The sequence below is a fragment of the Helobdella robusta genome (genome assembly GCF_000326865.2).
Source record: "Helobdella robusta unplaced genomic scaffold HELROscaffold_12, whole genome shotgun sequence".
In the NCBI taxonomy this organism is placed as follows: Eukaryota; Metazoa; Annelida; class Clitellata; order Rhynchobdellida; family Glossiphoniidae; genus Helobdella; species Helobdella robusta.
In genome coordinates, this window is record NW_008703664.1 from 236,364 (window position 1) to 380,542 (window position 144,179).

Below are 144,179 nucleotides of genomic sequence, written 5' to 3' on the forward strand. Positions count from 1 at the left end.
ACATCGCAAAATAGCGCTTTACAAACTAATTGATTGATAGATTGGTTGGTTGGTTGATGTGCTAAACCAGGATCAAGGTTCTGGATCAAGGCTGTCGAGTTAAAATTAATTTGGTAAATAAGTAATAGATGTTTTAAATAGGAAATTTTTCTAATTAAATTATTTTTTACTTTAACATTTTAACCTCTTTGTAAAAATATTGGATAATTTGTTTTTTCACTATAGTTGTCAAGTTGACTGAATAAATTTAAAGAAATGGTGCGAAATTCATTATTGTAATAGAAATTTCAAGAGTCCATCAATAAGTGTAGGTTTCTTTAAAATATTTGGAGAGAAAAATGCCGATTTACTTCAACTTTTAATTATGTGGGACAAAGGTACCGTGTCTTCCCTAATCGGCGCCCATACATCGTTATAAACTATACCTTTTATACAAATATAAAATTGGAAGAGAATTTGGAGCTACGACCTAACTAGAAAAAATCCGTACCGATTGGTAGAGATTTTTTTAGTATATTGACGATGAAATATAGAAAGGTTTTGTCATTTATGATAAACAAAATTTAGTCAGCAAGATTGAAAATAAAAAAACAATGTTCGTCACTAATTAAGTAACATCGGATGATTGTATTATTGAATAAAATGCCGTAGTTGCCACATGCCACAATAATTTTAAATCTACTCATGAAGTTGAAAATCTCTCAACGCTTGTTTTTAATGACTATTTCTGTTAATTTTCTTGAATGTTTATAATGACGTTTCTATTCTGATACGATTGACTGACTGGTTATCATTTCAACCTAATGACCTCGCCAATGTCCCATAAAATCTTATTGATTTGTATTTTTTGGAATAACGAACGGCCTGTGTGCACGAGCAATCCAGTTTTTTGAGAATTTTTTTAGCTATTCCAATATTCATAAATGGAATATATAGGCTTGATTGTGTTCACACATACGCACACACGCAGATATATATATATATATTAGGGTGTCCCAGAAATGCACGGAAATTTTTTTTTTTAATTAGTTGATGTCTCACCCTCTGAAAAGTGTCTCTTGGGTACAATAATTAAATTGGTGAAGTTACAGCTCATTTAAACAAGTTTGAGAGGTCCCCCAAGGGCTTTTAAAATTTTACTATAGAGTTAATTCAAAATCCATATCAATAATCTTAAACAATATGCACAAAATGAGTGAAATAAAGCTAGAAATGCAAACTAGTTTAATTATCTCACTGCAGACATTAATTATAGTTTAAAATATTATTAACAATTACCTGTAGAATGATAATCTTTATTAGAGAATGCAAAAATGTATATTTTTAACCAGTCAACTCGCCATGTTACTGGTGTTGTCAACGTAGATTGGTTAACTGTTCTGCTCTCATCACTTGTTGATGGCACTACAAAACTTCTTGGAGTTCCAAGGTAAGCACCTGGATTAGGACGAGCAGCTGCTGATGCAGTTCATGAACAGATAAAATCTTGAAAGTGTGAATCAATGGTTATTGGCATGTGCTTTGACACGACAGCTTCCAATACTGGAAAACTCAATGGAGCTTGCACTCTTCTAGAAAAAGCCATGGGACGTAATTTAGTATGGATGGCTTGCCGTCATTATAAGTTTGAAGTGCTGCTTGCCGGTGTATATAGTGTTTGTCTTGGAACCAAAAATTTTATTCTTCAAAAGGTTTCGTAAAAAATGGACAGAAATGAATCACACACCAGAAGCCAGATCAACCCCTTTGATAATTGTTTCAGATGCAATTAAAGCATTCATCAAATGTCAACTTGAGGTCAGACATTCTCGAGATGACTATTTAAAGTTTCTACTTCTTGCTGCACAAATAGCTGAACTGCAGGTTGATGTAGCCATTCGCAAACCTGGTGCACGGCACAGGGCACGATGGATGGCAAAAGCCATCTACGCATTAAAAATTGAACTATTATTCACCGTAAATAAAACCATTTTTAACTTAAACAGCTCGAGAATTACAAGGTATTCAACGTTTGAATCGGTTTATCATTTGTGTTTATCTTCAGTCATGGTTTTCATGCAGGCTCACTGCTGATGCACCTGTGAATGATATTTTGTTGATACAGCGTTTGCATGACTATGACGATGCAGTTCTTGGTTTGACGATTAAAAATGATGTTGCGTCATTTTTGGTACATGAATCCAGAATTGGCAACTCTTGTTCTTTTTTCATCTCTCCTGTATGACAAAAAAAAAAGACTGATCTTGTCCGCACAATACAAGCAGATCGAGACCCACATCTGATGAAAACACTACCACAAAGTTTTGACAATTTGCGTGCGTCTAAAACATTTTTTGAAACATCTAATATTGATGCCAGTTTTCTTGATGTACTTGTTGAAAACTGGTCAGATACTCCTTCTTTCCAAGTTGCAGCAGTGTTTGTAAAGAATCTGGTTTGCATCAATGACTCTGCAGAACGGGGAGTAGCGTTGGTACAACATTTCAATGAAACAATCACCAAAGACGCAGAGCAGAAACAATTTTTGCTTCAAGTAGTTGAACAGCATAGGAAAAACTTTGCAGAATATGATCGTGAACTGCTAGCAAAAATTTGAATTATTTGCATTAATTAATATTCAAGCGAACTGTGTGTGTGTGCGTGTGGGGTGTGTGAGTGTTCATTGCATGTTCGTCCACAGGTATTGAGCGAATGTGTTGATGTGAATAGAACCGCACTATAATCTGGTAAATAATTTAATAATTTTATATTGACTCAATTATGTCCACGCCGTCAAACGAAATTAAGAAACGGACTCTACGAAATTTTTAATTTCATTAAAAAACAAAAATTAAATTACTTGTTGGGAATTTCATTATGAAATTTGAGGTACGTTCCTATATCAATCTCAGGCACAAACACGCAAGAAAGTGAACTCACATGCACTGCACTGCACACATGCAAGTGCATTTTTAATTAATATTTTTAACTTTATTAATTTTCATATTTCTATCTGTTTTATTTTCTATATATTTTTCAGCTTTGTTCGCAATTTTGTAAAAATCAACCACAAAGTTTTCCTTTTTTGTAAAAACTTTACAATTTATATGAAAGTGGCCTGCATTAAATAAATATTTCAAATAATAAATACTAATAGATGCATTGCCAAGCAATTACTATCTCAGTAGACAACAATGAAACTAAAGTGTTTAATGTCTTTCTGGGAATTACTTGAGAACACCTTAGATTGCTATATTGTCTACTGAGATAGTAATTGCACCAAGTTTGTGCTTAAACTCGGGCTACTGCTGATGAGTTACATAAGGGACGAAAAGCGTCTAGCCTAGAACGAGCTAGGTGTGCACCTTTGGTTGTGGCGAGAGATGGTGTACTTTATGTACTCGTACGGGCTGACCATACTTGTCGGAGCAGGTCGGAAATTCTAACCCTTTATATACCCCGTACTTTTCGATTCAAGTCGACTCACTATATATATATATATATATATATATATATATATATATATATATATATATATATATATATATATATATATATATATACCAATAATACCTCTTGCGACTGAGTGGGTTCTTAAACCTTGTAACAACGAGATGTTGTTCTCACCTATTGGTCGCGACACCTCAATTTGAGTTTCTTGGTTCCAATAATTGAGTTGTGTTATCTTAAACCTTATTCGGCAGGCTACTGACGAGTCTCGTGAGAGACGAAACGTACGTCTGGCCTATGGCGGGTAATGGTTTACCAATAATATATATTAATATATATAATATATATATATATAATATATATATATATATATATATATATATATATATATATATATATATTATATATATATATATATATACATACATACAATATATTTTTTATGTAATACATATAATATATTTTAATTCATATAGATGGTTTTAAATATGTTGACATAAACTTACGCACGATAAGAGATGCGCAGCATATTGTGAAGATTGAATGGCAGGCAGGCAGGATTTCTTGTGCATGCGGTGCTAGGATGTGCAGTGGAGCAATTATTTCAATGAAACTCGGATCTATTGGTTAAAAAAATAGTGATTGTTTGTTAAAAATTATTTCTTTAAAATAAATTTAAAGTTTCATTAATTTCTTAAAATAAAACCATGTTTGCGTTTTAAAAATCTGTTGAGCGTGTTTACGGTTTGAGCCCTGAAGTTTTATTTTCACGTTTTAAGGTTTTCAAATATTTGCTCGTTGAAAGTTATCACTCATATTTGCTATGAAAGCGATCGATTAAAAGTGATGTCGTTGCTAAATTTGTAAAAAAAAAAGAAATAAAAATTTGCGGAGCATTTTATTGAACTCATTGTTTGAAATAAAATATTTTTCGAGAAAGTAATTTAGAAAGTTATAAAAATGTATGGAAGTCGAGGCAAATTAAACGATCTAAGTTCAAAACAGAGCAAGAACTCTCTGACTATAAATGCAACAACTGCATTGTTGCCATCAAAATGTTCAACTGTAGCAACAACAACAACAACAACGACAACAACCGCAGCAATGGCTGCATCAGCAACGACGACTCATTCCACAAAAATCAAATCTCCACCTGCTACAAGGGACGCCAGAAAGTCATTTTCGGGAGAAATTTTTCCAGGCAGAAGACAATCGGTGGAGAGGGCGGTGGATGCATTCATATCGAACTCGAGCAGTAACAACAACAACGTCAACAGCCACCACAACTACTACAACTACTTCAACAACAGCGGCACGGTCATGCACAGATTGGGTGTTCCGGCTGCTGACCTGACAAAATTACGAAGGGCATCACTCCAAACCGAATCTCCCGGTCGATCTGTCACCAGCAGTAGCTATAACAACTACAACAACTTGGACCACAACGACTCCTGCTACAATAGCAACAGCAACATCATCAAAATCGTCACACCATTTAGCAGTTCAAGAGGCACAAGTCCCACCGGATCTGTGGGCACTGCTGCAGCCAAATGTTACAAGAAGTGTGCACTCGGTTCATCGGATCTGTCGTGCATACGCAGTGAAGGTTGCTTAGAAATTTTATTGAAACGCAATTCATCTGTTTTTAATTTGTTTCTTTTATTTTAAATCTATACATAAAAATGTCAACTACACTATTTTTTTTATCACCGATAGCTTTGCTTAGAACATTTCGTGGTTCTTGCCTAGGGCTTTATAAAAACGCAAATTACTTTTCTTCGCTTACCCAGATATCTATAAAATTGCATTTTGTGTGCAAATAAATTTTTGTCTGTAGGGTAGCAACTGAAAACGTTGAAACTGAATGTTTTGGCGGCCGTATAATAAATGAAAATGACTACATTCGTCATTTTTATTGGTGTAACTTATTCTTAAACCGTTATATATATATATATATTATTGGCCATAAAATATTATGCACCATAATTCTTGCGCCATCATTGAATTTCTGTTCGTCTAAACATTACTTGTTTCAAAAACAGACATTACCATCAAGTATCATTCCCGTATAGTTCACAGCACCAGCAACTTCTAATTATTCAATAAGCATTTACTCTAATAAATTTAAACATGTGTGTGTGTGTGTGTGTTTATATGAATGTGTGTGTGTGTGTGTGTGTGTGTGTGTGTGTGTGTGTGTGTGTGTGTGTGTGTGTGTGGATTTTGTAAGAAACCTGATGAAAAATAATTTTTTTCATTCCACATTGCTTCAAAACTGAAATTGCTTCTCTTCTTATTTTTTATTCTTCTAAAAATTATTAATATCTGTAAGCCATTGCCTTCATCCAATTTCAAAATAGTATGCATTTATTTACAACAAGTACCTTTAATAATGCTGTGTTGAATGAGTTCTCGATATTTTCTGGCCAACACCTTTGAAGATTGACAAAATACCGCGCCGGTATTAAAGAAGGTGCAGCACAAATCGGGATATAAATCATTGCTTGAGACAGGTTAAATGCCTCATCTGAAACCAATAAGAAAGAGCATTAACGAGAATAACTAAAACTAGTCAATATATATTGTGCATCATAAGTTTTGTTGCTACTTAATGATAATACACGTTTTTTATGTACATACAAAAATAATAATTAACTATTATTCAGAAATGTTTGAGCAAATAACTTTTTAATGTTGGACGCTTGATAACCGAATGAACATTTTTATTTCCCTGACAATCAACGACTCGTCAATGAAAAAACGTTACAAAATTTCAATTTTTAAAACTTTTAAAAACGTCATCTTGTCAATTGACTACTTCCTAACAGAAAATTAAACTAATTTCATATTTAAGAAAATATGCTATATATATTACATTCAAAATAATATGTCCTAGATGAAATCATGTTTTATGTTTATATTCACTATATATTTCAATTAAGAGTATCGTAAATGTTTGCAGTTATGCTTTGTCAGAAAACTCGTGATTTTTTCACAGCAAAATGTTCAGACAGCCTACCCAGCAAAGCAATGAGAGATTAAATGATCGCGTTAATAATGCTTTACATCACGTTGGTGTATATGAATATAAACTCAGCAATAAAACACAACGTAAACGGGCGCATGCAAAAATTAAATTTTCATCTCACGCATAATGCCGTGATTTACGTGCATGTATCGCTGATTGATAACATTCACTCGACGCTGAACACTGTTCAGTGAACAGCCTGTCTGGGGATTTGCTCCAGCATTTAAATATCCTACAACATGTTTTTAATATAAATATCGTGCACATCATCACTGAATGATTTCTGGATGGTTGGAAATTGAACAGGTCACATCGGCAGGCGAGTGAGTTGTGTTAACACGGGAGGAGGTCTCATGCAGCACTCCGGCAGATCATCCAACGCCAGAGACATCATCTTTGACATTGGATCTGATTACATGAAGGCTAGTTACGCTGTGTGTTTAAAATTTTATTTGATTTTAATCGCAGATTGCAAGCAATACTTTTATTAGTACATGAGAATAAGTATTGATTGCTCCACACTCGATAACATTTTCACAAAAATAATTTTATTTGCAATTTATTAGTTTTTAGACTGCAGATTTTTAGTTTAGGCCATTTAAATTATGTCTAGTAAATGAAATCAAAATACATGAGGATGCTGAGATTTCAGCATAACATTAACCAACTCAAAATATTTATTGATATTTTTTAAATAGAAAAAAATATTGTGTTGTTGCCGGGAAACTTGTTGCAAGAGTCGTAATAATTTTAGCGTTTACAGTAACATATATCAACAAGAATGGGTTGAATTAAAAAAATTTAATGTTTTTTCATTCAGTTGCAGATAAAATTAAGCAACCTGAGCACCGGTTTGAACTAAAAATCTTCAACAGTTTAATGGGGAGGTTTCATGTTTATATTTTAAGCGTGTGATTAAAGTCTAAACTAAATTTTAACGCAGTTTTTATATTATGGACATGCGTTTGACATTTATTTGTTTCAAAATATTTTCTCAAATTTTCAAGTTTGAAAGAACTAACTTAAAATGAATTTATTGTTTATGAAGATGAATTAACAACAAAAATAATTGGTCGTAATGTAAATGATTGGTAGGAGGTAATTTGTTGAGATGTCGTCGGTTGGATGAATCTCGAATGGAAAGATGTCTTGAAACATAGACTGAATGTACGTAGATGAGAACATACCACACATGTGCTCCACAGTGATTTGTTCCATGCATGAAAGCTTTCATCCTGTCATTGATACGTCATCTCGTGCTAACGTATGCCTTCAAAGTACGCTTAAGCGCTCACACCACAAAAATCTACTCACACTTTCATAGACATTCACCGCGTTGATGCACACTACATCCAGGCTTTTAGAAAAGAAAACTTGCTCATTCATTCATATGTGCATTCATACAAACACGAATACATAAATGCATTCATACAAACACGTAGCTACATCCATTCAAACATGCATTCCTACGCATCCCATCTGAACGGGTCCACATATTCAAATAGAAAATTATATCACCACAACTTTAGAACTAAAATGCGCGTGGAGTGATGATATTCCTATTGAGAGCAAATAGACGGTTGTTTTAACCTAAATATTTTAAGTATTTAAAATATTTAAGGTATTTAAAAAAATTTAATTGTTTAAAATATTTTTCATTCGAATCTGGATAAGTTAGGAGGGCGTACGTTTGGAGATGTTTTAAATAAAAATATATTCGTTTTACTTAGCACAAAGGTATAGGTAGACGAGTATTTTAACAAATGTACTAAATAATTTCTTGCTGCAAGAAAATTTCATAAATTTATATATAAATTTCATTTAAACTGAATATAACAAATCCAAAATAAAAACTGCAAACGTGCGAATGAATAAATTAACTAAAAAAAAATTTAAATCGTTGAACAGTTACCAATGAAAATTGTCAAACAAAATCAACACGTTAATCCATCGTAACAACTTCACGCTACTGTCCCCGAAAACATGATAAATTCATTAAAAAGAGTTGCATGAGATCGCAGGGATTTCTATGTTTGCTTTCACCTACCAACCTTTTCTTTTTGTACAAACTAAAAATTTTGTGAGTGAGTACAGTGCAGTACAGTACAGTGCAGTACAACTGCATGTGCATTGCTGGCACTATAACATCACCATCCTTGTACCTACGTACTTCTCTAATATGAACTCGACTATTCCTTTACAGGTGTACTTGCCTATGTTTGTGTATGCACTATATCACAATTTTTAAATAATACTTCGGTCCGAAGAATTAAAAATGTATTTTGAAATTGTATGAACATTGCAAAAAATTTACAAAATTTTACGGTTTTTTTTTATTAAACCAGAAACGTTTTCAAGAGGATTTTGATTGTTATAATTTTTTACATTGCAGTGTTTCATCTGTCTTTAAAGGGTTGCACTCCATGTTTTATAGCTCTATTTGAACCGTGACGATCTAACTTAATGACTCATTGCTATTATCAATATTTTCAATGTTTAAAAAAATACATAAACAAGTACGATTGTTCAATAAAGTCTGGCGATCTAATAGTGAAAATGTCCAAAGTTTATTTAATGTTTATTTAAATTATGATTTTGTTGCGACTTAGATGGACTCTGCATACATTTTGCTGTCTTAACCAATAAAAACTACAACTCTGCTTCTGGCATGAAATTTCATTGAATTTCAGAAATTCTCTCATACATTCATATGATTAAAAATAATTTTACAATCTATTTTATATTTACATTTGATAGTTTTTGAAATGTTTGTGAGAAGACTATATAGTGAATTTTGTATAGGCTCAATAAAATGTCATTAAGTAAGTTTGTAACTTTTTTTGATAAAATAAATTAATAAAAGTTTATCGCAAACCACGGTCAAAATGATTCTTTAAACTTTTTAAATAACTTCAGTTGTTTATTAACTGTAAAGATAATGAATTGAGAGAGAGAGAGAGAGAGAGAGAGAGAATGAGAGAGAGGGAAAGAGAAAGAGAGAAATAGTGTGTCTTCGAAGATCGACACGCGCGTTTCTCACCCGAAAGACAGCAACCAAGGCGCCATCAATTATTATATGTGTAACCACCACCACCACACCACATATTTCACAATTTTCAAATGTTTTTCAGTTGTCCTGCTGCTAAACTTACAATCTTCTGCTTTTCCATTTAATTTTTAATCTATTGAACTCTTAAGTATTATTATTGGGCTAATAGGAGAAATTTTTTGTTATTTTGAAAGCCTCAATTTTTTGATACAAAACAAATTTTTCCAAAAAATTGCCATTCTTGTAACATTCTGTTAAAAGCGTGCTTTAAAAAGACTATTATTACGTTTCGAATGGTTTATTGACGAGATTTAAACTTATTTTATTCTATTCCTACTTTAATGTTGTCTCTACGTTTCACTTGAGAGAATTTACAATGAGCTTAAGACTGATGAAAGTTATTGTTGTCCAGAGGAAGGTTTGAGAGGAGATGCAATCTGACAACGCTACTGGCTGATGATCCAACTTTTCTAACTCTTTCTTATGAAGCAACTGCTGGGAATCAAGCGATCATCTGATTAAAAATTGATGTGCTTGTTTCGTCATTAAAGATTTTCGCTGAATAATTACATTTCTTTTTATAAATTTACTATTCTTAGCGTTGGTGAAAAAATATCTTTTTGCAATTTTAAAGTTTTTTAATTTATTTTTTGAACATGGTGGCAATAAAATTATTTGTAAGCTGCCTCTCAAAGTCGTAAATTTGAAATAGAACACAGGAATGCACTTTGATAAGCTGCAAAAACATTCAAGCACACGAACCACTAAAAAACTTTGAAATGTCACAAAGAAGCGTAAAATTTAAAAAAAATGCATCCCTACTTTTTGATTACTGTTTGCTGAAAAATCATCTGTTATATAAATACAAATTTAATGTTCTTCTGTTACCATGCTTGCCTTAAACAATCATGTTTAAATCATGTTTCTGTTTTAAATCTTTTTAAAATCACCACAAAAATCATCAGTAGCCTGCTTAGAGAGACGAGTAAGCCTCTGATCATTTGTCCATACATTTGAAATTTGAAGTTTCACATCATGTTGAAGAATATAAATCATCAACATGCTCCAGTTGCTCAGATAATAAAAACATATTGGCAGTATTTTTGATCATCCATTGAAACTGAAGCAAGTTTAGAAAATTTTTTTTCTATTCAGATTTACTTGACAATTTATGAAAACAATACGTGGAGAGTGTAAGTAATAATTTATTTATTGCCGCATTCAGTATGGGAGCAGGAATTGGACTCCGTGGACAAAATGTGGAGCAAGGAAATATTTTTTGAAGTGTGAAATCGCCATGCTTCTTTATTCACGTATATCCTTGTATGACATTTTATTATTGTTTTCAAAAAATTCTATAAGATTTATTAGTAAATATGATTGAATATTAAATATGTTGATTAAATATGTTGATTAAATGTGTTGATTTTCAATATAAAACTCTATTGAATCATGCTGGAGATGCTTAAAACCAATTAACGTTGAAACAAATGAATATTCATTCATGCATTCGTTAGCAAGACGTGCATATAATAAATTTAATTAATTTTTCTCTTTTGCTTCGATCCACTCGAATAGTTTCATTTCATTCACATTGTTAATATGATTTATTTAATTAATTTTTTGTCTTTTTTAAATTTTTTAATTATATTATACATTTATACAATTCAATGTTAGCTGAATGATTTGTTTAATGAATTAGTGCATCGAGTTTATATTATGAAACGATATTAAAAATTTTAATGGCAACATTTTAAAATGTGTAACAAATAAAAATTTTGTGCTTGCGAAACTGTAGGATCGGAAACTTGAAGGGTAAACTGTTTGTCACTATTAGTGCTGGCAATTTAATTGATGATGTTTAAGCGGCGAAATATCGTCGAACATACATTATGTCCAATTTTCATCTCATGACGCCCGACTTTCACGGCAAAATTTCGCTTAAAAGTTTATAAAGTCGTTTGTTTTCGTCAACATCGTTAATATTGTCTTACATTCCTGAATGATTTATCATTGTTTGATATCTTGTGTATATGTGTGTATGAGGGGTGTATATCAGTGTGCATTTATTTATATATTTGTGTGTGCGTGTGTATGCTTGTGTTGATGAGGTTGTCACTTTGTAAATTGTTTCCATTAACACTTCACGGTTGTACTACTCCAGCACCCATTTTATCGCTGCATATGTGAGTATAATAATTTGTGTATGAATTTAAGATGATTTGTGAAAAATCTAAATAAAGCCTATCTACATGATAAATTTAAATAGTTTCATTAAATTTTCCTGATGAACTTGGATGATAAATAATTATCTTTTACAATAAATTGAACAATCTCCAGAAATTTCAAATAAGGAAAATTAAAAAGACGAACTTTAAATTAATTAATGTCAACAACAGCTCGGTAGAATTTATACAATAATGATTAAAATATGGCACACACACACACACACACACACACACACACACACACACACACACACACACACACACACACAAACACATACACACACGTATATATATTTATATATAAATATGTATATGTAAGCAATAAGCAACTTGCAAGTCCATATTGGCGATTATGAGTAACATAATAAGTTGTGCTCCGTTGGGCGTGATCAAGATAATGCTGCTGTTGCTGTTGCTGCTGATGCTACTTCTGCTGATGATGATTATGATGGCGAAGATGATAGTGATGATGACGAGTAAGATGATGAGGAGGATGATGATGACGATGATGATGAGACTAAGACGATTGTGATAATGACAATGCAGCTCCTTATGGTAATGAGGATAAATTATTACAATTTTTATTATTAATTTATTGATAATGACCATTTTAATGACAATGATGTTGACGGTAAATGTCGTGATGATATCATGATTGTAATAATGATATCACAATTATATCATGATTGTTATAATGTTAACACAATGATATCATGATTGCTATATTGATAACAATGTTGATCATGATCATAAGGATGTTGATTTTTTTCTAAAGATAAAATCATGACTGTATTCTTGAGAATGTCTCTGACGGAATATTTGTGGCTGTGCTTATCTCGCTCGCAGTGTGCTCCCATTAACATAATTTATTATAATTTATGATCTGGTTGCATGTTAATTATAGAACTGCTTATGATGATGATTATAATGATAATAATAGGAAGTTGATGACATTTGTTTGTAGAAAAAAACAAAAATGATAAATGAACGAAGGACGAACGATAAAAATGATGATGACGACGACGACGATGATAATCGTGGGTAAATTTTACATTGAAAGTTTATTTCGATACAAAAAGCGAATCACGTGATGCCGTTACGTCACTCGACAACAAAATGGTTCATTGTACGACGACTGCATAAAGTGTGTGTGTGTGTGTGGTGTGTGGTGTGTGTGGTGTGTGTGTGTGTGTGCACCCTGCACTGCATCACATTCATTAGCGCCCACTCTACAGCCTGTCATGCATATTCATTACACCGCTCTTATTTATCGCTAATCTTAACAGAAACATTAGCATATTAATCTTTTTCAATTTTAATAACAACATCATCGCCGGCGTATGTTTTTTATAGGGAGATCGTTTAATAGAAATACTGTTTGCTCATAGGCTCACATTGGGAAGAAGCGTGTTGGACGAGTTGCGCGAACGAATGATCGTGCCTCAACCTGCAAAAAGTCTCTTACGAGCTTGCTCTGAATGTGTGTTGTTTGTTCTCTACCAACAATCTCTAAGAAGGCACTGTTTTTATTTTACGCCAGTTTCATTTAGGAGAGCCCGAATATTATTGTTTATCAGTAATATGAATGAAGACTGTTTTGTTGTTATTGTTGTTGTTGCTGTTGTTGTTTTGGTTGATGTTGTTTTGGTTGTTGTTGTTTTGGTTGTTGCTGTTGCATAGCAGGAATATGCGTGGCTGAGTATCATTATTGTTTAGTGTCTTTATTATTGAGTGCTAGATTGGTTGATGGAGTTTGAAGGAGGCGCGGTGAATACAAATGAGTCGGAATGGTTTGATGGATATCAAGGGTTCAATGACATGTCTGTGTGTGTGTGTGTGTGTGTGTGTGTGTGTGTGTGTGTGTGTGTGTGTGTGTGTGTGTGTGTGTGTTTCAAAAAAAATATGTATTGTGCTATACAGTCAAGGTTTGAATTTTAAAATTTGAGCAGTCTTCTGCAATAAATAAAATATATAAATTTGAATAAATGGCAAAGATATAATATTTTAAATACAAACGATTTTTCAAATTTTTATAATCTATTTTTATTTTCGTTCAGTTAGAAAAAAATGCCTTGTAATTGTAAGTATACATAGATTCATTTGCATGCATGCATTACTCTGGCTAATCGAGTAGAAAATTATTTGAACGTTTGTGCGGAAACATGCTGAAACAACACTGGCAAAGTTTACAAACGCACATGTAGCAAGCACATGCAAACAAATCAAAGAACACTCGAGCTTAAGTTATGGGCATGCATTTTTTATCAGTATAGCAAATTTAAAATTAATATTAGCATCGATCAAGCAGTATTGCATTGGAACATCATATTATTTTTCACTACTGACGATTATGATACTTCATTCATACTCATCTGCATGGCAAGTATATGTTCAATCGATCACTATTTCAATTTATTCGCCGATAATTTTTTCTCGTTCATTGCCTCTTCTGTAGAGACGAACATCATTTTCCCATTCATCTTTGCATGCGTTCCAGTATAAACAAATTGTTTTTGATTACAAATTAATAGGATGGAATCATTACACGCCCATCGTCCTCCTCCTTCCGTCATAAATTACAAATCATTAAGCATCGTTGTACCTCTGGACTTCCTTTCCAGCTGGCAGTTTTTATCGCATCGCATTCATCACACATCATCACTTCTCACTACACAGTAACACATTACACACTTTTCATCAAATCACATCATATCACATTACATCAGGATCAAATCACGTGATATCATATCATGTGTCATATCAAATCATATCATATCATATCATATCATATCTTATCATATCACATCAAACCTCATTAGGTTACTTAACGTCACATTACTCCGGCGATATTTATATTTGATGAGTTGAAAATCTTGGTAGCGCTGTTTGATGCAAGTGAGTAAATGTTGTACTTGCTAGGGTTGAGTTGAAGGAAGTTCGGCACGAAATTGTTACGCTGTAGGTGGGTCTGGTGAAGATGTCTATATCAAGAGAGGAGTTTAACAGATGTGTGGAGATTGATGGAGAAGTACTTCTGACTGTCTGTTGGAAATATAATAAGTTGTCGAGAGATTTGATCTGAAAACCGAATCTTGTGGCACATCACATCACATTTTTTAATTGGTTGCATTACAACACATTTATAAATCATACACTTTAAAATTCACATTTTTTTACAATTTGTAAAATAGTTTATTCATAAACGTTGCATTATCTGGTGTTACCTTATATTCTTTTTAACACTTCAGCCAATTAACACGTTGGCCATAACTTTGGTAACAAATTTGAAAGGAAATTAATTACGCGTGTGGTAGTGAAATGAGATGATGAAAGTTTGAATGTCGTCAAATTAACGAGCTTCTTCCAGGAATCAGAGCGCAATCCCTTTCTCACTGCTTTGTTCCATTGGAATTTCTCCAATTGCTATTTGACATGTTGAAAAATTTAATTGGGAAAGCAAATTTTGTTGCTATTTTTTTTTATTTTTTCCACTTACTGTCGGATATTAAAATTTAATATGAAATCATTAATTCTTTAAAAATATCATCATTTTAAAATTTAAAACCTTAAAAATACATGTTGGGGCATTGATGCCGTTGATAAAGTCGAAATATAACAAAGTTTTATACATAGCAACAAAAATAACCTGAATATGAACGTTAGAAACGTTATTGGTTAAATTTTTTGATCTGATTAGATGAAACATGGATGGAAATGAAAAAAAAAATCAGTCCATCGAAAGAAATTAGGAAATGGAAAAATCTGATTTGATCTGATGATCAGTCGATAGAAAATGATGAGATGTTTTTTCGGATAAACGTGCCACACCAGAAGCCACGAATCGATATAATGAAATTTCCATTTTACGAAATACGAACGATCTATGTCAAAAAAATTATAAAATAAATTAAATGTTATCCGTTTTTGTGGAACTTGAAAAGGTTTCAATAAACTTCTGAATGAGGCTAACTGTATTAAGAAGTAAAGAGAACGAACGAACAGTTGTAATTATAATATAAATAAACGCAGAAATTTTTACAAAAAACAGAAAAGTGGCAAATAGTCTGTGTTGTGTTTTTTGCTGTTGTAGAATGCCAAAGTGCAGAATTGTGAAATGCACTTATTTCTGACCGACGAAAATTTCGTTTTATGGAACAGAGATAGAGAGGAGTGTGGCTTTTCAATTCGACGTTTTATTACCTCGATGTCTGTCGTTTCAAAATTTGTACTTTATTTGGATTGAATGGTGGATTTTTAAACAATTATAAAAAGTAAACATTTCTTTTAACGCCATGTGGAAGGTTGCCAAAAATCATTTTTATGGTTGAAAATAATATGACGGTAATAAAAGTCATGTATTAAACGCTCACCCAACTCAAAAATGAAACATTTGAAGAGACACAAACGCAGATACAACAATATTCGTTGCATTAAAAGCATTTTATTATGCCCTGGTTTAGCTCTAATTGAATAAACTGGCATCAATTAAGCACGGCCATGATATGAATGCAAATAGAGATTGATCGCATGCCACATTCGTCTAATGAACGGAACGACATGCTGATTATCATAGAGCTGCTGTCAGCTGCTGGCTCGTTGAATCACGTCAGATGGTTTTAAATGCATCCTCAAATATTGTTAAACAAAAATTACGAAAGATCATGTCTAACATTTGAAGAGAAAGATTTATAGCAGCCAGTTATTCAAAGAATATATTTATAAAAAAATCTTATGACTGAATAAATATTTAGACAAACATTTTGATTTATTATGCCGAAACGTGCTGCCATTATTACTTTTTGGATTAATTAATTTTTAATTTAATTTTCAACCTTGTCAGTTGTTTTGCCTGGATTGAACATTAATTGTAATTTTTTCTGTTTCATGTTAATTATTAATTTCATTTCATTTCTCGATTGGTGTGGATTTGTATGGTGCTTTCGGTCACTTTAATAAATGAATTAATTATTTTTAATCAAGAAAAATTATAGAAAATAAAGCTCTTATAAAAAAAACCTGAATCTACATTTTCATCTGAATATTGTTTAAAAACTATTTTATACAATACGAATACAAAATTTTTCATACATGATAATATATATGTTCATTTTTTTTTAATTTCCTAAAATAATGTTATTAAAAAGTTTAAAAATAAAAAATACCCACACAAGAGGCCAACTGTCATTCACTTACACAGTTAGAATGTGTGGGTGTGAAGTGTTTCTTAGAAACAAAAATACATTCTTTGAAAATTTATTACTCTATGGTTGAAATGAAATATTTCTACGCTCCATAATGTTACGAGTTACGTGCCTCATTGTTCTCATTTTGTACACTTGATTCTATAGATAAATTTAACAAACAGACCTCATATAATAAAAATAATTAAATGAAAAAAAACAAGGAATAAATTTCTAAAAAATAAAAACTGAAAAAATTTACATGCTAACACATAGAAAATGGACACAAATCATAGGCAATTACACACACACGCACACAAACACACACTCACTCACACACTCATGCACACATTCACTCACACACAAACACTCACTCACACACACACAAAAACACACACACAAAACACAAACACACACACATCTTTGTCGCAATTCATTAGTGAAATTAATTCAATAAGTTGCATCTTACTGCAATAATACTCATTGGAAAGAATTCTAAATAAAGAATCCTGAAAAAACAACAGATTAATAAAAAGACAAACATATTGCGCACGATGATGACCAGACATTCCATATCTAAAAAGCAAGATAAACAAAGGAGATAAATGTGGAACAAACATCGCAGTTTGACTTGCGAATAGAAATAATAAAATCGTAAGAAATGATAATAACAATAATATTAATAATAATGATAATAATTAGAATAATAATAGTAATATTTTAATAGAAGCACAACTCGCTCTGTTGATAGCAGCATGATGAAACAGTATGGAACACAAATATTAAAACTACGCCACATATATAGGCCAACAATTGATTCATAATCTTAATAAATGTAGCATCACATCAACCAGAGGCAACAACAACAGCAATAACAATAAAAATAACATTAACAACAACGGGCAAAAGCGATACAGAACTTATAAATCACAATACAGCAACAACATCGCGACAGATGGCTGAACAGTATCAGCATTACTTTCGTAACATCTGTAGCAACAATCAATAAAAAGAGAATCAATAATAGAATCAATAACTTAGTGGATATGACAACAGTGATGAATTTGCTAAGGCAGCGAAGTTTGGACGAGAAAATTTCGAATGTTCACGAATCGTAACAGGTATTAAAATGTTTGCACAATGTTACAAAGCTTGTCAGAAAATGTTGAATATTTGTAAAACTTTCAAATTTTCAGACACACACACACACATACTCACACACACGCACGATTACACACACATACACATGCGTAAGTAGACACAGACACACACACGCATAAATAACAATATATAAATAGAAAGTTTAATCTTTGAAAAGGAAAACACGTTGTATAACTAAATCAACAATTTCAAATGTAGAAAGTTCATAAACAAATTTCAATTTAAAAGATATATGTCTGCTCGTTCATCAAATAAAATTATTTTGAAAATAACAACATCAATCAAGGAGCTTGTGATTAATTATTATCCATCCATCCATCCATCCATCCATCCATCCATCCATCCATCCATCCATCCATCCATCCATCCATCCATCCATCCATCCATCCATCCATCCATCCATCCATCCATCCATCCATCCATCCATCCATCCATCCATCCATCCATCCATCCATCCATCCATCCATCCATCCATCCATCCATCCATCCATCCATCCATCCATCCATCCATCCATCCATCCATCCATCCATCTATCCATCCATCCATCCATCCATCCATCCATCCATCCATCCATCCATCCAGCCATCCATCTATCCATTCATCCATCCATCAATCCATTCATCAATCCATCCATCCGTCAGTTTATCAATACCTGCTAATCTACCATTTTAATTATTTTAATAATTATTAAATTTTTTTTTATTAGTTTTTTGTCTTTGTTATATCTTTTTCCATATTTGTTAACCTGATGTTCTACTTTGTACAGGTGTGTACAACTTGCGTGTCCTGTCAGTAAATGCTTTTAAATAAATACTTGTTTTGTTTTTTTGTTTGTGTCAACACGTCACGAGGTTTGTCCAATTGAATCTTTTTTCTTATGTTAAACTGTAAATTTTTTATTTTGGCAAAGATAAACTTCCAGGAAAATCATTTTCTTTTTACTGAAGAAAACATAATGATGCATGCATAATGCATTTTAAATTTCCTCGATGGAATGGAAATAAAAATGGAATGCCTTCCACGTCTTTCTGCATTTCATTCTCACTGCCCACACTCAACAATCAATTCTCGACTAGACGGACACAAATATGAAAGAGAGAACAAAAGTTATTGCGCAGATTTCAATGTTAACTAAACGTATCAGAATTAATGATTGGGGGTGTCGTATTTATTGAATACATTTACTCAAGTTAAACAAAGTATTCGGTACTCACGAAATCTTTTTAAAAATTAACTGATCGCCGGTTCGGAAAATTTTTCGATTCCAAGTATTTAATCGGTTTTGATTATTGTGAGGAATTTTATAATTCTGAGCTATGTTAAACGAAATTTAAAAGTTCAATAGCTTTCTGGCCCAAAAGGGGCAAAAATTACGTCATAAGCAAAATCCCGAATGAGTAATTGGATGAATATTTTATCCGACTACTTTTAATAAATAACCGAAACTTTCGACTACCGACAAGTAACCGAATATCACAACAATAATTATATTTTGCTTGACATATATTTGAATATAGCAATAAAAATAATGATAAAAAGAACAATAACAATAAAGCGTTTATCAACATTTATATAGTGTAAAGATTAAAATATAGCAGTGAAGGGAAAATATTTCATTTCGTTTTATGATGAGAGTCGAAAGTGCTTGAGATTGATGGTTGGCATCCTGTGATGAATTTGATCACAATAGATGCATGTGTCGTGATTGTCGAGTTTGTCTCTGATGAATGTGTCGTGTGTGCCCTGTCTCCTGCTGGTGACTGTGCGTCGTTTGTCGTGTATGTTTTAGATGTATGTGTCTATGTATGTGTCTGGTTCTGTGTCTGTTATAGATGTTTATGCCGTGTTTTTTTTGTTGATGTATGCTTGTATGTGTTGTCTGCGTGCATCCTTTGATCTGTTGTGATGTCTGATTGTTTCGTTTCAACACGACCTGCGCCATTGTTAAGCTGTTAGGTTTAGTAATGTGTTGTTGTTGTTGTAGTTGTTGTTGCTGTTGTTGTCGTTGTTGTTATGTTTGTGTGTTGAGATGTGCCTAGTGGAAATGCTGTTAACGTTGTCATATATATTTAAACGTGTACATGCCTTGTATCTGTTACATATCCTTTATTGTTGGTTTGTTTTTCAACGAGCTGTTAATGATGTTGTGGCGGTATGCAATAACACGCGGAGTAAAATTATAATACATCCAGTTGATTTGTTCTGCTGATAGCAACGGGACGTTGTAGCGTTTTGGAAAATTTGGCAATGTGACGATCAAATTACAGTTGAGATTGTCTTTTACAGGCGCGTACTGCGTGTACTTCGATCCTGTTTGCAATGATGTTTACGATGCTCTCTGATCTCGCAAATTTATATCAAACCGATGCGAGCGCCGAAAACAAAAACTAACGCTGCACAATTCCTTCAAATGTTCACAAAATTTAGTGTTACATGAATTTGTGTATGTTACCAGAACGGGATAAGACTTGGATTTGTTGTTTTGATGGTATGTTGTTACAACATCCGATTGTAAGCTCTGTCTTTCTGCAGTTATGTGGTTCCAATTTTCGTCGTTGTTTCTAATAGTTCAAACGTTTGGCATTGTTTGAAATCTCACAACAACTGTTTCTGCTCGTCTAACTTATTTTCATTAGTCTTTAATTTTTTTAGCTGCAACATAATTTTATTTCTTTTAAACATTTCTTTGAACATTGCTTATTGGTTAAAAGGTTTTTGTTGTTTAAAACAGACAAGCAGGAAATGCAGTGGCTTTAAGAAGAAATTTGCCACTGTTGTTTGAAGTGATTAAAAGAATGTACCGAAACAAGCACACATTTCCTAATTAGTTAGTTGATTGGGGATTGGTTAAACTTTGAAAATTCGTTAGAAATTGGCTTATAAATTACTTAAAAGATGATTGTACAAAAAACAGGCACCATGGAAATGTCGAGGAGTTTCTTTTTATCTAATCAACGGTTTAAAAAATGACATTAAATCATGAATTTTTCTTGCATTTGAAAAATCAATTATAGCTATCAAAATTAGTTTTAATATGTAATCAAAAATTTAAAAAGTTCTTTTTAATGTTTTTTCCTATAATATTTTATTTAAACAAAAATAATTAATTAATTAAATTTTTTATTTAAAATCTCACAACTCTTTGTAACTATTCAACTGAATATCGGTAATAATATCCTGACAATGTTGAGTTTGTTGATGTAGTGTACGACACGCCTGAGTTCCTCCGCGCACAACTTGAGGTTTGCCAGTATTTGGTTGGGCTGGATGGTTAACTTGATGTTCCTCTTTGCATCATCAGCTGTTAAGTTATGTGAATCTTGTTACAAATAATTCAATTTTCAATTCATATATTATCTGGTTCTATAAGTTCGGATTAACAAAAAAGAAGTTATAATTTATTTTGTTTCATTTTAAAATCGTTTGTGAAAAAAAAGCGTTTCAGCGAGAAAAAATTTTTGAATAAAAATGAAAATTTCATGACTTGGTCAGTAAAGTAAATCATGAATGACGTTGAATATACAATATACTGCTACAGTTTGTGTTGAAGATCAAAATATTCAATGTCTTCTGTGTCTATGAGTTTTTAACTAATTGGACTTAAAATCAGCGGAATTTTTAAAAAGCAGCACTTTTTCACTCTATTTTTTAATCAGTTTAGTTGTAGTAAGAAGAAAATTGAAAAAAAATATAACGTCATTTCCGCATCCAAACAACAACTGTTTATATGAGTTATCGCTTTTTTATCTTTTTCATTGTTTATTTTATATCATACAACCTTTGATGTACAGTATTATATTATTAATATCCATGTTTTGTTTATCTCATCTCTTCACAACTATTTCCTTTCTTTCGTTCTTTATTTAACTTGTCACAATTTGCTGTTTCTTTCTGCCTTTGTTGCAATACAAAAATTTTTAATTTAATAAATCAGAAAATTTAACTTAAATTACTGTCAAACAAAATCTGAAATATCAACAGAGCGGCTTTCAAACCTGGTAAGACGAGCAGACTGAATTTATGAGGATGTTTCTTGAAATACCTGCTGAAAATAGCCGCAAAATTATTTTTAAATATTTTACAAATTTAAACCGAACAAACTGTCTATAAAATATGTAAAATTAAATATTTGTTGTTTTACCGTACAGCCCAAACCAGACGAACTGAAGCCAACTTGTTTCCAATTCCGACAGACCAGAATTTCTGAGTGGATGGAAATATTTCGATTGCACCACCTCGGCTGATTTTTTAGGTTTCATTCTATCTATCAAAATAACTTTAGAAAATCATCAAAATTTTCGTAAAAAATATTATACAATTTTGTTATGAAGCGACCAAATTTTTTAGAAAAAACATTCTATTAATTTAATAAAGAAAATTTATATATTAAAATAGCACATAATTTAGGAAACAAAAATATTTAGGTAAAAGTTGTGTGGTCCCAATAAGTTGAAAACAAATATAAAACTTTTTAAAACCGACGTAATAAATTTTTTAATTAAATATTACAAAGGAAGCTGTAAAACAAATAGCCATAAAAAGCCAGCCAGTCACGTTCGCCTGCTCTCTTTTGTTGCCGTGTTGTAAATCCTCCGGCACGCCAACAACCGCACAACTCAGTCCGCAACGATGCCAAAAAAACACAAGCTCTCTAACACTGAACAACAAACATTTGAACTCACATAACAACTGAATACGAATATGCACAACAACACACAACAACAAACAACTACATACAAACAGCACACAATAAAATACAACACACACATCCTAGCATAGCAGCATACAAAACATCAGCAGAATATAGAGCGACAGGCAAGCCATCTAATGACAACAACACGGCATAACCTATCAACCCAACAACACATCAACTTCCGCAAATGCAATCAACTGCGTTATTCACAGTGGAGCACAAAACGTCACACAGCAACATCATAAACACACACGCAACTTCACACAGACACATCAACAACAACATCTCTCAACAACATCACACAACAACATCATAAACAACATACACAAAACATCACAAAAACACATAAAAACAAACGACACACAGACGGACACAAACACGTAGAGACATCTGGCCTGACAATCAGCACTGCCTCACACGCGGACAGCACATTTCATCAGAGAATGCTTTTGCGAAGGACTCTTTCTTGTTTTCTTACTCCTTTAAAAATTTTATTTTTTAGTTATTTTGCATTTTAATGGAAACACTAAATAAATGTTAAATGTTTGCCAAAACGAAATAACACAAGTAAGATCTTTCTCATTCATCTTTGGTTTCTTGTTATTTGCAAAAGAAGAGCATGGATAAGCTTAAAAAAATATGTATGTATATTTATATGTAAATATTTTGTTTGATTGTTGGGAACACAACATCATCGATCGTCAAATCAATACAACAATATTTGTCACAGCAGTATTTGTTGCACACAAAGGCCAAATTGGTCCAATGCGAAATTGGCGCCATCTTAAAATTTAAAAAAATGTTGATTTAAAATATATTCTAAAACCAGTTCATATTAAAAATCGCATGAAATAAAATAATACAATGAGATCTTTATCGACGAGTAACTGGAACATACTAAACAACTTTTCAATTTACAAAAAACTATGACGATACTGTTAGAGCAACAAAACAACAAAGTACTAACAAACAAGCAAACAAACAAACAAACTGTCTTAATGTAAAAACAACTTCGGAGAAACACGCCAGACGACAAACAGCACAGGACAAATACACGACAGACCAGAAAGGTATCCACTAATGCATAATTCATCTTCAAGAGCCAGCAAGCAGCTCACTCACACACACACACGACGCAGTAGCATGGTAGGTCACGAAACTCACTAGATGTCACTCAACAAAGTAAGCAACTACAAAAAATCACATGACAACAACAAAAAATATAAATGACAACAGCCACATGGAAACAACAATAAGCAAAATACACAGCATCGCGTTGTATCCTGTTAAAACTGCATTAAATTGCGTTATATCTTAACCTGTTTGGAATTCGTTGCAGGCAAGCAATACGCCACACCTCTTTGTGTGAATACGAGCCGTCCGTCCGTACGTTCAACCAACACGTAAAAATACTGATAACATTATTGGGAAAATATAAAAAAAGCGCTAAAACAAAGCAGAAATGACTGTGGCATCGATAATAATAACATGCTGGGAGTGAAGTTGCTGATGCTATTGACAACGACATTATATCATAATATTTTGTTACTTTGGTTTCTATTATCATTAGTATTTGTAGTAGTAGTAGTAAAAGTAGCAGCAGCAGCAGCAGTAGTAGTAGTAGTAGTAGTAGTAGCAGCAGTAGTAGTAGTAGTAGTAGTAGTAAGAGTAGTAATAGTGGTGCTAGTATTATTGTAGTTTATTTCTCTAACATTTTTAATATTGAGAATGCACCATCACTAATGTTGTTCAATGTATTTTTACCATAGTAAATAAGATACTACACAGACAGGCAGGCAGGCAGGCAGGCAGGGAGGCAGGCAGGCAGGCAGGCAGGCAGGCAGGCAGGCAGGCAGGCAGGCAGGCAGGCAGGCAGGCAGGCAGGCAGGCAGGCAGGCAGGCAGGCAAATGTCGTCGTCGACATCGTCTTTGGGGTCCCGCCAAAATAAACTGGCGTGTTGCGCTATTGGAGTTTGTTATTTGAAAACAAGCGATAGGCTGATTGTGTTGTTACAAAAAATAAACAGCAGCAATTATCTCACTTGAAGCGGATTGCATTATGCAAACAATACTGACATCAATATTTCATTGATTAGTCAGCCAAACAATCTGACATGTTGTTCCACTGCTGACAAAAGCGAAACACGAGCAGAGATGGATGAGCTTGTGAATGAATTGAAAACTCTGTTGTCACGATGCTCAGCTGGATCTGCCGGCACGTTTTATAGTGGCGCGTGTTGATTTATGCTGATGTTTTTTTAAGTTAATGATGTCGCTGTTGCATTGGGCTGGTGGTTAGTTGTTGTGTGTTGTTGTCGAATGTTGTTGTGTGCTGTTGGGTGAAGGCGTCGAAGTTGTCTACGTCCAGTGGTCTGTTGAGGTGTGTTCTCTTGCTGATATGACCGCAATGTAATGAATTCATTATGTTAATTATATCTCAGTAGATGACAATTTCTGTTGATGCCGTTTCATTATTTACAAATGCAAATCAATTACATTGTCATGAGTTTATATTAGCACCAGTGTTTTTGAATAGCGAAGTTTGCGTATTAACGTCAACTAGCTAAATTAAATATTATGATCTGTTTTTAATATTTAAAAAATTAGTTAACTGGCGTTTCAAAAATATTTTATCTCAGATAAAAAAGAAAAAGAAAAAATTGAAAAACATGGAAACTATGGAAAAATAAATGAATTTCATGTAACTCGGCAGTTATTTTTAGAATGATTTATTGCTGATTTCTGAACGTAAATTTGCGTCTTTGCAAAAATTTGGCTTTTAACTTCTTTAAAAAATTTTGGCTGGCTTGCAACAAATTATTTTTGACAGTTTTTTCATTTCATGTTACACTTTTTAAAATGTTTTTTAAATGTTTTTTTAATCTCATTTAGGCAAATGGACTGTAATCAAGTAAGCTTTGAAAATCAAAAAATACGTTTTAAACTTTTCGTTATTTAATCGTATTAAATATTTTATGAAATTATTTTAAAATTGAGCGCGGCAAACGGCGTGAGGCAGGTGTATCCAATCGGGGCATAATTTAGGTGAGTTTTTGAAATACTGAGTTCTATGGAACAAGTTAATATCATGTCATTAAATAAAATAGTTTACTTCAGTCAAAACCTATTCGAACATCATTTGGAATATTTCATGAAATCTTGCAAATTTTCAAAGCCGGTACGCAGTAGATTTATTTTATTACTTCAAAACTTTGCACACTTTGACTGAATCACTGTTTTAAAACTATTGCAATTAGTGCCGGAATGTAATAAAGAAATGCTTTCCAAATTACATTTCGTTCGTCCTCGAGATTGTCAATTTGCAAACTGATTTGTGCAAAGCCAACAAACAAATAAACAGCCATGCATTAAACTACATATTAAACAAATGAATTTTTAACGAGTGATTTGAGAATCAAATTTATTCAATTTTTTGCTAATCAAGTTTGTCATGTGCATGAAAGCACTTAATTGTTGTTCAAAGGTGAACTTATTTTTATTTCATTTTTGGTTAAATTCATTGGTAGACAAAATAAAAATTTATGATGCGCTCATTTTGCGTCAGACTCTTCCACCCAGCTTATGAATGATTTTGAAATCTGCTTGAGTCTTGCTTCATTAAGCAATTTGAAACAGTTTTACATTAATTATCGTAAATATTATATGGATCATATACATATTTGTTTATGTTAACAATTTTTCATCATCTGTCCCAACTCTGCTTTCATGTTATCCTCGACAACTTGGTCTTCTTTTTATCAAACATCGTAAAGTCCACCAATCTATACGCCTCGACTGATGACTGACTGCATAACAAATAACTTGACAATGTCTTGCATAAATTTTATAATCAAATGAGTTCAAATAAAAACAACTATTTTGATTTTTTTGTGGCTGGTCTTTAGAAGATGAGTGCTACATAAATTTAGTAAAAACTACCATCTTATTCACTATATCAGAACCATAATCCGGAAAATAATGAAACGATAGTGCATGTTTATATCGATTTCATTTCTGTCGATTCAAGATACTATATATAAAAATGTCGGGATTTCCATTACAAAATTATACGTTTTCATGTTTAGAGAATTGAGTACTACATGAATCTAGTAAGAAACTACCAGCCTAATTCATTATATTAGCGCCACATTCCAATAAAAATCAATTTACGGTGCTAGTTCTCTAATACATAATGAAAACCATTCTGCCCATTCAAGTACATAGAAAATGTTGGCATTTCCATGACCAAATAATGCAAACATTCCATGCTCGCGGCCTGTGTCAGGATGAACTCGAGAGTTGTTCTTAATTGCCGAGAGTTAGTATTGTCAACTTTTAAAAAATTGTGCTGTAAATTGGGCAGTTGGAATTGTTTTTCTCTAATATTTCTTTCTTGCTGATTGGTAGGAGTGCGGGTTGCCGGAAAGTCTCAACATAGAAAGAGTTAGTTATTTCTTGAAACTTGTAACAAACGATTCTATGAAAAAATCATATTAATAATATAAAACGAAAATCTCCTCGTCATTGGCAAGCAAAAATTGTTTCCCTCGGTCTGATTGGTAATGTGGCTGCAGAAAACTCAGTCCATGCAAAATTTTGGTGCCAACACACATCAAAGATACATTAAAATAATTTCAAATGATTTCTTTTAATTTTAAGGCAGTTTGAAAAATTGTTAAAAAGTCAAAACAATTGACCGAGTTGAAAAGCTGCAGATGAAACGTTATTTAATTTATTCAATGAACAAACCTTGTTTTTTAATTTACTAAATTGAGTTTGCAAAAAGTATTGAAAATGTTGATTTGGTGATTTAAAAACAAAACCCACCTTTTGAAAGGGAATGTTTTCTTGAATGAAGCATCGTTGGACAAATGTAGTCTGCTTGCATTCATATCGCTTGCTTCTAATGCTTTTATTGTCCTGCCCGTGCAATTCTTTCAAATATACAACCACGTATCACACAAATCGTCACATACAACGCCACACACATCTTCTCATACACTGTCACTTAATCACGCTTTTCTTACGGAAAATAGTTGAAAATCATTAATTTCATACATCCGACCCAGAAACTGCATCCCAAACAATAAGCACGCACCTTAGTTTCAACATCGGCATTCATCGAAGGATATGAAGTTTTGTTCAAATTTGATCGACTCAAAAACTTATTGGCAAGAAATTTTTTAAATATATTTAAATGTATTCAGTATTCACGACACTCAAACTTGTTATTATTTTTGAATGGCAAATCTCAAGTCGTATCAATCCATTGACAAAATAGACCGGCTTTAAAAGATATTGACCGATTGTAAATTAAAACAAATCGATTCCTGCTTGTTGGTTTGCCATTAATAGAGTATTTATTAAAAAGTAATTGATCAATCATTCTCCAATTATTTCTAATTGTTGTAAATAACCATACAATAATTATTTGTAATAGAATTAGTAGACATCGCATGCACGTGCAAGACATCTGATTAATAAGAAAAATTCCAACTATTTGAATGTTATCATGATTGTGTTTGTTTAGTTTTTAGTGCGTTTAAAACAAACGACCAATTTTAATACAGATTTTATTCTAACGATTGCTATTATTATTTTAATAAAATTATCTCCAAATATATAGATGTGTTAGTTAATAAAACAATTCTCGTACAAAAAGGTGAATGGGGCCATCCGACCATTCAACCCCTTGCGTACCCGGGCTTCAGTTCAATACCAGCCAACTGTGATGGAACACCAGAAAGATTTGAAGACCATCCCAAACAGCATCACAACAACGACAACAACCAGCCTCTCCGTCAGCCTTGATAAAACATTGAACACATCAACGCTACTCGACCGACAGTCCGAACGTTTGTCCTCATCATCTTCGCCACCTTCCTTTTGTTTGGCTAACGCCACAACGCCACAAACGACGGCGACACTTACGACGACCACAGCCACCAGATCGACGGTTGGCTCTTTGTCTAAAAATAACGTCGGCTACAGGTTAGGAAAGAGGAAAATGATCTTCGAACGAAGGAAACGAGTGTCGGATTATGCTTTGGTGTTTGGCATTCTTGGCACAGGCATAATGGTCATCGAGACTGAGATGTGCATGGCTAAGGTCTACAACAAGGTTTGTGAAGTTGGTGATGCAAGTTCATGTCTTGTTTTAGAATTTGATATTATTACGTCATAATAGATGAAGTTTGATCAGTTTATAAAACTTAACAAATAACTTCGACATCAGCTTAGTCTTTATTATTGCAGCTCTGACATACGAAAAACCACTTACAATGTTACAGATATATTATCTAAATATCCTTTTTTAATTATGTTCTTCATGCCGTGAGAGTGGTAGACTGACACGCTAATCACTCGGCCACGAAACCCACAAATGATTATGATTAGCATATATAAGAAATGCAGTACGTTACAGTGCAAATGTTTATAATACTGATCTCTTTGATATTTAATAACTACGTTTTAAGATTTATAAGTGCACTGCAAACAGAATACATACAAGTTATTAAACTTAAAGTTATATGTAGATGTATATATACATATGTATACGTTCAAAAGAATATTACATACACAGTGTTGGTGCACTTTTATGTAGTGTTGAAAAAATTTGCTCACCATATAAGATGGAAGCGTTGTTGAGTGTAGCAGCAAATGTTTAATACCTGTGAATGCATTTGGATGGTTTGAGCGGAGCAACTTCATTCGAGACTTCATTATTTATTTCCAACATACCTGCTCTTCTGCAAGTCTCAAATGTTCTACACGTCTCAATGCTGATCTCGTGTTTCCGTATGAATATGAACAAGTGAAAATGAATTAAAGAATGAATTGCTGAATGAATGAATGAATGAACGAACGAACGAACGAATGAAAAAAGGAATGAATAAATGAAGGAAAAAATAAAGGAATGAATGGATGAAGGAATTAATTAATTTATCGAATAATGTTCAGAAAGTATCAGACAAAATGTCCAGCATGGATAGACTTTGTACTTTCAATGATTTGGGTGATTGAATATCGCCATAGCAAATGGTTTTATTCATTAAGAATCTATCTTTTAAAAATTTACTCTGTCAACTTCTAATTCTTGCTCAGTATTAGAAAAGGTTATCAGGGAAAATTAAATTTGGTTCTTTCAAACGTCAAAATTTTTCTGAAAACCAAATTTCTCAAACGCCGATAACTTATTTATAATGTGTTAATAAACTCGGAAGGTCAGCGTGTTAGCTCAGACGATAGAAGCTCCATATTTTGCGCGATTAGTACGCCATGACTTGGTTTGAATGCTGTCTGTCCCAAACTCAGAAACTATCATACGCCATGCGTGCTGTATATAGGAAATTATTGCGCGGTATAAATAGCACAGCTTTGTAGCACGAAAATCATATATAGAATGTTTTTTAAGCAAGAAAGTTCTACCTATGTCAGAGCTGCAAAATAAAAACAAAATAAATACATTCACCAACAAACTTCCATAAACAAAGAAAAAAATTACTTCATAAATATATTCATAATCTTTCTATGAAACTTGTGGACTACATAAAGAAAAATCGTGAAACAAGCATCTAAAAATAACCAAACTAAAGAGCTACACAACCACCAAACAACAAAAGACAGCAAATGAATGATCAACAACAGAAACAAACAACAACAGCTAGCGCAACACCTCCAACTCAACAATCAACCGATGGAGACCGCAACTGAAGAAAACATTTCAATTATTCATATTTTAATTCTTGCAGATGAAATATAAACTTGACTAGAAGAAAATTTTCTTTTTAAAATTTCGCGCCAATATCATCCGTCCTGATGCAGAATAACAACTTGAAATTTCGTACAATGACGTCATAAAGAGGCCATTCCATCCTGCGTATTTTTTGATTCATTGCCTAATTCTCTTAATACTGCAGCTCAAAATACTGCAAGGTCACTGGTATGGTCAAATATTATAATGAGGTCAAAGACACATGTTTGTTCGTAAGATTCACGTTATTATTCAAATTAATTATTATTATGGATGTTTTAAATTTTATCTCGCCGGCCGGCTTTATTGCTTTATATTAACAACAACAACAATAACAACAACAACAACAACAATAATAATAATAATAATAATACATATTACGAAAGGTTGGTTGCGGTTGTCTCGGCAGACGGGAGAACTACGTTAGCCACTTTATGGCTGGCAAGCACGCTGCGAATGCAACTGTAGATCAGAGAGGAGAATGTCTGCTGATTAAATTTATTTGGTCGTTTGCCCGTGTAGGACTGTAAGTAGGTGGGCAGCTGGAAAGCAACTGGACTGGTTGATGGCAGTGAGGTGGTGAGAAGAGATGAGAGAGAGAGAGAGAGAGAGAGAGAGAGAGAGAGAGAGAGAGAGAAAGAGAGAAAGACAGAGAGAGAGAGAGAGAGAGAGAGAGAATTAGTAACTTGATTGTAGGCTGGGAATCTGGGATGACATCATCATTATTGGATGCCTCTCCATACTCAAACAGTGTCACTATTTGTATTTGAAAAATAATGTTATTCAAAAACTAATGTTACAGAAATGTTTTTGAATACAACAAGTATTTGATGGAATTCATCATATTCAGAAACGAAATTGGAATATACCACATTTACAATTAAAAATGCTATAACTCAGCGGATACTTGAGACGAGGAGAGCCATTAAGTTGCACGCACAATGAAGCAGTAGTTGACATCCTTTATCATCAACATCCTTCATCATCGTTATATTGAAAAAGAGAACGACGTCACCGATAGACTACCCATTTACTCGTAATGTTGTTGTAGAGAGGAATAATTCTTATCTATTCATATTTAAGTGCTTAACGATGATGAAAATGCTTTTTATGCATTCTGACATTATTCAGCCCTCTCCCAGCAAGCAATAACTTCCAACTCATTTTCTTTCATTTCTTTATTACTCGCGTGATTATCTTGCGTGCGTGCAGCCAGCGTGCGAAGACTCTCCCACTTTCTATAAGGCAAAGTAAACTGTTAAATTCGCAAATACTCACCAGCACTTTAAACTTTAAAAAAAATGAATGTACACTGGACGTACGCACAGCACTCTACGCATCGTCAGTACGTGATTGCGTATTTATATGTTTAAAATTTAATGAAAAAATCACTGAGAGAATATCGAGCAAAAAATCCATGAAAATCCCTGAAACGCTCGTGTACAGTCCCCTCCTAAATCTTCAATCCTCTTCCTCTTTATCTTCTTCCTTTGCAAATTTTTTTCTTTCATTCATACTCGTTTTTATTTTTACAAATTTTATTTTATTGCTTTTTATTTACTTTTATTTTGATCGTTAATTTGTATTTCTCGCACAGACCTTTTTTTCAGATTATAATATTATAAATTTTCATCGTCGTCGTCAGCATCATTATCATCATCATCTCGTCGTCGTCATCATCACCGTCGTTGTCATCATTATCATTATCGTCATTAATACGGCCATAAACGTTCACATAATTTTCGCCATCTCGTTCAATTTTCAATTTGCGAATCTTTTTAGAAAAATACTCGTACCCATGTTGAAATTATTTCACCTAGCTCTTTGCTAATGATTTCATTTGCATGCTCTTCTTTCGCAAAACTTATAATTCAAACTGATACAAATCTCTAGAATGGATTCTCAATCCTGATTACATATTTTCAGTTAAGGAGCAGCTTGTTGTTACAATTTTTTCATCAGGGCAAGCAACAAATTACTCTCAAGTCTGGATGTCACCGTTCTAGTAGCAGCTGATGAGAAAATTAATTAAGAACAAAAAACGAGAAATTGTTTTACGAGGCGCTAAAATAAGCTTTCCATTTGATGGGAGCAGTTGGTACACCCTCGTCAATGAATCACAACACCCAAACCATGTACTCTGCACGAAATAACAATTGCATGTGCCAACATTTCTGAAAAATGTTTGTAAAAATTTGTAAGAAATACTCTCAAATATCTGCCTGTGTTGTGATGCAAAATTATGTTCTAACGTACTGTGATGGTTTGATTTGATGAACAATGATTTAATGAAATGCAAATGTGTTTGTTATTTTTTTTGCCACAATACAGTAAAAATGTTTTGCTATAATGAATATGATATAAACAGTAAGATAGAAATAATATAATGACTATATTCTAAACCAAATTGCTCATTTAACAGCGAGATATGAAGATTTATGAAAGATAAGGTTTAATAGAACGTTATGAACGAGTACAAGATGCAGGTGGTCTGGTATGCAAGAGAGAGAACTGAAATGAGAGCAGCTTTCAGATAACTGGCTCTGCATGGAATGAGGAATGAGGAGGATGATACGTTGATACGTTGAGATATGCAATGCAAAATAATAATTTGTACTTCAGTCAGGGTGCGATTCTTTGAAAATAATGAAATAATAACGATCTCTGTTGAGTGGTCTTTGAAGACGAAATTCCTTTTCTGTTGTATTCCTTGCAGATATTCTGACGCAGATTTGCTTCAGATGCTTCTTTCCGTTTGATTTTATTTGCAAGGTTCATTTGAACTTTTTCGTCAGCTTTTTCGTCATGCACTCTTGCATTTTTTTATGTTGATATTTTGGTGTGTGTTGTTATGTTAGCATGTAATAAATTTATGTTAGCTATATTTGTTGAATTTGTAATTATAATTTGTTTTTATTTAATAATACGATTTGTTTGCTTTTGGATATATTTAAACGTACCTACATTTATTTGTTTGTTTAGAGTGCATTTGTTTCAATATTTTTACACTTGTTGTCGTGTTTGTTTCAAACTTGTTTGATATTTGGCGTGTTAGAGTTGCGAATGACACGTTCCCAGCGCTTCTTGCTTGCCACTTTGCATCGATATTCAACCTTGTACGAGAGCAGTGCTGATGTTTTCAATAATTTAAGCTTACGCCGACGTTGGCGGCTTGTTCTTTTTGCCATCATGTTCTTAACTTTGTGGTGCTAATATGCTTCTAAATTCATAGTGCTGACAATTTGTTGCTGATGACTTTTTGTTTTTATGGTTTGTTTGTGTGGCTGAAAGTTTGTTATCTATAAAGCTGTTCATAGTTGCTGTTGTGTGGTTAGTTGGCTGATGTCTCGTTTCAATTTGTTTTTGTTTTGTTACGGCGTCTTCTTACTCATTTCTCGATTGTTTGGTTATTAGTATGGTATTTGGTGGCAGTTTGAAACTTACATGTTTTATAATGTTCTACTTGAGAATATTAATCACAGCAACGCAATCATTTCAACTGTTAATAATCAAATTTAATACTCGTACTCAAATTATTTTAAAATGATAATGTTATAACGGATGGTCAAATGATGATGAAGGTATCAATAATAGCAACAGGCGTCTATTTGGACGCCTCTGCCTTTGAATCTTTAACATATTGACAAAATTTTCGACACATTTTTTAAAAACTTTGAATTTATTACGCAATCATTTTTTATATCATTTTGTGTGAAATAGCGAACGAGAGAAAATGTGAGAAAGAAAACCAAAAATAAAAGAATAAAAAAATAAAGAAAAGGAGAATAATTAAGCGTCAATCAATGAAGAACTTCTCTTTTCGCAATTTGTCTGCCTCAAACGTTTGCTTTGTTAAGTTAGCATGATGTATAAATATATACAATTGAGGTTGATTAAATTATCTGCGATGAACCAGAATGAAGAATAAATACTTTTATAATTGAAAAAAGATGTTTGTATCCATGATGAACTCATTTGATTTCATACCATTTTTTGTTTGTTTTTTCATAACCCTGCTCGAATTAGCAACATGCACTTACTCAATTTTTTGCTCTGAATGTCGGAATTTTTGTTTTGATGGTGTGCAATTATTTTCAATTATCACTCCCAAAGAATTCTTATTTTATTTTTATACAGAATTTGTGAAAAATTTTTGTTCTGAATTTTTACTTTTTTGTTTCTATATACTTCTTCACTTACTTAAACTTCACCAACAGTATTTTATTTGTAACCAGTCATAATATATTTGAAAAATAGCACCAGATTCAATGATTATGGTAATGATAAGGATGATGGTGATGATGACGATGGTGAAAATAATGATGATGATGTTGATTATAATGATGAAGATGATGATAGTCGTGATGATGATCATTAAATGGGCAGGACTGTACTGAGTCCATAACACAAATTACAAAGTTTGGATAAAAAATGTCAAATGCACTAAAAGCCGCTCTGTAAAAATATCCAACTTTTTATCAGAGTTTGAAATATAGGCGAGGGTTAGCAAATGTTTGCTTTGTTAATGCGTTCATTAAGCAACCTCTCCTTCTCAAATATTGTGTTCTGCCTACCTGCTTTTCCATATGTAAAAATGGTCAGAGGTTTTTATTAAAACATATGTGCATCATTTGGAAAATAAATTCTTAAATTTTTAAAAATAATTTAGAATTTTCAAAAATTTTTATAATCCTGCTCATTATTGTTTAACACTTTTATGGTTTCGTTTTAACTTTTACATTATGAAAATATTCCTTGTTATCTGGCAGAATATAATGTATAACATGAAAAAAGTTCTTACTTTATTTTCTAAGCGCTAAGCTTTATTAAACTTTTGCATTTAGGCATTTCTTCCGTTTAAAGGCTTCCAAAATTAAATTGAAATGTCATCCAACTTGTTTCATAATGCTATCCAGTGAATGTGGTTTCATGTAGTTGTGAACTGAGAGGCAAGTATGAAATAGAGATAAATCACTGTTCGTTCGTATATGAAACCGCCAGTAAATGTCACATGGTTCCACGTTTTTAAACTTTCCATCTAAATTTTTATTCATCCCTGGTTTTAGGGTATCGATTATTTTTTTTTACACAATCATAAAATGTTTTATTTACACCTCTACACAGTAGAGTACATCATGTAAAAAAACGTGTAAATATTATCATATTCATCGTACTTTGAGTCACTTTTTATTGTATTGTATTGTATTGTATTGTAAATTGTGTTGTTATGTATTGTGTTGTGTTGTATTGTATTGCGTTGTACTGTTTTATTTTGTATTGTATTGTGTTGCATAGCATAGCATTGTATGGTATTGTATAGTATTGTACTGTACTGTATTGTATTGTATTGTATTTTATTGTATTGTATTGTATTGTATTGCATAGTATTGTATTGCATTGTATTGCATTGCTTTGTTATGTATTAAATGATGTTGCGGTATTTGTACTGGACTTCCAGTGAGTTAATTTCAAAGGCGTTGCTATTTCCTTGATGTAATGTTGCAAATCAAGTGAACCCCTCTATAGATTTTTTCAATACAATAGCTCAAATGTACTTAGTGAACTTTGTGTACTATCTACTCAGGTTACATTTATAACAATTTTCACTAAATAACTAACGTATTTTTTAAATCACGTTATTTTTAAGAAAAATTCAATAAATGTGTCCGCCTGTGTGTCCGCCTGTATGCGATATTTTGTATTTGTGCATGTGTTTCTTTTTGTGCATGTGTGTTGGTATGAGCCCATGGTTTAAAACATGGTTAAAAATGTTAGATTTTGGGTCTCGTACAGAAAGACATTTGGCAACATTCTCAAGAAATCAAAAACAAGCCTCAAACCCAAACTCAATCTGAAGGACGCAGCGTCTAGTCTTGTACCACAGGCGATATTTTGGATTGCTCTTGGCCCATTTTGCTGCCATCAACCTGGCTTTATTCTGTGGCGAATCCTTGATATTTTTGATTGGCTTGGGAAAGTTCTTAGAAAATATGAAAGTGTAGGGATGAATCAGTAGGACGATGTCATCATGTTTGCCAATATGGACCATTTTGGATGTGACTTGCCTGGACTCCTCTTATTTTTTTACTTAGAAATGTGTGTTTGTGTATGTGTTTGGTGTGTGTGTGGCGTGTATGAATTTCTGTATATATGTGTGTTTGTTTGTGTTTGCGTGTGTTTGTGTGAGTGTGTGCGCACGCGTGTGTGTGTTGTGTTCGTTCATAAGCCTGCTTAGGTTGAGTTGATGAGATTTGAGAAAATCATTTATAGTAAGAATAATTAAGAGCAAGGCGTGGTCTGCTCGGTTGGTGAACTGTTTGAACATCTAATTAATTTATATCCTCGTCTACGTCTCCTACCTTCATTGGCAGACAAGTTTTAAACTTGTTTCATTGTCTTGCCGTAATGTGATATGCTGTCCTTGAGATTAGTAATGTAATAATAATGCTGATAAGCCAAATTTAGTGATATGGGGGAGAAATATTTTCAATCAAAAAGAACAATGCGAATCGTAGCTTGCTTTTATTCTAAATAGTTTAGTAAATTTGTTATTTAAAAAATTGAGTTCAGTTTTATTTCAGCAAATAACTGCTGGCTATTAAATGTTGCCCTCTTTGTGAATGATCTGTTAGAAAAAAATGGTCCTTCTTTTTTTCGTGATTTGGTTTTTTTAAAAATTCACAACCATTGACATTATTTCATTAAAGGTAGTGATATAGATAGTAGTAAATTTGCAAATATATATATATAGATATATAATATATATATATATATATACATATATATATATATAATATATGCATATGTATACAGTATATAACTACATATCAAAATGAACCGTATGTTTTTCAATACATTATGTTAAATATAATCCTTTGAATGTCACGTGCGTACAGTTCCATAGTAAATAAACTAGACATCTTGCCTGGCGAGCAAAAGAACACGGTGTCACATCAGAGAACTCAGCTTGCAAATATTAAATTCCCACTGTTAATATTAATTATAGTTTTTTTCAAAATCGGTTTAAATGAATTAAAACTTTTTTTTATCTGATAATTTGAAAAAAGTGCTGAAAGTTATTATAAATACCTATTAAATTTAGTTAAAATTAATAACTAACCAGATTTTTTCCATTAATTTTTTAATATAAACATTCTTGATTCTTGTTAAGAATTTGTTAATTTATACATAAGTTTCCACGTTAATATATGTCCCATAGTCACCTGGAAACCTAAAATAAATGTTATTCATGTTTTAATTGTTGAATCTCGGAACAAACTCACCTTGTATCAACATGGATTTTTATAAATAAAAAAAAAAACTTACTAGACTCATTCATACATGGACCTACCCAACATAGAAAGGTACCGAAGGAGGCCTGCGTTGTACGAGGCACTTGAGAATTCTGCCGTCTCCATGGCTCCACTCAACGTTCCGATTCTACATTCCAAAATATGATAACATGACATAGTAATCTGAAACATTTATTTCAAACATTCCAAACCGAGATGATGAAACGCTGGCTGGATATGATTTTATGATGATGGCATTGGTGAGGAAGAATTTTTATATAACGATGAGATAATGATGTTGTGTGTGTGTGTTTGTGTGTGTGTTGTGCATGTGTGATATTGTATATGAAGTAATGACGTGATGATGATGAAGATACTGTAAGTATTGATGTAATGGTGATGGAGAGGATGATGGGATGGAAATAGAGATGATGATTTTAACGATATTTTAATAGTTGCAATATTAATGTCAAAGTACGTTCTGTCCGAACGGCTGATAATAAAATGGAAAAATTTCAAATGTTGTTGTTGTCACAGAGGGTTGGAAGAAAATAAAAAGTATTGAAAGACTTGTTAGTTCTAAAAATTGTTCTCATTTCGTGGATAATGATGTTGATTATGAATAGTAATAAGTCGCAACATCGTCTGCAACATCTTCCTAATCATCGCATACAACTTCGTTATCATCGTAAATAATATTTTATGATGAATCTGCAATGCTTCACTTTAAATTTTAAAAAGTTAAAACCGACCAGAAAAATAATAAGCCTAAAGTTTAAAAATAACTCTCTGCACGAGCAGCATACAACGTGCACAAGTTCACACAAATTCACACGTGGACTTATTGCAGCAGCTTTCTGTTAATGTATCAATTTAATCTTATGAGCGATTTTAATTGATTTGAATCATTAGGTATAATCATTAAAGAAAAGAAATTAATGATAAAAACAATGTTAATGATGATATTGTTGATAATGATGATGAGAATGGTGACAAGATGAGCTACACAATTTTAACGAGTTATGCACTAATCAAACAACTGATGAGCAACAAATGCCTGCTCGAAGTGGATTGCACAAGCACATGTCAACATCCTTAATGAAAAGAAAGTTGGTTTCCACTTATGCACTTATGGAGTAATTTGATGATGATGAACGTCTGGAAGATGTCGCTGCCAATCAGCTTCCATCACGGAATGCCATTGCTTCCTAACCGACAAATTCTTCCAAGGTCTACTTGATATGATTCATTGACGTATTGTGAACTGGCAACATAATTTCATTGAATGTTTGGTTGTGACAACAGAGTGGTGAATGAAAATATTGGTTCAAATTGCAGATTGAAATGTTTTGTAGTCATTTTGTTGTTGTATGTTAAATGCATCAAGATTGATATTTGACTGCAGTGGATGTGTTTGAAATTTTATCTCTTTTGAAATTTATAAATCATTAATTCATTTAAATTTATTGACAATTTATTTTTTCTGGCTGCTAAATATATTTTCACGATTCAAAAGTTATTGGCAGAAAATGACAAGTCAACCGTTAAAAGAAACATTTATTTCACAAACTCTGTTGTCATTGTGAACTAACATCGCAATATTTCGTGTCCGTCTTTATTGAACTAGTACAGCATAAAACCTCATTAATAACAAAAAACCTCCTATCTTTTATTACTATCGTTCATTAATATTTTCTTTTTTCTTGTATTTATTTATCACCCACTACAATTTCACTACAACATTATGATTCTGTATGAGAGGTTTGAAAATATTCATTTAACATGGTAGTCTTTGTTGTTGTTGTTGATGCAGGAGTCGTTCTACTCGTCTGCCGTGAAGTCGTTGATAACAATCAGCACATTTGTCCTGCTTACTCTCATCGTGGCTTACCATGCCCTTGAGGTTCAGGTTCGTACCTATCCGATGTATTTATGTATCTACTATTTGTATTTCTTTCTCGATTAATTTTATCATTAATTTTATATTTCTATCTATTTAAAACTTATAAGCAGTGTTGCAAGATTTTTTGTAACGTTTTACATGTTTTTGAAATGAAATAACTTATTATGAAAGTCAAAAAAATTTGCCATCAACAGAAAAATGTGCCTCAATTTATATTTATATATGATGTTTTAGTTACAAAAATTCTATTTCTGCTATTGTTGAAAACTTCTATTTATATAAGTTACTTTGAGTTATTAAAATAATCCTTTTGTTCGTGTTTTAGCGATATGTAAGATGTATTTTCAATGAAAAATTATTTTTAACTGCATGTTAGAGAAATTAAATTTTTTTGCAGATAAAAATTTCTTAATAATTTATAGCATTACGCTAGTTTCATCACATGCCGACAGTTGGGCATTTACGGCCAAAATAATTAAAAAGAAACTCTGATGATAATAACATAACCAAGAAATTTTCTGAGTAGATTTTCCTACTAGAAAAAAGGAATATTTTTAAACACAATTTTAACAACAAAGTGAAAAAGAAATTATGAACGGAAATTTTTAAAAAGTTCGTTGAAAAACGTTTTCAGTTCAGCACATGTAGAAGTTTGAGAGAACCTCAAACAAGGATGAAATATTTTCAATAAATTCAACAGAATTATTTAATGAAAAATTAAAAAACAATCGATCGTATTAAAAAATAATGCTCGTTTGAAATGATTTCAAAAAGTATTAGTAATGTAACAAATAATTTCTGAATTTTATTCAATTTTTTAGGATATGATTTGGCAACATTATTTTTCAATAAAAACAATTTCTGTTCTCCATCGCTTTCATACTCAAAAACGTTATGCACTTGAGTGCACTGGCAGCATGTACATTAAGTTTTTGAAAGCTAGTGGTCATCAGCATAAGCACAAGTGTCTCACATCACATCCGCTAAATTCTTGATTGCACATTCAGAAAATTTTTAACATTTCGTTTTTATTTCTGTAATATTAATAGTTAGCATTTATTCAGGTTTCCATTTGTAATCTTGCATTATATTTTCATTAGACGTTTAGGTTAAACTTGCTTCTCTCAAACGTTTTTATTACTTGTTTTTACTTCAACTTAAATGCGTTATTTTGTTTTGTTAAGTATTTATGTGACGTGTTTTGAATACTTTTTTAAATCATCAAATCCATGCCAAACGTTGGAAAAGAGACACAATTTATTACAATGAATATTGAAACAAACCACAAATTTATCCATTCAAATATGCAACTGCAGAGGCAATAAAACAAGCAATTTATATCGGTGGTTGGATATGAAACCGGCCCACTGGACGTATATATGATGCGTCTCTTCAAGCAGCTACACCCCTTGCAATCATTGTATCACTCAACTGACCTCTAATTGTATTGTCCTCTTCCGTTTTCACGTTCCTGTTTACAATCCATTTCCATTTTCTAAACATCCAAATGACTCATCATAATTGGTGCGGTTCATTTAAAACTAACAAAGTGAAATAAGAGTTGTAGCTGTGAGATATTTCTGCTTTCATTGTATAAACACACACACACAAATGTTATTTCCTTGTTTCCGTGTATAAGGTTTTACTGTATCAGATCATTACAGATCATAATTTTTAAATTTGTTCATAAAAAAATTTGTGGCAACCTTTTTTTGTACCGAAGGACATAAACTTTAATCAGCTTTTTGGTGTTTTTATCCAATTAGTCTGATTTTAATTTTTGCTTCTATTTTTCAGAGAAAAAAATTTTTATGAATTATTATATCAAATTTTAAATTAAAAAAAAAGTTGAGATACAAAAATGAAATATTTCATTCATTAATAAGAAAAAGTTTGGAAAAAAAGTTTTTTAATAAAAGGCATCTTTGATTTGAAAAAATGAAAAAATTTTAAACATAATTGATGAATCAATTAAAAATGATAATCTATGAAGAACATAAAATTTAATCAGAATAATCTAATTACGCAACACTTGAACATGAATTGCAAACATTTTTGTTGCTGTCTCTGAAATATTCGGTCCAATTCTTAATGTTATTTTAATTTTGTTTTCAGTTCAGTCAGCTTAAGCTCAGAATAAAACATTAATATAATTTTTTGGATCTATTGACTTGTTTGGTTGCTTGTTACATTAGGCTAATCTTCTCAAACTAATGTCCGTTTTTTCTGCTAACTATCAACTCCTTTAAAAAGAACAGCGTGGGTTGTCTCCCGTGAGTTTCATGTCGTAATTAGTAGTTCGCCCAATGTCCTTCCATGGAAATTATTTCTCAACAAAACCTTACATGCATGCACTTGTTGTTAAAATCGAATTTTAAAAAAAGTATAAAAATAAATAAAGATTTTTTGTATAATTAATTTGGTTTTAATTTTTGTATATACCACGAAATAAGTTGTGAAAAATTTTGCTTGGCCTACAAACACCTTCAAACAATTTAAAGCAACCAAAATTTCTTAACAAGCCATGTTTGTGAAACATCATTAAATAAGAAATGAACATCGTGACAAAGATGAGAATGAGGTGCGTCCATTGGAAGGGGAGGGAGGTACAAATATGTTTGTCGATCACATTAACGATTATGACTTTCAATTTTAGCACCGAAAAGCCCGATCTGAAGAAAAATTGAACGGATGTTTTCAAGCTGTTGCTGTATGTATAAAAAATGTTATTTACACTAGCATAGTGCATTTTCTTCAGTAAATAATGCAAAAACGTTGTAGGAAAAAACAAAATTTTTGCATGAAATATTGAGCAGATGTTTGCACTATAGAGCAGAAGATGAATGAAGAAATAGCATGACTCCCGTTGAAACCCTTGTCGCATCGAACAACGTGTCAACCTAATGAAATGCTTGTAGCAGGTTCTCGGTTTTGCAGCATAAAAAAGTCATATCTAACATGAAACACTAGCTTCCCACATAAACTATATATATATATACACGGTCAAAATTTTTCTTTAGCATAAATACTCTTAGAAATACGGACAAACAATTTTTCAACGCATAAATGAATCCAAAATTAAAATATCGCTCCAATTTAATTATGGTCAACATCTAAAGTAGAACAGAAAATAGTAAAGAATGCCACTTTTCAGACTATGGGCACCAGCATTTCTACTTGAACGCAAGCCAAACATGCATGTCCGCCTAATTTGCGGGAACGATCTGGAAACATTAATTACGGAAGTCTGGCCAAAGAGAAACACGAACAGACGCTAAAATATGGAATGTTATTGCAGCATTGTGCGGCAAAATTTTACTATAACTTTTTCTTGGGTGAGGATGTACCTGATAATACAATAAAAGACTATGTGGTTCTATTTTTTATTCATCTAAATATTATTTAAAATTCTCAATTTTTACTAAAAACCAAAATAAAGACATATGTTAGTTGTTAGCATGCCTGATAAATTTTTGATGGATTGACTGAATAACTACAAATCAATGAAAAGTTAATTGCCAGCTATACGTGGTATTTGTTCGTTTGCAAATGTAAACAAACATTTTCTATCAAGCATTTTTTAGGGGCACGAAAAACAAATAAAGATTGCTTGAATGGCAAAATGTGAATCACCTCTCATGAAAAAATTTCTAATTATTTATTTTTTGTAACTCAAATAGAGGACCGATAATTTACAATGATTCATTTGTCTATGAATGATTTCTGTTTATGCGAGATAAATTATTTTTATTTCAATTATTTGCTTCATCGCTTTTGTCATTGTTCATTAATTATTGTTGATGTTTTTATAATTTAATGTCATCATTTCATTACAACATAATGGTTGTAGTTGTAGTCTCTCGACTATTGACACAACTTCATCAACAGATTTCTGGTTGAAAACAAATTATGAGCATGGAGAATTTATGTGGAACTCCAAACATAGTTAATTTTATTACGTATTCATTAATTATAACATTAATTAAGTATGATAATTATAAGTTGACGTATGTAGGTCAAACAAACATCAACAGGTATTAAACCAAGTTAAAAAACAGATATTTACTTGTTTGTCAAAAATTAACGCAAATTATGTCAACATTTTTTTAGGTTAAAGATCAATTAATTGGAAAAGTTGGCATAATTTTTGTCTTTTTAATTTAAAAACTAAATAACGTAATAAATAAATAAAGTCATAATTCATTTTTAATTAATTAAAGTTCAAGTTTTTTTTAAACAGTTAAAATAATTGTAAGCAACCATTTGTAAGAAGCCTGTAAAAACATTAAGTAGTGCAATTTAAAATAATCTCTGGGGACATCAATTAATTTTATTGGGAACAAAATAAAATGTTTCCTATTGGTAGAGTAGCGTCGTTTTTTGGCATAACTCTGCAAACTAATAAAGAAACATTAAACATTGGAGACTGAGAGAGAGAGAGAGAGAGAGAGAGAGAGAGAGAGAGAGAGAGAGAGAGAGAGAGAGAGAGAGAGAGAAGATAAAATATGAAAGAAGGAACAAAAGTATTAAAATGTTTTTTATGTCATGTCCTTGAATTAGTTGGTTTGTTGCTGGAATTGCACAGAACGTTTTTTATTGCTCTCAGTCTTTATCCATCAATAAATATTTTTTCTGCAAACTAACATTAGATCGATGCCTGATGACATTATTTGTTTAACATTTTACTGATTTCAAAAATGTTTTAATAGACTGTTATATATATATATATATATATATATATATATATATATATATATATATGAACATTATATATATACATATATTATAAAGCAAAACCGTGAATTCAAGTTTAAATTACCAGAAATTAAGGTTTGATTTGTATTTTTATTTTGCAGTTTCATTTAATATCGTATTAATTTGTTCTATTCAAACATTGTTATATAAAGTCGATGCAGCTTAATGATTTAAGATGTTTAAAGATAAGCAAATGTGTTTTTGATTGGAGTAAAATCATGTTTCTTGCCGTCAAATTTTCCAACACACAGTTCTATTTTTTACCTTCTGTTGCTTTTTTGCCTACTGACATTTTACTATAAAAACTTGAAACGGTTTCATGCAAAAAGATCGTTTAAATTTTTGACTCCGTTTTTTGTTTGTTGAATGAAGCAAATGATGTTATAACCAAAATCTCACTAATAAATTGTTGCTAAGACAGTGTTTAATTTCTACTATAAAATCCACCCCAACATGTAAATGACCAGCAATATTTGGACCATTTAATTCAATAACAAAATTGTTAACTTGGAAACTAACTTGGAAATTTTCGCTCCAAAACTGCTATTGTATAATAGTAGGGGTGGTCAAACTTTTTGCTGTAAGGGCCGCATTGGGTACTATTTTACCTTTAAAGGGCCGCATGTGTACTTAAATAGCAAATTTTTAGACCCGAAAAAGAACTTTTTAAGATTTGTGGCTCCTTTTTTGGTCATAATGTCTGGCTGACGACCTTTTTTTGTTTTTTGGCTAACAAAGCCTTGCGGGCCGTAATTTGTCCACTCCTGGTAGGTATAATAGTATGGAACGTTGTGAATTATAATTTTTTGAAATGCGAACTGATAAGTTTTTCAACTTTTAACATTTAAGAGAAATGTGCATTAAACAATGAAATGAAATTAATATCTTCCTCATTTCGGACACAAAAATAGTTTCATTTTTCTCCACGGAAGGAGGTCGACGTTAACGACGAGTAGGCAATCATTCATGCCCAGGCAGCTGATATAATTAATCACATTCAACAACTTCAACATTTTTATTCTCATTCTTTTCTTATTTTCAAGTAAATTTTGAGGTGAAGTTTTGTTAAATAATTTATAATTATTTCTTTAAAAACTTTGTAAAGAACTGGCGGCAAAAATAGTCCTTGTTGTTTTGTAAAGTACTTGCTAAAGCAGGCGGAGTTCAAAAAAGTCGAATAATTCAACATTTCAATAACTTTCGTTTGAATTTGAGTTTTATAATTCGTAGAAAAACTAACTTTTTTATGAAGATTTTAATGTTTTATTCAGTTGTTTAAAATTATTAGATTTATGATTGCTTAATAATTTTGTTTTTATAATTTTGCAACAAAACCAATAAAACCTTGAAAATTTCGCAAATAGGGAGATAAAAAAAGTTAAGAAAAATATTGTCTCGATCGTGGAAGAAACATGAAGCAATCTCCAGTGCAAAAAATACATATACTTAAAAAAACTTTTATTGCAATCAGTAAATTTATGCGTTACTTCATGTTTGCACACAGTTAGGCTAACTGCAAATGCAAACAGCACACGGCGGCATTTTACTTTCCAATCTCCAAAGATGCAAAAACAGGCAAGATGACATTCTATTAATGCAAATGACGTCTGATGCTGTTGGAGGCGATGATGGGGAATGCAGTTTGTAATTGTTCCTCTCCTCTCTTTTCTCTCTTTCTCTCTCTCTCTCTCTCTCTCTCTCTCACTCACTCACTGTGTCATCCTTATCAGCGATTTTTTCGGATCACATTTGCTTCAATCTGGAACTTAGATTGTCACATCACATTGTATGCATTTTGAATGAATAAACAAACGATTGAATAAATTAATTTAAATATATATTCATGGACGAATTAATCAATGAATATGTCTAAAAACAACTAACACTATTATTTCATATTAGCAAGGCTTAACAGTGTATTTCTATATAAGTAAATTTGGCAGATTAATATAAACACTCCATGGAATGATAAACTTTAACCATCCAGACAGATTTTTTATTTCTATAGTGAGATAAATTGGAGGCAGGCGTGAAAAAGTGCGGCAGATGTTTATCATTTCATATCAAACTCTCCATCGCTCCAGTGGCTCTCAGATAACATCAGTGCATCTAATTCAAACATCGTACAAACACACGCACATGTCACACACACACACACACACAAATAAACACTCATACACTTACACACGTATACACAGTTTTAGAAAAAGGCAAGTTACAGAGCAAGCTTCCATTGTTCGCTAATTCGGATACATTCAAATGTTGTAATAAAATGTACTTTAAGTTGAGGCATTTCCAGAATTTCAAAACTAAATAAAAAAATCACTTTTAAAAAAATAAAAATAGGAATTTGAAATTTCGTTTTAAACGTCATCGCGCTTGTTACAATAAATTGACGATTCAAAATATCATTAAAAAGTTAATCAAATTTCAACTTATTACATTCTAGGTTATCCTTACAGCAACTAGTAATTGCGTTCACACATTGTTATTATGACACAGAACGAGGAAATTTTTATAATTTCATTGGAATATTCATCATGGAGGACAGGGTGTGCTGGCTGACGTCTGCTTGCCATTGTACCTGCTTCCTTCCCTAAATCTAACAACATTACATTTCGTGTTCGTTTCTTTCTGATAGGAACATAAACTAAAAATTGCTAATGAAGTATAGCAAAAGTTTAATGTCACATATACAAGTCACAAAATAAAAATTGATTTTTTTACAGCTAAGTTGATAGTCAAATGTTATTTGGCATCCTATGTTTTCATACATTTTTAGACATTCAGTTTTTCTGTGATATATCCCATCCTATGAAGCCTAGCGTGTTGTCTCAGACAATATAAACTTGCCCGTGAAAGACATATCGTTTGAGCTAATAGTACCACACCACGCATACATTGAATAAAGTTAATATATGATTGAAAAGAAACGTGTCGAAATAGAATTTGAAATAAAATGTGCAACATGAACGTGCAAACTTCGTATGCCATACGCTTGTCTGTTTGTTTTCTAGGGCGTCCATAGGTCCGATGATGATATTTTTATTTTCTCATCTTTTCAGGTTTGATATTTTTTTTCTTTTTTTTTGTTCCTATGAAGTCCAGGCCATTATTCTTGAAAATGAGTGGAGAAGAAATCGATGTTATCACGGTGCTCGTTCAAGTTACGTGCAATCGCAAGAACATACGTTCGTTGTATGTTGTACATGCGCGCGCGTGTGTGTATGTGTATGTACTATGTGAAACGTTTATATTCTCCAGTAAAAATGACACACTATTACTGCTTATGTTATTATTAATTGGTATTTCATTCTTTTAAACTTTCTCATTATTTAGTTTGTTATTAATAATTTTTTTTTAGATGTTCAGGTTCAATAAATGTTTAACGTTTCACTCTGATCAGCCCTCTGACGTCATTTCTTTTGAAATTTTTATTACACCTTATTATTTGTTCTAGTTAGTCATTCATAGATATGCATCTGTTTTAACAAATTTGTCCATGCGGTTAAATTTTTTTCAAGTAAAATTCGGAGATGGATGTGACGTGTAAGAACATTTTTCGTGTTTCTAAATAGTTTCCTGATATTTTTTCACGTTGTTCTTGAATCAGTGAAAGATCCAACCCGGGTAAACGTTGAATGAACTAGCAAGCAGAGAGCTAACGCATTTGAATACTGGAATGAATGTAATTTATCTCAGTGATTGGCTAACCTGCGAAGCGAAGTTAGCGAGATAAGAGGGAGAGGAACGAGACGAGGATCGAGCGCGAAGATCAACGTACACGGGTTGCATTGTAATGAAAGCATCATCATTTCTAGTATCGCATTATGTTACGTTGTGTTGCACCATGCAACATCATGTTATTCTGAAATTCACCATATTGGAAAGAATCACATTGTATTGTAGTATATGCGACATCCAGTAGTGCTTCACACAACGTTTTAATGCATACGTTGCGTGAAATAACAATACGTTGCACTAGATTACGTCACGTTACAACAAATTACACGACAGCAGAACCTCCACACACAATCTGTAGGCACTGGCTGACTGGCTGCTTGCTTGCAATGAGGACGCAATCACTAGAACCTCATTCAGAAAATTCATCTATTTGTTATTCCTGCTAACGTTGTAGGTGGCCGATTCGTTATTGCCTGCTTTTAACGAGCCTTGCAAACTCTTGTGTGCCTGTGTGTTATACGGAGTTGCTGTATTGTGCATAAATGTTGAATTGATTTGCATATTGCTGCCATTATGCATGTTTATATGCAATATGAGTTGTTTGTTTGATAGTGCCTCCACATGGAGTGCAATGCAGGTTGTTTGTTTTGTTTTGAAAGTTTGCTTGAACACATTGTAACTTTATATTTTCGTTACCACCGTAACATGCGTTGCGATTAGGGCAGAGTTCACTTTGTACGTGATGTAGGACTTTCCGGTCAGTTTTGCTGGATTAATTAAAAAGCACTTGCATGAAGTCAGTGTTGTATTGTTATCTGGAAAAATCTTATGGTAGCTTTTGATCAACAGCTGCAACATTTTCCCAACGCAAATATTTGTATGGACTGGAATGATTGTTTGACAGGACTGCGTGTGAATCAATGGAAACAACGAAAGGCATTAAACGATGCTGCGTGTTATGTTTCATTTGCTAACAACCCTCTTCTCGTTTTGAAACGTAGCAACATAGTTTCAATGCTGCCCTCGTTCCTCATCAACCTCGTCGATAGTGTTGTGTCTGCGTACCCTCCTTGACAACTTCTTGGCAAGGAGGTTTCTTAATTGGTTGGGAAGTCAAATATCATCCTAAAACAAAACATAACACATAAACTATTAAAGAATGAAGAAACAAAAGCTGCAAGGAGGCGATATGGTAAGAAGAAGAACGACGTGAAGACGTGGAGAAGACTCAGTGGGATTTGCAATGACAGCTGAAGGGAGAAAGTCACATCCATCGATTTGCTAACCGGGCAAACTGGAAATCAATGCTGATGGACAGACGTGCATGGTGACCCTTTTGTGTTGTTTCCTTCTTGTGGAGGTGCTTTGAAATATCCTACAACACAATATTACTATTTACATTAGGTTTTGTTGCAATAATATAAATAGTCATTTTTGTTTCATAAGTTAAGTTAAATTTTAAAAAATTAAGTAAAAAAATTAGCTAGAGTCTATAAAATTGGAATTACATTCAGTTACGTCATCGCGGTATGAGGAAAAACTTTATTGAAACAAAAACTAAAAATGAGACGTGTGTGGTTGGAAAAAGTGGCAAAATAAAACAGTAGCACCAGCATCAGTAACTGGAAGGTAAGGAATGTTTTGGATTAGTGTTTGCAGATTGCTCTTAAGTTGGATTTAATACAAGATCACCGTGATGTCGAAGTTTCGGGGCGTTAAGAATGTAGATAAATAAGAGAGTGCAACTTTTTTGCTCCCGTTATGGGAGCATGTGACAACCACTGAGGAACTAACAAGCTCAACGAACAAACAAACTTATTGAGATTTTAATGTCAACTCAAGTTCGTGTGAAAAAATATTTTTTTTTAATTTTCAAAAAAAAACTTAATTCACTGACAAATTAGGAATCAGTTTCAAGTGAAACCAAATATAAAAAAAACAAATGATGAAATGGTACTAACAAACAAAGAAACACGTGAACGATGAACTTGTGCACAATCAAGCGAACAACGAACAAACAGGACAATTATGCAGCGAGCGAACATCCAAATACTCAACAATAAATATATTGAGAAAATGTTTATACTTATATACACATTTATATAACGCTACATATATATATATATATACATACATACATATAATAAATATATATATATATATATATATATATATATATATAATATATGACGCATGATACATAAACAAGAGGGGATGTGTACATGAATGATAATGTAGGCTGCTATAGTAATATGTACCTATAAATAAATACATATCTTGAAAAGGGAACACTCATGTAAATTAAAAAAAAATATTAAAAAAATAAAATGATTGAATAACTTTTTTGAAAACAAATGGCGCAATAGTGGCAGTAAACAACGCACATAATTTGTAAAAACCCAGGCACGTAGATCACACACGCAAACACAAACACATCGTACAGAGAGTGCACATGTGTGTACATTGTACAAACAAACACAAACGTACACATGCAAACACACCTCTAAACAAACAAATAAACACACAAACATATACGTACAAACACAAGCTTAAACAAACAAACAAACTGCAGTTGTTTGCGGTGGACAACTGCATCGAAGATTGGAGGATAGCAATGACGTGTCGTCGCATCGTTCAACTGTCCCTGGAGTTGGTCGTGTGCAGTGTGCATCCGTTTCCTGGTGCCTGGTACTTCCGCTGGACCACCGTGCACGCCGATGGAGATCACGTGACCACGCGTCAGGTGACCACATTGCTCCTACTTTTATTTGCTGACATTTTGATGTTTCACTTGTCAAGAACCATCATGTTAATTAGTGGGCACACATCAAAAAATAAAATTTACGAATTGTTTATACAACAACTTATGAATAATAATAATAATAATAATAATAATAAGCTAATAAAATCAACTATTTAACAGAATGCCAGTTCATCGTAAAAAAAACTCACCCAACAACACATCACCGCACAAAAACATAAATTTGACAAAGCTACTAAATAAAATAAAAATACACTTAATAAGGTTTGGACATGTACAATGGAAATATAAATATAACATGATAAATAATTATCTGAGGTTTAGTCCGTAGTATTTGCATAAATAAATACTCAGTGCCAAAAACGCTTTTTAAGGACAACATATAATCTAAAATCTACCTATAATACCAAAAAATTTTTCATTAAGTCTAAAATTTTATCAATTCATTAAGTTATTTTATATCTTCAAACCATATATACATTTAAATTTATATGACAAATTTTGTGTTTCCATACTCCTTGGCATTCCTCAACTATTCAAATCCAATTAAATCTGTTATCAATACGCGAAATAATACTTTCTACATTAACACATATAGGTTAAACTTAATCAACAACTGCTCCTTAAATCTGAAACAATGTAATTCCTTATAACATTAAAGACATAGACAATCTAATATTATTTTTTAAAAAAATCTTAAACTTCTTGCTAGTACCTATAAACACACTTGAATCCTTCTGCTGAGTAACCATCCAATCGGGCGCTTGTATCCGAATGCCGACTGTTTAAGCTTTGCTAATTGTTCGCTTGATTGAATGTCTGTTTGCGTTTCTGTTTGATTTCTTATTTTTTAAATCTAATACCATTATTTGTCGTTATGTATGTGTGTTTGGGTTTGTGTGTGTGTGTGTGTGTGTGTGCGTGCGTGTGTGTATGTGTGTGTGCGTGCGTGCGTGTGTCTGCCAGTATATATATATATGAACAAGTTTGTTATCTATGTCTTTTTTTTACTTTTTGTGCCTTTAATAAACAATAAACACACACACATACACACACACACAAACAGGTCCCAGTCGACTTGATCTTCAGTCTTCCTATGTTCCTGCGATTGTACCTCATCTGCCGCGTGATGCTGCTGCATAGCAAACTCTTCACGGATGCCTCCTCGAGGAGCATAGGAGCCCTCAACCGCATCAGTTTCAACACGAGGTTTGTCCTGAAGACACTCATGACCATCTGTCCTGGCACAGTCCTACTGGTCTTCATGCTCTCGCTCTGGATGATTGCTAGTTGGACGCTCAGGGCCTGTGAGAGGTTGGGCTATACATTTTTTGCGTGACCAGTCATTACGGTTAAACGATACGATACGATATTTTATTTGCTTCTATTTATTATAATGGTTATAATTATTTTTCACCTCGATGATGATCTTAATGTGATATCATAACACGCACACAATTACATACATTACCACGCACGCACGCTCACACACACACATACGTACATATATACACACACACAATATACACATACATGATCATTATTTTTGTAAGTCATATAATTGGCACTATTTAGTAACCTCGACAATGGGCAAGAGTTGGGAGATGAGGTAATATGCGTAATGGTTTTAACAGGTGGTCCTATATTTATAATATTTTAATAATTAACAAATAGTTTGTTATCATGATGTTACTATTAAGCACTTTTATTTTATAAACAATTGAAAACTACTTTCGTATTCCTTAATTATTATGCAATTTTTTTTATTTTTTAAATTTCAAAAAACTCTGGCCGACGCAGACAGAGATCAGTTGAGCATGCAACGTGCGAGGCATACGTGGAATAAAAAAAATTTAAAACGGAAAATGTGGTAAATCGAATAATAATAATAATAACAATAATAGTATTAATAATATCAGTAATAATATGGAAACTCTTTTATTTTCCAGGCCAGGGTTAAGTTTGCTTGGGTTTGGTTGATATGTTGTTGCTATTTTTATTTAGTTTCTTTGTTTTTAAGGTTGCCCTTATTTTTTTTTGCTGAGCACAATGACGTCATTGTTGAGTTGACTATCCTGTCTGAGCCAATGTCTTCAAGTTTCTTAATTTTGTCTATAAGCGTCGAATATCGCAATTTCCGTGCTCGTCATGTTTTTAATCTCCTGCTAATGTGACACAGCTGGACGCAAAATAAGAGTAGATTTTATCTTGAAAACAGATGGTGAAGCTGTCGACATCTGCACAGTCCTCAAGACGCTTTAGTTCCATATGGAAAAATGCGTTGGCTTCTGCCCAATGCGATGACGATTTGGGCAGCTTTGGTCCAGGTAATGGTTTTGGAGTAGTTGGTGGAGTTGATGTGTGTCGGAATGTTGTTGGATTGTTGTCCTCGCTCTTGTTTGGTTCCTCTTCGGACTTCGTGGACTTGAGAGATTTGTAAAATGTTCAGACTCTTTGATGCAGTGACAATCCTTTCCGAACCTTGCAAGGTTTGCCGCAAAAAGTTAACAAATGATTTTGATTATCAGTAAAATATTATTACCAATAAATTCGGAAAAATGTTAACGTTATTGTTTGGTGCAATATTTTCATAAAAGTTAAAAATTTTGAAAGCACAACTATTTCATTATAAATTATCCTAAAATTTGACGTTAAATTCAAATATATACAACCTCAATAAAACTTATACTGCTAAAATAAACAGGGTGTTACATAAAAGCGACTCTCTTGTTCAAAATCACCAGCAATAATGATGATAATAATAATGATAATAATAATGATAATGGTAATAATAATAGAGACTATGGAAAATGCACATACCCTAAAAATACAAGATGTAAAAAGAGAAATTTTTCTCATTAAAAACTTTCAATTTGTCGTTTAAATGTATGATTTCAAAAAAATGTTGTTTCAGATGTTGCCGATCTACCCCGGTAAAGTTGTCAACAAAATTAGCTGCTTAGCTAGTCGGAATATAAAAATCTATGCCAGCCATAGATGAAACAAATTTTTAGATGTTACTGCTGTTCACGAACGAGACAAAATCGAGAATAAAATTATTCATTTAAAAAAAATGGGCGACTAAAGAAGTAGCAATATTGGAAAAAGCTTCAACAATCTGAGTTGAAGTCAATAGAGGGCAGACATATTTAAATGTATGAATATAAGGGACCCTTGTCTGGCACTCTGGCACTTGCTATTGGAAATTTTTATATTTTATATAAACAAATAGATTTACATGAATAATTATATATTTGTATGTGCGTGCAGATCTGTGTGTGTCTGTGTGTGAGTAAGTGTGAGTGTGTTTGTTTGTGTGTGTGAGTGTGTGAGTGTGTTTGTGTGTGTGAGTGAGTGAGTGAGTGAGTGAGTGAGTGAGTGAGTGAGTGAGTGAGTGAGTGAGTGAGTGAGTGAGTGAATGAGTGAGTGAGTGAGTGAGTGAGTGAGTGAGTGAGTGAGTGAGTGAGTGAGTGAGTGAGTGAGTGAGTGAGTGAGTGAGTGAGTGAGTGAGTGAGTGAGTGAGTGAGTGAGTGAGTGAGTGAGTGAGTGAGTGAGTGAGTGAGTGAGTGAGTGAGTGAGTGAGTGAGTGAGTGAGTGAGTGAGTGAGTGAGTGAATACGTTCTTGTGCTTTTCCACTTTACATTTTTAAATTTACGAAAATCTTTATAATATTGTTAGCATGAAATTTATTTCGAAATGTTACAATGTCACACACGCGTGCCTACCGCACGACAAACATGTAAATGTCAACTTTTCTGACATGAACAAAAGAAAGTGAAATGGATGTGAATGGAACGAGTGGAAAGACATTTAATCATTTTTTTATTAAATTATATTTAATTTAATTTAGGTAAATTCATAAATTTATGTCCTTGTTATTTAATATCTTGTTAATGTCACATCTATGTATAAACGACGCTTTTGTGTTACTTCTGGAATAAATATATACCTGTATATAACAATTCTTTTGATGCACCAGCTGTGAGTTTGTTCATTGTTGAAAGATATAAATACTTTGAGTGGGCTTTAGTGAAGAATGTTTACAACTTAAATTTTCTGCAAATTTAAAAACAAAAACATAATTATCTGAAAAAATGCTATTATACATTCATTAACTTTTATTTTTTTATCCTTATTTCAACAATAAGATTATTTCTCTTTCTTTTAATTGTTATTAATAAATATTATTACGCACACACACATGCACACACACGCACACACACACGCACAGACACACACACTCGCACACACACAGCCACCATTCCGAGAAGCACAAGAACCTGTTGAACTCCATGTGGATGATCGCCATCACCTTCCTGTCCGTGGGCTACGGAGACATCGTGCCGAACACGTACTGTGGCAGAGGAATTGCCGTCTGTACCGGAGTCATGGTTTGTTCTTGGCTGTGCGGTTGTTTCTTTATTTCAGTCAACCATTCTTTTTCTATGGTGACGTCATACGAAGTTTCTTTGTTGATATACTCATCCAACTGCTTGAAACTTTTATAGTTCTTTTTCACATTGAAAATCTCATACCTTGAACAAATGTAGATCAAAATTGTATAATTACATTTTATCTATATGATTAAATATTCAAATTTAAAATTTTTTCATTTCCATTGTTCAAATTAGAAATTGAGCAAAACCAAATTATTTTCAGTTACGGCAAGTGGTGAAGAATAATTTTATTTCGCTGCAAATGGAATAAATAAAAATTATTATATTTCTTACTTCGCAATGAACAACTAAATGCCTCTTATAAAACCCCAGCAAATGTAGTTGCCTAAATAAGTGCCATTGAATGAGTGGAGTGTTTGAAGTGTTCTTCAAACATGAAGGGTCGTTAAACATCGGAATGCCTCTGAAATGTTGCCTCTTCATTCATTCAGACCACGACGCTGTTTCTTGTGAAGGAAGAGTTTCAACTTCAGTTTCAGTTTCTTCTTGCATGTAGCAGAGTGCGAGCGTTTATGTAAAAGCTGTCGAGAGACTTCACTTCAATAAATGTTTTATGTTCATTTTCTGTAAGAAATATAAAGGCCAATTGAGATATCATTTTTATTTAAAAAAATTGAAAGACTTTTATTGACCTGAATACACTCTTATTAGTTTGTTGAAAAACACTACAAACCACATTTTTTAAATTCTAATTTTGAACAGTTTGCAAAACGTTAAAGATTAAAAATATTAAAAATCACCATCAACGAATGCACGTAAAATTGTAAAGCATTCGACAGTCGGAAAGAGATGATGCGTTCTGTCAGAGCCATCAGTTTGAAAGTTTGAAAGTCGATTTGATAGGTAGAGATAAAAATAAATGTTGATGCATTTGTGTATCGAATGTGCCATACTTCTCAGTCAATCTGAATAATCAATCAAGTACTCCCATCAAACTGCCCAGTCAAATCGTTCGGTAATGTTGTTCAGAAAATCCTGGCTTGCATGGCAATCAGACGAATTTTTAGTTTGCCCTTATTATAATCATCAGTAAGTTTCAAAGACATTTTTTTCTTAAATAAATATTTCAAACAATTTTAGAACTGTTCGTCCCAATTTTTCCCTCTGCCGTTGTTGATTTGATCTATTCGTCGCATTTATTGTTTCAATTTTTTCATTCTTTTAATCTTTTTTAACAGTCTGGTAATGATGTTTGGATATATGCAAATATTTGACGGATGCTGTGTTGTGATAGATTCTCTTGCTATGAAAGAGAGAGTGGTAACGTAACGGTTTCCTAGCCTGAATGGGGTGCGCTGTTTTGCTTCGATGGCTCGTGTTCTGATGAATGGCTATCATTGCAGGGCTCAGGATGCACGGCCTTGGTCGTCGCGGTACTGGCCAGGAAGTTGGAGCTGACCAGAGCTGAGAAGCACGTCCACAACTTCATGATGGACAACCAACTTTCAAAACGGGTGAGAATTTTATTCATTTTCAGTTAGGGCCAAGAAAGTACTTTTTAAGTTTAACGTTTGGCGGAATTTGAACACAAGCTACAAAACATTTTAATTTTATCAACTTTTTAAAAAATAACTTGGTAATATCTGTAAAAAAATGTTAGTTTTGTTTTTCAATCGCACAAAATTTGCTAAAATTTAAAAAATTTTCTACATATGACAAAGAATGAACATCAGTTGACAAAAAATCTTTATAAATGAAATATTTTATGGTCCATTTTCTACTGAAAAAAAATAGTTTCATTCTTCCACCAACTATTTCATTTTCATTAGATTGCTAATTTTGAATATATACAAACTACAATTGTTAACTATTAACAATAAATTTGAAATTAATAATTAATTTATAAAAATAAATTTTTTAATGTGTCGTCGGACAATCAGCAACGATCGTGATCGCGATAACCGTAGGATGATGACATTAACAACGTCATTGTTAATACTGATGTCAATAATAACAATATTGTAAAATAGGATGATGTAGCTTTTAACGTGTTTCGTTCATTTCATGCATATTATCATGATGAATGATCGCATATACACCTGGATCAACTGAACGGCCTGTCGCACTCAGATTTTCATTCATAATAGCAAACAGTCGACGTTATAAACGTGTTTATAATTGTAAACACGTATTGTTTATAATTGTAAACGCGTATGCATAGAGTTTTATGGTTTTTTTTAAATGTTATTATGAATAAACAATTTCAGAAAAATTATCATTTTAATGTGAGAGTAGTTGCGAAGTGTTCACTGACATACAATTTTATTCCTTATGTCAGTCACTCTAGGTAGCTGCTCTTCAGAGGATAATTCATGAAACGATAAAATGTAAATGTTTTTAAATGAAGAAAAGAAATGTATGAATCTTATTACAAAGTTCAACTATTTGCTTAGCTTTTGTATTTCATTCACTCAAAAGTTCTATTTCATTGAGACATAAACAAAAAAACAATCTTACAAGGCTGAATTTGCATTTGTTCATGCAAATAAAATCGATAGCAGAGAACGTATGTCTCAACAATATTCGAGTGCTTTGGGAAAGAGACATCTTAAGAACAAGATGAAGATCAAAAACCACATCTTTTTTTTAGAAAAATGCCAAAATTATAACTATTAGCAATTTTAAATTTCCAATTGAGAATTTGTGTGGCAAAAAAACCAAATTAATTTCTTTCATTTAAAATCTCAATCGAATTTTCTTTCGGCAGATTAATTTTCTTCATTTATTTAATTCAGTTTATTGAAATTAATTGCTGGAACGTGACTGCAATGAATTCATTTTAATTTGATATTTGAGACAAATTCAATTTCAACTGAAGCCAAAACTGGCAATGAAATTTTCAAATGAACTCAGTTATTCCCACCTCATACTGCTCATAAAATGATGCTTCAAAAAAATGCTGCTCAGCAGTTGTCAGCAATAAATATCTACTTGTTTTGTCAAATGTAGTCGGATCAAGTTGACTATATATTCTGAAAACCACATGATAAACTACCCGAAATCAACAGTTACGATAATTTATATTTTAAACTCTCAATAGTATGAACTCGCTAATTAATAGTTTAATTATTTAAAAAGAACTAAATGGATTAATATTATTCTAAAGTTATTTGCTGAATGTGATTGCGAATTAAAATTCTTCATAACAGCTTCAAAAATTAAGCAGTCACATCGCTGGCAGAACAAACCGTATATATAAGTATCTGCATGTACGTACATTTATGCACGCATTTACATAGATGCATGTACTGACTGGACACTTACATATACCAATGCATACATACATGTTCATACAAAGATGTACATGTACGTACATACAAGTTACGTACAAGTATGTAAACATACATGTACGTAACATACAAACATGCAAGCAGCCATGTGGAACTTATCATCAAGCCAATGATGTTACTGACTTCTCATCATTATCGCTGCTATTACAATATATATTCTATTTTCCTTCTACTAAACTTGATAATAAAATTCCCTGTATTTGAGAAAAAAAATTTAAATAAGTTCCTAAGAAAACATTATGAAAGATTAATGGACGCCATGTGGTGAAAAAAAAATAAAATAAAAAGTTTATTGTATGAGTACAAAATAAGTTCAAAAATAAAAAATTATAAACAATAAATGATAGCAAGAACAAATGAATGAAAAATTGATTGAATCAGTTAATTAATGAAAGAATGAAAATATAATGGAGTTAATAAACCAATGAATAAATAATTAAAGCAAAGAATGACCTTGCCGGCAATAAGTACATAAATACGACCAGAGTGGTGTAAAATCAGAACGAAACAAACCTTCATTCAACATCAAATGCAATAAACACTATACATTTTTCATAACCGCACTCAGTTTTGTCATGTTATTTATACTTACATTACATTATTTTTTATTTTATTTAACACAACTGACCAGAGGGCCCAACGGACCACTTACCCAATCAGGAAGAAAAAAGAAATGTTAAAGTTTCGATAATTTTAAATCTACAAGATGCCCAATTATTATCTAATTACTAACATCAAAGTTAATTATCCAAGCGTTGTGTTTGAAATGTTAACAAATTTTTTCAAATTTTTTATGAACTCCACTTTCATTCAAGCTCATAAAATAAATAATAGATAAAACAAAAAATGAAAATCACCAAAACTCGACAATTTTCAATCTTTCCAAAATATTTTGTTTAAAAATCATTTTATTTTTAAACAAGCAAACTAGATTTAGAATAATAATTAAATAATAATTAATATTATTATTATTAAAAATGAATGATTATTTTAAATTAATTATAATTTTATTATTAAAGTATCTTTTGAAATATTACAGTTGAAGAACGCGGCAGCCAATGTTTTGCGTGAAACCTGGCTGATCTACAAACACACCACCCTTGCAAAGAAGGTCAAATGCGAAAGGGTAAGGACGCACCAACGAAAGTTCCTGCAGGCTATACACAGGTTCGTCCTTTCTGTCTGAAAGCCATTTTTTATTACATGCTCATTAAAGTTGGATTTATTTTATTTTTATTATACTTTATTTAGTCGCAGTTTGTTTTATGTTGATGTTTATTAAAAGAGAAGCTTCAAATATAAAACAAATTTCTTCTACTTTTTTCATTTTAAAATCATTTTTATTCTAATTAATCTTTCAAAAATACGTTTAAAAGTCAACATTTTTTTCAAAGTAATTATTTTTCAATGATTATTTCAATTTTAAATGTTTTTATTCATAATGACCGTTATAAATCCTTCAAATTTTCAAATCATCGGCATTTTCTAACAAATTGATTTTCTTACAAGAGCAAAACTCAACCGACTTAATGTGAACGTGTTCAGTGCAACACAGCTTACGAGAGAAAGTTATTTGTCGAGTACTCAGTTAAACTCATATCAAACAAATTAAAAAAAAATTGAAAAAGAATTAAAAGTCGCATTTTCACGCAGCCAAATATTTGAAAAGAAAAATAAAAATTCGAAAATACCCATTTTTGTTAAGTTCTCAAAGCATTCAGAGCCAATAACTCTACTGCTATCTTTATATCCAGTATAAAATTAACAGAATATATCTATTTTAATGATTAAAATTAATTTTGAAAAGGTTAGAGTGGATTAAAATTAAATTCTAAACATAAATCATCACGTCGACCGATCGGCAGTTTGCGTCAGGTAAAGATGGAGCAGAGAAAGTTGAACGACAGCACGAACTCTCTCATCGATATGGCTAAAGTTAGTTTGGGGTGGTTTCATCAACCCATCATTATTAATCTCAATTTTTATCAGATTTTATTCAAAATATCATCTTTATTATTATCTATTATGATATTTTATTCATCACTATTCGTCATCATCTTGTTAAACCCTGAATCATCATTCATTATATATATATATATTATATCAGCCGTCATGTTGTCATTGTGATTAACTTCTTGTTTGGCATATCAACAACCACAACATTAAAATCATCAACAACAACAACATTGAAAACATCAACTACCACAACATAAAGTACATCAACAACTACAGCATTAAAATCATCATCAACAACTACAACACAAAAACATCAACAATAACAACTACATTGAAGACATCAACAACAACAACACTGACAACTAGCGTGACGACGACGACATCCGCGAGAAAAAATAGAAATGATGCGATGGCTGTTGCATGATACTCAAATTAACGTGAAGTGTTTCTAACGATTATTTGCATGCTTTCTGACGAATGATCCATCAAACATTCCATTAACATTGGCGATGCAGTCAGCTATCCGTAAAATTGTGAACAACAACATTGGGGTAAATTATCATCGAGCAAAAAACCCAACTAAAACAACAACAAACATTCAGACTAAAACAACAATAACAACTAGCAAACATTAAAACAAACAACCACAACAAATATTCAGACAACAACAACAAACATTTAGACAACAACAACAATGAACGTTCAGACAAAAAACAACAACAAACATTCAGAAAACAACAACAAACATTCAGAAAACAACAACACACATTCAGACAACAACAACAAAAACAAACATTCAGACAACAACAACAAAAACAAACATTCAGACAACAACAAACGTTAAGACAACAACAACACGAATATTCAGACAAACAACGACAACAAACATCCAGGCAACGTCAACAACAAACATTCCGACAACACTCGGACTACAACATCAACAAAAAACATTCTTAAAACATCAACATCAGACATTCAGACAGCAACAACAAACATTCATACAACAACAAAACAATAATTTGACAACACAACTAAACACCTTAGCAACACAAAATCAACACAACATTTAACACAACAACAAAAAAGACATCATCACAACGTCACAACAACACACACCACACTTATAAACAAGTGAAACGTTCACACACAAATCGCCAAACATTTATAATCATTAAATTCTCAAGCACACACACTCACGCAGGCCTGAACATCATCATCCCATGTTTAGTTCATCATCACAGTTTCCGCCTATATCACCACCATCGTTACCATCATTACATTTGTCATTGTTATCCCCATCACAACCATTATCATCACAATCACCATCACAGTCATCACCACAATCATCACCACCACAATCATCATCACCACCACAATCATCATCATCATCTTAACCGTAGTTGATGGGGCTCCGTTATAGCAATGGCAATAACACACGTACTCGCTTTCACGCAAGTCATTCTCCCATACTCTTGATAACACGCACAGCACACGCGCAAACAGCATAAACCCACTTACATGCGTGCGTACGATAATATGCACAGACATACTTATCTGTAAACTATAAACTGCTCACACATGTATTTATGCATAAATACATAAACATACAATGCATACACATAAATACATAAGTATATACATGCACAATCAAACACATACATACATGCATATACATACATACATGCATGCATACACATAATACGTATAATACGCATAATGTGCATGAATATTTGCAATTTGCTTACGTTTGCACAAAAACATGCAGACTATAAATTTCAGCGTTGAAAAGATTCTGTGTATGGTGTAATTATTAATATGGTGTAAATGAACCTGGACACATCGTATAATAACATAGACACTGCTTCATTCGCTCGCACAGCACACACATCCTGCAAGCAAAGCACAGTATCGCACACACATACATTCGCAAGGAACAAGACATACGCACGTTCACATACACACATATTCACGAAAACCCAACAATGGCATACACGCATGTTTGTCAATTGTAAAACGTCATGCCAGATGATTCATTGAAGATGAAGAGATAAAAGTAAACCAGCCAGCATGCAACTCTCCACCATCAGCCACATTATCTCACAAATTATTCATGAATTGTATCGTCGTCATCGTAAGTACGGCACCTGATTGGTTAGCAGATTAGAGTTGATTCACTTGATCTCCGTGCCTGCACTCAACTGAGTCTCTCTTGTTTACATGCATGCCATCTGCGTACTGCTGGATCTATGTGGCAGGCAAACAACAAACATGCGCGCGTGTATACATTCATTCATATAATGACGCTTCTATCGATTGCTGAAACGAAACGCTTTACATCTGGTACAAATTTACGAAAAAAAAATTTGTTATTAAACTTTTCTCAATTTACAACAAAATAATAAAAACAAAATTAAGAATATTAAAAAACATTTAACATGAATACAATGCACCCATCTAATGCATTCAACACAAGTTTGAGTGAATCAGACCTCACCAATATTAGAGCCAGAGTACCAACTCTATAGGAAGTCAACAACCGGAGGAACAACAACAACAGCACATTCACGTAGGAACTGAAGAGAGAACACGGACAAGCAGCAACAAAAAAAATTGTAATAACACACACTTGCAACCAACACAAACACAACACAACAAAAAAACTAAATAAAACCCAGCAACTACATAAAACCCAACAACAGCAACACCATAAGATCCAGCAACAACACCATATAACCCAACAACACTATACAAACCCAACAACAACAGACACAAAGCAACATCTTGGAGACTGTGGTCGAGATGAGCGCCCGTCAACTGTTGCTGGAGAACAAGGCAGACAGATTCGAGCCACAATTGCTTCAGCTACAAGTTCATCATTCTTTTTATCTAATTATTTATTTATTTAAATATTAATTAATTAATTAATTTGCTTATTTATTTGTTTGTATATTGGTTTGTTTGTTTGTTTGTTCATTTAATTAAAACACTTCTTCATTGTTTGTTTATTATTTATAACTATTCTTTGCTTCGGGTTAAATGATTTTAAACAGTTTACATTAGATTTTATATCTTAAACTATTAAATAATCGAAAAACATTTCTGGATTTTTGGAGTTACAGTGAATTTTTCGTTTGGATAATTCTTCTAGTTACAATTAAATTACGATGTTAACATGCTATACGATGCCAACTTTTCAACAATAAACTCGCGTTTGGTAAAAAGCTTCGAAAATGTGAAAAAACCATTGCTGCAAAACAAATTCATTTCATTAAGTTATCTCGATTGAAACATTAGTCTGAATTTGAGTTTGAAATCCTTGCAAGATTGGAATGGTTTTCCAAGAGCCGTCTCATTTATATTTACTGCCCCATTCAATTATTGAAAACATATGAAAATTAGAATAAATTTCATGATACTTGCTTTTACCAGTACGAAAATTTGAAGGATGGATGGATGGATGGATGGATGGATGGATGGATGGATGGATGGATGGATGGATGGATGGATGGATGGATGGATGGATGGATGGATGGATGGATGGATGGATGGATGGATGGATGGATGGATGGATGGATGGATGGATGGATGGATGGATGGATGGATGGATGGATGGATGGATGGATGGATGGATGGATGGATGGATGGATGGATGGATAGATGGATAGATGTGTAAATAGATAGAAGAATCAACCGCAAATAGAAAGAAGATATATCTTCAGCTGACTCTAACGACAAAGTCATGCAAAGCATACTAATATACAAAAGCAATAAACGAAAGTTTATTTATGTGAGATATTGGCTGAATCACATTAAAACCTTCCGCATTGTAAATCGTCTTTCAAACGAGAATTCTTTTGTGTTTAATACATTTCTTTCCATTCCACTCCTTTCTTCTCCATCTCTCGCTTTTTTCCTCTTCGCTCTCTTCTTTTACTTCTTCTACATCTTTTATTCTTCCAATTTATTTTACGCAATTTCTGGGGTTTTCCAATTTATTCCAATTCTTACTATTTTAAATTCTTCAATAGTAATAGAGCGATAGTGTTATCATTTAATTATTATTGAATTTTATATTGAACGGGACTTGCATCTGTGTTTGATTTATAGTGTACTTATTTTTTAGCATGTAAGTTAAAATTTAACCAAACCAGGTTTTTTTTAAATTAACTGACATCACGTTCCAACACCAGAAAACACCACAAATTGAATTAACAAATAATAAGAAACCTTTAATTGCAAAATAACATTATAAAACCTTATAATGCAATTGCAAATTTTGTAGACTCTGGTCATATCACAAACTGTTCGTTATTTGGATAAATTGGACTCTAGATTTTAAAATTAGAAATCAAACCTTTAATCTAATGCAGGCAGGCTGACTTTATTGATGAACGAAGCAATTAATTGGCTCACATGGCACGACAATGCATATAGAAGCAAATCTTTCTATTCCCAATCATTCTAGGCAGTATTCTGCATAGTTATTACTACGTTTGACATTATTTATAAGTAAAGTGCTCTCGCGAGAGTCCAACATTCATCTTTTCTTCTTTTCAAATATTACATTTCTTTCCAACATGTCATTTCTTCTGCTGCCCAAATGTTTCACTCATGTTAACAAACATTTGATCAAATTTTCATATGTTCTCATTAAATATTTACAAGCTACCCTGTATGTTGAAAATGAAGCAGACACACTGCAAAGTTTTTGAAATGTTACGCAATCATTTATTTATAAACATTACGAAGAAACGAGAAATTGAACGTGCAAAAAGCTAAAAGAAACCTGTCCAAAAAATTAATGAAATTTTAAAAAAAATTGTTGTTTGCTTAATTGCGAATTAACTTTTGTGCCGATGTCTGCACAGTGTAGAACATTCACGCCACCTCTTTTGCAGCATCTAGTTGCAATTACCAAATGCCATGGCACCAACAATGCTTATATATTCTTTAAAATTTTGGGTGGAAGACAGCATTTGAACCCGGTCAATCTAATATACCATCAAAAACTATAGTAATCCTGACGAACAAATTGAAAATATAAACAAAATCATAATGCAATTGTTTTTTTTTCAACATTTAGGATTTAAGTTTTAATTAAGTTTTAATATGCTATCGTAGTAAATGACTTGTTAGGATCACTCTATAACGATGAACATCACCGTTGATTATTGTGATTGTTTAATTTAATTGCCACACATCGCTACGGGCAACTTCGCATCATCTTGCAAATATTCAGCACGAGACATTTCATCTTCATCAGAGACTCAATACAAAAATTAACAAATATAATACATGCAAATACATCATCGTGATGTTTTTGACCAACCTATTATGTTCTGCAACAAATAGCATTAATTTATTCATCGTTTCTTCGAGGCATGTCAACAAATAGCACCAACTAAATGATTACGTCGGCGGTTCTAGTCCTCTGGCTAACACGCTATATATGTTTCATGTTCATCTGGCTTTTATTTGTAGTTGAACGTTGTTGTTATTTCCAGCAAGAAAATTAATTTAACACGTACAGTCTGTTAGTTTTGAAAATATAAATGATAATTGGGCACTGCAAAATGGCATTTTCGCGATTGCACATAAATTGTGAAATTTATCTGAAAATTTATCTGTTTGCTCTGAAATTATAAAAAAATCAGTCTGGTTTTTATTAAGAATAAAATCTTTAATTTTTTAGATACATAGAATTCACTTTTCAAAAAAATTTTATTTGAAATTATAACGATAAATCACTTCATAAAATTTTATTTCATTTTGTTTTGTTTTACTTGAATCTTCAACAAAACCTATCAAACTCATTATAGCAAATTTTATCAAATTGATTAAAAAGCTTAGTAATTTTAAAAACATTCATTGTTGAAATGTAATCGTGGATTTTTTACCAATAAGATGAAATAAAATTTATCATAAATTATCTAATGCCTGGTATAAATAGATTACAGAACAACCTTTTTTATAAAATTATGTTGAATACAAGTTTGCATTTTATTTAACTTCAGCTAAATTTATTACAAAAATTAATTTAATACTGCCATCATTTACTTAGTAGGAGTAAATAGACAAACAGATGACTGAATTCATTCAAAACTCAGGCTCAAATCGAGGCCCTCCCATCCTTGATAGCAACTCACATCCACATGAAACTGCAACAAAAACAACAAAACGATCATCAACAACAACAACAACTTCTGTCAACAGCAAACCATCAACAATCAACTTTTAACCAACAGCAAAGTAGATCGCATGAATTTCAACAAAATTCAACTCATCCATCCAATTTAAGACAGCAACAAAAGATGTCTTTTTTTCAACAATATCAAATGCCTGTATCTAATAAGAAAATTATTTCAACGTTTCCACATGCCGATAACTCAACAATTCAACAAAAACTCACAGATTCGCCATTTCCTTGCAACGAAAAAACACAGCAAGCAGTTGAATTTTCACAACAAATTTTTCCACACCTTCAACAAAACTCTCAACAAAATTTTCAGTTTTCAACATTCATTCAGCCATCGAAACCTCAGAAATTGTTGCAGCCCATCATATTCGAAGACCCTCTGCAACATTCTTGAAAAGTTTTCATGTTCCGCTCATTTAATTTTCTTGTCGCACACATTCAAATGACTTCAACTTTAATAATTCCATTGTACATAAACATTTGCCAGCAGTTTGCTAATTAAATTTTGAATTTCATTCCCCGTTAATTCAATTTTTGTAGTCAAGTTATTCAAGTTGTTTGAAATCATTATTTAATCTATTTCTTACCAGACCTTGAAAATACTTTCAATTGACATAGATGCCTCTAATCATTTTGTTTCATCACTCACCTATACAGTCGGATTTCAATTGATTTTATAAGCGTTTCTCCATTATAATAATTATTGTGTATCGGGAACATTTGACAATATTGAACTTGAATGTAAGATAAATTTTTATTATTTGAATGGTGACTTTTGTATGTTCGTTCACTTGAGCCAGTTTACATTTTGCAACAAACATCATTTATTAGACATTTCAATTTTTTCAATCGGCAGTAGTAAAATAAACTGTCCTGATCTTTCTCGGCAACAATGAATAAAAATATTAAAATTAACAAAATAGAATAATTTATGCGTAAAATACAAACTGCATATTAATATTTTGGGTTTTAACTTTCTTAATAAACATCACCAGGTTTTAACGAGATGTAATTACAGAGCGGCGATTCAAGTTGACGGGTTTCTATCCAGGAAAAAATTTTCATTCAGAATATGTACTTAAAAATTTTTTTCATCTTCTAAAATATTTTGTAAATTAAAACATTATTTCTAAAACTGTTTAGAAACGCAATGAATCGACGCAGAATAGTAGATGGTAATTATTCATAATGGAGCAATTTATTAAGGAGTTGAAGCATAAAGTCATCAAAGAAATGTTATGAAATATTGAGAGAGAGAAGGAGATGGATGTTCTATTGTTAATACGAATCACATCATTCTTAATAACTAAAAGATTTCATCTGTTCATTGCATTTGTTCTCCCAATTAATGCTATTCCAAACCGAAATTCATTTTTATTATGGATTTGAAAAATTCTGAATTAAGGTGTAAATATTTTAGTAGATTGATAATTTAAATGGAAAAAAATGTAAAAATGTATTGAATTGAAATGTTCAAAAAAATTTATTCAACGTTGATGCGTCAGGTTTAATTCAACAAAAAGACAATTAAATAACTTATTTTTAAACGAGTTTATGTTCAACATTTTGATGATCGTTATGATATTTTTAGTGAATTTAAGGCGTCTTTCTATCGCTGCCAACATTACGAACCCAAGTTGATGAAATTGTTATCACCTTCTATCAACTCACATTTCAATTTGCTTGGTCTAAATTGCCGAAGTCTCATACATTAGATGGACGATCTAAAATTGTTGCTACGGGATATTGAGATTTCATTCGTTATTTTATGTTTGTGTCGAAAGTTGGCTGAATTCTGGAAATGACTTAATAAATTCACTCAATGATTTCCGATTCGTAAACTAGAATTGAGTTGATGGTATTGGAAGGGGCGTGGCTTTTTTGTTAGAGACACAATTAAGTATATTACTAGAAAGGATATTTCCTTTAAAGATGACACAATCTATGAATCAATTACTAAAGAAATCATTAATATTATGAATGCAAAAGTATCATTCATTGTTACGAATGCTTACTGAACATCCTCGTCCGATTTTGTTGTATTTATTGAGTAGGTGGAAACAATACTAAACTATCTTGCAAATGGACACAAACTTTTTTCAATTGGTGACTTTAACATCGAAGGGTGTCTAATTACTCCCTATATAGCCCAAAAAAATGTTTTTAGTTGATTACTTATAAAAGTAACATTAATAATAATGACGTTTTTAATAAATTAAAAATATTATTAGTTTACAAAGTTATTAATTAAAATCTCGTTGTTCGATCTTCAAACTGTTGCACACTATAGACCGCGCTGAAGATGTCCAGCTGAAATCCTCGCTGAGGTGGGCCGGCAAAAGAGTAGGTACAAGTGAGATGTCGGAGCAGACTGCTGGAGAGAAATATCTGTTAACATGGATGCTCAAGTTGGAATCAGCTACCTCTTTATAATCGAAAATGTTCAACTTTTGGTGCTTTTAAATGTCAACTGAAAACTTATTTGAGTTGCTTTTCATAATTAATACGTATAAATAATTTTTGGCATTTCAACTTTATGAAATCTGATATAGTTAAAGGCATTGCTTTTTCAGGTATCATTTTCATGATATTTTTATTATCATGAATAAACCTACCTGTTCAAAAAAAGGCTTAGTAAATAATAAAATAACCATAAAAAACTAATATTTTGTAAAAACCATTGCAATAATTTTTAAATATATATTTTCAAACACTTTTTAGGCGTAAGCTCGTTGTTTTTGAAATAATTTTTTATTAATCGCAAGAGTCATGATTCGATGTTTGATGAGAAAACTTAGATACCATATTAAATAACTTTGTGGATAATGAATTAAACACAGTGACACATTGTATAATAAAATTAATAGTGTGACCACAAATTCTTGAGAGGAGATTAAATTTGGTTTAAAAAAAATGGCAGCTTCTTTTCCGTATCGCACATTTTTTAGTTTTACCTACTATTTAAAACCATTATTTTTGTACAAAATTTGACAGATTTATTTTTCCAGTCCAAATTTTATTACAAAATTTTTGCAAACTATTGACTGATTTTGATAAAAATCTTTCGAAAGCGTCTCTGACTACAATTTACTTTGGTTAGTGTTGTTGTCAAGTCTGTTTAGTTTAGTATATGTTAGTGTTTTACACGCATAAGGTAAACTTTTTACTGATGAGAATGATTAAGATAATGAGGATGTATGGTTAATCAGTGCATTTATTTGTTTCATAATTATATCCAAATTAAAATGCTTGCTCAATTGCTACAATTGTTCTTATAAATTTTATTTTGTACAGTTCAACAATAATCTTCCTAATTTTTTGCGACTTTGGTTGACGTGGTTGCAATTTTTAGTCAGCGCGGTTTTGGGCGGTTGCTGTTTCCTTCCATCAGTATCAGTCGGTTAGTCGTAAACGGTTGCGGTTTTCAAAGACTCGTCTAATTCAGATGAATATTTAAATTGTCATGCAAGTGCTTGCAATTTATTGGTTGAATTGGATCGCAATTTAATCTTGAAACATTGAAAACTAAATTTATTTTAAATTTGCTGCTTTTTATAAAACCCAGTTGAAATGATTGGTGGTTAACCTGATTTTTCTTTACTTTCTTTTTCATTTCCTCTCTCGCGGCCATAAAACGCCTCAGAAGATGAAGAACCGAGATTAAATCAGAGCAGTCTAACAAAAGCAGACGATCACCAGCATTCAGTCTTTTTCTTTCACTATAAAACTGTTGATTAAAATATTGGAAGGTATGTTAGAAGAAAGAACTTTCATTTAAAGAAACACAAATTTTAGTTTTAGTTTCTTATCAATCAAAATTATTTTGCACGATCACAAAACAAAATTTTTTATATGAATTAAAATAGTTTTGAATTTAATTCAAAATTTTCTAAGAAAATAGCTTCTTCTAAGTTGTCCGTTTGTTTTTTAACAGATTAATACCAATCGATGCGATCAACACTGCCAGCACCATTGAAATTAATGAGAGGCTTGCGCATCTCAGATAATATTTTTTAAGCGTAATCCGGAATTGTGGTAATCCAGAACTGAGTTTGTTCATCATAATACGAACGTATTTTGTGTTGGTGAACGAACGTATGTTGTGTTGGTGAACGAACGTATGTTGTGTTGGTGAACGAACGTATGTTGTGTTGGTGAGCAAACGTATTTTGTGTTGGTGAACGCACGTATGTTGTGGTGATGAACGAGCGTATGTTGTGTTGGTGAAAGAACGTATGTACTGTTAGTGAACGAACGTATGTTGTGTTGGTGAACGAACGTATGTTGTGTTGGTGAACGAACGTATGTTGAGTGGGTGAACGAACGTATGTTGTATTGGTGGAGATAATTAAAGAACATCTCTTCTTTCGTCACATTGATTGATCGGGTTAATGGACATTCATTTACCGTGCAAATGAAAATTTTGAAGGCGTGTGAATAAATGAAGTTTGTGAATTATTTTCTATCATGGCTTACTTTCTACTTGCTCATCCCAACTTTGTGAATTATTTGTTTCCAATGTTTTGCCACTAGTTTTATTGCTTTTAAACTAGTGTAGAATTTGTTGAAAAAACAGACAAAAAGATTATGATAAAAAAAGATTTGTTTTAAAAAAGAAAACTGGAATTTTTGAAAACTTAAAAAAATAGGAACGATAAAAAATGAGAAAAAGCGGAGCAAATATAATTTTGAAACGAAAATTTTTTGATCTTTTCGTAAACAATTATCTTAAATATTTATGTTTGTTCAAAAATCTTAAAACCACTTTCATTAAGCTTTGACAAGATTATTTAACCTAATAAATTACTTGGAACTGAGAGAAATTAGAAATAAAGTTTAAACGAGATAGAAAAAAATTTTAAAACGAAAACTTAAGCGTCAAAATGGGTTTCCTCCAAATCAAGTGCAACTTAATAACTTTTTTTTAACTTACATCAGCATATTTGTCAATTAAATTTTTTTACAAAATCAATGAATTGATAATTTACAAACAAAGTCATGCCGAAATGCAAAGTAATGCAATTCACATAACACGCACGACGAAAGGAAAATATCGTTACGCTGGAAGACCAAATGAAGAAACGTTTGAAGAGTCAATTAGAACCTCGTAACGTCATGTTCTGATGTTAAATTTTGCATCTTCAGTCATTCAATCATTCATTAATTCATAGGTCATTTAGTTATTAATATTTTGTTTGCATTCTAACCATTTATCGGCTAATTATTGTTCACTCATTCACTCCATCTTCATACATTTTTTTAATTTTATTTGTTAGCTCATTTATTCACGTAGTTATTACCCATTATTTTTGGATTCAACATTATTTTATTTTATAAATTCGCTTGTTGCTTCATTTGTTTATACATACACAGTAAATATATTTTCTGTTTTTCATCTTTGCATCATCATAGTTGACAATCTACATTTTATTTTAATTGATAATTGTTAACTACGTGTGATTTCACTGAAATCTTTTCTGCAAATTGTCTGAGTTGTTTAACAAATTAATTAAAAATTATTATCCAATTTGATTTTCATAATCTTTACACTAAATTTTTTTAAACTAATTCAAATCATGTCTTATATGCGTTTAATTTTCAAACTTTTCTATTTTTGAGTTATTCAGAAAACTCTAGTTAAGCCAGTAAAATCATTTGTTAACATCATTCATTGTTTGGCCGAATTTTCAAACTTGCAGGCAACATTACTCCAAAGAGGCTCTGACGCATTAATCTGTTCTTTTTATTTGCTTGAATTCTTATTGAAGCTGTGATGAACGTTTGTTAAACGGTGCCTCAGTTTGGCGTCGGCATTTGTTTAGTGTTCTTGTTTGCGAGTGTGTGTGTGAGTGCACGTGTGAGTGTATGTGTGTACATGTTCTATTTGAGGATTCCGTCTAGAAAATTTTTATGTGTGGTAATGAACATGTGATTGCACGCCTTCGAATATGGGAATGTGTTTGTGACTCACACAATCACACATCTGTAAATGTGTGATTGTGTGAGTCACTCTGTGTACTTGTGTTTGTACCCAAACGGTTTTACCTAAATGGCTGTGTGTATGTTTTGCTTGATTGTGTTCGTATTCGTGTTTTTTGTGCAACATCCTTTGTGTTATTTGCTCGTGCGTGTACAAAAACATGATACCAGTGCAATTAAGTACCACTTAAGGAAAACTTTATAAAATTTAGACTCATACATGTATGCATTTGTAAACAAGTAAGTAACATTTGCAGTTTTAAAATGAAAACACGTGAATGTTCATGTAAACAACATCATCCCAAATTTCTCCATCATTTGTCATCAGCTTGCAATCACCACATCATTCCACACTTCATCATCATTCATCACGTGCCAGCCAGCGCAACATCATCAACATGCGTGTAGGCGATGAACTTTCTTTCAGACGTACTTTTCAACGGAATTCATTGCCTTGCATCAACTCCAAACTTCCTGCAAATTTAAAAATATTCTGCAACATTTTTCCTTCAAGTCATATTTTCTATTTCTTTTTTGTTTATTTGATTTTTTTTAAATGAGTTTCCGATACTTTTTCTGCTGCTAAAATCACTTTCTATCTAAAACAATTATTTTTAAAGCAGATAAACAATAAACATATTTGTATCGGAATGTTAACTGTTTATTGATAGTATATCTTTTTAATTCGATTTCAGTGAACAAAAAATTTTCTTTTACAAGTTTCCCTTCAACGACCAAAATTTACATTCTATTGTTTACAAACAACAATTTCATCTAGTTGTTGATTCTCTGTTTATTCGTTTCTTTAAAAATTTATTCATTCATCAATATTTATTAAAAACAAAAACCATAAAGTAAGAAAGAGAAATTGTAGTAAGAACTACAATGTAGCTTATTAATCCCCGCTATGTAGGTGGGCAGGTGCTGCTAATTGACGTCATAAATTCCTACGCACCTCCTCTCCTTCTCCCTCCACTCCAATATTATCTGGAAGAAGCCGCTGTTGCTGTTTAAATTATGCTCCATTATAATGAAAGCAATATTTTGTGATGCATTAGTGATGCCTTCTTGTTTTATGGCGGTAAATTAATATTGCCTAGTTATATTGTCCATGCGTTTGCAAATTTGTGTGTATATATATGTACATTCCTTTTTTATCAAATATATTTTCAAAGAAGAAACCTAAAAGAATATCAACAAATAAAACTACTGAAAGGAATAAAGAAAATTTGTAGGTGACGTGTGTAAACATCGCGTGAACATCATTTTAAGCCTTTTTTGTTTGGTTTTGAAGGAAATGAACATGAATGCATGCATGGTTATGTTAGTTTTCAATTATCCGTTTGTCTGTCTGTTTTTTGCCAGAATTTAAAATAATTTTAAACTCAACAAAATTTCACGAACTACTCTCGTTAATCGCAGGTATGATCAAATATTAATTAATCCTGGGTTGAAATATTATATTACTAATGTCCCATAATTAAATGTTGGTATCTGAATTTCAGTATTAAATCTTATTCTAAAAGATTAATGTTAAAGTTTATTTCTTTGAAATACTTTACAAATCAAGACTTGCCTCTACCCATCATGATTGTAACCAAACTTCAAGTAAGCATTAAAATAAACAAACCTAACTATCGCTAACGCTACTGGTGTAAGCAAGACAACAACTGCTGGTGGCATGCAAATATGGCATAAGTGGAACGAATGTAAAAACTGCTGCCCAGAATCGTTAAAAGATTCTTATTCTGTATCATTTGTTTTACTGCTCTCCGCGTTCCACAGAGTTTAATTTTTACAGAATGCAACAAAATTAGACCCACCGTAAAAATTATTATTTCAGGGCAATCTGAAGCATTGTATATCACAAAATTTGTTACATTATTTTAATTTAAAGACTTGCAAAACAATCAGCAAAAATGTCATTTAATTTAGCCCAGCGTTTTGAAAGTAAGTGAAATTATTGACTATCCTTGTTTCAATTGAGCCACACTGTATATAATTTCACTGGCTCACGTGACAAATAGTAATAATTCATTCATTCATCTAAAATGAATCTATCAATCAAACAATTCATCCAGTTTTCAATAAAAATTCGTTCCATTTCAATCTTCAGTTAATCATTTGTGTCACGACAGTTTCACACACCACAGACACACACAAACACACACATACATACACACGTACACCATACACACACACACGTACACCGCAAATGCTCCAATGTATTTGCATGCGTCAATGAAAGGCAGATTTTAACAGATTTAACATATTATTTACCATGAAGATATAATTTTTATTCTGTAGAAAAATAGAGAATAGAGTAAATAATTTATAACATATCCTACATAACGATTAGGAATGCGTTATTAAATGCACTTGCACTGAGCAAAACTAACAAATGCAGATATATCTTGATGGTGATGTGAGATATATCATAATGGTGATGTGAGATATATCATGATGGTGATGTGAGATATATCATAATGGCAATGTGATTCAAAGAAAGCGGGCTAATATATCTGAGGAAGACTTAATATGGAGGCAATAAAGTTGAAGATGAAGCGTACATCAAGATTGAGCGTTCATGACAATAAGAGATAGCACAATAGAGAAATTACTTTTAAAATTAATGCCAAATATTTATCTAGGTGTATATATATATATTTATGCCATTACATTTTGGTTTACCTTTTTTCATTGAAAATATATTTAATTTCAAAAGTTTTTAGTTGAGAAATTGAAATAGTGAATCGTAAATAAGTTTGAAAAAGGGAAGTTTGTTAATCTCTGCACGCCTTTATCCTAAAAAATACTAACATACATGCCATGAAATCGTATTAACATGTAAACAAACCAGGATGAGTCGTTCACTGACAACTGCATGGGCATAAGAAAAAAATGGAAACAAAACTCAACTATCAAAGTAAATAAAAGCAGGGTGGCACGTACGAGCAATATTTGCTCAAAATTACTCCAACAAAAAGACGCATTCACTGTATTTCTGTGTCGTCTCAACTTTCTTCGTCTGTCTCTACTTTTTACCTTCATTTGCTGTTTCATTTTTTTATCGCTTTCAGATTTAATGGTCCTTTCAACAATGTTATTTTAAAATCTTAGAGTTTATTTTTCATCGTATCTTTCAATTGTCGCCTCACGCTTACTGCCACCTTTTCAAGCAATTCATTTTGATTGCGTGTGAACCTCTTCCACGTTCATTTTGTTCACTCTTTTTTTAAACAATAATAACAACAGCTTTACGAGATAATTGACTTGTGTGTGTGTGTGGGTGTGTGTTTTTATAACGGCAGAAAACATCATCTGCAAATTTCAAAGTACCCACTGAGACATCTCGTCCATCATTTACTTCCAGTTTGTAGTATTTTAGGAGTAATTTAAACTAATGTAATATAATAACAATCGGTTTTGATGGATGTTTTGCCATAAATAATTTGCCAAAGTTGAAAAAATAAGGTTGGTATAATTTTTCAATTTTTCGTGTTTTCGTTTTATCGCTAAAATAGCTGCTGTGCATGACGCTATCTTGAAGAAGCAGTCAGTGTTAGAGGGTGCCGGTACGCAACGACAGGACATAAATCGCGACAAGTTCCATTGTTTCACAAACACGCTGGAACTCAAATGAGCGTAGATAAGAATTATTATTTCCATTTGCGTCTCAACTGTTGTCTAGGAGATGGCCAGCTCCTGATGTCATCGATCGTTTGCAGCAATTATTTTATTTCATATGCGGTAGCGTTAATAAAGTAGCAACATGACGTTTCACAAGTTCAACAAATCTCTTCAATCACATTTTACCACTAAACTTCATATCTCTCCCAAAACTTTTGAACAAAAATGCAAATTTTATCAAGGCCATTCGTGAAGCTTCAAAAATGAAATGTATCAATTTTTGTAACAATGTTTTTATTAGACCGTAAAAAATTGCAACAATAATTTTTTGCGGTTGAAACAGCTTTAGGAAAAGAGAATAATTAGGTGCATCTAATTGCAATTAAACTGGCCAGGAAGCAGTTGCTGGCTGTTACTTCAAATGATGCACGACCTGTTTTCCGTCTGTGATGCGTGAGTCTGTAGGCTCAAATAAACTCAACTTCTACCCACGTGAACTGAAAAACTCTACATGTCACATATGCCATGAATGAATTTTTTAAATGGTATCCATGCATTTCTTTCCAAAAATGTTTACATTTTGCTGAACACGTGGCATGTGGTTTTGCTGTTTTGCGTGTGTGTATTTGTGTGTGCGTGTGTTGTGATTGTGTGTGTGAAGGTGTGTGAAATGAAAAATGGGTGCCAGTAAGAATGGGACTGTTAAACCTGAACTAGAGCAATAAAAGTATTTAATAAAACGTAGACACATATGAAAATGCCATTTGTTGTTGATCGAGTAGATTTTGCAATAGTAATCCTTTAAAAATAAGAAAAAAAATAGCCAAAACTGAAAATAACTAAAAAAAGATATCTAGGTATAAACTTGTGAAAATACTTAAAAAATATATTAGCACATATTTAATATTTGAACAGTTCAGTCTCAGGATGTAGTCGGAACAATTGATTGAAATATTCGACATTTTCTACATGTAAAGAGATTTGAAGTAATTTGCACAGGAGTCAGATGGACTAACCCGAATTTTCTATGATGAAACTTGCCTAAAAAGATCAGAAGTGAAATGATTCTGTGACAAGGACATTTTGGGTTTAATAAAGAAATCCACAACAGGCCTGTCATGTGCTGCCATTCCTAATTAACTTTTCGAATTCATTTTCATTTGTGTAAATATCGAAAGTTTATGTACTTTTTAAATTAACACAGGTACGTTGAACACGAAAGGCACCAGTCTCTACGTTTGGTGTATGCGTGTGTGTGTGGGCGTTTGTGTGTATGTGCGTGTGTGTGAATGTGTATATGTGTGTGGATGTGTGTGTGGATGTGTGTGTGTATATGTGTGTGGATGTGTGTGTGGATGTGTGTGTGGATGTGAGTATGGATGTGGATGTGGGGCGCGGTGCAAAAAAGATTGGGAAACCATGGTACAAATCACAAAAATGAATAAACATTAATAAACATTAACATATGTAGATTAGTTATATATAACTTCAGAGACATGCTGATTTAAAAAATGTAAGCTTAAAGAGGTGAATTTCAAACTTTGTTGAATTACGATAACATTACGATGGCAAAACGCTGAACTAAATAATTTGATATGTTATTCAGTTACATTATCAAAACTTATATTAACACGTGTTAACAAAATGTGTTATTATGTTATTACATATTATGTTATAACATATTATTATCTTATAATGATATGTTATATTATTATTTTATAACATAAATATATAAAAGTAGAGTGATGCGTGCATACATTTTCTTTTTAATGTTCAGCATTCTCTCTGAGTATCAGCAGGCAAACATCAACATCGAGCACTGCAAATTTGTTCATCGACAAAAAATTTAGGTCTCTTCATTAGAAGTTGCATAATTCCAAACACTCGTCCACTCATAGTTTTCGATTTTATAAATTGTTAAATCGTTTAAAACAATCTGAATAATGTTACAGAAAGATCTTAATCTAAGTGCCACTATGGATGTTTCATGACTAACAAAAGAGTGGATGTTTTCACATTGGTGGAATTTTTGATTTAATCGCCATGACTAGTTTATTGCTATTTTATCTTTACATTTATTTTCTACTAAAGTTGTTGTTTCTTGCGTGCCACCAGCGCGTCCGTTGTGATGTTGAATGTCTGTGCATGTTTCATTTTGAAGTTTGTTAAGAGGAAAGGTGTGCCATAAGGAGAAAGGATGAATCAAAAAAATTTATAATAGCGTAGCATCCTTAATGGACAGTCCATAATTAACATTTCATCAATCCATTTTGTGTTTCATATATAAATGCAAGTTCAATTGTGTAAATCGCTGATATTTTAAGAAAAATTTTTGTTTATACAAGAAAAGTTTAGTTTTGTTGCAATATTAAGATTTATAAAGTTCGACACGACTTCTGTATGGCGCAAGTAATTTTTCTATCTTTTTTCATTTTCTGTACTGGATTATTTTTAATGTTCAATGTTCCAATATTGATTTAGACAAAAAAAAATACAAATATATATACACACAAATATATAACATATTTACCTTTTTACATATAATATATATATATATATGTATATGTATATATAAATATATAACATGTTTATATGTTTACATATATATATATATATATATATATATATATATATATACATGCGTTATTAATATATTCGTTTAATCATTTATTATACACAAACATTACATCTGGCTCTAGGAATACAATGCATGCAGTTTATATGCAGATGATGATGATGAACAAAGAGACAAACCAGTGTATTACATACGTTAAACCCAAACGTCATACATTTAAACACAAAATGCCCTGCCATATAGACACAAACATATGTGAGTTATGTAACCTAACCACATTATATAAATATATAATATTAAAATGTATGTTTAAATATATATATATGTATATATTTATTTATTTATAGATAATTATATATGTATATATAACTATGATATTATGTAGATATATAAATATATTAAATGTTAAAGCTCCAAGAAACGCGCATATAGAAGAGAGAGCAAGACGCGCATACATTTAATGTTCAGCATTCTCTCTGAGTATCAGCAGGCAATTTAGTTTGCATCCAATGTAGATCTTCTAAATTTTATTTTATGTTTGTTTGCCTCAATGATTTTGCTTATTTAATAGGTCTGTATATACATGTATTGTATATGTACGTATACAAGTTTCAATATACAAATGTATGTACTCGAAGAGCCGTTGTATTAGCATGGAAACATTTATTAGAAATTTTTTGCGTCCAATTAAATGGATAAATAAATAAATAATTATAAATAACTATATATATATATATATATATATATAAATTTCCGTAATAATAATAATAATATATATATATAATTTTGCGTCCGTCCTGTTAAGTATTCGCCGCAATTTCGTCATCGGTTCATTTGTTAGTATTTTTGAGATGTTCGCACTCAGCTGCGTTCAAGTCAAACTTAACGTTATTTGGCGAAATCGATGGAACCGATACGATCTACCTTCGAATTGAATCTGCCCGTATCAGATGGTCGGTTGATGCAGCAATAATTTGTTGGTACTTGTAGCTGTTGGATGCTCGTAGCTAACTAATCGAACAACACCCAACAGAATGATGAGAATATGTCGTGAATTACTTTCGAAGCAGCACAGAGAAACATGGAATGCACAGCATTATTGATTTCTCCCCTTCACTCCATCATACTACGTTCCACTATTAATACTATCGAAATCATCATCATCAGCAGCCTAAATATATTGCCATGGCGACTGTGACGTCAGCATCATTCATGATTCATCTTTATTTCCTTCCCCGTATCATAGTTATTATTATTGCTGTTGTTGCTGCTGCAGTCGTTAATGATTGTGGTGGTTGTGGTGGGAGTGGTGGTGGCCGTCGTGGTTGCTCTGTGGTTGCTGCTGATTCTGCAGCTGGTGACGATGACAGTGGTGGTGGTAGTGGTGGTGGTGATGTCATTCGAGTCGGAATTCGTCGACCAGGTGAGTTAAATTCTAGTTCAATTAATTAAACATTTTTTTATTTTAAAGTAGTAGTATTCTTTTTCAACATTTTACTTCGTCAGCCAATTGACGTTTTATAAAGTATTTTCTGTTTTTATAAAGTATTTCCTTATTTCCTTTCAATAATTTTTTAATTGAGCAATTTTCACACAGACCCTTACAGCCAACATTTTTTTCAATCCTCTCACAATCAGCAAACTTTTTGAACAATCTGGCCAACAACAAATAACGCAATCGCAATTAGAATGTTAATTGAAAATTAAATGAACATGGAACGAAGAAAATAAATTTTTCCATGAAATGCTTTTCAATTGAACATCGCGTGACCATTAATATGAACATCTCTTCGTGCTGACAAATATTTGGCGTCTATTATCAACACAGAAAAATTGCTTTTATTCTCTTTTACTTTTTAAGTCCTTTTGTGGCACTGACACACGCTTATGCATGCTGGCATTGCATATAAAGTCACAAACATGACATCTTTACCCAACACATTCTTTCATCTTTTAATTTATTTATTGATACATATTTTTATTTATTTATTTATAAAGATTAATTATTTAAATTTGGTTACGGTTTTATTACACATAGATATTTATAGATCTTTGTAGATATTTATAGTTATTGAAAAAAATCTTTATGGATATTTATAGATATCCCAACACACACTAAATACTCAAATATCTTCCTTCGCCAGCTTTTTCGCGACATTATCCGACCAGTTGCAGACCTCGGCACTGCAGACAGAAATAAGAGAGATAATTCGGCGAGCATAAAAAATGCATTTCATAAGGTTTTATATCGACAAGAAGCCGAGTAGTGTAAATCCCGATATGGATATGCATAATATGCAGGAAGCCACATAAAACGAACAAGTCATCAATGCATAATTCAACAAACAAAAACAATAAAACCTTAATAATAATAATAACATTAATAATAACAATAATAATAATAATAACAGGCAGGATAAAAACGGCAGCGTACAACTTATATTATATCAGAGATTAATTACAAGGCGTCAAAATTTTATGACTGGCATGCGAAAAGCTTCGTATTACTTGCTTTGATGAACGTGAGTTTCATATAAGAAGTCTATTTTTAGCTGGAGGGCACAAAAAATGCTAAACAGCCAGCGATAATAATCTTTATAATCGGAAATTAAGTGATAAGTGACCTACGTTAATTCGAAATATTATTTTAATAAAGAATAAATTTGACTCCTATATTTATAACAATGACTCACCCAAACATTAGAACAATAAAAAAGCATTGAAAATCACATTCTCGTGAAAACAGCAAAATATTTATGTAAATAATATATAACCTGACACGGTGCAATAAAAACATGATTAAGATAAGATAATATTGTACATAACTTAATGTTCGGTTTGTTTTGTGATAATGCTCATCTGTTGAGTTGAATTTTTTCTTACATACACGCAAATAAATATAAAACTTATTAGCTTGATCAAAATTTGCAAATTGTAAAATTTGGCTGGTTTCAAAGGTGTTGGTTTCAAAAGCATGGAAAAATCAAAAATCTGAACGGTACCACTTCTGTCACTAGTGAATCATCGCAAATCATAATGACCAAATGACCACATTCAGTGGACGGTTTGATGCAACTGTTAATTAAGAGTTGTGTACTTATTTCAATGTCAAGTTCCAGCGTTAACGGTGCAGAATTGAACTGGCATCAGAAAACATCAACTGGGACCGCCTAATATCACTACATGATACGTCAAATGGCTGAAGTGATGAAATGTGACCTGATTTAATGAGCTTAATAAATGCACATATGCTTTTTGCTGTCATGACATTGCAATGTTGTTTATAAATTTAAAGCAGCCTATATATGCATAGACAAATTGCTTATTTATTTATTCATTTTATTTTTATTCGATTTATTGAAATAGGCTTTGCACAAAATTACGTGTTCAGTCCACTTTCCATAAGATGAAAAGAAAATTTATTAATTAATGATTCTACATTTTGCAGAATATTTCTACTATCACTTCCACTGTTATTATTACATGAGATGATGAAGGCAAAATGTTTGAACTCACTCGGAGTTAGCACATTCAGCAGTTGTCTCAATATTTGCTTCCCTCATAATCAGATCTGACATGCGAACGCTTGTTTACGTTTGCTCCTTCCAACCACAGTTATTTCAGCAGCAATGCCTGTTTGGAGAAACAACCAGTAGATGTAACTGCTGTTGCAAGAATCTCATGAGACTTTATGCACACAACACACAAATGCATGTTTTCCAAGAAGGCAGCGTTATTTCGAAACTCATTCAAACATTTGAGTTTGATGTATTACAACGAAAACTTTTCATGGTCCAGCAGTATAATATCAAATTCATCTTTTTTATCAAGATTTTCAACCAGCAAGCAATTTGTTTGTTTTTACTTTTAAAAAATTTCAAAAAAGGGGGTTTTACGGGTTGATTTTACGGGCTGATTTTTAAAAAGTGGCAAAATATTGGTAGCAATATGTGGAGACATCTATTGCTGATATTCCAACAGAATATTCCAATTACTAACGTAACCAACACAATACAAACAATTAGATAAATTATTTTAAATATTGATGTTTTAGGTTAAATATGCTAGCTTATGTTCGACTTTATTTCAATTTAATTTTAGTTCATTGATATTTTAAAGAAATGAATAGTAGCAGCATTCATTGACAATAGACAAGACATGTATTATTCACCAGTCAGAACAATATGTGTATTTATTGCCAAATGGTAATTAGACAGAGATAAAGTTTAAAAAATCCTCAGAAAACGAGAAACACATTCACATTTCTGTAGAAGAGGTTTGAATTTATGATCGTGCCGGGATGTGATGGTGTGGTGCGCAGCTACAAATAAACACGTGAAAAAAAATACTTCATTCGTCAACTGTAGAGGGATGTCATAATTCGTTTCAACATACATTTAAAGTGATAAATGAATTGTCACCTTGCAAGACTCTGCCTGATTGGATTCCTGGACACTTTCTGCTGTTGGCTGCATCACATCCATAAAACACACACACACAAACACACATGCACACGCACACACATATACACACTTTTGTAAAGACATATGTATTTCTATTTGCTAATAATATATATATATATATATGACTATGTAATTCTGAATATGTATAGTCTAGCATTTATTTTTTCCCTGCTTGCGATATGAACAGTTGGGATATCTGACACGTATGATGAGACGCACTCAAAGCATTATGTTTAAAAATTTGAAAGTTTCAAAAGCGCGATAGGAAGCAAATACTCATCTGATAAAAAGTATGATTTTAATGAGTAGCATGCACGTGCACGCACACACACGCGCACACACACACAATTTGTATAGTTTTTATTCTATCGGTTTTAATTTAAAATTCCCATTTCGCTACATTAATCTTTGTTCTGATTGTTACATTACGTATGATTGCATTGTAAACATTTGAACAAAATAAATAAAAATGGTTTGTTTGTAAAAAAAATTTTATTTATCGTTTGTATTTATAGAACAAATTTTTATAAATATTCAATTTGTGACAGCATTTGAACGGACGCACATCCATAATGATTAATTTTCTTCAATCACTTCCTTAACTTCAATCTCAAGAAACACAGGTGTACAAATTTTCAAAGTTCTATTTACAACAAGGACTGCACGCAGAAAATTCAATATTTTCTGATGCGTGCTGAAGAATGAATCAGTAAAATAAACTTTTAAAAAATATTTTTGAAAATTTTCTATATAATTTTTCTCATCCATATTACGTTTAACCCAATTAGGCATTCATTTCTTGCCAGCTATGCGTCATGTGTCAAAAAAATTTCATCGACTGAAGAGTAATGTGTCTGACTTTCCGCTCTTTTTATACAATATATTACCAAAGTATTTTTTTGGCTGAGTTAAATTTAATTAAACCAGATGTTAACCAGCCAGGGGTTGTTATGGGTTTGTTTCACTTTCCTTCTTCATTCGGGCAACCGTATTTGCTAACATCGCTGAAACATTACCAATGCTTTTTATCTTATTCTATTTAGAATTTGTTGCAGACCAACAAATATAAAAGCGTCAGCTTTGAAACAGAGCTAACATAATGCCAACAAACTCTCTCCATGATCTAATAAATTTATTCTTTGAAGTAACTGCTATCAATTATGTTATTTTTACATGAATATTTCACTAAAATGTAAATAAATTAATATATATATATATTTCATTCATATATATATATAATTGAAATATTTATGAAGCGCTAATAAAACGAATCTCAAAACCAATATCTAACAAAACTGAACTAACATAACATAATTGAAATAAAAAATAAAAAATCATAATGCATTGTACAGAAATAAATTTACAATTTTTTCGGGAACAGAAAAAGTAGGCCTATTCAATGCCAAGTAGCGAAAACAGAAAATAATATTCAGAGCATGTCCCCTAATTGATCATTAAGCATTATAATGAAAATAAATAAGTTTTCAGTTTCTTTTTGAAATCATGATGGAAATTGGCCCTCATTCAATTAGGATTGCCGAAAATGGAGCAAATAGTTTTATGAACCTTTTTAATACCTAGGTATGTATAACATCTTATTGACACGATTTTGTAGATAAATTATATACTAACTGTACTTCCTCCTCTTTAGAAACCATAGAGAACGTTGAAATACACAATGATATCCTTCTCTCTAGTGACAATAGTAATCTTACTCTTCTTCTTGCTCTTGACTTTTCTTCAGCTTTTGATACTGTTGACCATACTATTCTCTTGAGACTGCTGCATCTTTCTTTTAATATTACTGATTCTTGTCTATCTTGGTTTTCTTCTTATCTCTGTAATCGTTTTTCTTCTGTTGTTCTCAATAATTCTACTTCTAACTCCTCTACTCTTACTTTCGGGGTACCTCAGGGTTCTATCCTTGGCCCTCTTCTATTTATACTCTATACTTTTGAACTACCTCGTATTATTAATAACTTTTCTTTCTCTAGTCAACTATATGCTGATGATTCTTATATTTATACTTCTTTTCCTCCATCCAATCTCAATAGTGTTCTTCATAATTTATCTCTATGTCTTCTTCGATTATCGCTTGGTCTGACTCTATGTGTCTTAAACTTAATCCTTCTAAGTTTGAATTAATTTGTTTTAATAAATCTAAACACTCTATTACTATTCCTCCTATTATCTTACCTGATTCGAAAACTCTTGATGTCTCTCATAAGTTTCGTAGTCTAGGTTTTATCTTTGATTCTACTATGTCTCTCTCTTCTCAGAATAATAGTGTTGCTAGAAGCTCTTACTTTCATCTACGTAGAATAAAAAAACTTTAGCCTTTTCTTGATGATCCTACTCTTCTCCTTCTTGTTACTTCGTTAGTCTTATCTAGGATTGATTATTGTAACTCGCTCTACTATGGTCTTCCTGACTCTATACTCTATCCTTTAAGTAAAGCTTTTAACTCTGCTGCTCGTCTAGTTGCTCGTGCCCCTTTCTTTTTTTATATATCTCCATATCTTGTTCTCTTGCACTGGCTACCTATAAAATATAGAATAATTTTTAAAATTTGCACGTTCATGTATAAGTCTCAATCTAAATTATTTCCTAAGTATTTATCAGATGTATTAATTGAACCTAAACGCCCCGGTTTACGATCGTCTTCTTCTTCTCGCTTTTTCTTAACTCGTGTTAAACACTCTTTTGCCAAATCTGCTTTTGCTTTTTCTGGTCCTTTTCTCTGGAACTCTCTATCTACTTCTCTGACTACTTCTCCATCACTTGCGAAGTTCAGAGCGGATCTCAAGACCCATCTGTTTTCAAAATTCATTGAGGAGCGCTGTTGAACATCGCGGAAATAGCGCTTTATAAGCTAATTGATTGATTGATTGATTGATTGATTGATTGATTGATTGATTGATTGATTGATTGATTGATTGATTGATTGATTGATTGATTGATTGATTGATTGATTGATTGATTGATTGATTGATTGATTGATTGATTGATTGATTGATTGATTGATTGATTGATTGATTGATTGATTGATTGATTGATTGATTGATTGATTGATTGATTGATTGATTGATTGATTGATTGATTGATTGATTGATTGATTGATTGATTGATTGATTGATTGATTGATTGATTGATTGATTGATTGATTGATTGATTGATTGATTGATTGATTGATTGATTGATTGATTGATTGATTGATTGATTGATTGATTGATTGATTGATTGATTGATTGATTGATTGATTGATTGATTGATTGATTGATTGATTGATTGATTGATTGATTGATTGATTGATTGATTGATTGATTGATTGATTGATTGATTGATTGATTGATTGATTGATTGATTGATTGATTGATTGATTGATTGATTGATTGATTGATTGATTGATTGATTGATTGAAAAAAAATTGTTGACGCCTGACTGAAATTCCAATAAGTTTGGCTGAGTACCATTGTTCACATTATTTTTCAGCTTGCTTAACCTTTCATCAAAATAGCACATTAATAGATCAGGTGTTGGTCTACTCATACCCAAGCAAGATTTATAGTTTCGATCCTTTCAGAGGATTTTGTTCACAACTCTCCAATTTTTTTTTTTTCGTCTTATTATCATTGACAACTTTATCCAAATCCAATACTGATGACGTTTTTCAGAGAAAAATTCCAATTCACTCTTCAAGGCAGTCTTCCATTCATCTTGATGAATCAACTGTGAACTTTTTCTATACTTTCTTTCCATCTTTCTGCACAAACGCTTGGCTAACCTGCAATCATTATCAAACCACATAGCCATCCAAACGTTATTGGCTGTCACTGCACCAATAGGTACAACTTATATATATATATATATATGTGTGTGTGTGTGTGTGTGTGTGTGTGTGTGTGTGTGTGTAACAGCGAAAATGAAAAATAATCCGCAAAAGCTTAACCAAAAATGTTATTCAAAGTTTAGTGCATTCGTTTATTTATTCTAGACTGGATTACTGCAACAGCCTATTTTATGGTTTGCCTGAAAAATTGTTATCTGTACTTTGGTCAATTCAGAATTGGGCAGCTAAAATCATGGTTGGTGCAAAAAAGTTTGACCATGTTGCTCCGATATTCAGAGAACTGCACTGGTTGATGGTAAAAAAAGAATTTTGTTCAAAATATCAACAATCATGTTCAAATGTATGAAGGGAATGGTGCCAGTTTATTTGAAAGAAATGCATGCACCGAAACAACTAACTTTTAAAACTGTCTTCTTAAGGTCTAATGATAGCAACCTGTTATGTGTGCCCCAAACCAACTTAAAAATGGCGGAGAGAAGTTTCTCAGTAAATGGACCAGCCGTTTGGAATAGTCTACCAAGTTATCTAAGACAGCCCAAACTGACAGAAAAATCATTCAAGAAATCATTGAAATCATTTCTGTTTTCATTATAAGATTTGGTTTATCGTAGCAATTCAACTGTTTTTTTAGACAGTGCTTTTGAGAAACATTTTGTTTGTAATTAGCGCTATACAAAATATCGAATAATATATATATATATATATATATATATATATATATATATATATATATATATATATATATATATATGTAGGTATACAGCAAATGGGCTGATGAAAAAGCATTAGGAGCGGCACATCGTCCATAAATAAATTGCATATGATGCTGATAGGTGTTATCGCGTTTATTTATGAGACCTGTTAGAGTTGTGAATGCTTGCTGGACAACTTGGATTCCTTCATTCTCTGTCATGCATCTCTCTCTCTCTCTCTCTCTCTATATATATATATATATATATATATATATACTTTCTCTCTCTCCCTCTCTCTCTCCCTCTCTCTCTCTCTCTTATTTGTACCCTCACGTGTTCTCTGCCTTACCTAATCTCGAAACTTTATTTGACCGTAGCAGCAAAATATTTTGAATGATCGTCCAAAAGTTACTCAAGAAGTTTTCTGCTCCTAGAGTAACTTACTCAGTATCAATCTCACGTGTTCCATCGGAGGAAGTTTTTCTTTACTGAGTTACAAACCGCGTAAAACAATCAAGTTTCAACTTAGACGAACCTAGAGTTGGATACTTTTTTAACCTTCAAATTTTTTGTGATAGCGGTTTTGTGGTTGCAAATGTAAGGCAAGGTTTCTAATATGCACTCTATGCTATTGTGATGTTGTTTTATAATAAAGTTCCTCCAAGTTAGTTGAATGTTTTATTATAAAAATATTCAGCGTATTTATTTAATTTTACTTTATGTTTGTTTTTATAATATTTAAATTTCGCTACAAGAAAATGTAATGTGATGTGAGCAGATAATGTGGGACAGACGCGGCACGATGCAAGCTGACGTAAACAATGTTGCCAGCGTAAGGTATGTAGGTTTCACAGCACCAGCACACCACCATACATTCAAGTTTCAGCTTGAACATTCGTCGTCATTTGTGGACGTGTGTATTAGTTTACGCTCACATGCCCACATCCATAAACACATGAGCTTCGTATCTGAGAAAATTTAGATTTTATGTTAATATAAATTATACAAGAAAGTTTTATGATCATTCTCCTCGACATGATATAATTCAATAAAGCTAAAAATAAGATTATTTTGAACTATTATATTTGGCTGTTGTATTAAGCAGTCACATTCAGTCTCTCCATCCTACACAAATCGCAACTTCATTACTCCAGGTGGTCGGTTATTTTGCGAGAAGAAATTCTTTATTAAAAAAATTGATGGATTATTTGCTGATGATGAAAAATAGCCTAATGTGAAAAACCTGAAAATACAAAAAAATTAACGTTTGACTAAGCGAAAACAAATAATATTAAAAATAGTTTTGATGGATAAAAAACAGTTGGATTTGTAAAAAGATGTAGAATTTTAAAATCTAAAAACATCACGACAGCGTTCGCCGAATAAGTAGTGCAACGTTCTAGCTAATTTCGTCATTGCTAAAAAACTGTGCTCGATCCAGAGTGTTCCATTCTCCCTTACCAGCTGTTTCATTTAAAAAGTACACCGGTCTATGATGGGACAAGTGACATACTTGGACGACTGTTTTATTAGTTCGAGTCAATTGTTTAAAATGGTTCATTGATGCATTTTAAGGTCAAGATATTTTTACGCTGGATCTCACTAATATCTTTTGTAGTGTATCTTGGATGTATGTATGAGCAGTTTAATTTGTACCCATCTATACACAAATTTACCCAGAACGTTTTTAACCTAATCTTTCTATTTAACAGTAAAAACAAATATTTCAGAGGTCGCGAATTATGTGTGAAGAATTTTATTTTGTTACTGCTGATTCGCGTGACTGGTTAATTGAAAGTTAAGAGGTGGGCAGCTTTTTATTGCGAAAATAAAGGGTGATGTATTTGGCGAGTTCTGCAAATTAATGGAGTTTGTCCGTTTGTTTGGTCTCCTTCGTTTTCATTCTAGATCATTTTCTTTCTGTTTCTTTTACGATCGATTTCTATTTGAGGATATATGGACAAACCTCTTCAAATTTAATTCTATGGTAAAATATTTCTTAACGAACGAACATTTAACGAACCCGCAAACTAATTTTTAATTGTTTGAAAATAAGAATTTTCGCTTAAAAGTTTTATATTGCCGCCACTTGTGGATGTTTGCAGAAAAGGTTTGCATAGCATCATTCAATTGAATAAGACGAGAAAATTGAATGAATGCAGAGGCTGTTGTTGTCATCATCTTGATCAGGTTTCAGTGTTTACCATTGCTGATTGTATGCAGTGTTGAATTTCATTGCATTCTAATTGTCTGAAAACATTTACTCTGTTAATTTATCTGCTGGAGAACAAAGAAAAAACAATACATTGAAGAATTGGAATAAAATGTGTAATAGATAATTTAAAATGATGGTAACGTTGTATTGAGTAGTATCGAGTATCACTTGCATATAAATTAAAATTTAATATATTTGTCAATTGATGCTTTGAAATATTTTTTTACATAAAATTTTGTTCTTCATATTGATTGTCAGAAAAATGTCTTTTGATGATAGCAAGCAAGGAAGACAATGATTAATTATCATGAATGAGCATGGTGAAGATGGCTCTGTGAACGCCAACATATGCTCTGCTCCTCTTCAACGTTCTTTCCTGCCCAAGTTTCTTCAATGCCTGCTGCATGCAACTCTCCTCAATCTCAATTTATTACCTTGTTCAACAGGATTAATCATTTCCTAATGCTTGCCCGGTATAAATAAGAAAAACTTTTGTTATCGAGAAAATATCCTGAATACATTTAAATTTTAATTGTACTTTTAAAAAAAATCCCAACTTTAAATTTTAGAAAAAATGTTACTAATTTATTCAACCAAAACTCTGAAAAAAAACCATTTTTTAGTTTATAAGAATATCATTTGCATTAGTATAGCAAAAAGTTTTTCAATTTCAAAAACGTTTTTCCTCCTTTTTTCCTCCTTTTTTCCTCCTTTTCTCCTGTTTTTGTTGAACACAAAATTGGTTCAACTGTTCCTTCTTCAAAATCACATATACTTCGTGTCCTGTCATCTAAATTTTGATATATATATATATATAATATATAGGCATGTGTATGTATAGTAAAATATTTATTTGTTTGTATGTGTGCACGTTTGTGTTTGTATGTGTGTGTGTATAAGTGTGCAGTGCATATAAATGTTTTCTGATCATATTTGTTGATATTTACATATATGTATATACATTTCAGTGCGTGCAAGTGTGCATACGTTTATATTTAAATATTAATGAAATCACGTCGACTCTTTCATTATTACATGACATTCAGTTTTACCTAGGGCGACAAAAAATCAAACCAGATGCCTCTTATTACGTTACTTGCTTCTCATAATTTTCATATTTTTTTCTTAAAAAAATCAAGTTATAAATGTTGAATGGTTTGGTCCGTCAACTCGCAAAAAGTTAATAAATGTTGCATTTCTTTCTTTTAGCAATAAATTTAAAAAAAAGTATATTAAAAACAAGAATGGGGTGATGGATGGTGAAAATGAACGGTAATCAAGTGCAAATAATGAGATGTGAGTGAAGTAGTGATGAGTGAGGTGGTGATGTGAGTGAGGTGGTGATGATGATGATGAGAGTTTGTAATGAAACGCTGATAACAACGTACGTAACAGACTTGCCTGAAAAAATTAACTGTGAAGAAATAGATTCACATGTATATACAATTAAAGAAAACAGAAGAGAAACATCTTATAGGATCAATAGTTTGATAATGAAAGCAAATAGTTGACAATGTAAACGAAGTGAATGCCTTTGTAACGATAATAATAAAATTATTATATCTTCCAACTCTTCCAACACACACAATCTTCTGTATGCGGACCGACAAATAATTAGATCTGATGAGGCAAGCAAACATGATAAGAACACTGTTGAGATGATGTGGGTGGGGCTGTTCGGGTGGAGTGGAGAGCCGGTCACTTGAGTGCCTCCGATGATAAAAAAAAATATTGAAACGTTGAGGATAGCATGGAAAATTAATGATCAGATTTTTAATTGACAAAAATTTCCACTCGACGATGCATCATAATTTTCAAATTTGAAATTGTTAGCAGCATAAAATATAATGAAAAACCCTTTTTAAACGTCTTTTTTTATAAATAATATTTTTACATTGAAAATTAGATTCTTCACAATGCCAATGTTGAGACAGTTATTTCTAACAAATAATTCTTCTTATGTAGTTTTTTCCCTTTTATATTAGTTGGTAGCGGCGAAAAATAATTTTTTTAACTTGAACGTTTCACTTTAATTGTTTTAATTTTTTAACAATTAAATGTTTTAATTGTTTCACTTATTTTATAGAACGTTCTATGAAATGTTCTGGTTAATATCTTGCAAACAATTTTAAAACAAAAAAAAAAACAGGTTAGCTGATTAAATAAACAGAAATCATTTACTCAATCAATGCTCAATATTTGGGAACTTCTTCGAAGTGTTTTTTGTTCTAATATAGAATTATTTATTTTGAAAAAAAAAACAAAAAAAAACAACTGAAAGTTGTTATTTTCGGAGGAGATTTGAGAGATTGGGTGATATTTCCCTGAAGTGGGCCATCATTTATGACGCCCATGAATTTTATATGCACCGCCAGGATGAACTTCTCCATTTCCTTCACTTACACACTACTTCATTTTTTTTATTTTCCCATCTCACCTTCCGAAAATTATGCTGCCAAATTGTTTCACCTATGAGTTACACATATCAAGTCGTCAATTTTCAGGTCTCGTTAGCTGAGCACACACTGTTATAAACATTTTTAAACTTTTCATCACTGCAACGTTTTAAATGAAATCAATTTGTTTGGCTGGCTGGCTGGTTGGTTGTTAGGTTGTTTATTTCAAAATTTCCTCTTTTCAGCTGAGACCATTAATTATAAAGATCCAGCGTAGTACATGAAGTTAATTTAATTTAAATGAACACCAACACGCAAAACTTTTAAATCATAAACTTTTCTCCTCTCCAGCAAAAATCGATTTAGTACGCTATAAATAAAAAACTAAAAAAGCAACGAACAACGCAAGTCATTCACTCACCCTAGATTTCTAACCGATTCTTGCTTTTGATTATTCTTCGTGTAAATAATTAAACGAATGTCGTAAGAAGGACCTCTGATGGTGCCTGCGCAATTAACTGCCCGTATACGCGAGTGATGTACGCACACAACTCATCATCGTATTACATGGCATCACATTACAATTCATAACATTACGGTACGCTACATGGGAGTGTTGGTATGAACGTACGTACGTACGTGCGTGCGTGCCCGTGGTGCAGGTAGATGCATAGGTGCACGTTTTATGTTCGTTTCTTGTTCTACTAGGTGTATTTTCTGTTACTAATATCAAAATAAGAACAATAAGACGGAATGGCGTGATGAAGTGCAGCGGGAGATGGCTGTGCTGATGTGCTGATGTGATGCTGGGGTAAGGATGATGTGATGTGTTGATGTGATGGTGATGAGGAGGACGAGAGGAGGCTAATGTGATGTCAGGTGTGGAAGTGATGGTGTTGTACGTGATGACATCTTATCGTGCCCATGTGATAATGCAGCATGTTCTTCTGATAACAAATTTGTGACATCATGATGTAACAATGTGATGATTCAGTACTGTAATAACAACTGATATTCCTCTAAAAAAAAGTATTATTATGAGAATAAACGATTAACGCGTTAAGGCATGGAATTATACGCGAATATGTTATAAAAGACTGGATCGGATGAACTAAGAATGATGATAAATCTATCGATATGATGATAACACGATAAAGTGCACAAGATGATGTGATTGTATGAGGAATTCTCCGAGTTCGCTTGGTGCATATCAGGTGCTACTGCTGAAATTTGCTATCAAGTTTCTTACATATTAATTACCTATTAATTAAGATAAACCTATTAATATGTCTCAATCGCTTGCACATAAATTGAACTTCTTTCTGATGTTTTGAAAAGGAATCAGTGTCTTTACAATTAGTTTTTATTTTTTAATATGGATAAAGTTAATTGAAAAATAATAATTTCTATACTTTTTAAATTTATTTATTTGTAAAGATAACTTTAGTCTGTTTTTGGTTTTCAATTTGAATTATTTGTTATAATTATGCGTTTACATGTGTAGAATGAAAATTAAAAAATAATGTCTAGTATTATTGTGATAGCTTATGCCTTATATCATAAAATTTAAAAGCGCGAGTTACGCATCGATACAGAAGTTTATAATATAAACTTTTTATAATATAAACTTTTTATTATTTTTTTTATTAATATTATAACACAAACTTATTATTATTTAATAATTATTATTAATGTTATTAAAAATTTCTGACTCTACTTGATGTAAACAGTTCGGCAAATTTGTTTGAGAAAAAAAACACAAAAACACTTTTCTGCTGAGTGATAAATATTAGAAATAACAAAAACAATGATGAAAAACCAAAGAACGTTAGAACATCGTGAAAACCAAATCTTTCCACATCTGGATTTGCGTCTCTGAATGTGTCTTCTGCCACCTTCTTACTTCATTTCAATTTCATTCGTGACGAAATTCTCTTCAAACGAATTATGATAATTTTAGCCAATTATTATTTGATTTGTTGCCAACGTTGTTGTGATTAACATTAAGATTTGTTTTCTTGCATGTTCTTTTAATCAGCGTACATCTATAGGACGCATTAACACAGTTTCATGAACCTGTCGATCCTACCTTATATTATTTCAACTGTCATTTGCAGCAAAACTTATATCTTGAAAATTATTTTTATCGCAAATAATAATGTCGTTGTCAAGATTTTACTATGATGTTTTTATTATGATAGTTGTTAATATTATTTTATTAGCAAGATATGATTATTAGAAGGCGTTTACTAAGCAGCGAAGAAATAATTTATCTACGGAGCCAGCCATAGTTCTGCTCAAACACGATCATTTAACAGCTTTCAGTGCAGTTTCAATTTTTCAACAACTGCTAAAATTTTTTTCAAATTTTAAAATAGTTTTGTTGTTGTTCATAGATGCTAATTTTTGTTACCAGCTGCATTCCTTACCTGCCTACTATGTATAAAATGTTACAAAATCTCAAAAAGACAAGATTTTCAAGGATATCAGTATGATTCAATTGTATTCAGGCAATAAATGTACACGCATGCGACGTGATGGCCGAGCGGTTAAGATCACTTGCTGCTGTTTCGCCGTGCGTGCAGTGACCGGTTTCGAATACGGTAAAAAGATCTCTGCCTATCACATGATTCGTGTGTGATGCGTCGTTTAGCATGTCTTCATATACGATGTTTGTGCGTGTTGATGATTGCTTTCAGCCTGGAAAGACCTTCAACCTTTATATATCGCAAAATGATTTATTACAATATTATAAAGCCATACACTTTTTTTTAGATCATATTACTTATTCTCTAGTCATATTTCGAAATTACATTCCAAATAACCTAACATATTTTTGGAGAATTGTCAGTCAGCACCGTACAAACATTCGTGATAAATATAACTTTTTGACGATCAAGAAGGAAGAGCGTTGCAGTTCTGTTGACCCTGCGAAGAATGCGTTGCTCGGTGACTGCAGATGTTAAGCGCTAATGAATTTTCGCCATCAATCATAATTGGACTCCCATCTCTATTTCCAAAAGCCCTCATGCAAATTTCATCATGAAAGTTTCCTTTTCAAAGTGGAATTGTAAAAAGGGAGAATGAAATAACTGAAAGCTAGAAAGAGAGAGAACGAGAAAGAGTGAAAGAGAGAGAAAGAGGAGAGAGAGAGAGAAAGGAGAGAGAGAAAGACGCGCTGAGACCAAGATAGAAATAGAGAATAAATTTTTCTCAGACGAAAAATGGAAATATATTTTTAACTTTTTTCTTATTAAGCTGTCTGACGCATCTCATTTGCTAGTTCGGCGTTCTGCATATTGCATACAGATTAACTTCGTCAAAGATTGCCTGTATACGTGAATGTATGCGCATGCATAATAGCATTATTTTTACAGATGTTTTTTGCTGTTTGCTTCAAACATTGTTATTGCTAGCAGACTAAACTTTGAAGCCCGATAAAACGATTAAAAGTAAAATATCGCGATGGAACGAGAGCGGTGGGAATTCATGCATGCAACTCATCTTTCATGTGACAGTTTCAATGCTTTTCCACTCACTTCTCATCATCACCTCTTGAATAAATCTCCATATACGTTTGTATCCAAATTGGAATGAGCATATTTTAATAAACATTAAATTTAGGTCTATTGCTATATGTTCGATTATATTTTTTAACAAAAACAATTCTCTTATAGATGTCAAGAGATGGATTATACTCAATCCTATTACCTGGTTTCGATTGATGCTATGAAAACGTATCAAATTTAAAAATTGTTTTAGTTCATAGTAATTTGTCATGTTCATTTCTTCAGTTGATCACTTCAAGAGATTATCGGTTTAATCGGTTTTTTTCATGATTGCCTTTGTAGACCCAACTTTTTTTGAAGAAGCCGGTCAATTGGTTGGTCGGTTGGTTATTTAATTGGTTGGTTGGTTAATTGGTTGGTTGGTTGGTTGGTTAATTGGTTGGTTGGTTGGTTGGTTAATCGATTTGTTGATTGGTTAGTCTGTCGATCGGTCGGTTGGTTGGTTGGTCTGTTGGTTAGTGTTCGATGGTTTGATAAATTATTCAAAATAAAGAATGTTTAATGAACTTAAGGTTTTTTTATGCTTTTGGAAAAAATTATAAAAATAAGAAAGAAAAAACTTTGTCTAACATATATAAATGAAGTTCAAAAATAATTTGAGATTTGAGCATTCATCCATTCATTCGTTCATTCACTCGCATGAAAAGGCCAAGTAGCAATGCGATCCAATCTAATTATAAAGACACTACGTCATAAAACATAGAGCCTGCCTGCTTCAAATGCACACGTGTCATGATGTATGGCAGTTCAGTCTACATGTACGTACGTGTTCATACAAAAAAAAAACACGTGCACATGAAATATACATCACGCAACTTTGAACATGTGTCAAAAAATACACAGCGTACAACAAACAAAAAATAGCATATGCGAGAGAGGCGAAAGAAACATGCGACCCAACTGCTGCTGCTTGCCTGCCTGCCTGCCTGCCTGCCTACAAACAACCTTTGCATCTGGCTTCCTTTTTACGCCATTAGTTTGCTCGTCATGTGAAAAATTCATACACGCGTAGATATAAAGTAGCAGCGATCGCAGCAGTGCAGTCAGATGTGACATGGCAGTTCGCAGGACTGATTCAGTGAACTCTTTGTAGATTTTTCCATCTATAATAATAAACAATGTACGTTTTTAAATGAATTAGAGTGCCATGTGATGCAACTTCTCAAAAAAAAAATTTTGTTGATATTCTCTTCAGAAATTTATGAAGTTTTTAATGCTTGCGGCATTTCAAATATGAGTCCTATTGTAGAAATTGGTGCGGACGTTGTCAAGTAGATGAGTGGGCAAAAAAGATGTTAATGTGAACATTTATGAGGTCACTTGCGAAGGAATTTAAAATTAAGTTTAAAACATTCCATTGTTGTTAAATAATAAGTGAGAGCCTGAATAGAATTGTAACGTTAACGAGTGTTGAGGTGTTAGTATGATTGGTGGGTTGTGGTCGTTTTGTTTTTGATCGAGATCTCGTTAGCCACAGCCACTTAAATAATAATTTATTACTCTGCGTTCAACTTATGATGTTATTCATGAAAACAATCTGCCTGCCACGAAACCAGCGCCGATAAGCCGCCGAGTTTGAGTAACGAATTAAAAGCCGGAATGAATCATCACCGAGGTTTTCATTCATTAATTCGTTCATTCGTCTTCATTTATTTTCATTCATCTGCATTTATGTGTCGGCGTAGGTGTTGTGTGTGTGTATGTGTGTGTGTGTGAGTGTGTGTGTGTATGTGGTGTGTTGTAAATAAAAAAAGAAAAATGAGTGTATTTAAAAAAATTTTCAGGTAATAATTTCATTATGTGAAGTCATACAATCGAAATTTAATGAAAATCAAAATGCAATATTAACGAAATAGCCAAATACAAATTATGCCATTGTTTGCAATTTTTCTCAAAATCAATAATATTAAACTAAAAAGAAATTACAAATTGCGGTGCTACAAAAAGTATTTATCGTCAAGCGGACAACAGCAAATTAGAACCGTTCACCTGGTCAGGCCAGGTCTGCATTGGACCGGGTAGGCCGCCTCATTGAATCACTGATCAAGAAAACATTCATAAACTTTGAAAAATTGAAATCTGAACACTCTGTGGTTACTTTTCAAATATTTTTCAGATATTCCTGACCTGTATTATAAAATAAAATTTCTATTTAACATCTAGCTGATTTGTTAGGAATTTTATCAGTGTTAATGAATATGTTGATCAAAATAATTTATGCAAATGTGAAAAATGTTGTAACGATGGTGTCTATAAAAATATATAAATTTTAATTTCGTGGTTAGTTTCAACCGTTTAGAAGCATTAAATCTTTCTGGAAGTAGATCAATTATTTCATTTCAAGACTGCTCCTATTGTCCGAAACTTAACTATTTGATGAATATTTTATCGTTGTTTTTCGCTTATTTATTTTTTTTTATTTGTTTTGTTTTTCATCTTTCCTGCGTGGAGCGAGCGAGTGTGTGTGGTGAATGTTTGTTTCTTCTGTGGAGGTGGCCTTCGCGATTGTCACCCCATGCAGCCAGCCAGTGCACTGATGATGCTTCGCTAATGAAAACATTTTCTCTGCAAAAAGCAGTTGATTAAATAAACAAAATATTTGCCGCGTGATTCTGCAAGCAGGAATCGTCAATAATAAGATTTTTTAAAATACATTGCAAGCAACTTCTGACTAAATTATTTTGTCTGCAAATTAAACAGAAAATAAAGGAATTGTATTTAAATTGCGTGAACGCTGAGACCGATTTTATAATATTAACTTTCCATTTTGAATATAAATAGCGTCTGTCTACAAAACAACTTGCATTGACAAGTTGGCTCCAACTTTAAAAGTGTCATGTTAGAAGATGCTGATATATTTGTCATAAAGAGATGTGGTGGGGTAATAAATGTAGATAGATGTCCACAAAACTAAGCAGGAAAGCTATGGGAAATATACAACTGTTCGTTTGTCAAAGAGGTGCAGCATTGGTGAGGACATTAAAAGCCTGTTAAGCCTTAATACATCAATTCTACAAATGATATGCTGGTAGCGGAAACGAAAAAAGAACACTTTTACACAATATGAAACTTGTCGCAGCATGTGTAAGTAGGTACTGCACAGCATAGTACAGCATAGTACGTATTAATACATTTTTATGATCTGCACAAAATAAAAAAAGCTTAAACGGATGTTCTCATAATGCTATGCCAAACAATTCTAGCATAATTAAAAGAGATGTCTATTATTTTTTCCAATGAACTATATAATATATATATAAATTATATTTAATTTTTAATAATTAATTAGTTAATTAATTAATATTTAATAATTAATTAATTAATTTAATAATTCATAATATGTCGTATGTTGTACGTATATAAGTTTGTGTGTTTGAAATTGTTTGTTGCCACATGATTGTAAGAGCATGTTTAGTTTACACAGCACCGTATATGACCGTTATTAAACGAAGAGATATACCTACACGCATATATTGATAAAAGGTTTATGTGGACACGATAAGAACGATAATAAGAGGGGACCTCTCACAATTGATTGCCTATTTTATCTGTTTAGATCAACTGACGAGCCACTCAACCATAAGTTTATGCATGTGTGGGTGTGTCTGTGTTTGTCTTTATCTTTGTACGTGTTTGTGTGTGTTTGTCTTTGTACGTGTGTGTGTGTGTGTGGCGTGTGTGTGTGTGCGTGTTCTGAACTTCAAATTCAACATGGCATGGCCGGTGCTACTTTGTTTCGTGTTCAATATTTCTCTTCATAAACAATTAATTTAAATTTTAATTTAAGTTGTTGCCGAAAAAATTCACGAGTGCTTCGTTTTAGTCCGATACAAAAGTAGGTAAATTTTGGCAATTCGATCGAAAGTTTTTTGCTCACTGCACCAACATTTTACGACTGTCAATCACATCCCCTATAATTCTGTACTCTATAACTGTTGAAATTAAAGAAGTATGAATGAATGCGTATGCTCTTTTTATTTTACATGTTTGTTTTGATTATACGAAATTTCATATTTGAAAAGTCAATCATATTACAAATTTAATCAATTAACGTAAAGTTAACTCAAATATAAAATCGCAAATCTATATAAATCCTTTTTAAATCAATAAATAAAAATATCAGCATGTATAACATCATCGGGTTTTAGAGAACAAAACTTTTAAAAACGTCACAAAGAAGAAAAAAGAATAATGAAAATTGTAATTAGGAAGAAATTAATTGAACTGAAATCTGAATCTGTTTGTTTTACATTCGCTAGACTAGATGGGAATATTTATTGATTAGCCGAGAGCCAATAACGTAGAGTGGAATTGATGGGTCAGTTTGCCCTGTCAACGCTCCTATCTTCTGTATGTTTATACTTTTGTACGTGGCTGGCTGCTGTTTCATTGTTAAACTCGTTTAATTTTTTAACTCGTTTAACTGTTTAAATCGCTTAATGGTTTGAATTGTTTAATTATTTGAATTAATGTGGTGTGTAATTGGTGTGTAATTGAAAACATTTTTACCAGAACAATGAGTGAAAATGTAATCGTCATAAGACAATTTTTTCATCATTTTCAAAATCATTACTAACAACTCCTCAGTAGTTTCTCATCAGCTCAACAGCATTATCCTAATCAACATCATTACCTAGGCAGTCATAACCATCATCACCATTATCATCACCATCATCATTCCCATCACTATCATTATCGTCTCCACCACCATCATCATCGTCACCACCACCATCATCATTTTCACCAGAAACATAAACAGTTGTGACGGGATGATTTTTTTTAATTAGTAGTCAGGGTTCTGAATGAATGAACGAGCTTTGAGGATTGATTATTTGAAGGAAGGATGGATGGATGGATGGATGGATAGATAGATAGATGGATGGATGGATGGATGGATGAATGAATGAATGGATGGATGGATGGATGGATGGATGAATGAATGAATGGATGGATAGATGGATGGATGGATGGATGGACGGATGGACAGACGAACGGACGGACGAATGGATAGATGGATATAAATATAAGAATATAGTATAAATTTATTTGTTCATCATGAACCAGATTCTGGTTGGAAAAAATCATCTGCTCGTGTTTGTGAGAAGGGGAAGGTAACGTGAATTACTGGGGTGGTGGTGGTGTTGGTTGTGGTAGTGGTGGTGGTATCGATTTATTTAAATCAATCAACAATTCACTGCCGGTCGTCCGCAAATGTCATAACTACACGGTTGATTGAATGAATGAACGAACGAATGAATGAATGAACAAACGAACGAACGAATGAATTAGTGAGTGAGGAATGAACGATCGGATGAGTGAGTAAATAAATGAATGTTCGATCGGATGATTGATTGATCGATCGATCGTTTGACCCATTGGGAAGAGACATTGCAATAAACAAGTGAATGATACATTGATTGAATTAATAAATTAAAAACTTTCACGTTACGTTGAGTAGCTAAGAAAATGTTCACCATAAATATATGAAATGAAACAAACATTGAATACCGATGTATATTTATAAAAAAAATACATACACTCTCTTTTTTTTATTACGTAAATTTAAGGATATGGAGCGTTAAATTTGTACGACAGAAAATGTTGATACAAAGTTGAAGTAGGAAGGATTTTAAAAAGTAAACCCCCAAAAGTTTTCCTTACCGATAATAAATATTTGCCAGCTAAATATTTTCTATATTATCCATCGGTTAGACAAAAAATTATTATACTTAAAATTAGAAAATAAAGTGTTGAACGTTCGTTCGATTGAAGAAAAATAACTAGTTGAATGATTGTTTAATTAAAAATTTACATAACATAAAAAATTTACCATAAATATAATAATGAATTAATGTTTGAAGTATTTAAATCAAACACAGAGTTATTTTATTTGACGATTCGAACTACTTTAGTTTATTGAAATTTTACAAACTAATCTATGAAGCTTAATTTTTGTCGGTATGTGAAAGTTCAAAAGTGAATTTGACACAAATGAAAGCCACAAAATAACATCGACTGGTTGTTATTAGTAACGTTCCTTGAAGTTTGACATTTTGAGTAGGATGAAATTTAGTATGAATAGGAATTTTATGTGTTTGTGTATGCGTGTGTGTATGTGTATTTTTGTGTGTGTGTTTTTGTGTGTGTGTTTGTGTGTGTGTGCTCGTGGTATGTTTGTGTATGTGTGTGTAAGTAATTATTGAAACACAAATAATATATTTGAAAATAATTAATAAAAATCGTGAAATTAAAAACCGAGTGACAAGGTTGTATGCCTCGCTTTTGAAGGACTGATACCTAATTTTTTAAAAATGACTTTCAAATATTTGAAATAGTTTATAGCGTTTGATATTTTGTCCAAAATTATTTATTGGTGATATTTTAATTATTTATTATCGTATTAAAAAACATTGAAGTCGCAACATACAGTCTAGTTATGTTGTTTCGAGTTTCATGCAAAATTTGTCCGTTGTTTGCTCGAAACTGACGTTTGCAAGACATAAAATCATTTAAAATTAGATAAAAATGGGAAACTCTTTTTGCCTGAGGGTGCACTGGAAATTATTTTTCAGACATTTTTTGCTTATCATTCACAGTTGCAAACAAGTTTCCATCTATACATATTTTAAAGAATAATAATACTACCGCTGATTGCATTGGTGTGGAATTATACGAAATGTCGTGAGTCACATAATGTGCCACAAAAAGGTTCTTGATGCTAAATATTTGTTAATAACTGATTATATATTATCTACATTTTTTCTAGGTTTCATTTGTATTAATTTATTTAAATGGTTATTTTGATATTAGCATTTATGTTGTCTCAATCGTATACCATTATTTTTTAGTCATGCATTCAAGCATTCATTCCTTCTTTCACTCATTCACTCGTTCATACATTTTTCTATGGATTCATTAACTCATTTGTTTGTTGTTGTTCATCCATTACTTCATTTATTTATTATTTCATTTATTCATCTGTTTGTTCACTTCGTTTGTCCACTTTGTTTGTTCAAAACTGTTTGCCGAAAACACCTAACGAAGGCAGATTTGCATCCGCGACGTACACGGATCTCCTTATCGCAATTGATCCTTGCAAGTCTCACAAAATAATTCAATCGCTTGGTGGTCAGGCAATCAATTGAATTGCGCCAATGTGAATATGATTGCCGCTACTAATAAGACGAACTGAACTTATCTCTATCGGGCTTCTAATTACTCAACGTCAGATATCGCATTAATTGCTTTCTGCACTGCTCTGTGCGATAGCTTTTTCCTTGGTTGCTTGGTGGTGTTGCATCTTTATAAATGTGCAGTTTACAATATACAGTTTTATTTTATACATATTTGTGCATGTTTATATATGTATATATGTACATTTTCTTTTTTAGATGCTAAATACGCCTAAAGCCAACAATTTCATTAAAAAATGTAAAATCATCCTGCCAGACATAAATTGTTTCACAAAAAGTTGTTACTTCAAAATGATTTTCAGGATGCTTCTAATGGCGTTGAATGAAGGGAGCTGTAAGAAGCAAGACAACATGAAACATTCCGCGAAAGTGATGCAATATTTTTGTAAAAAAAAAAGCCTCATAGCAGAGTTTTTATGGTCGGAATGTTACAAAATAAATGATTGGTCACATGATCACAACAAACTTGACACTTTCCAGCTTTTATAATAGTTATTTAAATGTGTCCGTTTAAAAATCTGAACAATGAACAGCAATCTAATAACTTTTCTGCACGACATTTAGTAGCGCTTGTGACAAGCATAAATATTTTGCCAATTCATTCAATCAATTTCAAACTGACCAATCTTTTGTATAAATGTTTTACACTTTTCAAATTATTCAGAAAGATTAAAATACAAACAATTTGAATGAAAAATATTAAAATGTGTTTTTTGTTATTTTTTTAAAACATCAAAAATTGTTATCAACGAGATGAAAAATGAGTTGAAATGGGAAGAGAAATTTAAAAAGCATCGCGCTTTTCAATGATTTTTTACAGACACACTTTGTTTAAAATATTTAAAAAAAAAATAAATACAGATTGATGGGAGAAAATATTTTATATTCATCAAATAATGACATTTTCGCGGCAACTGATGGAATCATTGTTGTTTTGTGACGGCGGAATTCAATAAATTGTCATGCCTTATTACACGTCAAAGACTCTTTCTGTTCCATCAATATTCATTAGCATTATGCTTTTCAAACAACATAGCTTGTTTCAAAATGTTTGCTTGGTTTCATTTGAATATATCAGTTAGGATGAAATGCAAACACATTTTATACGAATTTAACTAATCTGAATAATAAAATTGAAATTTAATGTAAAAAGCCAAACATACTAAATTATTTTTATTTTTTTTAGAGCAAGATTTCAGCAAGAAAAAGATTTGTGAACATGCGAATTATGCTCAAATTGCAGGATTTGGGTAATTTTTGTAAATTTTATTTGAACATTAACTTTGAGTCAAAAAAAAATTTCTGAAATATTTCTTTAGTTAAAATTATTTATAAAGTGATAGTTCTTGTCAGTTATTTTTAATTACGGATCATCATCCCAGCTACCTCTGTTGTGACATTCGCTTTTGCATTCGATGGAGTCGTCACTGGCATGGAAAGCAGCTGGAAGGACATGGACTTAAAGCCATAAAGTTACAACAGAAAATATTTTACACTCCTTTGCCTTCAACAAAAGCAACAACAACAACAACAACAATGCTAACGAGAAATTCTGCCGAGCAGCAAACATCAACAAAGCCGCATTGTATTAAGATTGAAAGCTTTTGTCTGAGCACACTCCATCAAAGGATGAAAAAACAACCGACGACAATTCGGCATTATGAGACTCGCCACAAACGTTGGCTGCCTACTAAGAAGCCTCACAAACATCATCAGCACAAGCACAACCGCATAGAACATCAAACTAAGAGTAACCAAGCGGAAGATGAAAAGAAATACAATAACGACGAAGACATTGATTATGCATACAAGAATGCCAACGATAGCGATGAACTTTTTCTCAACAATGGTTTATTTATTTTGAATATAAAATGTTTTATTGTTATAAAAGGTGTTTAATATTTAATGATTATATCATTGCAAATATTCTAGCAAACAAAATTAAGATATCTCTTACTTTGTAATCTGTGAAATGCATTACTCAACGGCAATGTTAAAGAATAGTTCTTAAGATAAGTTCATCAACGAGCAATCTAACATACAAAACGTAGCATGGATGTATGTTTTTCATTAACTATATATAAATTTAAATACAACTTTTGATTATTATTAATCATTATGAAGAGGACGATGATGAACAATATTTGCCATACGGACACGTGGACAGGACTGAAGGATTGAAAGATAACACAGGTAGGTCTGTTCAATGTTACTCATATAACACATTATAACATATATCCAGTGAATCCTGCGTATCAGATTTTAACACTTTATTGTTTAATATACCATATATACACTTATAACACATTTCTCAGAATATAAAAATACCGCCTAAGGTATTATAACACTCTCTTCTATATCATCACATTGCAACATATGTCAATTCAATTAAAATGATAACAAATGTCTATAGACATTTGCATAGACAAAGGGGTAGACCAATAGACTTCTATATAGGAAACATATATAAGTATGTTATAAAGATGTCCATAGATGCAAGGCTACACAACACGTGCAGTGCACATTAATTAACAATATTTTGTTGATCTTCAACTTATAATAAAAATGTTTACTTGTTTTTTTTGTTTTTTTTTTGTTCACAAATCAAATTTTTTTTTATTTCACGGTTGTTCGCATTACGCGACTTGAACAGATGTTGACGAAGCGATAAAAAATAATTGTAAATTTCAATTTCGTTTCATGGATGCAGTCCCATGGAATGAAAGCGCTCGCATTTCTCAATGATGTTGCATTGTTTCCTTTATATCAGCGTCAAACAAACCAAATATTAAAAATTGAATAAAAATGAATTTGTATCAACGTCGATGGTGGAGAAAAAATCATTTTTGGTGTTTGAAAAATATTTTCCAACAAAATGAATTAGATTGATGGATTGGTATTATCAATAATAACTTCAAACTTAATAAGGAAAGAAATTTGTTAGCGGATGAGATTGAATCATTCATAAGGTGAAAGATAATTTGCTTTGATGCCTAACAATTTTTTAACCTCTATATTTTTTGAATAAATAATATATTATAATTTGTTATAAGTCAGCGTGAGTTTATTTTCCTTCAGCGGTCAATATATTACTATGTAGGTGTGAGTATATATTCCTTGTAACATCGTATAAACTGACGGTGGTTTATTGTTATTCTAGCCGCATTTGAATGATTAAATAGTTTGTACATTTTTTAAACGAAAAGTGTCAGCCTGAGTAAGTATAGACAGTTTTTATTTCAGAGCAGTTTGAAAGCACATTTTAAATTCATAGATGCGAGCCGTTAATTTTATGGGATAAACATTCTTGTCGTCTAATTTCTGACGTTCCATTTAAGAATACAAACTCTTTAATTTAATATAAGGTTAAAAAATTGAAATAAAAAAATGTTAAACACGCAGTTTGCGATTGGATAATTCCAGTGGGTGAATGTGTAGGGTCATGCCCGGTAATGTCTCCAAGTCAAGTTCTACTTTTCAATCACTCGTGCACTTATCTATTCATCAGTTTTGAAGATTTCAGAATCGAGCTGAAATTTCCTAGCGTTCTTCTTCAACTCAGTCCCAGGTTTGTAATAAATGACTGGTTATAAAAACAATTTCATTCATTTAATGTTTAAAAAAATCTCAGTTTGAATGCATGCCAAAATGCCTCACTAGTTGAAATTTATGACGGTTACGAAGCATCGGAAAGCCTCGTAGAAAAGTTCTGCGTAGTAAAACTGGATTCTGATAATGAAACTAATGGAAACACTATTAACTTTATTTCAAAAGGCAGTTGAAGTTGATTTTATTTTCTTGAATTGAATATAAAAAAAGTTCAAATAATTAATTTGCTATTTAATTACCATGATCCAAAATAACAATTTGATTTTGTTAATTTTGTAAACATCATCAAACTGACTCAATACTTTTTGTTGATTAAAGATTAATTAAATAATGAACAGAATCGTCAATCAGATTAACAAAAATTTGTAGAAAAAGTGCAACACGGCAAGAACAATTTGAACTTCGTTTCAATACATTTGGAAATATCATTAACCCGTTTCAATTAAAATTGTATTCATCAATATAACCAAAGTGAATACATTTAATAATCGTATAACACAGGTGCTTCGATGTTGTTGAAGTTCAACTCTGTTCAGCAGCAGTCTACTAAGAACGAAGTCAGCGTTGAGAAAGTCACCTCGTGGCGTCAACCATTTCAATTAAATCGCCGGCAAGATTTGCAGAAACATCGTCATCGCCATCATCATCACCCCCAAATCAGACTTCACCGTCAGCATTCTCATCATCAGCTCCACAACGTCAATACTTTTATCTTCCAAGCATTCGAAAGATGGAAATGTAAGTGTACAAATTTTGGCAACGGCGTTTCAAGTTATAACAAAAATATTTGTAATTTTAACCTTTCAAAAATGATTGCGATGGTCATTCAGGTCAGCTAGCTCAAAAATTATTTTATCTTGCATTCGATAAATGTAGACAGCCCAGACATGGCCGATAGAGTTGACGGCAGCGAATGCGACTGGATTTTCAACTCAAGGCAGACATCGTCTGGAGACTTTCACACACCAGACTATTACATTCCTACTTCCACCAAGTGCAGATACATATTCGTCAGTGAAACATCAAATGAAGGAATCGATATGCAAGTAGTCATTCAGTTGAATGTGTTCTACAGACAAAGGTAAGTCATATTCATAAAAGCTAATTTTATTGATACGACGTTTGACTAAAGTGAAAGTAAAACCATTTTTCTCAAATATTGCGTGAACAACTTATAAGGCAAATATAATTAATAACAATAACATAAACGATCCACATAATAAAACATAATTTACCAGTTTATGCACAATCAAATTGGAAGAAACAAATTCACAGGAGCCACGAAAATGAAACGTGCAACGAAAGTGTGTCGTTAACGGACGGAGATCTGGACGTTAAAAACTTTTGCATTTCCGAGATGGTTGAGAACGTTAACCAAAGATACAGTTACGTATACAGCGCATTCAACAGCGTAGTCACCGTAACTTACTCGAGACGCGTGAAACAAATATCCAACCCGGAGCCAACGTGGGTCAACTACAAATTCAGAAGAAAACATTCGCTTCAAAATATATCAAACAACACCTTAGTGCTTTCCAAGAAAAAAACATCTACTGGTGAGGTACAATTAAATTTCAACAAAAGTCATTTATTAATCGTTAAATAATTTTCAGTTGTCACAGGAAGCGGATCGAAAGTAGCGGCACTTCACTGCTCATTATATGCTTCAATCCTGATACTTTTTAAGCGATTCCATTCTGCCATTTGATTAGTTGAACCTTTACCCTTCGTCAAATACGTCTGTGATGACCACCAAAACAAACAAATTGGTAGAAAGAAAACTTGCCATATTGATTGGCTGATCACTAACCGCGTTTGTTCTTTTCCGATATCCCAAGCAAACGAGTGCAAAAGCTGTTTCGCAGAGAGGTCATTCACAACAAACGTCCAAGTCTGACCTGGACATCGAATATATTCAATAAATAATAATTTGATACGTTGGACATCACTTGAATAGAAAACATAAATGTTAATTCATTTAATATGTTTTTGTGTTGAACATGCAGAATCATGCAACGTCGCATCAAAATTCATTAGAAGTTGACGTCTAAATCAAAAAATAAATTCCTACCGACATACTACCTACCAAATGAAATCCTGAAAATAAGGAAAATGTCGTTCGTGTAAATAACATAACATTCAACAATAATAAAATGTCAGACATCTCCGAATCGATTGTTTTAACGTAGACAAAATATTACAATGAATGAAAAAAACTTTTAAATAATTACATATCAATTTTTATACAAAATATATCGAGCGACGTGAAAAACGGCAAAACCAATTAATAAAGGGTAAAAAATTAATTCTCTGTGAAGTCTGCTTTGGTTTTGAATTTCAAGCAATTTGATTTGTCGAGACAACACGTCAATTTGTTTCTGAAGATTCTGCTGATCTGTTAGTTTTCTGAAAAGTTCAAGTTAAAAAATCGAAAATTAAAATAATGAACCACTATGAACGCTAAATCTAAAGAGAAAAAAAATGTCGAACATACATCCATGTAAAACCTATTGCAAAAACTAATATCTGAACATATTATTTCGTTTAACTTATTGACAATTTAGAAAAAACTACAAAAACTTAAAAATTTTCAAGTAACCGCAGCTCCATTAATTTGGAGGCACCTAACGGATACTGCATTGTTTTCATGATTTGAGCCTTGCCACTACACTCAAGCATATGTAGATAAACATAAATCCAGAAAAGCAAATTTAAAGCGTAAGCAAACACAAGAGCAAAATTAATTATAAAAATTGAAATAGAGAAATGCTGATATCATTTTGTTTTAATAACCACAACTATGTACAGTATAAATTGCTGCTAATGAAAATAAAATTGAGCAACACTGTATAAAAAACCATAAAAATAATAAAATGATGAAGGATGATTTGTGAAACAAACTTGTTGACGGCATTCAACGTTTTTTCAGTGAACTCTGATAACACAGGAAAGTTACTTTCAAGCAAGCTGATGATTTTTGGAGGAGTTTGAACATTCAGGTGCAGATCATCAACCATGTTCTTCATTGGCCTATCATGGATGTCGTTCTCAGCACCACTGTTTTGCCCTACATAAAAACATCATTCTGGTTTAAAAGTTGTTAACTCTTCAAATATAGAACTCAAAATCTGAATAACCAACCTAGTTAGATAAAATGAACTTTATACGAAATCAATTAGACAAAAAAATTTAGACAAAATGGAAGATTTACTAAAAATGCATAAGACAAATGACTTGAGATGATAAAACATTAGACAAAATAAATTAAACAAAATAAACTTAGATGAAATGATAAAAAACAAGAATCATGCCATTTAAAATAATGAAACAACATCTTAAATATTGTTTCTTAAACAAAGTTAGAAAAATAAATAACTAAAAACAATGACAATATGTGAGATAAAATGGCCAGTGATCATTCAAGCAGAACAGAACATACAAACATCTCAATACAAACACTAATGCTCAACAAAATGCTGAGCAAATTAAGAAACTGTCTACAAAATGCTTACTCGTAATGACAAGTTAAACACATGTGCATCTTTTATTATTTCATCGGTTTAAACTAAAATATATGAACATTTATTTATAAATACCATGCAGCATTATCCTATCTGGAATGATCATCTGTTCAGATAAGTTCATGTCTCCCCTGTCAAACAGGATGCTCTCGGGAGCTTGCTTTTTTGCTACTGGATAAATTCGATCAGGGACATTCATTTGCATGCTTATCTGAGCTGTGTAGTCCAAATCGACAGTTGCTAAGCCTTGAAACTCTTCAGTTAAGCTTCTCTGACGATAATCCATTTTGGTGAATCTAAACATTTTAATTAAATAAAAATTAAACAAACATTTTTGGTATAAGATGAATAATATAATAATGAATCCTTATTCAAAAAAAGGTTTTTTTTTAAGATTTCATCAGTCTCAATTTGAGTGACCCAGAGCCGAGTGAGTTAATTTTGGTTTGAGAAATAAGTAACTACAGTACAAACCAATACAGCAATATTTTTATTATTTATTAGTAAAAGTAAGTACTACTGTAGTATTGTATAAAATACTATACTTCTACTACACAACAACTTCTGTATTTATTTGTACTACCAGTACTAAGAACTACTTACTTGTGACTGAAGTAACTTATACTTTTTAATTTAACTTACTCTTTCTTACTAATAATAGTATACTTAATAGTATAAATAAGTCTTATACACCTAAACTAATTACAACTATCTAATACTAATTCTATAATCTAATAGTATATTTAATATTTTATATTATGATAATATAACTTGATAATATAACTAGATAATATTATTATCTACACCAAAAAAATATTCAAATAAATAATAACCAGCGACGTTGTGATGGCCAAATGTTGCAGCAATTCGGAAGTGTAATTTTTCAAAATTAAAAAGGGAAAAATGTCATACGACAACTGAGCTTTAATTAGAATAAAACAATAGCAGAGGTTAGGCAAAACTTCAAATTCGAACTATAGTTTACAAAGAACGTCTATGAAGGTGCAAACGAAACGAAATGTTGTAACGATGTCTTCAAGTTATTTTAAATTTTGATTTGTTTTATATTTTATTCCTTTTATTCTATGTTGAATAGTATAGATATATATATAATAATATATGATGTATATAGGGTTTATTCTATATACGGTTTTATTATTTCATGCGCTTTATTCCTTATATGTTTTATTTGATTTTATAATACAAAAACTCCTTACATCGATAAGTTCTTCGTTTAAAAAAATTGGACATGTCAGCAAAATTGAAAAATGTAAAACTTTGAAGTTGACTTTAAACATACATAAGAACTGTAAAATTATAAATTTTTATCGTTATAGAAACTAAGGAAACCAAATTTGAGATGAGATATATCAGTGTGCAAATATAAAAACTAGAAAAACTAGGCCGTCTTATAAATTTTTCGTACATTTGAAGGAAATCAAGATATTGATTCCAACCATTGTATATTTTATACTAGTATTGCTCAATCGTATTCTTTCCATTAAAAATTTCACTGGAAGCAAGAGCACCAGTGAAATCACACATGAATGGAGAGTCGAGACCCAATGAGCTTAATAGATCTTAAAAAACTAAATCCTATAGAATAACGACGCAAACACTCTAAGGTCAACGTTCATGCTGAAAACATTATTTCAATTCCTATCAATATTTCACTGATCCCAATTATCTGTGGTGTTGTCTGTCTATATACACATATATAAAAAATTTCATATATACTCTATATATACTATATATATATATAAACATGTGTGTGGTGTGTGTGTGTGTGTGTGTGTGTGTGTGTGTGTGTGTGTGTGTGTGTGTGTGTGTGTGTGTGTGTGTGTGTGTACTCTATATATGTCTATATAAAAAAATTTAAGCATTTCAAGCAACATGAATGGAATAGCAGCAACAGATTCTTTAAGAAAACAACTCCAAATATCGTTCTACAAGGTCCAAAAAATGCTACTCGAAAGGAGATTCCAAACGATCTTGAACAGAGTACAAATCGGCCATACAAAATGGCACTCTCATGGATTCTTGAAAAAAAAACACCTCCAATTTGTAACATCTGTGGAATCAAACTAAAAATTTCCCATACAATCACAGAAAGCAAAAAATATAAAAAACAAAGAATAGAACATAATATACCAACAAACATGGAAGAAATATTTATCAATAATTCAAATACATACAGTTTAATGGCTTTTAGCATGAATACAAAATTGATTGACAGATTGTGAATGAAGCAACAGGTACAGCCATATTAAGAACAGAGAAAAATAAGAGAAGACAAGGCGTAAAGATAGCCAATTTGGGCTGAAACGCCGGAAATCTGCACAAAACAAACAAAGCATTCGACCAAAACGATGAGTGACGTTTATTATAAACACTATAAGCGATAATAAAATTGTATACTGTAGTTGAAGTTATTGTTAATTATGGTATTAACTTGATCGTTTTTTAATAGGTTTACAATTAATTACATTATATTAATTAAATACGTATATAGCTGCAAATAATGCCTAAAATAACATCAAAAGGTGACATTTATTTTGAACCAATTAGCGATAATATATTCAAAAAACCATCAAATTTATTTTTTAACAAAAAAATTAATAAAGTTGATTTAAATTGCAATGATAATAACAAAAAATTCGAGTGTACACCAATACTTACTCCCAGAAGAGCCACTTCCTGTTGTCGAAATTATGATTTCATTCCGACATCGGTTCTCATACAAAAACTTTTTCATACAGACAAGCCAGCAGATTTCAACGACACCGCGTACAATCAAAAAACAAGGCAGTTACTATTTTATTTGCATCGGATGTGGCTCAATCAAGCTATGTGCGATGTTATCATAAATGCCATAGGTGGGGCAATAATGACCCATCAAGTTGTTTTGTGCGCCTACAGCCCAACGTTGTCCAATATTTTTTCTCAAATGCAAATTCAAAAAACTGCAACGATCAACATGTTTCAAATACCAAAAGAAGTATTAGCTGAAGTGCTGAATTTTCTTTACACAACAGATTTGCGTCTAAACTGTCGTGTAATTGAATATGTTGTGCTGTGTGCCAAACAATTAGATCTGCCTATAATTTTAGATGTATGTAGTGATTATCTAGTGCAAGCGGCTGATGCAGAAAACATTATTCTCCATTACTCAGTGGCGGCAAATAATGAACTCGAAGAAATCAAAGAACAACTTTTAACAGTAATAGCAAAGTCTTTTGATGAAATTCATTCCCACCCACACTTTTATCTTCTACCGTTCGACCGCTTGCATGAAATTTTAAAGAACAAAAACTTTGACACATTTGACCTTAAATTGATGGAAGCAGTGGTAGAATGGATTGATTTTGATCGTATCAAAAGAATAGATCACGCAAGAGATTTACTGAACTATGTGAATTTTGAAAAAATAGATCCAACGCATTTAACAGCTTTGTTAGATAGGTATGAGTGGTTAGCCGTTGATGAAACTTGCCGAGATCTTATCTTTGACATCTACAAGTAATTAAACTTCAAAATTTGAGTTTATATATGTTTAGCATGCAATTTATTGTATTCAATCGTTTATTATTAAAAAAAAGGTTTCATGCTCTTTCTACTGTTCGAGATGTAAACAACACTTTGAGCTTTGATAACGGTACATTTGGTACTAAAAGCAGAAATTGGGAGTCATCAGAAGGTTCAAATCCGCCCGTAGCATCATTCAGCAGTATTAGAAATGTTTTCAAAGTTAGAAAACCATCAGAGAATGATTGCGTGACAAATTTTGACAAAAAGTTTAAAGATTTGTTTGAAGTGAAAAATTATAACTTAAAACCTCCATTAAAATCTAGCCAAAGAGACGAGAAATGGTATGAGAACGATGTTGTCAATGTATGGAGCCCACCGTTTGCAAGAAAAAATGATTATTTAGTTAGGTCTGGTGATCTCAGTTACAATGATAATTTTGATTTAAAAAAATTTCAAATAAGCAATCGTGAGAACTCGTCCTTAGACGGTAGAAATGATATCTACAAAAACATGGACTACTGCATCACAAACTTGAATAACATTCAGCCAATTTGCAAAAAAAGTGCAACTTACAACAACCAAGATCGTATTTTCAACAATTTAAAAAGATTGCGACCGCATCCTAAACTAAAAGATTGCTTCCAGAAATCTAATCAGCAGCTTGATTTTTCCTATGACCAAGTAACAAAAAATGACTTATCAGAAAATAGTTTTACAATATATAATCCAAAGGTAAGAAACGGTGGTATTGATGTTGATTATAAAAGCGTTAATGTCAGCGAAAAAACCCAAAAATTACTATCAATGGATTTAAATAAAAAAATTGAAACGGTCAACAATGAAATGCGACCAATTAGATATAAAGTTTTAACCAAAAATTATAAAGATTTTACTGAGAGGTTAAGTTCAAATAAATGTAATCTATTGAGAGCTAAAAATTCCCTATCGGCAAGCAACGCAGCTATTAAAAACATACAAATAAAATGTGAAAAAGATAATAATTTGACTTTGACATCGGAAAATCAGCAAAAAAATATTATGCCAATTACTACTTTGGATAACGGCATGCAGAGACAGGATATCGATAGGGTCAACGAAAAATTATCCGGTCTTTCGACTGAAATTGATTTAAAATCTTTGTCAATTAATGGAAAAGATACAGTCAACGATAAACATAGAAATAAGACTACAGATCAAAATATTTTAACGGATAAAGTTACTGGAGAAGTAAATCAGCAAACAAACGTTTACATTAAAAATGAGGAAGAGACGTCAAACAATCAGGCGAAATCTTATCAATTTTTGTCAAAACTACCAAGTGAAAAAATTATTGCTGAAAATACACAAAAATCAAGCACTAATTTCACCGAATCGATAAAAAGTCAAAAACAATTAAACAATGTTACTTTACAAAATGTTTTGTCAACAAGCTATTGTGACAAAAACACAAGCCCAATTTCAAGTCTTTTGATAGTTGGATTGGGACAAAATGGAAATGAAACGCAATGCAGAGAAATGAATTGCCAAATGTTAAAATTGCAGCAATTAGATAACGCAAATGGATGTGTTTTAAAACAGTGCGGCACGCAAACAAAACAAACTGAAACAGATTTAATTTCAGGACAAAATATTAATTTTGTTCAACCAAAAAAACTTTTAGTGGACAAATCTACTTCGTATAGAGCAATATTTGAATCCGGAAGCAAAATCAATAATCAGAGTGGAGATAAATTAACTTCCTATAGTTCCCAGCCCCACCAAAGTAGTGAACACTATAGCAAACACTTTTTTAAAAACAACCAATACTCCCAACATTTAGTAAAACATAACGTACCCAAACAAAGCATGCGCTTGTCAAATGAAAACGATTTCACAAACAAACATGATTCACCGGTGACGGGCTTCTCAAAGAAACAAAACATCGAGCTTCCCGAGAAGAATCGACACAAAGACCAGCAATCAACAATAAACCACGATACCAATTCTTCTATTCAAGAAAAAGTGCTAACTTGGGAGTCCTTGAACAAAAGCGTTGAAAAACAACAGATTGGCATGAAGAATGTCCAGCTTCAAACACTTTCATCATCAAGCATAAACACCGAAGTGTCATATGAAATAAAACCATCAAAAACTGTTGGCATCAATAACGTAAAATGCGAAGCTCCTCAAAAAAGTAGAATCGTAACATATTCCTTCTCAAACACCGGGTTGAATGACAAGCATAAACGGTTTTATAAATGTGAAGACAATGTTTTCATTCCTTATGACCCGACGCTTGAAAAAAAACTAAGCGATAATTCAAAACTCAAAGCAGCGGGTGTTCTGAAAGACCCTGCTACGTGGATTTATGAAGATGACAAAGTGGAAGTTTATAAAAGTTCTATTAAAAAAGACAATAACAGCTGTCATAATTTGAAATAATTCACTTTAAATATTTCTCTAATCAATGAAAAATAGAATATCTTCTTCAATATGCTTGAAGTTAAGGCATGATATTAAAAACTGGAATCACTTGATCGTAATTGCCTCATTATAAAGTTTACTGAAAGTAAGAACTAAGTTGATGTCACACTTTCATTTTTTATTCCACACAAGTATTCATCAAACAGTAGATGAATATTATGACTTGTTAGCGGGTACAAAATTTTCCCGATACTGGCAATCATAACATTTTTAAATGGCAAGATGATTTTGTAGATTAGGATATACGTAGACTATTTTCCGATCAAGTAAATATAGTAAATGTGTGCAGATCATCACTGAAGATTAATTTTTCATAATCAAGTTTACTTTTAGTTTTAAACTTTAAAGTATTCACATTTGTTTACGATTAGGGTTCGAAAAGTTCGGAAAGTGGTTACATCGGTTTCAAGTGTATGCGTTGGTTATGTAATGGCTATTAACGCGCATTAGATATTTGTTGTCATCATCGTATCAAAACTCATATTTCATTAAATTAAATTAAATAGTTGTCACCATTATAACAGCTCTTACTTCATTATTAATTTTTTTCCCTAATTAAAATTTGTGTTGTCATGCGTGAGCTCATATTTCGTTTAAACTTTAAATGTTTAACTTAAAAATTATCTATAAAAAACACATTTTATTTTATATATACCTGACTTGACACCTATATCTAACAATCCAACTTTAACCTTGTTGATCGATGTTTTATTACGTAATTGCTTTTCTAATTCTCGTTCTATCTGCATCGTTTTACTTCGTCATGGATAGCAGTACCAGCGGTAGTCATGAAAAAGCAACGATTCAATATCTAAAAAATATAAATTTAAAGAAAATTGATGGGTCAGATGATGGTGGATCGTTCAAAGCGTCAGAACTGTGGAAAGATGGAGGAGCGGTGATCATGGTTGTGAGGAGGCCTGGATGCATTTTGTGTCGTGAAGAAGCAGCTGAATTAACAAAATTAAAGCAAAAATTTAATGACAAAAACTTTTCTTTGTTTGCAGTAGTCCATGAATTAATGGGTGTTGAGGAATTTCGCAATTTTTTTGACGGCGAAGTTTTTCTGGATCCGGAACGTAAATTTTATGGACCTAAGGAGAGATGGATGTCTTTGGCTGGTTTGTTAAGACCTTCTGTCTGGCTTTCTCTGATCAGAGCGAAGAGAAAGCACGTGTCAGGTAACACCGAAGGTGAAGGTCGGTTATTGGGGGGATTGTTTGTGATTGGACCAGGTGACAAAGGTATTTTGTTAGAACACAGAGAATCAGAGTTTGGAAATCATGTTGATCGTGAACTTCTTTTGAATGTAATAAATGAATGAATTGTTCAAAAATCAATTTTGCAAAATTTGAATAATTTTAATTATTTTACATGTTAAGATAGTTGAAATATAAAATAAACGATTTCACTGAAAAAAAAATTTTTATTTTGCCATTAAAATTTGTCTTCTTTTTCGATTGACAGTTATATTGTTAATTTACTAACGAACAATGCATTTTTATGAACGAAATTCAACAAAAAATTCGATAATACTTTTAACATAAAAAAAATTGAAAATCTTTCTAACGGTAGCTTGTTGGACTTCAAATTTGTAAACTAACGGATACAAGTGGTTTTTGTGTAAACGTTTTAAAATAATTGTCCACTGACGCCTAGTGAAAACAGTGGTAGGCATTGCGGAAGGGGTCTAGTAGTGCGACAAGTAGGCAGTGGCAGTGCGAGTTTTATGGCAACGCTGGCAGCTCATAAATCGGCTGCCAACAGCTCCTAGCGAACCTATTGGGAATGCGCCGATGTGCGTTCGACATCCTACCGAAGACTAAGCCATATAACTAAGTTCGTGCATAATTTTAGTTCAAAAAATTTGTAGCGAATATCAATTTATTTCTTCACGTAATTTACTAAATTCGATTACCCACCAGTTTCGAAGTAGCCTTAGTCTGGTTTACTGCTTTAAAATCGTCTTTAGCGCTTAACTCAAAATGATTTATATAAATTTGAAATCGGTTAGTTAACTGATTTAAAAAATTTGTGATAGTGTATTCTTCTGATTGTAAACTCCACTTAAGCGCGCATCCATTGATCCTTGCTGAGCATATACTTATTACTTAGAGGGAACCTCAAGATAATTGTATCCACAACAGCCAAGATAAAAAATTAATGACGCAAAAGTTCAGGTTAAAGGCGTAGCTATGTACCTTAGTGTATGTAATTTATTCAACAATAAATTTTTTTGTCTTAATGAGCATTCGAATAAATGTTATAAAAGTCACCCACACGTTATAAATGTCAGTAATTACGTTAGTGCATGTTCGTGGCACCATGGCACCATAGCTAACGAGCCGAAGACTTTCATACAAAAACTGCCCGCTGTGTCTCGATGCAATGGAGGGTGGGTGTCTGTGCGTGCCATACATTTGATTAGTTCAGATTCAGAGATATGTGAAATAGATATTTTCAAGAATTTTATTTCACTAATTGGAGTTATGTTAGTTGTTACTACTCGTATGAAAGTGCTGTTAACTAACATTTGAACAACATTTACCTAAGTATGTTAAATAACAATAGTTATAAAAATTATTTTAAAATTTGTGATTAAATACTCTAAAGTAAAACTTTGCCAAAATTATGATTGTATCGTCAAACATTTTTACGATACGTGTATTTCAATTGTTTCCAAGGCTTTTGTTAATAACACGAAATAATGTGCTCCGTTGATATAACGGCTATGATTATTACATCTGGCAGACCATTAAGCAAATTGGCACACAACAGTATAATTATGTCAAATTGTCGACGTAATTGTTTAGGAGATGCGCCAGTCTGTTTACTTATGTGAGTATATTTATGTGCTAAAATTGTGCTTGTGTGTGTGTGTGCGTGTGTGTTTATTATTCGTCAGAATTGCAGGAGGTGCGTGTGTGTTCATAAGTTCCTGCGTACATGCATCACTTCGAATATGAAAATAAAGATTTGTGAAATGATGTGAGAAGATAAGATCTTTATGAAAATAAATTAAAGTTTCAGATAGTTCGTTTTGGGATTATGGAATATTATGCCTTGTGAAATATCATTATTTGTGGAAGTTTGGATGACTTTTGAAGTATCACGTTTATGCGATACACATTGATTGCTGTTGTCCCGTAATTTCCACTCAAAAAAGTATTCCATCCCAAGAGCAATATCTGCTCCATATGAGGGTGTATGGCGCAACAAAGTCATTAAAATAATTTCGTAACGTGTTTTAAATTTATGAATCAAATTAATAATGAACTGCAATTCGATTCATTTTAAGTCTTAGCTGGTCATTAATAGAAGATTTAACTTTATTGCTATTTAAACAAGATTAATTAAACAACGTTCATAGTTTTTAAAATGTAAGTACAAACTTATCGATTGTACAGATGTAATTTTCTCTTTGCTTGAGTATGTACCGTTGTTAACGCTTAGCATGTCTAATTTTTTTTTATAATTTTCCCACTATGTAAGATTTACATATAAGGAATGTTTCGCAACACACAGCAAACAATGGATTGATAAGAATAATTAAAATAATTTAATGTATGTAGAGATGCATTCCATTGCACACGTGAGGTATGTTGAATAAGCCAAGGCAATAAGCCGCTAGAAAAGAATGGTGTCATCCATCAACATCCAATTAAGTTAATAACAAGCCATGCATCATTCCGCCTATTATTATCCAGTCAGTAGGGGAATAAACAACTTAACATGTATCAATCATCATTTTCATCATCATCTACACTGCCTCTATAGAAAAAAAACTCCAGTCTGTTACGTGTGTGTTAAATAGAAATACATACATTCCATCCATGCCACTAAATTATAAGTTCATCAATCTCTCCATGTCGTTGAGCGATACAAAATTCTTTAAACAATTTTTGATGTGAGTCGTAAAAAAGAAGTCAAAAAGAAGTTATTGAAAAATTAAATTGGTTTTAAATTAGAGTGACTGTAATTGGAGATAATTTGCATCATTTGTGTAGATTATTCATGGTTGAAAATTATACAATGACCTGAATTTGTTAAAGTGTTTGACTACAGCAAGTAGCAAAATTATTTCTTCTTGAAAATGAGTATATTTTATACTCAGTAATAAACCCGGTTAAACATATATGATAGAAGAAGATAATTGAAATATTAAATGAATAATATATAAAATAAATTATTTTTTATTTTTATTTGGAGTTTTAACAAAAGTGAAAAAAATAATAGGAATGACATAGAAATGCAAACTCAATCTACCAATAGTAGGTACCTGCAAATAAAATAATGTGAACTGAGGAATCCAATCATAAATCACGCAACATTTTTGCATACCTACTTTACTCGCTCTACATACAATACACTCATATGCACATAAACACACGCAACTCACATTAAATATGTAACAATTCATATGAGAGCATACCTTCCATTTGATGATGTTTTCGCATACATACAATCACTCAAATGTTTATTTGTTATTTTATTGCAATAATAATAGTATCGTTAGGTTAACCGAGTCCGTGTTCTCGGATGTCTGTTTCTGTTATACTTGCATGCATGCGTGTGGTGTGGTGTGGGGAGGGTGGTGTGGGGAGGGTGGTGTGGGGAGGGTGGTGTGGTATGATGTGGTGTAGTGGGTGTGGTGTGGGATTAGGTGGGACTGCTTCATATCGGGCTTTTCCTAATTTTGTTATTTATATCTGTTAATACTACTTCTACAACAGTAACAGTGGATTCTAATCTTGCTAGTTGTTAAATATGATGAAATGAGCATGAAAACAGATTTCCAAACTTATCTTCAACAAGTTATGTACACGTTTCGCCAAATGATTGTAGTCAAAAAATGAAACTCGTTATAATCTGAGAATTCGTGAATTGAATGATAAAACTGTTTTCATGATTTGACAAATATGGACACAGACAAACTTCATTTGTCTGTATGCATCAAATTACCAAGTGAACCTAAAGAATGCTCCGGCAACTCCAGCGTTGTCGCATCGTCAAATAATGCAACGCTGAACCATTCAAACTATATTCATTGGGTCGATTTCAGTGGGTGACTGAAGTTAGTTGTTGTCATCGTATTGTCGACATAATTGACATGACTTTAAACCAGGGTAGAAAATGTTCAATATTTTGGGTGAAATATGTACAGAAATTAACAAAGAAAAAGTTATCAACTTTAGAATTTTGAAAGCCATCGCGAAGTTCTGGATCCGCCACTGTTCTAAATTGAAGTTTTTAGACAGAGACTCAAATAAGTGTAGAAATGAAACAGCAAAGAGTTTTTTTTAAACGTCATGAAAACGCACTAAGTAGATGAAGCAGTCTGACAGGAAGAAAATGATGAAGTCGCGACTTGGAGAGGCTGGTCCTGGAAATGTGTGGAGTTGTGAAGATGTTATAATGTGGTGTTGTGATGTATGATGTTGTTCCTGTTCGTATTGTCTATAGGGGACGATTTATGTTTCAACGTGTTTCATTTTATTATTAACTAGATTAGTTATATTTACTAATTGAAAACCAAAGAACTTTTTTCCATCTTCAATCATTTTAAAATCATTTTGTTCAACTGATGCGTATAATAAATAGATTGAAACGTAAAAGCTTAAAACTAAAAGGCAACGTTTAAGATTAAACAGCTTGACGCAAACAACAATGACGCATGCAGTATATTAAAAGACTCATTCAAAATATTATTTGTTACAAGGAACTGAGCGAAACACAAACATGTGAACAGTACATACAAAAATGGAGATAAGCCCAATGACGGGATGTGATATGATGTGATGTGATGCTATGTGCATTATTGGTTGGAAGTGGAAGGATGAAAGATTTAATTGGGAGAGTAACACGACTCCCAAGAGAAATTTTATAGTGATGACAAAGATGATGACGATGACGACGACGATGATGATTGCGAAGACGCTGATGATGATGACGACGATGCTGCCCACGATGATGATGATTATTATTATTACTATTATTATTATTATTACTCTTATTATTATTATTATTACTATATGATATTTAGTATTAACATGATTAATTTTATTAATAGTAAAATGTTGACAGTTAAACTTTAAAAAAATCACTTTACCGTAATACCGTAATAAATATTAAAAGTATTTATTTGTACAAGAAAGTGTACAAAATTATAACTGCCTACGATGATAAATAAATGAATAACATTCGAGGTGTTCGAAACGTGTCAAAATCCTTCCGCAATGGTGCTGGTATCGTATCGTTACTTATCGGAATGAATTTGAATGGTATTGTAATTTGGTTATGTAACACCAATGAAATAAGATTTTATTAACATCATTATGGTATGGTAGTTATTAGTTTTTTCTATACTTTTCAAAATTTGCTGAAAAGTTCGAAGTTTGAACAGACACACATAAACAACACGTGCACACACACACAACACTCACACTTATGCAAACACACACAATGCACACGTACGTGTTGTGACGACGGTACAGCACGGAGTCGACACACACACATACACACACACACACACGCACACACACGCATACACACGCACGCAAACAAACAATACACGCACGACCGTGTACAATTAATACAACTGCGAGCGTGTTTGCTTATTTAATAGAATTATTCGTCTGTCCATGAATAAATAATGCAATCACACTGACGCACATTTCCATCATTAAACATGGAACACATCACACGACAGCTGGAGATAACTTGAAAGAAAGCCAAAATGATTCAGTTACTACAACTAACTTCACCATCACTCACTCCAATGCAATTCTTTTAGTTTTATTTAGTTTCCTGTTGAAAAAACATATAGCGTTTTACTGATTGAATAATTCTTTTATAAAATACAAATTGCGATTAGGTTTAATTTTATAGCTGTCACACGATTGCTAAAAACATTACCACCATCTTCCACAACAGAGATTGCTGGTTGCATGCAAGATAATGACCACCATCATTTTAAACAAGCTCTCACGACGCAAGTAATTTACACTGTCACAGCGCCGTTATCATCTTCGTCATTATTACGATCATAGTAAGTGTTGTTATAATTATCATTTTTAACATTTAGACCTGGAGCACGTACTGCATAGAAGAGTTGAAATTATTTGATTATACACATTGCTCTGTGGCGAACTTGTACTTTGGAGTGGTCTTCCATACAGGCATTACATGATTTTCTATACATACGTACATGGTCCTAATACATACATACATGGTCTTCCATACGTACATACATGTTCTTTCATACGTACATACATGTTCTTTCATACATACATATATGGTCTACTATGCACACATGCATTATCACATTTTCACATCAAAAAATCATCGTTCCACACATCACAACATCATCACCTCACTCATGACAGCATCACCACATACCACATCATTATAAACAATCTTTGGGTCTGTATTTTCGTGTGTGTGGTGTGTGCGTGTGAGTGTGTGTGTGTGCGTGTATATGTGGTATAATCACTAATTAGGCGTAATGAAAATCAATGCAGAATCCATTTTCAAAATTGGATTCTTGTCAGTCGGTCTGAACGTACGAACGTGTATACAGTGCATGTACACAAGTGGTATATATATATATATATATATATATATATATACATAGATTGATGTCATTATATATATATATATATATGTGTGTGTATATTTATTTATATATACCTCTATTTATTCATGTATTATTGTATATGTGTATGTATGTATATATGTAAATGTATGAGCAAATATTATTTTGTTTGAACAAATGACAGAGCTCTCAACAAATGTTTACACAACATACGCAGAGAATGGACAGAGAGCAAAATTAATAAGATGCACTGACCAACCAACTGACCAACCAAATGACCAATCAACCAACTAACAAACCAACCAACCTAATAACTTACCAGCTTAACAACCAACCCACAAATCAACCTAGCAACCTATCAATCAACGAACCAATCAACCAACCAACATGCCAACCAGCATGCCAACTAATATACCAATCAACGAACCAATCAATCAAGCAACCTATTAACCAACCAATCAACCAACCAACTTATCGACCAACCAATCAACCAGCCAACTTATTAATTGGTCAACAAATCTATCAACTGACCAACCAAACAACTAACAAACTAACAAACCAGTCAACCAACTTACAAACTAACCAACCAATCATCCAACCTACCAACCAACTTACCAACTGGTCAACTAACCTACCAACCATCCAACTAGCCAGCCAACCTACCGCAACTGGCCGATCATACTGGCCTCATCAATATTCATGCTTAAGTGGTCAGACAGAATTGCATTCGTTAAAATAATAATGTACGTACATAGAAAGGGTGGTCTGCATATGATGATGATGATGATGATGACGATGACGAGGACGATGATGATGATGATGACGATGATGACGATAAGATTCTGTGTAGTGATTATAACGATGTGTGGTAATGATGATGATGATGATGACGTTTGATGGTGATGAAGAAGATAAAGATGAAGATGCGTTTAAAATTGATAGCTGATGATGATGATGAGAATTTATTCTTTGATTATACAGTTTTGATAAGCACAGAAGATTCGATAAATAATGATAATTTAATCTTGGGTTTTTAAGATTTTTGATGAAATAATTATTACTTCTGCAGATGAATATTAACTTTGGTTTATTTTGTTAAAAATATGACAAAAGATTTAAAATGAAACTGTTAAAAGAGAGCAAAGAAGCTTGTTTACTTGGCATCACGATGTACGTCAATAAATCAACCGTCATCATCTTGAACTTTCTTGTGAATGATAGCCATGATATGCAAGTCACCATATGTTCATGTCCAACACAGATGTACATGAGCGTACAGCATGCATTGAAATGTGTACGACGCATTTGTGCACGCAGATGTATACAACGAGACTGTACAACGAGATGTGTGTGTACATCGTTGAGCGGATGCTGCAGCAATGAAACGTGACTCAGGCTATTCATTGCATTGCATTGGTTGGTCTTTAAAGCTGAGGTATGTATCGCACGATGGTTGCTTGGATGATGACTACGACGACGATGTTGTTGTTGATGATGATAACGATGATTTTGTTGATGATGATGATGATGATGATGATGATGATGATAGTGTTGTTGATGACGATGACTTTGGATGTTCAAACTATAATACTTTAACAATCATAAATTAATTCATTTAATTAAAAAAGAAATTTTATAAAAATGATTAATATAAAACGTTGTCAACTACTTTTTGGTGAAGTAAAAATTTGTGCTTAAGTTAAATAACTTGCATGGCTCGTGTGATGAATGATGATGTCGTCATCATTAATAACACATTATCAACACAGCCAACAACATTAATACAACAATAACGGCACCACTAAATTAACGACAACACCACCAACAACAACAACAACATCAACAACGAAACATCTTTTATCTTGCTAATCTTCAACATAAGCTTAACGTAGAAAATTTCTCATTACACGGAGTATTCTGGCGAATTTTATGCTGTTATTTTGTGTTGTTGTACTGTGTTATTGTTGGTTTGTTGTGCTATGTTGTTACGTTGGGATCACAGTAAAATGTTTTTTAAATACGAAAAAACACGACTAATAAAAATTTTGTTCTATGTAATATGGAATATACTGAACAAGATAAATTTCAATTAACCACTTACTAATATTTTAACGCTGCAAAAAATTTTGTGTGTCGTTGTATATCGTTGCATGTTGTAGGTAGTTGTATGTTGTATATTTTGTGCACTATTGTTTGTTGTTGGAAAAACAATGGAGGAGGAGAAGCATGTTCGGCCGGGAATTGTTATTGTATTCACTTATTGATCCATCATGGAAGGCTTCCCCATAAAACATGAATGGAGTGCTGGCATCGAGGCATGTGAATATCTGCCTGTGTGTGCGTGTGCATGTGAATATCTGCCTGTGTGTGCGTGTGCATGTGAATATCTGCCTGTGTGTGCGTGTGCATGTGACTATCTGCCCGCACGTACGTGTTCATTTGTGCGTGAGCAAAGTTGAAAAAGACACTCATTCAGGCACATTTACACTTTATTAAGTTATTATATTTAATGCTGTTGCACGTGTTTGTGTGTCTATGTGCTAATGCTATTTCATTCCTAAACGTTTGGAAGAGGAGCTATGCATGGAAATACTTGGTCATGAACTCATCAATGTAACGGTCATGTGCGTGTTATATGAAAATTGCAAAGGCAATAAGAGTATTTGATTGACTTGAAAAGAGAAAATATTGCGAAAGAGTTTATTCGTTAATGTAAAATTAAATTAAAATTTCGTTTATGAATTCTAAATAAAAAATGAACATTGCATCTTTTAAAAAGATCTGTAAATCAAACTTATTTATTATTGAAACTTTTCATAAGAGTTTTATTGTAAAAAAATGTTTAGTATTTGCAAAGGGTAACTTTCATCCTTGGGTAATATAATTTTATAAACATGTTCAATATGAATACAAATAACTTCACACAAAAGTGATAATCTCATTGAATTTTACAATAGTTCAACATTTTGATAATTGTGAGTAATTTTCTGTTTTTTCAATGAAAGCAGTTACACGCTCATTTAGAAAAATTGTTCATAAAGAGGTTTAGTTCTCATTGGTTCGTCAAAATATTTGCAAATCCGAGGCTGGCTTAGATGCTTAGATCAGGAGTGGGCAAACTTTTTGCTGTGAGGGCCGCATTGAGAACAATTTTATTTTTGAAGGGGAGAATTTTTTAAGATTTGTGGCTCCTTTTTTTGGTCATAATGTCTGGTTGACGACCTTTTATTAAGCGAGCAAGGTCACGCGGGCGGGCCACATAAAATAGCTTTGCGGGCCGCATGTGGCCCGCGGGCCGTAGTTTGCCCACCCCTGGCTTAGATGGAATCTCCTCTTTGCCAACCTGCCCTTTCATATATAAATATCTAAATATTTCATATAAATATTTAATAAATTTATTCAAATATTTTTTTGGCAAATCTTATGTTACATTTTTTGATAAAAATTGATAAGATAACTTTTTAACATGCATCAATCTATAAATATGTAAATACATATATATGATATTTATACATATAAAAAATATTACATATATATATATATATATATATATATGTGTGTGTGTAATATTATATATATATGTAATATATATATATATATATATGTAATATTATATATATATATGTAATATATATATATATATATATGTATGTAATATATATATATATAATTTATATATATACATTATATATATATATATACAATATTATATATATATATATTGTATAGATTGTATAAGCATACTAGCATAGTGTACATTACCTATTGTATGCACAACGTACATATAGAAGAGACATCTTGTTATCAGTTATGTATGGAAGATACGACTTAACCGATCTATAAAACGTTCATCGGATTCCGCGCCATCCATCCAACTGACTTCTGTGTTTATTTTCGTTTTTCAGCTAAATTCCAAAACAATACAATACAATACAAAATTTGTTTCATTTAATTTACTTACTTTCATCCACATTTTCAAAAAATTTTTATTTTCATCCATTTTTGGAATAACTATCCGTACAATCAAAAATTAGGTTTGTAATTTGTTTGTACTTTTATTCAACCGTTTAAATGTTATTGCTATAAAATTAAGACAAGTTAGCACATTCAAAAGTTATAAACGCTTAATTCAGTATTTTATCTTCAAATTTTTGAGACAAATTATTTGAATGTTCACAGGTATTTTAAACGCATTTAAAATATTTTAGCATTAGAAAGCACTCAGAGTATATGTGTCTTTTATAAAATACACCCTCAACTGTGAACGTATTTGCAATATGTAGGGTGGTTTTCTTATTCTATCACATAAATGTAATCAAAAATGCAAAAAATACTTATGCAAGCACAACTTGGTGGTTGTTTATATTTATTTCAATTATTTATGATTCACTGTTTTAATGATTCCATCTCGTAAAAATTAAAAAATTGTGATTGTTTCGTAAAGTTTACTGCAAAAATTATGCTAGTTGTCTTTTAACTGTAATTTTTGCGGAAAGATAAAATATTAAAGCATGTTTTATTGGCAAGCATATATGAATATTTTATACTTTCAAATAACGTTCGTTAACAGTTGAGAATGGAGCCAGCACCTCAAAGAGGCATGAACGGAAGCGGAACATTTCAACGTAGGAGAACAAGGGGGATGAACAGTCGCGAGATCTTCTCGAACATCAGCTCTCCCATCATCAAAGCCAGGCTGCTGGCCGGTAGAAGGATTGCCATCAAGTACAGAAAGTCTCACATCAAAGCACTCCAAAAAAGAGAATTTGATAAATTACGCAATTTAGTTCCCTGGCTGAAGAAAAATAATCCTTGTGAAGAGTGCAGATGCCTCAACTTCCAGACAAACACTAGACATAACAACAACAACATTAACAACAACGAAATTAACGACAAGGACAACAATAACGACAGTTCTGAATGTAGTTGTTATAAAAAAAATTATGAATTTGGAAAAACGCAGAAAAAAATTACAAGGGTTGGTTGGCGTTAGTTCACATTTCAGTTTGTTTAATTTTTTAATTCGTCGATTGACAATTTAAATGATTAATACAAATTTTATTTTCTCACTCCCACAAAAATGTATTTGAAGAATAATTTAAAAGAAATAAATGTTGCAAATTGCTGAAGGTGGATGTGATTGAAGGCACGATTCGATACATTGATCAGTTGCATGAGGCTCTCGCTCAAAACATCATGTTCCATCAACAACAACAACAGCAACAACAACAACAGCAACAACAACAAAAACATTATCAACAACAACACCATCAACAGAAACAACAACAAAGTACTCAAGAGCATCAACATGAGTTTGAAGGAGCACAACTTGCAAATGCTTGCCATCACGGGGCACATCCTGACGAGAATGTTCAGCAAACATTTGCAACTTCCTCTCCACAAACAAGTTGGCTCCTGCATTTTCATCTATTTTGTGTTGTTGCTACGTGTTTAGAAGTTTACAACATAAATTCATAGACATTTTAATTAACAGAGCAAGAAATATTCAATTATTTATATAAATTAAGCTACTGTTTGGCCAGAAACACGCGCAAATATTAAAAAAATTTAGAAAGTTGTGGTGTTTGTAACCATTTTAAAAAATAATTTGTAAATTTAAAGATGAAAAATTATTTTTAACTAGCATGAATGCTAATTCAAAACATAATACAAAACATATAGACGAAAGAAGGAATGGAGCGGCATGTAATTGCATAAAACATTAACGAAGCTGAATATTGATTTTTCTTTGCAGTTTTTAAATCAGTTGACATGTTCTTGTTGAATGTAGCAAGGTAGATCTTAATGAGCCTCTCCAGTCGGCTCGCGCGTGTTCAACGCTCTTTTCTCTATAGATGATGCTCATTATCTTTTGGCTTACTTTATTGAATTTTTACCCGTTAATGATTCAACTTTTTATAAAATTTGCAATTTAATTTAGTGACAGATATGTTGTTGTTAATATAGTGGCAAGACATTTTTTGATGAGTTTAATAACGAAAATGTATTTTTTAAATATTACAGATCTTAAAATACAAATAAGTAGAAACGAAGCTGGTGAACTGGCAAAAATGCTATTCCTAACGACGCAAAGACACAACCATCTCGCAGAAAATTCGACAGGTGACACCATTAAATGCTCCACACAACAAAACCAAACATCCACTCTCGTCCACTTTCCAGAATTAGATGAGACGTTGAAAGAAAAATATTCATTGTCCTTGTCTCTTTCATCGTTCCCAGCACCATCGTTATTACATTCATCACCAACGTCGTTATTGCTACCTTTGCCATCATCGACGTCATCTCTGACGTCACTTCCTCTCTGTTTACATAACAATGACAATCCAGCGCTTTCAGATTCATCTTCATTTTCGTCACCATCGCCATTATTGCGTACATCACCAACATCATCATCGTGCTCATCACCATTGTTAGTGTCGTCATCAACATCATCTCAGTCAATGTCCCATTCTTCTTTCTCAACTTTTTTTTATCCATCATTTCAACAATCACCACCAATATTGTTGACGTCACCATCTTATTCTGCATCATTTTTTTCCTCCTCGGCATCATCATTAACATCACTATCATCGTCGTCGTCGTCGTCATCCAGTCTCTCATCGCCTCCACTAGTTTGCATAAACGACCGACAAGTACCCTCCTACATCATCCAATCCAACATACTCAGCGATCTGAAGAACAGTTACAATTTATGCGTGAAATTCAAATGAATGACTTTATAAAAATTATGTACAATAAACAATATTATCGTTTATCGATTTAAATAACATTTCTTTGTAAATAATATTCTATAAAAATTATGATTGTTTTAATTGACGGCACGAGCTCACAGGCAATTGAACTAATTGGACCTCCTCTCAATGTCAGCAGGAAGTGTAATATCCTCTGGACGTGTGCCTGAACATTTGTATGAACGAGAGCATAAACGTGAACGGAAACATAAATAAACGCGAACGTAAACATGAACATGGACGAACATGAATTATTATTCTGATTTGTACCATACATTTATGTGCGTAAATCGAAATGGCAACATGTTGAGATAATAAAAGTTTTGCTTCTGTATTTTAGCTGCTGATAAATAAAGTTATCATATCAAATTATGAAAATAAAACATATTTAAGCTATTTCTTCATCAACTTGGAAATATTTATGAAAAATAATTGAACACAGACTAGACAAAAGTTAAAAACTGGATGCTTCCTCTGGCGAATACTTGATTAAATTTTGAATTTTACATCGATCGGTACGTAGAGAAAGTTAAATTTTCTAAATGAAGATCATAAGAACGATACGCATCACAATTCCAACGAATTATGTTCATGGCAGATAATAACAAATTTGTGCTTTCTAAATGTTCAGTTAATTTTGAAAAAACAAATTTAAAAAAAACAAATTTTCATTAAACCAGTTAAAAGAATCAACAATCCACTTCTTAAAAATGCGAAATATTGACACGATTTTTAAAAATTTATTTGATAATTTTACAATTTTGCTCCTACTGTAAATATTTCACAATATTTACAGTAATTTTATTTTAATACATCCATACATTCTAAAACTGTTGTGCAGTTCATATTCGCAATGATTAAATTTCATTTGATCTAATTGAAAGGCTCAATTGAATTAAACCTCAACCGATGCCTGCTACTCGAGATGGTCTCATTTTAATTAAATTCTATCATCTTGAACCTCGTTTAACTTATTTTGTAGAAAATCATTCATTTTAATTTCATTCTGTTGAAAACGAGTTATCGTAAACGCAGAATGGAAGTTTGCCTATCAAAATATTTTTTTTTATTTGAATGCGATTTTGTAAGGAGTATTGTATATTTAAGATTTTTATTTTGTATAGGTATTGAATGATCATTTGGCCACCCCATCAAACATGTTGGTACCCTCTTACCCCCCTCCCCGCTGGGATCGACCAGTGCATGTAAACATTAACCGACTGCTTTGTTTCGATTTGAAAGAGATAGAGAGTGTTTTTGGTCTGGACATGAACGGACACACTCTTCTCTAACGCGTATTTATTTGATTGAATTTATGTGGCTGAATTGATAAGATACAGAGATAAGCATGGTGCTCAAATGGATATCGGCTTAGTATCGGCTGTAAAAATTTTGTATGAGATTCGTTAGACATTTCATCCTATCATCAATTTCAACATTTTCAGTTAGATTAGTCAGCCACTCATTATTACTAAAATGTTTTTAAAATGTTTTTATTACATTTTTGTTTAAAGTGTTGCAGACAGATATTGTACACTCCCTTAAGTGTAGTTAAATGTTCAAATGTTTTCAGAAATGAAAAAACAAATGAATAAATAATGTTACTTGCAATCACTTTTCATGTGAATGTTGCTTCATTTGATAAAAAATAAATGGAGCGCCAGTCAGAATTAATGAAATTGAAATTGACTTAACATCGAAGTTAGAGATTCTAGCAAATTGAACTTTCTACATTTTTAACTTTAAACTTTTTAATTTTTTTCTGGATTTTAAATAGAACAAATCATTAACAACGGTCTCGTTCAGGTATGCTTTCCTTCTGCTCATTCACTATTATTTAACTTTTATTATCAACGTTTGAATGCATTTAAAAAAAACTAGTTTTTATAGTTCTTTTCATCAAAACCATTTTAAAAATTACTTATTAAAAAACATTCAAAATCAACATTAAAAAATTACTATTGGCGTTTTTACATTTCAAAATGGCGTAGAGTTGTTTATATGGAAAAAATTAAACAATTTTTCAGCCCATTCTCAGCATACTAACAGCTCTCTTGTTGTCGTGGGCTAATTTATAATTTTCTTTCTCGGCGTCGTCGACGAAATAGTTTGGACTATCGTAGAAAAATTTTCTTGAAGGACTGTTGGCTTCTTCGTCGTATTGCTCATCAAGTTGGTTGTTGTTGGCGCTTGAAGATCTGCCCATGCGCAGCAAGGAGACCACCCGTTTGCCCATTCTCAGCATATTGACGGCCTTCTTGTCGTTCAGACCGCTACGACCCATCCTCAAGTAGCTCACTGCCCTCTTCATGCCGGCATCGTCATCCGTGTAATAAGGAAGTGACCTGCCCATCCTCAACATTCCGATGGCTCTCTTGTTCGAATCTTCTTGTTGGGGCTCTTCAAGGATCCTCAGAAGATTGGCATCGTGGCCTTGCTCGCCTAATTCTGGACTGACTGATTTGGAGTGGTCGCTGCAGTGGACTATGCCAGACATCACTGAAACTGCAGGGTCGTTTGTGCGTCATTTTAACGCCAAGTTATAAAAACGTACAACATCACACTTTCAATGAAAATTTTAATGAGATGAATTTTCATGACATAATAAACTTTATGCGTCAAACAAAATTACAATAAAATTACAATTACAATTGTAACTAATTACAATAATATACTCTTGAAAAATATTATATAATAATAATATCATAATATCTTGTGAGTATTTTGCATTCATTTCTTCATTGTCTCCACAAAATTGAAACATCTAGCCGGTTGATATACTCTTTTTTGATATAATAGGAAAAGTAGTTAAAGTTTAGAGTGTTGCAATTGTTTTTAAATTGGAAGTTGTTTTAAGGTTGCACATGCACTTTCGAATTAAACAAAACAACTTTGCTTCAAATTTATATCATTTAAATAAATACTAATAGTCGAAACATGCGTGTAATAAAATTAAATCACAAAATGACTAAAGAATTATTTATGGTTACAAAATACGGTACACTGAATTTTGAAACTTTTTTAACAAACTGTTTTTAATACTATTTAATTTATTCAGTATCTGAAAATGTCAATAAAATATTTTGAACAATGAATTGAAATTAAACTAACGGGTTGCCATCAAGAAGAACATTGCCATCTTTTCCATGTTTTTTCGACCAAGTTGGTCCGAATGACGAATACAATCTTTCTTAATTTAGAATTGAAATTATTAAAATAAATGCATCAGATGTTTTAGACAAAAAGTAAAAAATATATTTTCTGTTTTCTTGAGGTATTGTTCCTAAATGTTGATCACAAGCCACTTATATAGTTAATGTGTCAATTCTTGCTCAACGATGATTGGTCGGTTTACCGCTAATTTATATTCATGCATCAATATATGATAATGAATATATGCACGTACACGTATAAGTATACATGTATACATGTGCATTTGAGTTTATTTGCATAATCATGATTGGTCACTTCAGTGCACTTTATACATAAATATAAAAATATGCAAACATACTGGACATACATGAACACATTCAAACGTTTACGCACACACAAACACACACACACACAAACACACACATTTAAAAAAACGAGAAAGAGAGAGAAAGATAAAGATAGATAGATAAGCAAAAATATACTTACATATGACGCTGGTTGATGATTGTTTGCAATTTATTGATAAACATAAAAATAAGCACATAAACTGGAGTGGAGAAATAAACAAATAAACAATAAAATTTGCACATCCAACGACCCACACACACACACATACACACACACACGCACATGCACATAGGAAGTAAGGAAGCGGGCTTGGACTGGGCCACCGGGACAGCGAGAAATTCCCGGTTGGCCACGGCTGCCAACTGCCAAAAGAAAGTTATTACATTTTTAGTTTTAACCGAAATTATTTTTATTATGTAATACATTCAAATAATAATTTGCATTGAATATAACCGAGCTGAAACAGCAAAATCATTACATAAGAAATCTAACTATATTTAATTCAATTTTTTAGCAATTACAAGTTTCTCAAAATTTGTAAACAGTGAACCAAAGGGAACTAATCTCGACAATGAAGTGCAGACTGTTTCAAAGGAGAGAAGAATTATTATAACCAACAAACCGCTTGACAGCGCGAAAGATAAATTCGAGTCAATGTTCACAACGTTGTTGTGGATCAAGTAATTAATGGTTTAAAACAGAGATTCTCTGAGCATGGTAGACTCTGCGCTGATTTATCTTGTTCAGATTCAAAAAATTTTGCAGAAATTTTGAAAAAAATGCCTAAGCAAATTATTCACACCTTCAAGAGTTGTTTAAAAATTTTCCCATTACCTTGCAAAACCTAATATATCTGTTTGAAGATGATCCTTTGTTACAGTATCATCAATTTTTTGAGCAACCCACATGAATAAAAATTGAATTAAATTGAAAATAGGTAAAAATATAAAATTATTGAAAAAATCAATTAAAAAACTTATGATGATGTGAACTGCCATGACCAGATTTCCCGAGCTGGTTTGTACACCAGGAAGTAAGAAGGGAAAAAATGGAAAGAGATGTAAAAATATGTAGGTTATAAAGCTGGCGTCCACAGATTAATTTCTCTACTCTTCAATAATTTGATTTTTTAGTTTTGATTACAAATAAGCTGTATCATCCATCTTTCAATTAATTTTTCCGTATTTTCGAATTAAAATGGAAATATTTTGAATCCAAAAAATCTAATTCATACACACGCGTACTTTAGAAAAGCATTAATAATGATTAACGCCTGAATGACACAATGGGGTAACATTTTAAGGAATCTATTTGGAATTTGTTTAAAAAATTTTTGTTTTGCATGTTTTGAAATCTAATATTTAATAATATGTTAACTAAATAACTTTTAAACAAATCAGTTTTAGTTAAGAGTGAATAACGTGGTGAACATTCACGAGAAAAAATTTTTTTTTATAAACGTCATTCTTGTTTTTTGAAAGCACTGTATAAATATGGGATATTAAGCATAATTTGTTATGAATATCATAATTTTCAATATCTAAATTTTATTTGTAAAAACAAAATTTATTCAGAATCTCTAGAAGACCTGTTCATTGGATGTCGTGCGTGATTAAAATCAGCACAAATGAATCGATCAATGCAAACTTTGACAGGGTCAAACAATAATGGCGTGGAATCAAACTTTTACAGAAAAAGATGAAGCATGTGAATCAATATAGCAACAATTGGAGAAATTATGATGAACATTTCAATATATTTGCTATTCAACGTCAGACTTGTTGGCTAATGGCTGATTGTAGCGCACATTTTCAACAGGTCCACAGTTGATTTGTTGGTAAAAGCACATTTTCCAAAACTGACAAAATTTTCTTATTTAAATGTGTGTTTGTGCGCACGCGTGTGTGTCCGAGGTGTATCACCTTTGATTTCAATTAATTTCAAACTGATAAAAAACATCAAATACAGATAGATTGATCAAAATATATGGGAAATAATAATAAAATGTCTTTGAGCGTCCATACTGGAAAATGTTTAACCTCTTCTAGGCCTAGAAAGTTTTTTTGGTAAAATGTTATCTTAAACAAGTTTATCAAAAATATAAAAATAAGCCACATTCAAAAAATTAGTTCATACAAAATTAAAATAATAAAATTAACAAAAATTTTTGTTGTATGTTAAGGATACAACGGAGGAAAAATAAGACATCATCTATTGCGGACATAACAGGTCAATTTTGACAGGCAACGTTTGAAAACATTTTACTTTTTTAAAATTTATTTGTGAATTTTCAATTAAATAAAATAAATGATGCATAGTTTATCCAATCAATTAATTCATTCGCCAAATAAATGTTCACGGACCGCATAATCTCTCGATCATATGCATGGCATTAAAATTGCACCAAGGTTTGAATCAAGCTTCAAACTCCTCCAGTGCAAACAATTTCTTTGAAGGAGTTCAACATTTTTTGTATTTCTTTCTCATCATTGATGATCTGCATTTTTTTAAAACAACCATACCCTTTCACCTCCTTAAAAATTTGATGTAATTTGTGAACCAAATTTATAAAAACATACACGATCACCAAAATATTCTTCAATACCTAACATAAAACAAATGCAAAATTTTGATCAATTTTTACGATTCATAATTTAAAAATGTTTGTATTTTTTAATCACCGGCACATGAGCAGAAAAACTTGTTAATCTGAAAAGATGGTAAAACTGATGCAATCTGGGATGAGAGAGAGAAGATAGAGAAGAGGAAGAAGAAACAAGTCGATGCAGCATTTATATTCAAATGATGCTGAACGATGTAACAATAAAATGGAGAAGCATGCTCCGAAATAAATTTATTTGTCGATTTAACAGCCATAAATTGCCAGGGAACATGCATCAAGTCAACAGAACAGACACATGCATACTGAATTTTGACATACCAATGTGCAATGCAAAAATCATATCCTCTATGCGTTTATGTGTCGCGTGTGTGTGTGTATGTGTGTGTTTGTGTGTGTATATGTGTGTGTGTATGTGTGTAGTGTGTGTGTGTGTGTTTGTGTGTGGACGGATGTGTCTAGGTGAAAAACAGTAAATTTGTAAAACAGTGTATTAAATAGATAAGAGAACTGAATACACCAACATTTCCGGGCAAGACCTGTTGAAAACACTCAACCTCAACGGCAATTAGCTAATTTTTGGAGAGCAGCAGTTCATCAATGTTGTCGTGGCAGGAGCATTCATCAGCATGTTTGCAGATGAATCACTGCTTTTTCTTCTTACAAACGGTGACAATTAACATTGCATTAATTGATCAATTAATTAATTAATTAATTTTGGTGTTTGGACGTTGTCGGTATATACTTATAATGAATAAAACAACACCGTTATATATATATTTATAAAAGAGCCTGTACAAATTTATTGGCGATGAATTGAAATAACTTCTATTTTTAAAGTGTTTTTAACCACTTGCTTATTCTTCTAAATAAAATGTTCTGTTATTTCTTAATTAATATGTTAATTAGCTGAAATTACACGCAGGCAAGTCGCTCCGTTTCTACCACTAAGAGGTGGTGAAAGGCCATGAGTTAATTCCTGTCTTGGCACGAGACCACACCTTTCTAAGTACAACATAATCGTTCCAACGTTATTGTCTTCATCACTATCACCATCGTCGTCGTTGTTGTTGTTGATGTTGTTGGGGTTGTTGTTGCCACCATCAATATTATAGTCGTCTTTGTAACCATCATCATTAGCATTGTCATTAAGGCCATTTTATTCACACAAACATTGCACCGAAATTTTGCCTTTTAAACAAGAAAATTTTTTGAAGAAAGTTTTCGAACAGGAATTTGTATCGTTGGCTCAAACGTTATCTCATCTTTATCGATAGTTTCTAACCGAGTTTCTAATGTTTTCATTCTGGATGGATGTTTTCATCCTCGAAGAGTCCGCTTGCGTTTATATTCGGCGGCATCCTACCATCCAACATATTTTGATTCATATTTAAGTCGTCGTCTGGAGCAGTTTTGTTCGCATGAAAGTTTATTTTAAATTCCATATGACACCTCATGTGAATAAGTAGTGGTTAGGTTGATTATCTTGCTTTATCATTTTTTGCAAAAAAAATTTATGTTATGCTATAAAAATCTTATTCTCTTTATAAAAATTCGGACCAAAAAATCTGGCAGACTCGCTGGTTGTTTTTTTAGCACACGTTACTTAACATATGGCTCAGTTCAGTTTTACAGATTAGCAGAGCTTTCTAGTTAGACTTTGTCAATTAATTTTAGAAAGTATTAAACATATTAACTCGAGAGTTTGTTTATTTATATACACACATTTTATATATAAAAAAAGAGAAAAAAGTGAGATGAGAGCACAAACAAAGAAAGAGAAAGAGAGGGCGAGAAAAAGAGAGAGAGATTATCCTGAAAGTTCAGTGGTTGGAAATGACATCAATGCAAACTGGCAGGGTTTAATATTTGACATTAGGAGCATTTTATTACATGGCATTGATATGCAGAACACTGGAGCGTTAATACCCCCATCGCACATCATGAACAGGTGCATTCTTTTGGGGCAGCACCTACTATAACGTGTGCTTCTCAATTCACGACCCCCGTGATTTGAACAAAAAGTTGTTTTTGCAGAAAATCTAAATAAACATAGTTTAAATTATTGTTGAGCATTTTTTTATAGTTAATGTTAGTTCCTATTTTTTATTGTTATTGCAGAGAATAAAATTATTTGATTGAAACTACATGGAGGATAATTTTCAAAAAAATCTTAAAATAGAACGGAACTGTGTGATGACATCCATCGCAATGAAGCCATTCTTCTTCTTAATAACAAGGAAAGCAAACAATAAACATTAGTTGATTGCTTGTGGCCAGTGCTAATTATATGGAGAGTTTAGGAGTAGGCAAATATTAACCTAACAATCGACTTCCTCTCTTTATTGAAGTGACCAGGGCAAACACTCACACAAATTAATACATAAATCCCACCCACATAAAACATACTTCAACGTACTAGCTCCATATTATTTTTTTTTAAATTAATAACTTAAAAGTTATTAAAATTAAAAGTAAACAACCTTTAGATACCATTAACACTAATTCAATAGGAACAACACAAAACTCCCTAAAAGTTTTGTTAACAAGTGAAAAAAAGTTACTGTTGATCATTTCGAAACCGAATTTTTTGTCATTATCGTGTGAAGCAGGCAGATGGATTAGACAAGAAATGATCTCAGGGAAAGAAGTGATGTATTAGTGAGCAACTTAATCTAATTTCACAAGCCGCAACAAGTCCTACTGCAACTGCCTCACGCGAGTGCATTCATATGTGTGTGTTTGTATCGCTCTCAGTAGTTTTCAATCAAAGGCCACATGTATGAATATATTAAAAAAGAATGATGTTTTCGTGTATGTTTGAGTATGTTTGTGTATGCTTGAGTATGTTTGTGTATGCTTGTGTATGTTTGTGTATACTTGTGTATGTTTGTGTATACTTGTGTATGTTTGTGTGTGTTTGTTTGATGAAAACGCTTACGGTGTTTTGGGTGATCTTTTACTTGGCGAGAGATTAGCGTTAACATTATGGTGCACCAAATATTCATATATCATTGTTTTGTAACAAACCCCAACAAATATTGTGAATAAATTTTAGCAGCACATGTCTGAAAAATATTTTCTTGTCATAGCATTAGCATGTACAAATCCCAGGAACAAATATCTACACGAAGAACACATGCACCAATCATATCCAGAGTTGTACAAATCATGCACATGTGCACAAACACGCACGCATATGTTGTGCCACCAAAATGCAGAACCGCGTTCGAACACACCTAATTGGCCAACTATACACAACCGTATGTTGTACTAACATGGTACATATAGATGTATACAACTTCCCAAAAACACACACAACACACACATGTAAACAAACACACACACGAACACACACACGCACGTACCAAACAAATACAGAGAAATGCACAGAGAGATGGAAGTAAATGTAAGACGACAAGCACTTTACACGCCAGTCACATATGTTTAATTCACTCTTCTGAGTAGCAATAATATTCCTTCCTGTGATATAACAATTTACTGCTTATTTTAGGATAGCTGGTGTTCCATTGCCCAAACCGTTGCGACCTTTTTCCAAATTTCCCCTTTGATTATTATGAAAGTTTGTAACAATTGTTCATGTTTAATTTAAAATTTAAAAAAAAGTTCGTTAAGTTTCATTATCCAGTTCTGTATTTTTTGAACAGTGAGAGTTGTTTAAGGTTCGATTTTAACATACTAAGCATTCTTATTTGTATATATTTGCGTGCTTTTAAGGAAAAATAAATTATAGATGGCTATGTTTATTTCTAATTTAAATAATTTAAATATGAATTTCAGTTATCTAAAAGTTATTTGCAAAGCATGCAAATGATCGATCAAACATATGCTCATAAAATTGTTTTTGCAGGTTTTTGCAACATGTACATACAGTTGAGTGTTGTTTTCAAATATTGAAAAAAGTGTTTCCTTTCAAATAATTTACCGGGTCCACGTTGTACAAATGTCCATACAAATGTTCCTGGCGGACCTAAACAATGTTGATGAGACGAGGGCACTTAAATTTTAGAACTTAAATTAACTAAATGTTTGCTCTAATGTGGCCAAAATTAGGCTGGCGACTTTTTTGCTACTTAAAGACGGTGTTTTTAAACTAAAAACTGAACTTTACTGACTTTTAATAAAAATCCTGCTACTCGCAAGATCCGCCATTGTCCAGTCAACAGTTTACACCGTTCAAAATGAAAATACCACGATATATCATTTAATAAACTTCGCGAAATATGACAACATGCTGACAAGAAATAAAAAAACAAAGTTGAAAAGTTAAAAACCCAGAAAAGATAGATTTTTTCCTATTTGCTAAACATTTGCAGAGTTATATTATTTTGTGGCAGTGAGACATTTAGCATATAATTTATGCACAAACAAATCGTGCCTAATGCGAATCGTTAGACCATCTGACGACAAACATTTTGTTTCGTGAAAAGCTTTTTTTACAACAGACTGCATTCGTTCCATGAAAATGAAGTCATACAAATGAAATTTCTTGACTAATTGAATGAATGGTATGTGTTTACATACGGCAAAACAATAAAATGCAAAGTGTCAATGCGTTTTTTATTCATATTAAAATATTTAATTTTTTATTTTTGTCGTAACTGGAAAATAAATAAAAACCTTTCAAAGGTTTATCATAGAAGAATCCAATAGCAATCTGTTAAATAGTATGAACTAGTTACAAAACGGCTATTTCGCACGTCTTCAATGGTTGTTAACAGTCAATCGATCCAGGCAGATATGTACGTACATCTGCATTCTCGTGTCCGTTCACTTTCCTTTCTTCTTCTTGGTCGGTCATCTTTCAATATAATTCAATGTAATGTAGTATAATTTTTAAAAAAGATTGCTCTTTAGAAGCCCTGAGGGATTGATTAAAGAAATATATACAGTATGTAGATTAGCATAAAATTGAATCTCAAACTGGAGAACTTGTATATAAAAACCATACAATAGATGGGGCTAGTAAATGATTGATTAAAAGTTAACGCAAAATCATTTTTACTGTAGTGATCCGTTAACATGAATTTCATTTTTCCTATTTTCGATTGAATCATTTTGAATTTACATGTATGAATTATTGTAATTATTATTATTATTATTGCTAGTGTAATTGGCGTAGTTTCAAGTATTAATAGCTGACTTTTTATCAGATCATTCCATCGGGGAAAACTGTAAGTGAGACCGGACTGATGAGGATGAACGAAGATGACAATGACATCAACTCATACACCATCGTTATTCGATGAAGGTGAGAGGGCTGATTGAGTAAAGTGTTTAGCGCTGTAGAAAAAGTATCATGATTGGTTGGTTGATCTCAAGCTGTTCTGAATTTCCCAGCAAAATAATAAAAAATAATAATAGTTCATAGCATTCATTTTAAGTCAAAATGGCATTCTCAGATATACACATTTATTTAAAATTTTGTTTGAAACATTCAATGAATTATATTCTAGATTTTGTTTTCCAAAAGAATAAATAATCATGTTTTTTTAGATTTTCGTTTCATAAATTTTCGAGAATATTAAACCATAACGATTATTGATGAGAGAAATGCATGACAGACTTAATTGGTTGGCGAGGCGGATAGTGAATACGTTAGGATGTCTGAATGACTGAATGTTTGAATGACTGAGAAACACGTTGAAAAATGCAAGTGTGTTTTAACAAAAGTGCTCATCAACAGGCGTTCATTTAATGCTTCTCTTATTTTTAGTTTGCATTTCACGTCCATTTTCGCCACGGGGATTTTTTTATAAAATTTAAAAAACAGATATGTAAATTCCAAAAATATCAAAAACTTATTCAAACTTTTGATTTATTAGCATATTATATTATAAATTTTAATTTAAAAAAAGTAATTAAATGATAAATATTATATTAACAGCAGAAAACTTTAAATATTTTTTTTATAATTTTATAAAAATGTAAACTGAAAAAAAATGCTTCAGTTATCAAATTTTTTTATGTAACTCAAAAACATGTGCACATCTAAGAAGGATTTACTCTCTTTCTACCTTTTTAGCTTGTTGCTTGTCTGTCGAAACAAGCACTCAACTAATACATGGGTGTTGACACGATTATGTTCACAAATAAAAAATATAAATGCACAGGCTAATCATTTCATTTTGTTTTAATTAAAAAAATTTTGTTAACTACATAAAACACTTTATCTGGTGCGTTAAAGCTTTTCCATTCATATAAAAATAATTTAGATTTTCTAATCAAATAAAATTCGTTGTAACCCGTTTTATAAAATATATAGTCAATTTTTTGGTCGTTCAGCAAAATGGTTAGACTTCTTCATACTTGCACTCAATGGCGGATCTAGACAAATTTGACGGAGTACCAAGATTTTGAAAAATATTTGACGACCGGGGTGAAAATTTTCAAAAAAGTTGACTTTGGGTGGGGAATTTTCAAAAAAAAAAGTCGATGAAAGTACTGGGAGGGAGTGAGAATTTTTAATAAAAATGGCTTGATGGCCAGGGGGATTTAAAATTATTTAAATTTTACAACTAAAAATCGGATGACAGGGGTTAATTTACACTAAACTTGGTGACCGGGGGAAAATTTTCGCGCAAATTTTGTTTTTAAAATGTTTCTATGCTCACCGGGGTCAACATCTTGACGAGGTGATTAACTGATGGGCTTATAATGTGCAATTTTCCCTTCAATGGAAGACTGAGGAGACTAAAACAATCAACACTCAAGAAATCGAAGAAATAAGGCAGTTTAAACATGTAGGTAAACTACCTGAAAATCTTATAAATCAATTTAGTATATACAATATTTTAAAACATAAACACAAATTTAAAGTTAAATAAAAATCAGAATTTAGCCAAAGAATTGTGAGAGCCTGGAACTTTTTACCCCGTGGTTATTTAAATTGCTGAAACTGAATCATCAAATTTTCTAATTCAATTTTTGTGATCATTACTTACTGAATGATTATTTACAACAATTATAAATTTACAACTTTGTTACAATTGGTAAATATTAATATATATCGTTCAAATAAAGAATTTGATGCCAAGTTTGTCATGCAGACTGCAGTGCTTTTAAAAATTACTGACCTTGAATTAAGACTCACAAAATATAATACACATGATACTACCAGATGATACAATATTCAGGGTGTTCTAAGTAGATGATGAATGACGATCTACTTCCTTCGAATAATCCGGAA

General features: G+C 32.1%; 11 protein-coding genes across 11 annotated transcripts; 8 read left to right on the forward strand and 3 right to left on the reverse strand.

Moving 5' to 3' along the window:
* Nucleotides 1-1,313: 1,313 nt before the first annotated feature.
* On the forward strand, nucleotides 1,314-2,073 carry HELRODRAFT_167658 (hypothetical protein; the record flags this gene model as incomplete). The annotated part of the gene is made up of 2 exons (XM_009013411.1): nucleotides 1,314-1,429; nucleotides 1,692-2,073. The coding sequence occupies 2 exons, from the start codon at nucleotides 1,314-1,316 to the stop codon at nucleotides 2,071-2,073; spliced, it is 498 nt and encodes a 165-aa protein (XP_009011659.1).
* Nucleotides 2,074-4,533: 2,460 nt separating this feature from the next.
* HELRODRAFT_167659 (hypothetical protein) lies at nucleotides 4,534-5,524 on the forward strand (the record flags this gene model as incomplete). Its single annotated transcript, XM_009013412.1, has 2 exons — nucleotides 4,534-5,035; nucleotides 5,472-5,524. 2 exons carry the CDS (start codon nucleotides 4,534-4,536, stop codon nucleotides 5,522-5,524), a joined length of 555 nt encoding a protein of 184 aa, XP_009011660.1.
* A 23,204-nt stretch (nucleotides 5,525-28,728) lies between these two features.
* HELRODRAFT_119254 (hypothetical protein) lies at nucleotides 28,729-63,488 on the forward strand (the record flags this gene model as incomplete). Its single annotated transcript, XM_009013413.1, has 9 exons — nucleotides 28,729-28,890; nucleotides 39,628-39,723; nucleotides 50,729-50,899; nucleotides 51,984-52,231; nucleotides 55,173-55,308; nucleotides 56,718-56,828; nucleotides 59,704-59,831; nucleotides 60,530-60,599; nucleotides 63,387-63,488. Coding segments are annotated over 9 exons (1,224 nt in total), but the record flags the coding sequence as incomplete, so codon positions are not given.
* Nucleotides 63,489-69,059: 5,571 nt separating this feature from the next.
* On the reverse strand, nucleotides 69,060-73,821 carry HELRODRAFT_167667 (hypothetical protein; the record flags this gene model as incomplete). The annotated part of the gene is made up of 4 exons (XM_009013414.1): nucleotides 69,060-69,241; nucleotides 71,293-71,365; nucleotides 72,743-72,869; nucleotides 73,751-73,821. The coding sequence occupies 4 exons, from the start codon at nucleotides 73,819-73,821 to the stop codon at nucleotides 69,060-69,062; spliced, it is 453 nt and encodes a 150-aa protein (XP_009011662.1).
* A 31,093-nt stretch (nucleotides 73,822-104,914) lies between these two features.
* HELRODRAFT_167668 (hypothetical protein) lies at nucleotides 104,915-107,160 on the forward strand (the record flags this gene model as incomplete). The annotated part of the gene is made up of 4 exons (XM_009013415.1): nucleotides 104,915-105,227; nucleotides 105,503-105,571; nucleotides 106,781-106,946; nucleotides 107,010-107,160. The coding sequence occupies 4 exons, from the start codon at nucleotides 104,915-104,917 to the stop codon at nucleotides 107,158-107,160; spliced, it is 699 nt and encodes a 232-aa protein (XP_009011663.1).
* A 714-nt stretch (nucleotides 107,161-107,874) lies between these two features.
* Nucleotides 107,875-109,038, forward strand: HELRODRAFT_167669 (hypothetical protein; the record flags this gene model as incomplete). Its single annotated transcript, XM_009013416.1, has 3 exons — nucleotides 107,875-108,068; nucleotides 108,263-108,548; nucleotides 108,994-109,038. 3 exons carry the CDS (start codon nucleotides 107,875-107,877, stop codon nucleotides 109,036-109,038), a joined length of 525 nt encoding a protein of 174 aa, XP_009011664.1.
* A 183-nt stretch (nucleotides 109,039-109,221) lies between these two features.
* On the reverse strand, nucleotides 109,222-110,794 carry HELRODRAFT_167670 (hypothetical protein; the record flags this gene model as incomplete). The annotated part of the gene is made up of 3 exons (XM_009013417.1): nucleotides 109,222-109,393; nucleotides 109,889-110,054; nucleotides 110,584-110,794. 3 exons carry the CDS (start codon nucleotides 110,792-110,794, stop codon nucleotides 109,222-109,224), a joined length of 549 nt encoding a protein of 182 aa, XP_009011665.1.
* Nucleotides 110,795-113,029: 2,235 nt separating this feature from the next.
* On the forward strand, nucleotides 113,030-116,457 carry HELRODRAFT_167671 (hypothetical protein; the record flags this gene model as incomplete). Its single annotated transcript, XM_009013418.1, has 2 exons — nucleotides 113,030-114,027; nucleotides 114,108-116,457. The coding sequence occupies 2 exons, from the start codon at nucleotides 113,030-113,032 to the stop codon at nucleotides 116,455-116,457; spliced, it is 3,348 nt and encodes a 1,115-aa protein (XP_009011666.1).
* An 805-nt stretch (nucleotides 116,458-117,262) lies between these two features.
* HELRODRAFT_73106 (hypothetical protein) lies at nucleotides 117,263-117,823 on the forward strand (the record flags this gene model as incomplete). The annotated part of the gene is made up of 1 exon (XM_009013419.1): nucleotides 117,263-117,823. The coding sequence occupies one exon, from the start codon at nucleotides 117,263-117,265 to the stop codon at nucleotides 117,821-117,823; it is 561 nt and encodes a 186-aa protein (XP_009011667.1).
* Nucleotides 117,824-128,669: 10,846 nt separating this feature from the next.
* On the forward strand, nucleotides 128,670-130,827 carry HELRODRAFT_167673 (hypothetical protein; the record flags this gene model as incomplete). Its single annotated transcript, XM_009013420.1, has 5 exons — nucleotides 128,670-129,071; nucleotides 129,371-129,500; nucleotides 130,118-130,216; nucleotides 130,277-130,526; nucleotides 130,710-130,827. The coding sequence occupies 5 exons, from the start codon at nucleotides 128,670-128,672 to the stop codon at nucleotides 130,825-130,827; spliced, it is 999 nt and encodes a 332-aa protein (XP_009011668.1).
* Nucleotides 130,828-132,871: 2,044 nt separating this feature from the next.
* HELRODRAFT_167674 (hypothetical protein) lies at nucleotides 132,872-133,996 on the reverse strand (the record flags this gene model as incomplete). The annotated part of the gene is made up of 2 exons (XM_009013421.1): nucleotides 132,872-133,353; nucleotides 133,960-133,996. The coding sequence occupies 2 exons, from the start codon at nucleotides 133,994-133,996 to the stop codon at nucleotides 132,872-132,874; spliced, it is 519 nt and encodes a 172-aa protein (XP_009011669.1).
* Nucleotides 133,997-144,179: the final 10,183 nt, after the last annotated feature.